Source organism: Rhinoderma darwinii, chromosome 11, assembly GCF_050947455.1.
Source record: "Rhinoderma darwinii isolate aRhiDar2 chromosome 11, aRhiDar2.hap1, whole genome shotgun sequence".
NCBI lineage: Eukaryota > Metazoa > Chordata > Amphibia > Anura > Rhinodermatidae > Rhinoderma > Rhinoderma darwinii.
The window spans coordinates 22,382,884-22,527,062 of NC_134697.1; the positions used below are offsets into that span (position 1 = coordinate 22,382,884).

The following is a 144,179-nucleotide window of genomic DNA, read 5'->3' on the forward strand; positions in this document are numbered from 1 at the left end:
TGTCCATCACGGGTGTTAAATGCAGTCTTCCATTCATCGCCCTTGCGAATCCGAATTAGGTTGTAAGCCCCACACAGGTCTAGTTTAGAAAAAAAATTTGCACCACATATACGATCAAACAGTTCAGAGATCAGTGGCAACGGATATGTATTCTTCACCGTGATCTGGTTGAGACCATGGTAGTCGATGCAAGGACGAAGAGAGCCATCTTTCTTTTTGACGAAGAAGAACCCGGCTCCTGCCAGGGAGGAAGACTTTCGTATGAAGCCCCTTTCTAAGTTCTCTTTCACATAGGAAGACATGGACAGAGTCTCTGGCAAGGAGAGAGGATATACCCTACCACGGGTAGGGATGCACCAGGTATCAGTTCAATAGGGCAGTCATACGCCCGATGTGGAGGCAATGTCTCTGCCTCCCTCTTGCTGAAGACGTCCGAAAAGGCAGCATAATGACCCGGCAATCCTGCCAATGACCAAGACAGCGAAGGCTGAGCTGAACGAATCCTCACCAGGCAGCGACCTTGACACTCAGGGCCCCACTGAAGAACCTCTCCAGAATTCCAGTCCAGAACTGGATCATGCAGACAGAGCCAAGGCAGGCCCAGCAACACAGGGTTAACAGCTTTGGGCAGGACATAGAAAGGCAGAAGTTCAGAGTGAAGAGCTCCCACTTGGAGCCTCAGCGGCTTGGTCAACGCTAAAACCGGGTCTGGCAGAGATAGACCATTTACTGAAGCAACTGTCAACGGTCTCTCCAGGGGGGTGGTGGGCAATTGCAGAAGGTCCACCAGATCTCTGCGAATGAAATTAGCAGCGGAGTCCAGATACGCAGAGACCTGATGTGTTTTCTCGCCAGACACTATAGTCACTGGTATGGACAATTTAGACTGAAGTCCATCTTTACCCAAGGTCGTGACTCAAAGCAACCCTAGGTTTTGGGATTTTTGGGGGCACAGGCGCACCAGATGGACATCAAGGCCGCAATAAAGACAGAGTCCAGATGTGCGACTGCGTTGTCTCTCTTGGGTAGATAACTTATACTGATCCGTTATTACCGACTTCTTGGGAGGATCGACGTCTGAGGACAGCAGGGGTTGCTGCAACGTAGGGACCAGACTAGGAAGGGCTCCCTCCCATTGAACCTCTTGGAGGCGTTCACGGATCCGTATATCAATCCGGGCAGACAGAAGGATGAGGTCATCCAGGGTAGATGGCAGATCCCGGGCGGCAAGTTCGTCTTTAATTCTGGAAGATAGTCCGTGCCAGAATGCAGCCACCAGAGCCTCATTGTTCCATGCGAGCTCTCCCGCCAGGGTGCGGAAGTGGATGGCGTACTCACTCACGGAGGTGTCTCCTTGGCGCAGGTTAATCAAAGAAGTCGCTGCAGATGAAGCCCGTGCAGGCTCCTCAAACACCATGTGAAAAGTCCGGAGGAAAGCAGGGAAGTCACTGGTCTCTGGTCCTTGTCTCTCCCAGATAGGGTTCGCCCATGCAAGAGCCTTTCCGGTGAAGAGAGAAATGATGAAAGCGACCCTGGCACCATCAGACGAAAATGTCCTAGCATACAAGCTGCAGTGGATCTGGCATTGATTAAGAAAACCACGACAGGTACTTGCTTCTCCATCATAGCGGTCAGGAAGTGGCAAAGAAACACGTGGGTCAATACAGCCAAGAGGTGTAGACTGAGGATCCACATTACCAGGAGGTGTAGTAGGAGGAATGGCAGCTTGTGCCTCCCGCCGACGCGCAAGAATGTTCAACGCCTGGAAAAGTTGGTCCTGTCGGGACCGGAGGTCCAGCACATCCGCTCGCATCTCCTGTGTCGTCGTCATAGTCTTGAACCGACTAGCGAGGTCCAGGGCCTAAGCGTACTGTCACGAAGGGTCTGTGGACCCACTGGGCCGTACCGCCTTGGCGGTAAGGCAGCTGGCCAACAGGGCGCAGTTCAGAGTCTATAGTATATAGGGTACCTGTGGCAGCACGGACAGTAGCTTGGCAGGAACTAGGCAGCAGGTGGACGTCAGGCGTGGAGAAACAGGCAAGCGTATCCAGCACAGCACGGCTATAGCAAGCACGGCACTAGATCAGGATACAGGTTACAGGAAACACTGGGAGCAGGAAACACTAGGGAACCATTTGCATAGACAAACTAAAGGGAACACAACAACGCTCAGGCATAGACCTAGGGGGCTGGACCCCTCTTATAGTCCAGGGTACTCACGGCTCAAAGTTCGTCCGTGAGGTACGGTGCGCGCGTTGCCCCTTTAAGAGCAGGCACGAGCGTGCGCGCGCATACTATGGGATCCGGCAGAGGTGCGTGGACGCAAACGCTGGCGTCTACTGAGGAGGAGGCTGCGGCTGTCAGGGGGAGGTTGGACAGCCACGGACATTACTCCCATGCACACGACTTTAGATTTCATCCATACGTAAATACGTGTCTGTAGTCATTTATTGTCATCCGTAAATCATCCGCATATATGGAACGGTGTCCGTAAATACGGTCCATAGTGCATCCGTAATGCATCCGTATTTACAGATCCGCAAAAAGAAGAAAACAACAAACGATATGCAACAGCTGAAAACCTGGCAAAGCCTGCCAACGCTTATGTAATTACGGACGGCTACAAGTGCATATGCGTAGCCATCTGTAATTACGGAAGTGCCCTTATACTTTATGGGGAGTCCGGACAAAGAAAGGACATGTTCTATAATTTCACAGGCACAGGCAACAATCCGTAAAAATACGGAAAGCAGTCCGTAGCCCATAGAAATGCATGCGTCCGTAATTACGGATGAAAAATACAGACGTGTGCATGGGGCCTAAGCGTCAAAACACAAAAACATGCAATAACCATCTGGTGCTTCCAACATCTAAGAGTTTGTACTCTCTATAACCATCAAGTCTATTTAGAGACGTTGTGAAGTTTTGACCACAAACAGATTAAAAGGAGGACAAAGCACACAAACGCCCTTCAGCCTTCCCCTTCCTTGTCATAAGGATACACAATGGGGACTGTTGGCTAACTTCAAGCCTTTGGCTAGCTTCATGTTATAAGCATATTTGGCCACTGTATGTGTAAAGGATCTGCCAGGCACTGCGGGGTTAACTCCCAGAACTAATCAGTCAGCACCTGAGAATACATCCCTGAGACTGACTCCTGCTTCCACCATTCAGGCTGGCAGGCTTAGGAGTGGGGGAGCCTATCGTAACCTGGCCAGACTCCGCTAGCTCCCGCCCTCGGTCTATTTAAGCCTGCACTTCCTGTCCCTCGGTGCTTGTTATTGCTTTTGTTTCCTTCCTTGTGGTTCCTGGCCCAGCTACAGCTCCTGCTATTTTTGATCCTGCTCCATACCGACCCTGGCTTACCGACTACTCTTCTGCTTTTCGTTTTGTACCTCGCACACTCCTGGCTTGACTCGGCTCGTTCACCACTCTGGTTGCTCACGGTGTTGCCGTGGGCAACGGCCCCTTTTCCTTGCTTGTGTTCCTTGTATGTTTGTCGTGTTTGTCGTGCACTTACTGAGCGCAGGGACCGCCGCCCAGTTGTACCCCGTCGCCTAGGGCGGGTCGTTGCAAGTAGGCAGGGACAGAGTGGCGGGTAGATTAGGGCTCACTTGTCCGTCTCCCTACCCCCTGCCGTTACATAATAACAAGCCCATACCTAGTCTACCCCTGGTCCCTGACACCACTATGGATCCCCGTGAGACCCTGGCTCAGCAAATGCAGGGTCTCTCCCTACAGGTCCAGGCCCTGGCTCAGAGGGTCAACCAGCCTGATGCTACCCTGGTAGTTCCCCGCACCGCACCTCTTGAACCCCACCTCAAGTTGCCCGACCGGTTCTCAGGGGACCGGAGGACTTTTCTCTCCTTTCGGGAGAGTTGTAGGCTTTACTTTCGTTTAAAGCCTCATTCCTCAGGTTCTGAGAGCCAGCGGGTGGGTATAATTATGTCCCGGCTCCAGGAAGGGCCCCAAGAGTGGGCCTTCTCCTTGGCTCCTGACGCCCCTGAACTTTCCTCCGTTGATTGTTTCTTTTCTGCTCTCGGACTTATTTATGACGAGACTGACAGGACTGCCTTTGCCGAGAGTCAGCTGGTGACCTTAAGTCAGGGTAAGAGACCTGTTGAGGAGTATTGCTCTGACTTTCGGAAGTGGTGCGTAGCTTCTCGGTGGAATGACCCTGCCTTAAGGTGCCAGTTTAGGTTGGGTCTGTCGAATGCCCTGAAAGACCTGCTAGTTAGCTATCCCTCTTCTGACTCCCTAGACCAGGTTATGGCTTTAGCGATACGACTTGACCGACGTCTCAGGGAACGACAACGTGAACGTTTATGTGTTTTCTCCTCCGACTCCCCCATGATGCCTCCCGAAGCTCCGTTGCTTCGTTCCTCCCCGAAAGATTCAGAGATACCTATGCAACTCGGGGCCTCCGTGTCCCCCCAACAACGTAGAGAATTCCGCAGGAAGAATGGTCTCTGCTTCTACTGTGGGGACGACAAGCATCAAGTGAACAACTGTCCTAAGCGTAAGGTTGCAGCCAGAGAACTTCCGCGTCTAAGTGATCATCGGGGAGGTCACTTGGGCGCACAGGTATTTCCCGTAAATATGAAACGTACTAAGATCTTGCTTCCCTTTCAGGTCTCTTTTGGTGGTAGGTCTGCTACCGGCAGTGCTTTCGTGGATTCAGGGTCCTCTACTAATATCATGTCTGTGGAATTTGCTATGTCCCTTGCTATGCCTCTTATTGATTTGCCTAAACCTGTCCCGGTAGTGGGTATCGACGCCACTCCTCTTGCTAATGGTTATTTTACACAGCATACCCCTGTTTTTGAACTCCTTGTTGGCTCCATGCATTTGGAGCAATGCTCTGTACTGTTGATGCAGGGATTATCGTACGATTTGGTGCTAGGTCTTCCCTGGTTGCAGTTGCATAATCCTACGTTTGACTGGAATACTGGGGAGCTAACCAAATGGGGTAATGAATGTTGTACGTCATGTTTTTCTGTTAATTCTATTTCTCCCCCTAAGGAGGCGAATACGCTACCCGAGTTTGTTCAGGACTTCGCTGATGTTTTCTCTAGGTAGGCCTCCGAAGTGTTACCTCCTCATAGAGAATACGATTGCGCTATCGAATTGGTACCAGGAGCTAAGCTTCCTAAGGGTAGGATATTTAATCTTTCTTGTCCCGAACGTGAAGCTATGAGAGTGTATATCCAGGAATCCCTGGCCAAGGGTTACATTCGTCCCTCTTCTTCTCCGGTAGGTGCTGGCTTCTTCTTCGTGGGGAAGAAGGATGGTGGTCTTAGGCCATGCATTGACTACCGTAGCCTGAATAAGGTCACGGTAAGGAACCAGTATCCCCTTCCTTTGATTCCTGATCTCTTTAATCAGGTTCAGGGGGCCCAATGGTTTTCTAAATTGGATCTACGGGGGGCGTATAACCTTATTCGCATCAAAGAGGGGGATGAGTGGAAGACTGCGTTTAACACGCCCGAAGGCCATTTCGAATACCTCGTCATGCCCTTTGGGTTGTGTAATGCCCCTGCGGTCTTCCAGAATTTCATAAATGAGATTTTGAGAAATTACCTGGGGATTTTTCTGGTAGTGTACCTTGATGACATACTGGTGTTTTCCAAGGACTGGTCCTCCCACGTGGAGCATGTCAAGAAGGTGCTCCAGGTCCTTCGGGAAAATAAACTGTTTGCCAAAACCGAAAAATGTGTGTTTGGGGTACAGGAGATTCCATTTTTGGGTCAAATCCTCACTCCTCATGAATTCCGCATGGACCCCGCCAAGGTTCAGGCTGTGGCGGAATGGGTCCAACCTGCCTCCCTGAAGGCGTTACAGTGTTTTTTGGGGTTTGCTAATTATTACAGGAGATTTATTGCTAACTTCTCGGTCATCGCTAAGCCCCTTACGGACCTCACTCGCAAAGGTGCTGATCTCCTCCACTGGCCTCCTGAGGCTGTCCAGGCTTTTGAGGTCCTTAAGAAGTGCTTTGTCTCGGCCCCGGTGCTGGTTCAGCCCAACCAAATGGAGCCATTTATCGTGGAAGTTGACGCATCTGAGGTGGGAGTGGGGGCTGTGTTGTCCCAGGGTACCAGGTCCCTCACCCATCTCCGCCCCTGTGCCTACTTCTCCAGGAAGTTTTCGCCAACTGAAAGTAACTATGATATTGGCAACCGCAAACTCTTAGCCATTAAATGGGCATTTGAAGAGTGGCGCCACTTCCTGGAGGGGGCTAGGCACCAGGTAACGGTCCTTACCGACCACAAGAATCTGGTGTTCCTAGAATCTGCCCGGAGGCTAAACCCGAGACAAGCTCGATGGGCGTTATTTTTTACCAGATTCAATTTTTTGGTTACCTATAGGGCTGGGTCTAAAAATATTAAGGCTGATGCACTGTCGCGTAGCTTCATGGCCAGCCCTCCTTCGGAGGAAGATCCTGCTTGTATTTTGCCTCCAGGTATAATCATTTCCTCGATCGATTCTGATTTAGTCTCTGAAATTGCTGCTGATCAAGGTGCAGCTCCCGGGAACCTTCCTGAGAACAAGCTGTTTGTTCCCCTGCAATTCCGGCTAAGGGTACTTAGGGAAAATCATGACTCCGCACTATCTGGCCATCCAGGCATCCTGGGTACCAAACACCTCATTACCAGAAATTATTGGTGGCCTGGGTTGCCTAAAGACGTTAAGGCCTACGTCGCCGCTTGTGAGGTTTGTGCTAGGTCCAAGACTCCCAGGTCCCGACCAGCGGGCTTACTGCGTTCGTTGCCCATTCCCCAGAGACCTTGGACACATATCTCCATGGATTTTATCACCGATTTGCCTCCATCCCAAGGCAAGTCGGTGGTGTGGGTGGTGGTGGACCGCTTCAGTAAGATGTGCCACTTTGTGCCCCTCAAGAAACTACCCAACGCCAAAACGTTGGCTACCTTGTTTGTCAAACACATCCTGCGTCTCCATGGGGTCCCTGTCAATATTGTTTCGGACAGAGGGGTACAATTTGTTTCATTGTTTTGGAGAGCCTTCTGTATGAAGTTGGGGATTGATCTGTCCTTCTCCTCTGCCTTCCATCCTGAAACCAATGGCCAAACGGAGAGGACTAATCAGTCTCTAGAACAATACTTAAGGTGTTTTGTCTCTGACTGTCAATTTGATTGGGTCTCTTTCATTCCCCTCGCCGAATTTTCCCTTAATAACCGGGTCAGTAACTCGTCTGGGGTCTCTCCTTTTTTTTGTAATTTTGGGTTTAATCCACGGTTCTCCTCCGTTTCACCTGGTAGTTCCAACAATCCTGAGGTAGAGGTCGTTCATCGGGAACTGTGCACAGTCTGGGCCCAGGTTCAGAAAAACCTAGAGGTGTCCCAGAGCGTACAAAAAAATCAGGCTGATAAAAAACGTTCTGCTAACCCCCTGTTTATGGTCGGGGATCTGGTGTGGTTGTCGTCTAGGAACTTGCGTCTCAAGGTTCCATCCAAGAAGTTTGCTCCCCGGTTTATTGGGCCGTATAAGGTCATTGAGGTCCTCAATCCTGTCTCCTTCCGGCTGGAGTTACCCCCGTCTTTTCGGATACACGACGTGTTTCATGCCTCCCTCCTCAAACGCTGCTCCCCGTCCTTGGCTCCCTCGAGGAGACCTCCTGTTCCCATCCTCACCCCGGAGGGGGTGGAATTCGAGGTGGCCAGGATTGTGGACAGCAAAATGGTCCAAGGCTCCCTCCAGTACCTGGTCCATTGGAGAGGATACGGGCCCGAGGAGAGGACTTGGGTACCCGCCCGGGATGTTCACGCTGGGGTATTGGTCAGGAGGTTCCACCTGCGTTTCCCCAGTAAGCCAGGTCCACTTAGAAAGGGTCCGGTGGCCCCTCATAAAAGGGGGGGTACTGTAAAGGATCTGCCAGGCACTGCGGGGTTAACTCCCAGAACTAATCAGTCAGCACCTGAGAATACATCCCTGAGACTGACTCCTGCTTCCACCATTCAGGCTGGCAGGCTTAGGAGTGGGAGAGCCTATCGTAACCTGGCCAGACTCCGCTAGCTCCCACCCTCGGTCTATTTAAGCCTGCACTTCCTGTCCCTCGGTGCTTGTTATTGCTTTTGTTTCCTTCCTTGTGGTTCCTGGCCCAGCTACAGCTCCTGCTATTTTTGATCCTGCTCCATACCGACCCTGGCTTACCGACTACTCTTCTGCTTTTAGTTTTGTACCTCGCACACTCCTGGCTTGACTCGGCTCGTTCACCACTCTGGTTGCTCACGGTGTTGCCGTGGGCAACGGCCCCTTTTCCTTGCTTGTGTTCCTTGTATGTTTGTCGTGTTTGTCGTGCACTTACTGAGCGCAGGGACCGCCGCCCAGTTGTACCCCGTCGCCTAGGGCGGGTCGTTGCAAGTAGGCAGGGACAGAGTGGTGGGTAGATTAGGGCTCACTTGTCCGTCTCCCTACCCCCTGCCGTTACAGTATGGCTGCATTATTTAAGAGCTACAGTATATAAAAATACAATTTAGGCAATGTGGTAGTATTATTTGTACATTTTAATTATAGGTTGTTTTTTTTCTAGAAATTTTCTCCTATAAAATGTTTCGCCTTCTGAAGTAATTGTGGTCTCTCGGTACATGGCTTTGGCAAAGAGCTTTTACGGTCCTTGATTTTGGCAAAATTTTTTAACTCCGTCATTGGGTATGTCTAGTAGTGGAGACTTCCACGCTGAAAAAAATAAATTGGGTCTATGTATCAATGGAATTACAACAGTTATCCGACATAATAGCATTGAAATATGTCGTTGAGTGTGCATACGCAGTTTTGGGGAATGCAGCGCTCACTATGATGGTTCCCATACTAGCAAATAACCAGTCTTTATACATGACCCCTGATATGAGCCAAAGAATATTTATAGTTGGTATTTTTAATGTTAAGACTGAAGAAGGGAAATTTAATGAAGTCAAGTGGCGGATTACAGTGCTGCTGCTATTAAGCAATTAGTGTTCAGAGCCTCGCCTTTTCTGCCTACCCCATTACATGGATTTGCACTCGCTTGTTATTTCTTTAAAGACATCTTTCTGTCAAATCTTTTTTTTTTACAATAATATAAAATTAATAATTGACGTCAAAATAATTTTTTATTATTTATGCCTAGCAAACAAAAGAAAAACACTTCAAAGTAGTTTACATGTAAGTTGCAGTATATTACTTAGTTACATAGTTAGCACGGTTAAAAATAAACATATGTCCATCAAGTTCAACCAAGGGAAAATGACCCAAAATGAACCAAAATAAAAAAAAAACACAAAAATGAATGTAACAAACGCCATAAAAAAAACCATAAAAACTCTTGAAACGCATGCCGTTTTTTACATGGATTCTAAACACAAATATAAAAAAAAGTGTGTGTGTGTGTGTGAATGGGGCCGAACAGATCTCCCCTAAGCTCTCCCCACATTTCATAATAGAATCCAGGAAACTAAGATATGGGAAGTTGCTTGGCAGGGTCCTCAAAATATAGAGCTGTAATTTTCTTTTCCCAGTCGAAATAGAAAAAAAAAAAAATGTTTAACCCTGTAGAACTGATATTTTGCTAGGTAGGCAAAGAAAATTCCCAAACTTCCCAGTGTGGGGGCATATCTCTTGTGTCAGAATTCTGGAACACAGTATATCATGCACAGTGGCGTACCAAGTAATTTGACCTGGGTCAGGTCCAGGAGCTACAGTGTTGCTGTGGGCGCCTTTACAACTGACATGTCAACTCTACGGTTGACATATTAGTACATCGTATGAATCTAACTGTACATCATAAGGGTCATACCTACCCAGATTTTTACATCTTTATTTTTTCCATTTGGTTTGCTGTGATGGCAACAGGGTTCAGGGGATATCATCCACTCATAGGTTTGCCATACTTTTTGAATAATGAACAAAAAAAATAAACTTTTATGCTATGACCCTCTTTTACACCACTGAAAGTCTTTGAAGGTGTAACGAGGTTGCTCATTGCCATCTCTCAAGGACCTTCTCCTGGCACTTCCATTGTTTGGATTTCTGCTTGGGTTTTCGAGAATCAAAAAATTGTAGATCACGACAATTGAAACCATTTTTGACAGATAGTAGACCATAAGATACTAAGCAAAAATAATTACATTGTATCTCTCTGTGAAAATAATTTTCTCATAAAGGTGCATATGCTGGCAATACAGTTTAGAAAGCTGCCGGTCAAACACTTATTAGGCTGACAGCTATAATTCTGGACCCCCCTCCCATACACGTTCATGCTTGTCTGAGTGGATGGATCAGGCATATTGAAATCCAAAATGCCCAATTCTTTCTTTTTTCTTCCGAAATCAGCAGACATTCGTCTAATGTGTATTTATTGCCGATTTTACTCTAATTTTAGTTCATTTTCTTAAATTTTGCATTTCTCTATAGGTCTTAGGCTGGTTTCACACACTTGTTTTGATGTTGTCATGAACGAATACACGGTAAACAGTGAGGTCCCTGTTCTTTCCAAACCTCTGTCCCTACCTATTTGTACGACCCGACCTAAATGACGGCGCACAACTGGGCGGCGTTCCCTATACTAGTACAAGTGAAACTGACAAACAGATAAGACAGAGACAGTACGAAATAACAAAGGGTCACCTGGGAAGTACACGGAGGGAGAGGCAGGGCAATTGCGCCATGGACAAGTCTGTGCGCAAAAGGCGGAGTCAGGCCAGCAGCGTCAAAACCGGGAGAGTGCAGAAAAAACAAAAGTCAGAAGGGAAATGAAAGTCAGGAGTGCAGCCGGGGGCAGGGGTCACAAAGAGTAAAAATGCAAGTCGCTCAGGGGAGTCTGAAACAAGGGAAAGCACCAGGCTAGGAAACTCTAATTACAGGCAAAGGCCTACTACCCCAGGCTGAACTAAATAAGGAGAGGGCGGGAGCTCAGGAACATCAGCCAGGCTTTGATTGGCCTGACGCTCCTGAGCTCCTACTGGCTGCAGACTGCCTCAGTCTGCCAGGCCGGGCGATGCCCGAGCGAATAATTCTCTACATCCTGGAGACCGAGGGAGCCGCAGGAAGGGAGTACGTGATGCATTTTCGGTGTTGTTTTTGCATGTTTTTGGGTCATAAAACATCTGGGTTTATGGCGTTTTTGGAGCCTTTTTGGGAAAGGTGACTTTTTTTTATCAAATCAAAGAATGCTCTAGGAATGGCCTTCTTTATGGCATGTTTCTTCATGCGCTTAACACTAAAAATACATGTAACAAACGCCATAAAAACGCTAGACATACATGGCATTTTTTACATAGGATTTATAACGCAAATAAAACAATGTGTGTGAATCCCTAACAGATCTCTACTTTGCTCTGAAAATTTTATAAAGAACTCACTATAGGCAGTATTTTAAAACCTGGAAAATATATGCAGAATTTGTTTTCCAATGAAATTCTAATAGGGTTTCCTCTTAAGTTTCGATATGTAAAAAAAAAATTGCCCTTTTCACAGCTGATAAAATATTACTACAAATTAATCCTCCGAGAATATAATATGTCCCTATTTATTACTTTCAAGTGTGAAGCTAGTGCTGCAATTAATACATCCAGCCCTGCTACACCGTCGATGAGCCCCTGCATTACTGTCCTTGAAAAAGAAATATATTCAAGTTTATAATTTCAAGGCAAATTTTATTTTTATTTATTAATATATTCTCCAATGAAAGTGATGCAATGCATGGAGAAGGTCAACATTCCCAGAGCCTCTCTTTGGTAATCTCATTACTAATAGAAGGTATTTGAGTTTTAAAAAGCTATACATTAAAGTGCCTAGAGAGGCTGAGATAATGCTATTTGTAAGGAATTGGAAGGTACATTTATTGTGAGACTTACATGCTCTTATGAGATTTGAGAAGTCTATTTCTTTTTATTACTTTTAATTTGTTTATTGAGATTGTTTCAATTTTATTTGCAAATAGCACTGTTAATCTAATTAAGTATTATACCACGCAGCCTGGGAAAGGAAGAAAAAGTTGACTATGTTTAACTATTTAAAAAATAATTTATATTTATTTGTTTGGTTATAAAATATAAACTGTGCATTAAATTGATGCTGGTACTAGGTACATAAAAGGGGCTTTCCCATAATCCATATTTATCATCATCTATCCGCAGGATAGGTGATCAATATCTGATCGGTGGGGGTCCGACCGTTGGGACCCCCACCGATCACAAGATCGGCCTCATCTTGCTGTTCCTGGGAGCCCCATAGAAGTGGAATGATAGGGCACATGGATCAGGAACGAGGAGGATAAGTATTAGAATACTGTCCAGGGCCCTGTATCTATTCCTATCATGTGTGATACTGTCTACTGAGCCATTTAACTAATCCTATGTGTATCTGTCTGCTGGGACCCTGTATCTAATCCTAACATGTGTGAAACAGGGCCGCAGCAGACAGTATCAAACATGATAAAATGAGATACAGGTTGTATATAATCCCATTATGTGTGATACAATCTGCAGGGCCCCATATCTAATCATGTTATGTGTGATTCTGTTTGCTAGGCCCTGTATCTACGCTTAGCATGTGTGATACGTTCTGCTGGGCCCTGTATCCAAGCCTATTATGAATGATACTGTCTGTTGGGCCCTGTAGCTAAGCCCATCATGCGTAATACTGTCTGTTGAGCCCAGTATCTAAGCCTATCATGCGGGATACTGTCTGCTGGGCCCAGTATCTAAGCCTAACATGTGTGATACTGTTGCAGCAACCACGAGGAAGAGCTTCCCAGGAGGATGGGAGCAGTAGTGAAGTGCACGGTGTATGGCCTGAGGTATCTGTAGGAATCTCTACCTCTCCTCCCTCGCTCCTTCTCGGGCTGGCACAGTGACAGGGGGGCTGCACTATGGATGATGGTGGTGATAGTCTTTTCCCCCGTAGCAACTCCCGTGATGGTGGTAGTAGTATGTGTGCGCCTGGCAAGGTGGTATGTGGGGGGCCCTTGATGTTATGCAGTGCAGGGACCAGACGACACAGGGGATTTGAATAACTCACGTTTACTGAAGAACTTTATACAGTCTTCCAAAATGGAGGCACGTTATCTTCTGTCCACTTCAGCAGTTGAGGGGAAGAAGGGACCAGTGGGTGACCAATGAGGGTTTCAATTGTCCAGCTATATCTAGAAATCATTCACTTTTCCAGCAGCGTGTGTAATAAATGAACTCACTTTTCTCAGTGATGAGGGTTGTAGTTGAGTGACTTGATAGACACTTCTTATATTAATTGTGGCGTGCGGCAGAACCGGTAAAAGCGCCAGCAGGAGTTCTGAGGCCCAATATTATATAGACTTCTCCTCAGAAACAGACAGACAGCTTTTCAGCTAAATAATACTTGCTGTGGTGATGATAGAGATGATATGCTGGTTACAATCTCCTTACTGTTCCTCCTCTTGCATTGGGCTGCAGGTGCTGAGACCTGTTGCCAGTTGAAAGGATTGTATTAATCTGCTGTGTCAGAGCAGCTAGCAGACATGTCTGTCTCCTCACAGACACGACCCGACTCCTCTGTGTAGACTGTGAGACAGAGTCAGAGTGAGGCTCTAGGGCTGTAGCCAGGCTCCACCCCCTTTTCAAACAATGCTAGATGTACAATGCACCCTCTAGTGGCTCCCCACTGATACCTTCATCCTTCTCTTCAGCTGGTGAACAGCACACTGTGTGAAAAATAATAAAGACATGTAAAACACATACAATGCATGACATACAAATAACAGGGAACCAGAAGGGTATCTTCTGGGATGCTGCATACTCCCGGACTTAAGACAAGACGTCCTCGTCGTTTTCTTGGATATGAACAGCCTAAAAGATGTAAAAAGGGTTAACATGAAATGCAAACATCTTAATAACATTGTATTCCTGTATTCTTGACTCTCGAAGGGGGAATAGGGGCGAAGATTTCTTCTGTAACAGTTGGAAGATGAGGGGCAGAAGTCTCAAGTCAAGATGAGCGGCAGTGTCCAACAGTTTATGGCACTTAGGATATGAGGGGCTCTGGTACGTCAGAGTCTATGGGGATATTCCCTCTTGAACGTAACAAGGGTTGGTAGGCTTCGGCCTAACTTGGATAGGAATAAATGAAGAAATGAAGAAGGGGCTCTAGAACATAAGAGTCTTTCTTGTTCCCTACTTGCAATTATATTCAATCCCTATAGCGAACTGGTTTCACTCCTTTAGTGGTTCTCTCTGATCTCCTGACAGGTTCAGGTACAACAACAGCAGGTACATGATGTGATCTGTCCTCTGTGTGAGTTGTAGACACTGTAGGTGTAGGATCAGGTGCAAGGAATGACAAAATTGGGGTAAACCACCAACTCAGTGGGTTCTTTATGTCCAAGTGTTGCTCTTGAGTTGAGGACTCAGTAGTTGTTGCTTCAATAGCTTCAGTTACTTCTGGTAGATCAATTGCAACTGGTTCTTCAATTGATATTTCATGTTCAATGGTAGGCAACTGTTGATCTTGTAGGCACAGTTTAAGCCTGTTACGGTGGACAATTTGCGGTTGTTTACCATCTCTTTGGATCTCATAGATATCTGTTCCTTGGTATGGGACAGCCTTGATGGTATAAGGGATTCTTTCCCACTTAGTGTCCCATTTGCTGGTTCTTTGAAAGTTTTTCAACCAGACAAGGTCTCCAACTTGAAAGGGTTTAGCATTAGCATGTTGGTCATAATCATGTTGTTGCTTCTTTCTCGCTTCTTCCATCCTAGCTTCAACAATTTCATTTGCATCAGCCATGCGTCTTTGGTGTTCACTCACCCACTCTGTGGTTGGTAGAGGGTTCAAGTCATCTGGAACGGACACATTCAATGAAATGTCTGAAGGCAGCTTTCCTTGTCTTCCGAACAATAGGAAGTATGGGGTGTAACCTGTGGAGGCTTGCATAGTGTTGTTGTAGATGTACACCAACTCAGGCAAATGATTTGGCCAGACAGCTCTCTGATGAGGCGGTAAAGTTCTGAGCATCTCAATCAGAATCTGGTTCATCTTCTCACACAACCCATTTCCTTGGGGATGGTAAGCGGTTGTTCTTAGTTTCTTACAGTTGTACAGCTGACAAAGTTCCTGAAATAGTTGGGATTCAAATGCAGAACCTCTATCTGTCAAGATCTTCTCAGGACAGCCATAGGGTAGAAGGAAAGTTTTTAGGAAGACTGCAGCGGTGGTCTTTGCTGTCAAGTCCTTTACTGGTACTGCGACTGTGAATTTGGTGTAATGGTCGATGATGGTCATGGCATAGGTGTATCCTGTTCTACTTGGCTCCATTTTCACATGGTCGATGGCCACGATCTCCAGCGGTCGATGACTCACGATAGGATGCAGAGGGGCCTTTTGGTTTGGCTTCTCTCCTCTTGCTAAGGCACAAGCAGTACATTCTTGACACCATTTCTCGACATCACCTCTAATTCCGATCCAATAGAATCTTCTGCGAATTGTAGCTTCTGTCTTTTGAACTCCAAAGTGTCCAGACTTGTTGTGGTATGCCTCAAGGACAACTTTGGCATCTCTCCTTGGGATGACAATTTGGTGCAGCCAATTACTGGTGATGGGATCCAGCACTCTCCTCAGCAGCAGACCATTCTCTTCAAAGAGACGTTTCCTTTGTCTCCAAAGGCGAAGTAGTTCTGGGTCTGTGTTGCCTCGGCGGATTCTAATGGGTATTTTTTTGGTATCCAGGTAGTCTAGGATATCTCCAATCACTCTGCTCTCAGCTTGCAACAGGGCCCATTGTTCTTGTTCTGGTGACTGCTTCTTGGCCTGTTGGGAAGAACAATGTACCTGGGTTTTGTTGTTGATAGCATCAGGATCTGCAAAGCGGTTGTAGAATGCAGGCATCTCTACTTCCTCTTTGTAGTTGTCATCATCAGGATTCTCCGGGTCTTCTCCTGTAGGCAGGCGGGACAAGGCATCCGCATTGATGTTGGACTTGCCTGTTCTGTATTTGACCACGAAGTTGTAATTTGCTAATCGTGAAGCCCATCTCTGTTCTAAGGCTCCCAGCCTTGCGGTGTTCAGGTGTGCTAGCGGGTTGTTATCTGTGAAGACAGTGAAGGAAGAAGCGGCAAGGTAGTCCTTAAACTTCTCTGTGACGGCCCAGACCAATGCAAGGAACTCCAGCTTGAAGGAACTATAGTTCTGATCGTTTCTTTCAGCTCCTTTGAGTGCTCTACTTGCATAGGCGATCACTCTTTCTTTGTCTCCTTGTTGTTGGGCCAGCACTGCACCAAGTCCTTGGTTGCTTGCATCTGTGTAAAGATGGAAGGGCAGGCTGTAATCTGGGTAGCCCAGAATGGGTGGTTCAGTCAATAATCTTTTTAGTAACTGGAAGGCAATTTCTTGTTCTTCTTTCCAGTTAATGGGAATTCTCCTCTTCAAGTGTTCTTTAGGGTGCCCCCTCAAGAGTTCTTGTAGCGGTTCAGCGATGCGGGCAAAATGAGGAATGAATCTCCGGTAGTACCCGGCAAATCCGAGAAAGCTTCTTACTTCCTTCACAGTGGTAGGTGTAGGCCAACTGTGGACAGCAGCTATCTTCTCAGGATCTGGCTTTATGCCTTCTGCGCTCACTATATGTCCCAAGTACTGGACTTGAGGTTGGAGGAGGTGACACTTGGAGGGTTTGATTTTTAAGCCATTTTTGGTTAGGACCTGGAACACTTCAGCTAGATGCTTGAGATGATCTTCATAGGACTTGGAGTAGACTATGACGTCATCCAGGTATAGGAGCACAGTCTCAAAGTTCCTGTGACCTAGGCATCTTTCCATCAGCCTTTGGAATGTTCCAGGAGCATTGCACAGTCCGAAGGGCATGCAATTGAACTCGAATAAGCCCATTGAGGTGGTGAAGGCTGTCTTCTCCCTATCAGCTGGAGACATTGGTACTTGCCAGTAACCACTTGTGAGATCCAGTGTAGAGAAGTAGGCAGCTGATCCCAGGGCTGTCAGAGATTCTTCAATCCTTGGAAGAGGATAGGCATCCTTGTGGGTAATGTTATTAATTTTTCTGTAATCCACACAGAAGCGAAGGTTGCCATCTTTCTTCCTGACAAGAACTAGTGGTGCAGCCCAGGGGCTGTGACTTTCTTGGATGACTTTGGCCTCTTTCATGTCGTGGACCATTTGTTTCACGTCTTGGTATAGGGCAGGTGGTATAGGCCTGTGTCTTTCCTTAATGGGAGGATGAGTACCAGTGCGAATAGTGTGCTCAATGTCTTTTGCTCTCCCATTGTCCAGAGGATGCTTACTGAAGGCTTCATGGCTATCCTGAGCCACTTCAAGTACTCCTTGGATCTGGTAGGCAGGTGTTGTTGCAGTTCCCACATGGATTTCTCCCCACCAGGGTGTTACTGGTGCTTCTTCTGACGTCTTTAGTTGCTGTGCAGCCTGTTTAGCGGTGACAGTTGGAATGTCCACCAGGTCTTGCACACTGAGTTGGGACAGCTGTGCTACAGGGTAGTACTTCCTCAGGGTTACTGAATGGTCTCCTAAGTTGAGAAGACGGATGGGTACTTTCCCTTCGACCACAGTCACTAAACTTCGGGCAGCCATAACCATTGGATGTTCATCTAGTGGTATTGGTTCCACTAGGGCTTGGTAGTCAAGTCCTTGTAGGCCTGAACGGGCCCGACACCATAGCAGTGTTTCTGTGCAAGGTTTTAGGGTTACTGGATGGTGGTCATTGATGCGAGCTCTGCATATCTCTCCTCTGGCGTTGGTGAATCGCTGTTGGGCAGCCAGTACACGGATGGTCTTGTGTATTACCTTCTGGGCAGCCTGGGAAGCCGTGGGGATGGATTGTTGTAGGGCCTCTAGCATTTCTCCATAGCAGTGCTTTAGGATGTTCATTCCCAGAATTACTGTGGGTTGTCCGTGATCTTTAACTTTGATCACGAGGACTCCTTGCTGAGGTAAGTGCACTCCTCCCACTTGGACAGTAGGCTCCCAGTACCCGTGCAAAGGTAGGGACTGGCCGTTGGTAGCGATGACGTCTAACCAGGCTTCTGGAGGTTGCATCAGGATCTCGCTACTCCAGTGTTGTTCAAAGGCGGCCTGCTGGATGGTTGTCACTTGGGATCCCGTATCCAGGAGGGCAGCAAATGGTACTCCATTGATGCGGATGGTAACTTCTGGACGAGGACCGACAAACCGTGGCAGCCATTTTGGATCTTTGGGACCTGTTATTTCTCCTCCCGAGGAATGGTCCTCTGCCTCGGGAGACGTCCGTTTAACGCCCAGCATTGACGTTCTTGGTGACCTATCTTATGGCAGTGTCTGCAGGCAGGTCTCCCATGTTCATCAAAGCGATCTGTCGACGTTTTGTTGGGACTATTGCGGTAGCCCTTGCTAGGACTATTTGGATAACTGTCTCTAGATGTTGGCAGCTCACATTTTACTGGAGAGCTGGCTTCTAGATTCTCCAGTCGTTGGCAGACTTGCTCCAGGCTTTTGGCAATGAGTTTCAGTTGATCTTGGTACTGATCTCCTCCAGCTGTGATTTGAGCCTGTGTAGCCTGGTAGGTGATGGGCTTGCAAGGTGTTGGATGTGGTGCTACTGGGGCAGGTTCCTCTTCTGCCTCTTTAAGAGGGGTGGTAGCCCTGACTGTTCTTCTTCTGGGCCTTCTTTCTAGTACCTCTATGGCCAGTTCTTTAAACTCATGGAAGGTGCTGTCAGGGTTCTGGACGGACATCATTTGTAGTTGATGACTCATGGAATCTGAGGCGACTCCTTCAATGAACTGCTCCCTCAGGATTCTGTCTGCTTTTTCAGCCTCATGGGGGTCGGCTTGTATCATGGCCCTCATGGTCTCCTGTAAGGAAAGAGCAAAATTTCGGAGTGTCTCACCTGGTTGCTGAACTCTGTCCATGAACCTCATCCTGAGCTCAGAGATGGATTTGGGCTCAAAGGTGGTACGTAGCTGGACCAGGATCTGATCCACAGCCTTCTTTTGGATACGTGGCCAGGACTCCACTTCTTTTAGGGCCACATCTTGTAGTTGTCCCATTAAGATCTCTACCTTCTGTTCTTCTGGAATGGGGTAGAGGCGGAACATGGCAAGCATTTTTTTTCTAAAGTCTTTTAAGGTGTGTGGTTCACCTTTGTAGTGGGGCAGCCATGGGGCCCCTGCATAGTAGGGCATGGACAGCGGCATGATGCAGGGTGCTGCAGCAGGTGTTGTTCTTTCTGTCATGGCCGGTGTAGTGACCGTGCTGAGACCGGGCTCTTCCGTGTCACTTGAGTCCGACATTGTTACTGTCCCTTTAAATTTTTCCAATGTCTATTATTGGCGCTCCCGGACTTTTAACTGAGTCGGGGGTCTTGTTAAAGGTGCTCCCGGACTTTTTATTGGGTCCGGAGTGATGTCCAGGATGCTCCCGGGCTTTTTATTGGGCACCGGTGGTGGTACAGCAGGGGTTAACTTGATGGCCAATTGACTCGGGACTCACCGATGGTATGCTGTTGCTTCCCTCTGGGCTGTACTTTGTTACCGGGCTGTTCCGTTGCTCTCCTGTGATGTTTTTGGGAGAGTTGCTGGTTGCAGGGGATCCGCGGTGGAGGTGCTGTGCAGAGGCTTCACTCATCCAAGATGGCGGCGCCTAGCAGTTTTCGGCCGTTCCCTCTTGCCTGTGCTGGATATTGTGAGTTCCTATAATCATCCAGATGGTGGCGCTAGACTGGCGCCGCAGGTTAACCTGTCTGGAGCGGGTAAATGGAACTGTGACGCAGCAGTTTGTGAGGTAAAATGGCGGATTAACCCCTTTTGGGCTGGAACTGCCGGGAAACAGTGATTTTAACCCCTTTTGGGGCTGAAATAGTCTCTTGCAGCTGCGGTTGCAGCTTTGTACGGTGGGGACCAGGGCTTTGGGACAAAGTCTCTCTGGTTTGGGGCCCACATGAGATTTAAACGTATCCTGTTCGTGACGCCAAAGTTTATATGCAGCAACCACGAGGAAGAGCTTCCCAGGAGGATGGGAGCAGTAGTGAAGTGCACGGTGTATGGCCTGAGGTATCTGTAGGAATCTCTACCTCTCCTCCCTCGCTCCTTCTCGGGCTGGCACAGTGACAGGGGGGCTGCACTATGGATGATGGTGGTGATAGTCTTTTCCCCCGTAGCAACTCCCGTGATGGTGGTAGTAGTATGTGTGCGCCTGGCAAGGTGGTATGTGGGGGGCCCTTGATGTTATGCAGTGCAGGGACCAGACGACACAGGGGATTTGAATAACTCACGTTTACTGAAGAACTTTATACAGTCTTCCAAAATGGAGGCACGTTATCTTCTGTCCACTTCAGCAGTTGAGGGGAAGAAGGGACCAGTGGGTGACCAATGAGGGTTTCAATTGTCCAGCTATATCTAGAAATCATTCACTTTTCCAGCAGCGTGTGTAATAAATGAACTCACTTTTCTCAGTGATGAGGGTTGTAGTTGAGTGACTTGATAGACACTTCTTATATTAATTGTGGCGTGCGGCAGAACCGGTAAAAGCGCCAGCAGGAGTTCTGAGGCCCAATATTATATAGACTTCTCCTCAGAAACAGACAGACAGCTTTTCAGCTAAATAATACTTGCTGTGGTGATGATAGAGATGATATGCTGGTTACAATCTCCTTACTGTTCCTCCTCTTGCATTGGGCTGCAGGTGCTAAGACCTGTTGCCAGTTGAAAGGATTGTATTAATCTGCTGTGTCAGAGCAGCTAGCAGACATGTCTGTCTCCTCACAGACACGACCCGACTCCTCTGTGTAGACTGTGAGACAGAGTCAGAGTGAGGCTCTAGGGCTGTAGCCAGGCTCCACCCCCTTTTCAAACAATGCTAGATGTACAATGCACCCTCTAGTGGCTCCCCACTGATACCTTCATCCTTCTCTTCAGCTGGTGAACAGCACACTGTGTGAAAAATAATAAAGACATGTAAAACACATACAATGCATGACATACAAATAACAGGGAACCAGAAGGGTATCTTCTGGGATGCTGCACTGTCCACTGGATTGCTGTATCTAATCCTATCATGTGTGTGATACTGTCTGCTGAGACGCTGTATCTAAACCTATCCAGTGGCGGAGCTATAGGGGTCATAGCCTTATAGATATGCTGTCTCCGATATATAATAAAAATTTTGGGGCGGGGCAAAACATATGTCTTGGGGCTTGTGCCGCTGATGTGTTAAGAGTAGACCTTAGCAACGCCCCTGGCTGCTAGTGCTGCATTGATGGGTCACTTAGGAGACCCAGCGATGCAGCTGAAAGCTGCAGGCTGTAAGCTATGAAGAGAAGTTTGGGGCTCAACAAGAAGTTTTGCCCATAAACCTTTAGCAACTTTCCTGCCAGTACGCCTGAGTCTGGTTGTACCAGACCACAGTTCACATCTGTCTTTCAGCTAGAACTTTTGCGCCTTCCGGCTGGATAACCGCCCCAAAAACCATGCTGTTGTTCTGTCGCCTTCACCCCCTCATTCCTCTCCCTCATGCGCCAGCCACTCCTAGGTCCACACTGGTCCCATGCAGCTCTTACTCAAGCCCCTTCATACTACGAGCAGTTCAGGTGCAGCCCTGGATTGTTCAAATTTCTCCTCATCGCCCCAGTACCACTGGCGGTCCATTCTTGGCTTTGGATTCTGACGACTACACCGAGTAGAGAAGGGTCAGTTGTTAGTGTATGTGGCCCTGACCCTCATCTGGTACTCCGCTCAAGCATGGCGCAATAATAGAGTTGGAGCAGCGTTTATAAACGCAAATGTAACATTACTCCACTTGGGCCAATGAGCATAATGGTTACAACATGATACACAGGAGAGCGATTACAGTCATGACAGGCACAGAGCTTAGCAGTTACTGTCACATTTGGGCAGAGCTTGGCAGTTTCAGTCTCTTAAGGGTTACAAAGCTTGGCGGTTTTAGTCTCTTAATGGGTACAGAGCTTGGCGGTTTTACTCCTAGTGGGTACAGAGCTTGGCGGTTTTAGTCCTAGTGTGTTCAGAGCTTGGCAGTTTTAGTCTAGTGGGTACAGAGCTTGGTGGTTTTAGTCTTTTAGTGGGTACAGAGCTTGGCGGTTTTACTCCTAGTGGGTACAGAGCTTGGCGGTTTTAGTCCTAGTGGGTACAGAGCTTGGCGGTTTTAGTCCTAGTGGGTACAGAGCTTGGCGGTTTTAGTCTTTTAGTGGGTACAGAGCTTGGCGATTTTAGTCCTAGTGGGTACAGAGCTTGGCGGTTTTAGTCTATTAATGGGTACAGAGCTTGGCGGTTTTAGTCTCTAAATGAGTAATAAGCAAATCACAGCACTTGTGGTAAACAGGGTCTACACGGCCTTTCACCTGCTGACTCTCTGGTCACTCTCTCTAGCAGGGATCCAAAGCCTCCACCTGCCAAGGTACAGGAGCTCTTTATTTGTATAAGTAGTCTGCAACCATTTGCAGCAGACACAAGGCCTCAAAGTCATTGGGGCCCATGTCACTCCCAGCAACCATCTCAGATCAAGGTAACTGGTTTGTACCAGCCAGCAGTATTCCGAGGGTCAGCCTTTTCAGCAACCACCGCTAGAATAGACTCAGCTAACCTCTACAGAACTTCTTCTGGTCTCTGCTGTGCTCTTAGTCCTGTGTGGTATCTCTTCCTCACACCTGACCGCCCACTGTATTTCTCTGGCTGCCTGTCGAACTCACTACAGCACCTCCTTAAATAGACTAGCTCCACCTAGGAACAGAGGTCCTGCAGCGCCATGCCCAGGCGTCCATACACATGGCCAGAGCCCACCAACATCTCCCACGTGCCCACCGTGTATGTAAAATAAGCATGCCTATTAAAGTGCCAACAAAAACATGAACTGTAACACAGTATAAAATGTATATAACAATTTGGAGACCGTCCAAGTGCACTTTTGTGAAGCACCTCCCTACAAAGTCACTTAGAGGCAGAGGTTAAGCCGAAATATATGCTGTATATCTTTTGCACCAGAGCTCAGCCTCCTGGACAAGGGCAGGATGTTTCATATGAGTCCTGAGATCCTATGAGTTATCGAACCTTGTCATAACTGTATCATTCTGGAAATTTTATTTGTATGGGGGTTGTCAGAATTAAATTGGTTGTCCAGGCACAGACGACTGATGATCTATCCACTGGATAGGTCATCAGCATATAATCGATGGGGGTCCGGCTCCCAGACCCCGCACTGATCAACTGCTCCATCTGCTTCCGGGGGCCGGATGTTATGCAGGGTATACTGCATAGCGGTCGTGCTGCAGAACAGCAACTCTGCTCCTATTTACTTGAATAAGACCAGCTCGGCCACTATTTTGTGGCATCTACTTCCAGCATTGACATCCAGTACCCAGAGGCAGCTGATCGGTGCGAGGTCCGGGTGTCGGACCCCCATGATCATATACTGATGACCTATCCTGTGCCTGGACAACTCCTTTAAGTTTAGTACATTTATTAAGCTATTCCTAGCAGAATAGAAGTTGAGAAACTCATAAGTGGCACATTTAATAAAAAAAATGTCCTAATGTAATTATTCTTAAGATTAGTTTACAACACATATTAGGCCAAGGAGAACCTTGGAAAAGTTACCTTTAGAGAAGTGATGACCCTTATATAAGCTTATACTTCCAGAAAGTCCCTTAAATACAACTGACTTCTAACAAAGAAACAATTTAAAAAAAATAGCTTTTAGTATTTTGAATTGTCATGTGTTATCATAAAAGCAAAGTAAAACAAAAATATCTAGGGCCAGGTCCCACATAGCGTAAACACTGCGGAATTTCAGCAACTAAATTCTGTGCGGAAATTCTGCAGCATTTACAGTAGCAGCAAAGTGGAAGAGACTCAGAAAAGCTCATGCCCACGCTGCGGAAAGAAATATCAATATTTAATTCCACAGCATGTCAATTTATGCTGCGTTTTTATTGATTTCCCATTGCTGGTTTTCCCCATTGAATTCAATGGGGATGCAAAATCTACAACAGAAAGCCAAGTGTTGCAACTTTTGCAGCGTATTTGCAGTGATTGCACCGCAAAAATCACAACTACGGGGAAAAAAAATCATACTTACCCAGAACGCCCTCCTTCTTCTTCTTCCTGCAGTCCGGCCACTTGGGATGATGTTGCATCCTATATGACTGCTACAGCCAATCACAGGCTCCAGCGGTGGTCACATGGGATGATACATCATCCCAGGAGGCCGGCCTGAATGACGTCATAGGGACAGCCTCCTGGGATGACGTTGCGTCCAATGTGACCGCCGCTGCAGCCGATCACAGGCTGCAGCAGTATCCAGGGTGGCCGGACCAGACTGTGCAGGAGGGACGCGTCGCCATAACAATGGGCTACGTAAGTATGAGCGGTTTTTCCATGGTTTTTCCACAGTGGAAATTCTGTTCGAACAAACACACCACAATGTGGTGCAGTTTTCGGACGGAATGTACTGCGGGTTCCAGGTCGAATACGCTGCGTGGTTTTTACGCAGCCTATCTGTCCCGTGGGTACACGGCCTAAGGCTCTGTGGACACTTACATCACGGTTTCCATTTATAACGTAAACCACGATGTACTGCTGGTGCCCGCATACCTCATATTACCGGCGCTTGACTTAAAATGGGGTCCATCAGGTTTGCTGAGTTGCAAGAAATTCAGAAGGATTCCTTGTCCTCCGGAAAGCACCGCACCCCCTCGGGGGGTTATAGCAATATGTCATCACTTCTATTTACATAAGCGTCAACATGGAAACATTTCTGTGTTGTAACTATTTCTCCCCCAAAAATGTCACAAACTTTACTTACTAGTACTTAATACATTCCATAGAAAGTAAATATAAAATCATTGCTACTATATTACATGCTATTTGCCTGACAAATAAAGTAAAACACCTTACTTACTAACACCACTTAATAACACATAATTGCCAGAGAAATCATGCGGGAAAAAAAATCTAATTAATATATTATTATTTGTATTATTATTATTATTATTGTTATTATTATTGTTATTATTGTTATTATTGTTATTATTATTATTGTTATTAATAATACAAATAATAATAATAAAAATAATATCAATTATATACATTTTATTTGAATTATTATCATTATTATTATTATTGTTGTAAAATTCCTTTGATCTAGAATCTGATAGTCCAGCACAGAACTACATGATCAAAAAATCTCATAAAACAGAACCAGAGACAGACAATTACGAGTTTCCTCTGTTTAAAAAACCGAGATTATCAACAATTTAAAGTCAACTTTTTATTTTGGACTGTTTATTAGGAAGTTCTCAATCCTTACTGGTAAACTTTATATTCTTTTCAATGACCGTCCAATAATCCAGAATATTTGATAATCCACATTTTGTCAGGTCTGATTAATGCTGATTTCTAGAAATCCCTCAAAAGCAACATCTGCAGGGAGTTCGTAAATTCTCCTCATGTTTGTAAGGATTTACTCCTACATTTCAAAAACATACTGTGCTGATAGGTAAATTGTCTTCTTATGAAATTGTTTCTAGTATGTGACGAAATTAGATTGTGAGCCCCATTGGCAACAGGAAGTGATGTGAATGGTGACAATCTCTATACAGCGCTACAGGAATATGTTGGCACTATATAAACAACAAGAAATAAAAACTGTTATTAGTAGCAGCATTTTTAATTACTGTATATTTAATAGTATTATTATTAATAAAATTATTATAATTCCAATAATGGAATTTATACTAATTCATATTATTGTATGTTAATAAATTTCAAAATATTCTATATAAATATTATTCCTGAGTAGTTAGTAATAATAATAAAAATAATAATAATAATAATATTTATATTATTATTATTTTTTATCATTATTATTACTTACTACTCAGGCATAATATAATAATAATAATAATAATAATAATATGTATAATGGTATAGGTAGGTTATAAATTATTATTATTATTATTATTATTATTATTATTATTTCCATTACATATTACAACAAATTTTAACATAATAAATCATAATCCAAATGTCATTTATTTCCCATAGTATTTCCAGGTGTCCCTTTTTCGGCCAATAAAAATCCAGCTTTTCAATTTCTTGAACACATCAGAATGAAGCCATTTTTTCATTAAGTTTATGGAAATGGCTGTAAATGTATTCATGTTTTTCTAAGGCTAAGATTTCAGTTTGATATTCAATCTGTATTTATTCATCAGCATAAGTCTATATCATTTCCTGCGATGTCCAAGGTTTATTTGCCATCTCCGCAGTAGTATTTATTTAGGCTAAAAGATGGATCTCAGCGGGAGTTGAGGGATAGCAGCACTTCTGTACTCCTGGTTTCGTACCCCCATTACAAGTCCCGTTTCAGACCGTGAAGCTCTTTTGACAGACAGCACGGGAAGGAAGAAAAAATAATTTTACATGAAAGAGTAAGTGACAGCTGGGGTCAGACTCTCTCTGTTTAATGACACCGCCAGTTACACATTCTGAATTGTTTAAATATGAGTCTACAGCTTCAACAATCATCATCGCACCAGTTCTACTTTTCATACCCAACAGCCAGGAAAGTGACACGTAATTACACACTTACTGATGGTATCGCCAGTGCCGATAATTAAAACTGCCACGTGAGGATTGCGATTGCTAGTCTACAGCTGGGATGTTGTCAAGAGGTAGAAACTCCAGCAGTTTTTAAAAGCTATCTACTTAAAGGTGGACCGCGGGAACCTGTGTTTTAGCATAAGAAAGGGCTCAACACATCATTCACAATGTCTCACGCAAATGGAGAAAATCTATTAACAATGCAATAAGTGAAATAAAACACGTTGGCCTAAGGGTTAAATTGGCTGGGAAGACTTACAATTCAGATGTAGGCTACTGCCCAGAATAAAAAGTAGGACTGGATTAATGGGCCGACTGTCAAATCATTATTTAAAAAAAAATAAAAATAGATTAAAATGTAACTTTAGGTGTTCGTCTCACAGCCTCTTCCAGGTAAATAATGGCTGCGATTTAGTCCTGACTGCATCAAAAAAATGAAATATGAGAATTTTTTTTTGCCTTTTTAGGCTCTGACACACAGAGGTGCAAGGTACAGATGTAGCAGAGCTGTTTTTCTTTTGACACAGTATTATGATGCATTCCCTGTGGCTTTCCGTAGTAAATGTACTGCATTATCTCCCAATGTAATCTGCCATCTCAGCTCTTTTTTATCTGTATACTTTACGTGTCAGATATTTATTTTTTTAGTTGCACATTGCTGATTTAGTATCATATTGGGGACATATATTATAGACATATATTATAATTTATAATAAAAACAACATAATAATGTTTTATTTTAAAAGAAAATATGCCACCAGAAAGATCTCTTATTGATGGTGAAATAATGTCGTAATCTAATATGTGCTACTGTATCTACAGAATATTCCCCCTCCCCCAACAAAATGATGGACATATACATGAGACATCTGTCGGCCCAATGCTCATTCGGCCGATGTTTATCTCTACAAATTTATCCGAGCATGCTTGATATTTTGGATGGAGAGATAAGTCAATGCTAGAAGTGTCAAAAGACAGTCAGGAGCCCCCCATGCACATAAGATTGTCTGCCAATTTGGTTGAACTTGGTGCGTTCAGCTAACTTTTATGGCCTGTTTACAGTATGTGCACTGTATGTAAAAAAAAACAAAAAACACCGACCTTGACTGATTGGCCAAAAGTAATCATGTGACACGGTTAAATGGGTCACCTCATCTTTTAAAGTGATGGCTTGGATATGCCATGACTTTATGATAATGGGGATCCTACCTTTGGAACCCCCACGATCATTATTTTTTCCTGCACAGCGGGCGCCGATGAGCAGGGAAAACTTAGAAGCAGATGTAGACCTAAATTAACGCTGCAGCCCCACCATTCTTAGGATCGGTGAGGTCCTAGGGATCGGACCCCCACCAAGCATAAAGTGATAGCATATCCTCTTTCAGGGAGATAAACATTTTTGGCATCTAGCAATAGGACTGGGCTAGGTAGACGCTGTAATGTTGTTATCAGGAACTGCCTCTGTTCTATAGTTGTCCCTGCCAGTTGGACTTATAGTATTTATACACAGAATACCAGAACTGTATTATATAATGCCACAGTCACTAGGCAATAGATATTAACTATGCCCACAAGGCAACGGGTAAATACAATACAAAACAATATACAACATTGCACATTGCAAAGTACTCAAGATATCCTACCAGATGCCCAGCCTCATTCTGCTCCAAAACTGGCAGAAAGACTGCCCTTCTTACAGGTAAGTAGAAGATTGGTGGAGGTTCAAATCTCAGCACCCCTACCAATTAGCTGATTGAAAGGGCTGCGGTGCCCTGAGGAGCGCCGGGTCCCCTTTATTCTTTGCCAGACACAGCTCCATACATTTGGTAATGGCTGTGCCTGTTATTCCAGCTCAGTCCCTTTTACTTGAATAGGACTGAACAGCAGTGAGCTGCAGTACCAGGCACCGCCACTACAAAATTCATGCCGCTGTGCCTGGTAAACCATAAAAGGGGACCCGGCGTTCCCCAGGGCAACACGACCCCTTCAATCAGCTGATTAGTTGGACCCTCAAGGATAGGTCATCAATATCAAAGTCCCAGAAAACCCCTTTAAGATTTGCACTGTGGTGATAGCACAAAGGGACAAAGGCAGAGTCGTAGCTAGGCCTTCCGGTTAAAGGATTCAGTGTGCTGCCCTATACCTGTATTTAAATAACCTAGCTAAGGTAGAGTGGCTTGTTGGTACCCCTTGACACCCAGAACCCCGACATATGCCCTCACCCTATCTATGTTTCTAGGACAAGCCATGTCATTCCCCATTTCTGCATGCATTATTAATCCGTTTTCCAAAAGTCAATTAAGATGGACAACCCTGCTAAGGCTTAAGTATTCCAAGGTTGATCTAACAAAGTTATGGTGGAATTATGTATCGGGTGGAGTTTATATTTAATATCATATAATATATAACCTGCTATGATGATATTATAAGGAAACAACAACTGTGCTACTAGCCATAACTACCGTTTTGCCTTTGTTTCTGAGTATCTTTATGTTGTGTCCATTTTTTCTTGAGATGTGGTCTCTTCTTCAGTAAAATGCGCCTCTGTTTATTTGCTGAGGGGGTCCATGTTTTTGAAGTTCTAAGAAGTGATGGTTTCATATACGGGAAAGCCTGCTCTTCTCGGACGTTACAAGACTGAATCTTTGATGTATTTCCTGCGGGACCTTTAAAAAGGAATTCCTCACAGTTAGGACTAGAAACAATGGAACTGGTCCAGCTATCTGTGTAAACGATGGTAATGCTATGTTAAAGTGTTATACATCTTAAGGAGTCCCTTGTTTTCTCTCTGCACCTTGAAGGACTGCACAAAGCCAAATTCTGTTTTGTGAGGCGCGATGGCTTGCAAATACCATGTGCCTAGTGTGACTACTGACTAGATCAGCCTTGGCATATTTGACTGCTAAGTACATATTCCCCCCAGGCCAAAACCGTAATTTACACCAAAAATATGTCATCCGCTTTTACCGCTACCCAGGAATAACAGGCAAGCCATTCATTGAGATCTTGTCATAAATGTGACAACCGCATACAATCACTAAATGACAATTATCTAAGAGCAAGGTAAATGAGGAGTGCCGGTCACAAGTGCAGTCTTCATCCTGCGTATCTGAATATTTCCCGTATCCATTCACTCAACATAGAGGAGACTTTAAAACCACATAGTGACAAATTCCCTGCATTAACTTTATATATTTCTGGCAAAAGCTACATGAATATAACACCTGTCCTATACACGGAGCATTTTTTGGACTTTTAAATTTATTCTTATTAATATTACAGGGTATTTTTTGCTGTTTGCTTATACTAAACACTACTTATATTATATTAATTACAGGCTCCGTTGTATATTTGTATTGCAATTGATCAGAATCAGAGAAAATGTCTCCATCATTCTTTAAGGCAAATGCCACATAAATGACTGCTCAGATTAGAGCAGGTAGGATTGAAAAATCTGTAGCCAATCAGAGAACTCGAAATAAAACTGCAGAGCAGAGTATTTCAGCCTAGTCAAATCCGATTGGTCAAGGTTCAACTAAACTGGGGCTTTACTTATGCCCTCGAAAAGTAATAAATAGACTCCTGACACTGACAAATCAAATGCTGATTTTTTTTTTTATCTCTAGCTTTACTAGCTTATTGTTTAAATAATTATAAGGCCACATTTTATCATCATGTTATATTTAAATTCAACGGTGCTTATTATTTCTGAATATATCTTTCTAGTGGTTGGAGCTCTGTTTTTTTCTAATACAGAGCTCCAAATCCCCAGCATACAGTAGGCACAGAGTTAAATATGAAAATCATGGCTGCCTGCAGCCACCACTAGGGGGAGCTTACTGGATACAGTATTATTGTTGAGTTTAATGTCTAACAGTATGCAGTAAGCTCCCTCTAGTGGTGGCTGTAACTTTATTTGTATGAAGGAGATTTGGAGCTCTGGATCAGAAAAATAGAGCTGTAACCCGTATAAAAATATATTGAAAAATTAATCAGCACAGAAGCTTGGACCTAATAGCAATATGGTGTAAAAAGGTGGAGATTCACTTCAAGGGCCAATATTACGCAAGATAAACATCTGTCCTGGTCATGTGATGGAAACCCAAATGCACGGCTCAGCAAAGAGTACTGATAACTGTACTGCACCTGTATTCAGTCCTGCACCCGTGTGTTCATCACATGATCAGGACAGATTTTTATCCGCTGTTACAATGAAGCTGTTGAATGACAGCAAGCAGAGATCTTGTACGCAATTGACACAGAAAGTATATTAGAAAGTGGCATAATTTTTCATTATACAAATAAAAAACCTTACTTGCTGAAACAGTAATACCCCTTTAACAGCATAGGAGTCAATTTTACATTTTCCAATTATTTGTATTCTTCTCCCTATTTCTATTTGCTTAATAATTATACAAAAATGTCATTGTGAATTAAATGAGTCTACACTCAAGGATATACATACATTGAATGTCACCCAATTTGTGTTTGATTTCGATACGGACTTGTTAAATTGTAATTTATCTCGCTTATGAGTCCATGTGGAACAATGGCAAATAGTCTACTGGAATAGACAGCGTTTAGAACATATGTTCTGGAGACAATGAATAGCCTGAGGAGGAAGCTGACTTGGATTCAATGAATTAATGAAGGAGAAGGTCACGAGATTATGACAGTGGAACTTTTCTAGTTTTCATTTAGGGATTTTTTTTTCCGCTACTTTGTATTTGACACATTTACTGCATGTTTTATTATAATAATTGTGTCTTTTAATAGTACTAAACAAAATAGAATATATGTTACAAATAATAAAGGGGGGACCATGTGCGCCATGTCTAAAACTAGTGCAGACAAAATACTTAGCGTCTTTCATATTTCCAATGCAGCTTGCATAGTATGAGCAGTGCTCTGACTAGCTACTAGGAGTAATTGCTTTCTATATAGGATTAGTTAAGGCAATGTTTCGGTGATTATAAAAAAAACAAAAAACAGGGTATGTAATAAAACTACTATTTTAATTTAGAGAAACTTTGTATGACATGCTTTTGTTGCAGGCTGTGACCTCCACTGATTTTTTGCAGAAATTGTAATAGGAGATATCTTAGTACAGCCCTGCCAGGACCTTACTCCTCAATAATATCCCCATATAACTACAATTTCCTGCCCTTCTTGATGTGAGTGGGGGGTCATTCTTGCACATTGTAAGCCCTATTTTTTTTCTCTATCTGTAATCATACTTTATTTCAGAGGACAGTATATAAAAAACAGGACTTGACATATCATGTTTATGTACTTAAAGAGGCTCTGTCACCAGATTATAAATGCTCTATCTCCTACATAATGTGATCGGCGCTGTAATGTCGATAACAGCAGTGGTTTTTATTTTGAAAAACGATCATTTTTGACAAAGTTATGAACAATTTTTGATTTATGCTAATTCGTTTCTTAATAGACAACTGGGCGTGTTTTTACTTTTTACCAACTGGGCGTTGTACAGAGGAGTGTATGACGCTGACCAATCAGGGACCAATCAGTGACCAATCAGCGTCATACACTACTCATTGTTCCAGCCCAGTGTGATTGTGCATTGAAAGAAGCTGGGCTGGAACAATGAGAAGTGTATGACGCTGATTGGTCACTGATTGGTCACTGATTGGTCAGCGTCATACACTTCTTTTCACAATGCCCAGTTGGTAAAAAGTAAAAACACGCCCAGTTGTCTATTATGAATTTAATTAGCATGAATCTAAAGTGTTTATAACTTGGTCAAAAATGATCGTTTATCTACATTACAGCGCCAATCACATTATGTAGGTGATAGGGCACTTATAATCTGGTGACAGAGCCTCTTTAAAGTCTTCCCCATAGTCAAGACCTAGTCACAGATTAAAAAAAAATTCTATCTATAGAAGAAAAGTGGAGTCATAAACTCTTATAAAAATGCCCAAACTTTATACCAATAATTAAAATATTAAACATGAGACATTCAAATAAGGACCTCCAACAAATTAGACAGTATGAATAAATATTAGGGTTCCTGGCCCAAATATTTGTTACAATGTCAAAATTACAAAGTCAAGTCCATTGATCACCCAGGAACACCATGTTCCTAACATATAGTCATTGTAATCAGAGGTTATGAAAAAAGCTTCAATAATAAATGAACAGGAGAAAAGGATCTAACCCGTGTGGAGTCTGCTCACACTATAAGGTGCCCCAACATGTGTTTCATGTATATGCTTCCTCGAGGAGTAGGTTGCTACTTTCCCTGCTCATTTTATATAGTAACCAAACAAGGTCACGTGGCATTCAGTGGCCAACAACGCCGTTGATTTATGGTGCTTGCGCAGAGCCAAACTAGCTGCGCCTTTACCTTACTTTTGGCACTCAAGCACCAATGTTTATTATAGGGTGCCACAAACAGAACTGTGATGCAACGGGCATGCGCACGACGCATGCTGAAATGCGAAGGGGAAAGAGCACCCCAGTGGCTAGCCAGTGGTACTACCACAGGGGGAGGTGAGTCTGTATTCGAGAAAATCTCATCACATAAAAAGATATTTAATCATTGCCCTTTTACCATCAATGGTGCCAGTAGCTGATGTTTCTTAGTGTGTGCTAAAAAATATATAATAAAGTCAAAAAGTGCTGAATATATAACATAATACATTAAAAGTTTATGGCACTGATTGAAACAGCCCAGGGTGGTGAGGACTCGGGGCCATCCTTCCAGTGATCGTGGGGGTTCCTGTGGTTGATCCCCAGTGATCCTTTATGGGAAGACCCCTTTAAAGAGGATCTGTCACCTCCCCTGACATCTGTACCTTAGCAAATACTTGGAATAACAATTCTGGAACATAATTTCTTAGAACTCTGCATTGTGCCATTCCTCCTAGAAATGCATGAATAAATTGACAACTGGGTGTCACCATTCCGCTTGTCAAAGGTGCGCGTCCCTACATAGTCTCACTCTGTCACTCTGATTGGACAGTGTCAGCCTGTGTAGGGACACACCCCCAACTGGTAACACCCAGCTGTCAATTTATTCACAAAATTCAAGGAGAAATAACAGAAGAACGGCAGAACGTAGAGTTCTAATAAAATATGTTCCAGAATTGTTATTGAATGGGGACAATAATTATTTGCTCAAATGGATTTGTCAGGAGAAGTGACAGGTCCTCTTTAAGATCTTTTCAGATCACTGTTACTATAATCATGATGTTGGTGAGTGTCAAACCACAATTTCAAGCATGTGGGTCAATCCACAAACACTACAATGATTGACTGCAAAGCGATATGTGATCTCATCATCATCAAATACAATGAAACCAATATTAGGATAAAAGGAAAGGATGCCATGAGGGACCATTGTGAACATTAGGGGGCAATGATTATGGTTACATTTCCTTGTGTGTCATCTATACCTTGTTCTCACCATTCTATCAAGGGATCCACCCTTTACTCTGAGTCTATAAATTATGTGGTAGTTAGACATTTTTCACGCCGTACGAGCAGCTCACAGAGGTCTAGAGAGAATGTAAAATACTATGCAAATTGGCTGGTAATATGTAAAATGTTATTCAGGCCTATTCTCTCAGCAGATGCACTTTATAAACCTTTTGTATTCACCATAGATTTTCAGCTAAGTAGCGGTTGGAGGTTTCGTAGATGCATCAATATAAAAATAAATAAATAAACGTATACATCGTAATACAATGAGAAATCCCTTTTATCTTGCAGTGTAAATCCCATCTTAATTGCCACAAGGCTTTCTTTTAATATCTTTCACCATGTTCTTGAGGAAGGCCTCCCGTATATCAAGGACAGTCTCATGACAATAAGACTTCTACATTATGGTGTTACATGTCTGACCCCTCCCAGTTCTGCCACAGCATTGCCCTCGAATGAGTATATTACAGTGAGGTTGAAGGTACTTTAATAATACTGTACAAGTGATTTAGTTGATGTGTAGAAATATTGATCATGGGAGCTCCGGGTCATATGCTCGATGTCTGCAAAGAATTTTAATCAGAAATTTCTCAGTCTTTACATATTGATTTTGAAAAGATTTGTGTTTATTTCTCTACTTATTCTAAACAGAAGTTACACTGCATATATATATATATATATATATATATATATAGAGCAGCACCTCAAATATATGCTTGTGGGTGCCAGCGACCTTAAAGAGGCTCTGTCACCAGATTATCAAATCCCTATCTCCTATTGAATGTGATTGGCGCTGCAATGTAGATAACAGAAAAGTTTTTGTTTTTTTTGAAAAACGATCATTTTTGCCCACGTTATGAGCAATTTTATATTTATGCAAATGAGCTTTTCAATGGACAACTGGGCGTGTTTTCTCGTTTTACCAACTGGGTGTGTATTGGGTTTTTACCAACTGGGCGTTGTGACTAGAAGTGTATGATGCTGACAAATCAGCGTCATACACTTCTCATCGTTCCCACCCAGCTTCTTTCACTGCAGACACACAGCGTAACGTCACCCACAGGTCCTTCAACCTTGGCGTCGGACAGAGAAGATACATGGGCTCCAGCCGTCCGAGAGGGTAATATGCTCGTCTCTAGGGAGTTTACTTTGCTTACCTGCACACGGTGATGCTGCTGCAGATTCAATTGTACTCTCTCGGACGCCTGGAGCCGATGTGTCTTCTCTCTTCCGACGCCAAGGTTGAAGGACCTGTGGGTGACGTCACACTGTGTGTCTGCAGTGACAGAAGCTGGGTGGGAACGATGAGGTCACCCACAGGTCCTTCAACCTTGGCGTCGGACGAGAGAAGACACATCGGCTCCAGGCGTTCGAGAGAGTACAGTTGAATCTGCAGCAGCATCACCGTGTGCAGGTAAGCATAGTAAACTCCCTAGAGACGAGCATATTACCCTCTCAGACGGCTGGAGCCCATGTATCTTCTCTGTCCGACGCCAAGGTTGAAGGACCTGTGGGTGACGTCACGCTGTGTGTCTGCAGTGAAAGAAGCTGGGTGGGAATGATGAGAAGTGTATGACGCTGATTTGTCAGCGCCATACACTTCTATTGACAACGCCCAGTTGGTAAAAACACAATACACGCCCAGTTGGTAAAAACCCAATACACTCCCAGTTGGTAAAACGAGAAAACACGCCCAGTTGTCCATTGAAAAGCTCATTTGCATAAATATAAAATTGCTCATAACTTGGGCAAAAATTATCGTTTTTTTTTAAAAAACAACTTTGCTGTTATGTACATTGCAGTGCCGATCACATTCAATTGGAGATAGGAATTTGATAATCTGGTGACAGAGCCTCCTTAACCTTGATCAGGGGTCTACAATATATAAAATCCATATAAATCATGGCACTTCAAGATATCCATTAAAAAATGTGATTTAGGCTTCATTTACATCTGCATCCGGGCTCCGTTCATGGGTTCCGTTTGAGCTTTCCGTCAGGGGAACCCATGAACGGAACCCTGACTGAAACAAATGGAAACCGTAGGTTTCTGTTTGTATCACCATTGATTTCAATGGTGTCGGAATCAATGCAAATGGTTTCCGTTTGTCTCTGTTTTGCAAGGGTTCCGTTGTTTTGATGGAATGAATAGCGCCGTCGACTGCGGTATTGCTTATGTCAAAACGACGGAAGCCTTGCACAATGGAGACAAACGGAAACCATTTGCATTGAATCCGACACCATTGAAATCAATGGTGATGCAAAGGGAAACCTATGGTTTTCGTTTGTTTCAGTCAGGGTTCCGTTCATGGGTTCCCCTGACGGAAAGCTCAAACGGAACGCCTGAACGGAACCCTGACGCAGATATGAACGAAGACTAATTCTTCAATGCAAGAAGCGATGATTCTGCCCTATCACATGAGCATTTTCACAGGGCTTTTAGCCAAGTCAAAGTCTCTAAAAGGAAGAGAAACCCATCTATAGACAGCTGGTTTAGGTTTTGGTCCTTCATCAGTAGGGGTGGAGGAGACTCTGGCTTGGCTAAAATTCCTTGTCCTCTTTTAAGGCTCTTCTATGGGTCGGACATTGACTTACAGGGAAACTACCTCCAATAGGGGGCACTAGTGAGATTATTTTACTTCTCCTGGAGGAGAAATAACTTGCATATTTTTTTTTCCCCATGGAGAATTGCCTGTAAGACTCCATACCAGATGTATCTCTTTAATGAGAACCAGCACCTCCTGAGTGCTCAAAAGGAGTATTATGCTATGTGCCCCCCATACCCCCAGTTGTTTTAATGTCCAGTGATCCGCTATTATTGCCAGGGTGAGATGTGAGCGGTTGGACATTCATTCAGAAATGCAGTGTTACATGGCACCCATTCATATTAAGTATATATTACAAGGCCATGCCAACTCCTCCAGAGTGGAAAATGTTCTTTGTAGCAGCTCTCCACACTGGGTAATACAAGTTAATTCAGAGAGGGAGACCCCTATATGATGTCCATATGCTGTCATAGGGCTATAGATAAGAGTTGTCCAATTGGGACAACCAACTTTTATAGGCATAAATATCAGACAAGTAGAAAACATACCATTGGCTTTGGAGAGTCTCTTTAATTAATTTAATGGAATGCGACTTAGTATAAGGACCATGAAAATCATCTTAAATTTTGCACAGGAATTAAAAATGTATTTCATTTTTGTATTTATATTTTTTACAACAAATATTTCTGCTTTATATCTGGAAAAATAGAAATTTGGAGTATAAATATATGCCATATTTTAACGTTTCCCCCTGTAATATATGGGTTTTATTTTGTAACTTTGTTAAAAGTGTCAACAGACATGACTATGTTTATTCAGTAGAATAATGTCTCATATATTTAAGGCCATACGGAGTTTATGCTCTAATGGCATAAATATGTGTTTATCAAATTCATGATTTCCCTACAGGTTAACGCTCAAGAGTCAATTAAAACTATGTCATAACACAAGACTTTTGACAAAGGAAGCCATTGTTGTTTATTGAACTGAGATAAACAACATATTTTCATTTTAGATTTGCTCTCGGTGTATGTGCTGGGAATGAAAAGAGAAAACACAAAAGTATGTTCGCTCCAATAATATTCCAAACTGTACAAACAGAGGGAACACAATGCCCAGATGCAGAAAAAAAACAGAAATGACTTATTACAAAGACTATGGATAGTACAGTGGGTAGCAAACAATACCTAAAAGTTGTAGCGGTCCATAGATCATGTTCCTTCAGGGCCAGGACAAGCGAATGTCAATGATGAGCAGGAAAGCATAAGAAAAGGAAATGAACAGGGGGTAGATATTGAAGCTTGGGAGGGAGAGCTGTGACTAATGGGGGGCAGATTGTGATTAACTTTGTGGGCGACATGAGGGCATACTTGCTAACAGTTCTGATTTTTTGCAGACCGGACCAGAAAGTGGTGGGATGTATTTTAATTTGTATAGAAAGGGGCGTCTCTATGTTTGCTGGTGGCAATCTTGGGCAGAACTGGCTTGAAGTGTTTCAAATGTTGGTAAGTATGCATGGGGATATTTTCACTAGGTTTTGGGGGCACACTCTGGTTTACACAGTAAGGGTAAGTTCACACAGGGCGGATACGCTGCGTAAAGGTACTCAGAATTTCCGCCATGTTGCCTGCAGGGAATTCCGGCAGAAAAACCGCACCAAATTGTTGTGTCGTTTTTCGCCCAGAATGTCCGCTGCAGAATTCCTGCAACGGAAAAAATAAATGGCTATACTTACCATGGCGACGCGTCCCTTTGACGTCCTGACGTTCTGCAGCCCTGGGATGACACATCATCCCATGTGAGCGCTGCAGCCTGTGATTGGCTGCAGTGGTCACATGGGATGACACGTCATATGAGGAGGCCGGCCTGAACGAAGAAGCCCAGAATTCTGGGTAAGTATAAGATTTTTTTTTTCTGAGTAGCGTTTTTTTGCGGCGGAATTGCAGCTTTTTTCTGCAGCAAAATCGCAACATCTGCTATTTGTTGCAGGTTTTACCTCTCATTGAATTAAATGGGGAAAACCTGCAACAAACAAAGCAGTGATTACGCAACTACAATTGACGTGCTGCAAATTAAAAAACCGCACCGCAGGTCATATTCTGAGCGTTTTTTCCGCTCATCATTTACGCAGCGTGTGGATGAGATTTGCTCAAATCTCACCGACTATGCTGCTACTGTATTATGCTGCGGATACTCCACAACGTAATACATTGCGGAAAATCCACAACGCAACGTGTGAACTTACCCTTACGCCAACCTCTGTGATTGACATGAAGCTTCTGCTTCCTTATTAAAAAGAGGTGCCACAGCAGCTGATTTCCAATGTCCAGACATCCAAGTGTAACCGCTCTCCCAATCACCAGTACACAACTACAGACAAGCAGGGCTAAGGCTCTATAGGGGGCATATGAGGACGTCTATGCCAGGGAGCTGAGGGTTTTGGTTTAGGTGGACACGCATTGATATTGGATCTTATATAAAGAACACTAATATGGGGACACGCGTGGCTGACGCATTGTTATGAGGTCAACTCTGACGAGGTCAGTAAAAAAAAAAAATTTAAAAATTGGGCACTATACAGTAAATCTGTTTTCATTTTGAGTTGTGCAAGAAATAGGGAAGGGGTTGGGGGGTAACTGCTGCTCAGGGGCATAACTAGAATTCATAGGGCCCCAGAGCAGAATGAGATGGCCCCCCACCACCTAGTGTCAAGAAACTAAAACAGCAGCATGAGTAGAAATAATTAAAGGTAATGAGAATACTATATCAGAGAATCCACATAGCAGAAAGTCACCAACTTGTTATTCCCCCCAAAAGGGAAGTATGATCTTACACCTGAGTGTGCCCTCTCAACGTCTGGGCCCCTAAGCAGCTGCAATGGCTATAGTTACGCCCATGCTGCTGCGACTCCTGTGCTGTAGTGCAGGAAAGAGACCACTGCAGCTACAATTCTGTAATTTTTTATTTGTTCTGTGGGGGCGCTGCAGGGGAAATGAATGATGGCTACTGGATTCCCCCACAAATTACAGTTGATCTCTAGGGCTCCCCGCAGCGAGACACCCTGTGATAAGCTTATTGTCGGGGAACCTTCTAACAAAGCGGACAAACATAATCCTAATCTAAGTCTGCTGATCACCTATCAGACGTTTTATGTTCTCGCAGCATTATTTTTAGATTACCGCCAATTATAAAGGGAGATAACTTTTTATTATTGGATCACAATTTAGGCAATGTCCTTACATACTACTGAAAGTGGCTCTAAACCGGAGTAAAATACATATAAAGAGACTAACTGGGCGATTATGGGGCAAACGATCGTTCATATAACGCTCGTTGCCGATTATTGCGATGTGTAAACAGGGCAGCAATCAGTAGATGAACGAGCAAATGCTCGATCATCTGCTGATGGTAGCGTTTTTAAAAATATATATATTATCATTGTCGGCAGCTCATCTCCTGGTGTAAACAGGGAGATGCGCTGCCGACATGATCATAATCATAATGGATGGATGGGGACGAGCGAACGGAGTAACGAGCACTCGTTCCCATACTGTGTGACAGGAGCAAACGAGCGCCGATCAACGAGCTGTCTCATTGATCGGTGCTTGCTGCACCGGCCAAAATTGTCCGGAGTAATAGGGCCTGAATACACAGACCAGTCCAACCTTATATCCCCATAAGACTTTCCTACATGCAGATGGAGTTGTTTTTTCAGCTGATGTTTTGTAACTTTTAGCTTTGCTTTAGTATGAATGAGTTTTGCATTATTAGATGACCAGATGATACGCGAGGTTCCGCTATTGTCAGAAACACAGGTCTCATTTTTAGATCGTTGTTATTATTTTACAGGAGATTACAGGCGTGCAGTGTTTATGTAAGATGGAGGGTCCGGATAAGAGGGTCACATTTACAGGAACCTGATAAAAGCTGCCGTTCACACTGAAAGTTTATCTTATTGTTCTCAGTTAGGACTTGAATAGTGACCTGGAAGGAAGACGTTTGCTTAGAGGAGGCCGATTCCTTTCACAGGGCAGCCCCGCTGTCCGCCTGAAGTAACAATGTATGTGAAACGACAAAGGACATCCCTGTGATTACATCTTCTGGACCACGGCAGAGGAAAAGACCCTGCAGAAAAAGTATTTAACTGGAGTGAAAGGTTAATGATTCACTAAAACCCCCTGACCCACAGCAGAAATTTCTGACGTTTTATGAGGAACAGAATTTTTTTTTAACTTGTCCTTCATTAACCCCATTGTTTACACTGCACACATACCGTACTTAAAGGGCAATACCACCGTAAAAAGAAACCACCAGTATAGGTAAATCGTGAGTATCCAATTTATATTTTACCCTTAGTCTGTATTACAGCTATTACCCAGCTTTCCCAGGCTACTGAATGGAAAATCAGCCTTATCATGGAGCACTAACCACTTCTATATTAATGCATAACTAGGCAGATTTTCCATTTTGCACGCTAGGAAAACTAAGTGATATAACTTATGAGAGATATAATGGAGGCCTTATTGATGGTCATACAACTTTAAAAAAACCAGATATAACTATGAAGTGGCAGAATATTTTCAACTTTACAGAAGAAGTATCATTTTAATTGATGATTTTAGGTGAAAATGTTTTTTGAATTATGTGAAATGGTTTGTCACTTTAAATCATATATTAGGAAATTGCATAAATAGCAATCCCATAAAATAATGTTATTATAAATTTGCTCTATTATCTATAAGGGCATGCCCCCACGTGGCGGATTTCCTCCGCAACTGTCCGCATCAATGCCGCACAGAATCTGCGTTGCGGATTACGGCTGCGGATCTGCCCAAAATGTGCAGTAAATTGATGCGGACTAGCTGCTGCGGACTGCGGTAAAAGTACTTCCCTTCTCCCTATCAGTGCAGGATAGAGAGAAGGGACAGCACTTTCCCTTGTGAAAGTCAAAGAAATTCATACTTACCGGCCGTTGTCTTGGTGACGCGTCCCTCCTTCGGCATCCAGCCCGACCACCCTGGATGACGCGGCAGTCCATGTGACCGCTGCAGCCTGTTATTGGCCTGTGATTGGCTGCAGCCGTCACTTAGACTGAAACGTCATCCTGGGAGGCCGGACTGGAGACAGAAGCAGGGAGTTCTCGGTAAGTATGAACTTAATTTTTTTTTACAGGTAGCTGTATATTGGGATCGGTAGTCACTGTCCCGGGTGCAGAAACAGTTACTGCCGATCGCTTAACTCTTTCAGCACCCTGGACAGTGACTATTTACTGACGTCTCCTAGCAACGCTCCCGTCATTACGGGAGCCCCATTGACTTCCTCAGTCTGGCTGTAGACCTAGAAATACATAGGTCCAGCCAGAATGAAGAAATGTCAAGTTAAAAAAGCAAAACGCATCCGCAGCACACATAACATGTGCATGACAGCTGCGGACTTCATTGCGGAATTTAGAATCTCCATTGAAGTCAATGGAGAAATTCCGCCATGAGTCCGCAACCAGTCCGCCACTGCTCCGCAACAGACAGAGCATGCTGCGGACACCAAATTCCGCTCCGCAGCCTATGCTCCGCAGCGGAATTTTACGCATCGTCTAAACGAACACTGCTAAATTAAAGTGGAAGTCAATGGAGAAACGGCTCCGCTGCGGATTAAGTGAAATTCCGCCACGTGTGAACCCAGCCTAAGAGTGACCCCCATAATAATACTCTATAAGGAAATGCAAATCCCCTGTTTTTGCCCTTTAGATTTATGACCAGGTGCCTGCTGTTTTATTACGGAGTCTAGAGTCCATTCACAGAATGTAGGCTGCTGGAAGTGGCGGTCTGCTGAAACGTCTGCAGTCATTGAGTATTTGAAATTCCCAGATGTTATCTCCAAAGGCTGAAGAGGCAAATTGTATTTAAGGTCTATTATGTACAGATGTAGCAGAACTGAATTTGTTATTTCATATTTATATATTTTGTGCATAAAGCAACTTTTAGGCTAGGGTCACACATGTCATTTTTTGGCTCCACAGGAGCGGATACAAAAGAAAGAAGTCCTATAAGTCTTTTCTTTACACCTTTTCTTCCTTTAGGAGCCAAAAACAGCACCAAAACCGGAATCAAAACTGTGTGTTAGATCTTGGCCTAAGGGTGTATTCACATGGGCAGGTTTTGATCAGGGTTTTTTTATACAGTTTTTGAAGCCAAAATTAGGTGTGGATCATAAAGGGATAGAAAGTATAAGGCCTGATTCCCATGACAGGGATAATCGGCCGGGTGACGGCCGTTTTATTAATGGCCATCACACGGCTGCATTAAAATCAATGCATCTCTATGGGGCTATTCACATGGGCGTGTTTATTTTTTTAACGGACCGAGTGAACTGTCCGGGATAAAATAGGACATGTCCTATTTTTGCTACTTTTTCAGGATCCCTCAATAGACTCAAGCCTATGAGGGATTCATGAAAACGGGACCTGCACGGGTGCAAATCGGCCGTTAAAAACTTCCATCTTACATGACCGATTTGACATCCGGTTGTGTGAATAAAACCTAAAAGGACAGATAATACTTATCCCTTTATTTTAATCTACTCCTGGTTTTGGCTTAAAAAATGCATCAAAAACCTGATCAAAGCCTGCACATGTGAATACACCCTTGAGAAGATTTTCGCTAGGTTGTATTTACATTGTATATAGTGCTACATTGTATATAGTGCTACAAAGACCTGCCCGGGATCCAGTGATCCAAGAATAAACTGATTTGGTGATAAACTGGAATCCTCGGATACATCTTCTCTAACCACAAGTGATCAGATGATATTACCAGGGATGCTGAGCGTGGCTGCTTATTTGCAAGGGAATGGAGTATATTGCTCAACACCCATACAAATTAATGGGCAACCGTGTAATACATAATCATGCCAAGTCCAATAAAGTGTAAGACTTTGTCGGCCGCATAACTCTGCTCTGCCCCTAGAATATGGTCCCACGTAGACGAGCCCCTTTGTGACAGTAGGATATATGGATAGGGCTTGTCCTGATGGAATAACCCCTCCAGTGCACTGTATGTGGCACCAAGTTTGCTCAGGAGTCTGTAGACACAATGCCCTTTGCTAAGATTCAGAGGCAAGACCAGATCAATATCCAAACATTTATCAGAGACGGTGCAGTACAACTAAGTATTCCCCGAACAATACTCTCAGCCAGCCAGCGCATCCACTATAATCCTAACCCTGACCGAGACAACCCATAGGCATAGGCCTACTGTGCCTAATGCAAAATCCAGCCCTGACTGTATGGATAGAAAATCATATAGTAGAATAACTAAAATTCACTTTAAAGTAGCTGCAATTGTTGAAATAATTTTTTTCTAGTAGAGTGACCTTTTAAATACGGTGCTCCCCCTGCTTTGTGAAGAACGATAATGTGTCGTCCAGTGTCATGTGACCACGCCAGAAAATTGTCACCATTGCTGACTTGTTGCGACACATCATGGGGATTCTGGTGCTAAATGTAAAAGGTACGCATATTAGAACTTTTTTATTTTTTATATTATTCTTTCTTTTTAATATTTTCACCCACCTCAAGGTATTTTTTATGGGCTCCTTTAAGATAATGCAATAGGTTTATCTGCAGTTCAATCGAAAAACACAGATCACAGATATCAAGAACAAACTCAGCTCTGCTACATCTGTATCTAATGTAAGTCTTATGCAAATACCGCCAAAATTTCCAGTGACAGCTTCATAGTTCATCATCCAAAAGCATTATTTCATGCCTAAAAATGTGAATATTCATATGGAGATCCCATGTGGCCTGTGTGGATTGGAGCATGTTCTAATAAATCCCTTTCACTGTATATAGATGCCGATCCGCATATTATACATGGGAGGGATATCATAAACCCCTGATGTTTTATGGGAACGAGTAAGATTGTGTCCAGTATCATATAAAGAAAATTCTGTTTAATTCTATTTATTTATTTTACTGCCTCAATAAAAACATTATTAAAAAATAATCCATAAAACTAAACAATATCTAATAACAATTCTTAAGCAGTGCGGTTTACACTGTTCTGTTTATAGCCTTAAATATATTTTTTAAACCTCCACCCATCCCAAAAAAATATTAAAAAGCATAAAGTTGACATTTTCTGGCACATTTCTCCATAGCACATGAGTAAATCTCTCGGCAAACGTCTGGGGATATCAACGAAATGTTGCAAACGCCAAAGCAGAAATCTAGCAACACTTTCTGGCTTAGGCCGATTCCAAACAAGAGGACAACGTGTGTCGAAAACCCGACCCCAAGGCATTAATTCGATATTAAAGCCCGAGACGCTGGGAGAGAAGAATGTGTCGGCTGAGATACCAAATGGGGCAGAACATTGTATCCAGTTCAGGAAAAGGAAGAAAATAGCAATAATCGAACAAAGATATATGTCACCGGGAAGGATCAGTCTAATCCGTTGCACATGTGTAAAACCCCTGAAGAGTTTTTCTGAGTGTGCGCTGAGTCCTGCGAATATTGGTGAACAGAACCACACACCAAAGTCATCTATTGATGAAAAACATGTTTAACTTGGCAAGAATTGATGTTTCTTGTACATGAAAGTCGTGTAAAAATCAAAACAGTCAAATGTTGCAATAGATTTGAACAGATATGAGTGAAACTTGGCACTGGTTTTCTGCCAGATGTAGCAGAGTTGAATTTGTTGTTTAAAGGGGTTCCTCGCTTTGGACATCGTCTTTTCAATTGCTATGCCCCCTAATGACTGGCTGATCAGATGTGGTCTTACTGCTGAGGGTGCAGTTGTTTTTGGAAGGGGAGCACAGTGCAGAATTCATTGCTACCGGCAGTACAGGATTTACATATCAGGTGACTGTAGGCCCACCTGGGCTGCCCTGTGAGTAAAAATGCATGTAGCACTATTCTTACCTACAAAATAATGGACACCACGCCTATTTTCAGGCGTAAACGAGGCTCAATATGTCGGCAAACATCTGCCCATTCATTTCAATGGGTTTGCTGATGTTCTGTGCCGACGACCTGTAATTTTACGCGTCGCTGTCAAAAGACGGCGCGTAAAATAACAGCGTCGTCAAAGAAGAGCAGGACACTTCTTGGGACGTAATTTGAGCCGTTTTTCATTGACTTCAATGAAGAACAGCTCCAAATTCCGGCCGTAATTGACGCCTCGCAAAACGCGAGTACGAGCAATTACGTCTGAAATGCAGGAGCTGTTTTCTCTGGAAAACAGCTCCGTAATTTCAGCCGTAATTGTCGTTATCGTGTGCACATACCCTAACGCTGCAATACCAGATACAGCCCATTGACAGGAGATGGGAGTAGCCTGTAATTACAGCAGGGAATACAATAGCGGAATGCAGGCTGCCATTGTGCATGGATTACAGCCTACAGCAGTGGTCTTCAACCTGTGGCTCTCCAGCTGTTGCAAAACTCCAACCCTAGAATATCCTGACAGCCTGCAGGCAGTTGTAGTTTTGAAACAGCAGGAGAACCACAATTTGGAGACCACAGGATCACAGTCTGTTATAATAAAGCCTATGCATGTTTAAGATAAAGGTAAAAATGCTTCTTCTGACTGCAGGTTATTATTGGATTGCTCCCACAGCTAAAGAAATTGTATTAGGCTGGGTTCACACGTGGCGGAATTTCACTTGAATTCCGCTGCGGACACTCCGCAGCGTTAATCCGCAGCGGAGCCGTTTCTCCATTGACTTCCACTTCTATTTAGAAGTGTTCGTTTAGACGATGCGTAAAATTCCGCTGCGGAGCATAGGCTGCGGAGCGGAATTTGGTGTCCGCAGCATGCTCTGTCTGTTGCGGAGCAGTGGTGGACTGGTTGCGGACTCATGGCGGAATTTATCCATTGACTTCAATGGAGATTCTAAGTTCCGCAATGAAGTCCGCAGCTGTCATGCACATGTTATGTGTGCTGCGGATGCGTCTTGCTTTTTTGCCATGACATTTCTTCATTCTGGCTGGACCTATGTATTTCTAGGTCTACAGCCAGACTGAGGAAGTCAATGGGGCTCCCGTAATTACGGGAGCGTTGCTAGGCGACGTCAGTAAATAGTCACTGTCCAGGGTGCTGAAAGAGTTAAGCGATCGGCAGTAACTGTTTCTGCCCCCTGGACAGTGACTACTGATCACAATATAGAGCAACCTGTCAAAAAAATAGAAGTTCATACTTACCGAGAACTCCCTGCTTCTGTCTCCAGTCCGGCTTCCCAGGATGACGTTTCTGTCTAAGTGACGGCTGCAGCCAATCACAGGCTGCAGCGGTCACATGGACTGCCGCGTCATCCAGGGAGGTCGGGCTGGATGCCGAAAGAGGGACGCGTCACCAAGACAACGGCCGGTAAGTATGAAAATCGTTTACTTTCACTAGGGAAAGTGCTGTCCCTTCTCTCTATCCTGCACTGATAGAGAGAAGGGAAGCACTTTTTCCGCAGTCCGCAGCAGCTAGTCCGCATCAATTTACTGCACATTTTGGGCAGATCCACAGCCGTAATCCGCAACCCGGATTAGGTGCGGCATTGATGTGGACAGTTGCGGAGGAAATCCGCCACGTGGGGGCATGCCCTTAATAGCATTACACCAAGAAATTGCTATTCAAGCCATTCCTATTGTGTATAACCATATGTTCTTACTTAGTAATAGGCCTTACTATAACTTACGGATGTAGCCATCTTTATCTTGACTCTGATAACTTGCTGCAGCGTGATATCACACAACAAAAGCCATTGAAAAGTCAAGTTAACGTTTCTTACCACTGTGTATTTAATGCATTGAGTTAAGATAAAGGTGGCTACCTCTGTATCTTTGGCCTTAAGGCCTCGTGCAGACTTCCATCACCGCTTTCACGGCCGTTTTTCACGGATCCGTGTGTCCGTGATTGGATCAGTGTACTTCCCGTGTGTACTCCGTGTACACTTCCGTGTTTCATTTTCCGAGAGGAAACTCTTCGCATTCACACTATGTACACAATATTGTGAGCGCCGCACATGGTATTCACTGTCCAGCGGTAGTCAGTGTCCAGGGTGCTGAAGGAGTTACTGACGATCAGTGCAGCCCTTTAACTCTTTCAGCACCCTGGACAGAGACTACCGCTGGACAGTGAATACCATGTGCGGCGCTCACAATATAGATTATTAATGTTTCACTAAAAAAAAAAAACGCAACAAAAAAAAAGTTACTACTTACCCAGAACTCCTTGCTTCCCTGCTTCTTCCTCAAGTCTGGCCTCCTGAGATGACGTTTCAGACCATGTGACCACTGCAGCCAATCACAGGCTGCAGCGGTCACATGGACTGCCGTGTCATCCAGGGAGGTCAGACTGAATGTCAGAAGAGGGACGTGTCACCAAGACAATGGCCGGGGTACGTATGAACTTATTTTTCTTTCTATGGCTGCGTTCCAGCACTGATCAGCAGCCTCTTCTCTCTATCAGTGCTGACAGAAAGAAGGGGCTGCCAATTAGTGCAGTGCAATATCGGTCTCTGTGTGTACCTCTGCCCGCCCAGCTGTTACTAGGCAACGGCTCTGTCACACACGGACGGTACGCGGATGCCTTCCGTGTGCCTTCAGTTTTTTTGGCGGACCCATTGACTTGCATGGGCCCCACGGTCACAGAATTTTGGACCACAGTAGGATATGCTCTACTTTTGTCGGAACGGAGCAACGGGACTGTCAAAAAAACTGAAGTGTGCATGAATGGGTCAGGGTGCTAGCCGTCAAAAAAACGGCTAGCACCCTGAAAGAAAAAAACTGAAATGGGCATGGGGCCTAAGGCCTAGTTCACAAAAAGTTTTTTGACAAGAAGAAAATATTCTGAAGGAATTTTGAGGCAGATTTAGAATTTCCAGCATTTTCTGAGGCATTTTTTCTGCGTTTTTTGCACTTCAAACTTAGCGCCCAAAAACGCTGTATGAACAGACCCTAAAGGGAATTTTTATCTTTTAACACTATGGGGCAGATTTACTAATGATGTCTAAGTTCTAGGCAGTGTAAACTTAGACAAGGTAGACACAAAATTAGCCAAATTTATCAAGGTATGATAAATTTGTCGCATCTAGCTAGACATGCTAGAAACGTTTTTCTTCCATATACCATCTATTAGTTGGCACCGTTTATGCCAGTTTTTTGTGCCAAAATATTGTCACACAGTGTCACTTTTTATGCCACAACTCTTTCTGATAGATGGCTGGCACCCCCTTCCACTAATCCACGCCCCCTTGTCAAACATGTTGAAAAAAGTGCCTAACCGTTCAAAAATGTGGCGCACAGCATGTGCGTCAAAATTTTGCCTCAATTTGAATAGTAAATCTGGCCCAATTTATGAACAGTATGCAGTAAGCTCCCCCTAGTGGTGTCTGAAGGTATCCAAAATGTTATTATTTAAATCTTTCTCTATGTAGGGGATTTTAACTCTGTATCATAAAAATGAAACTCTGACTGCTATAAATATATAATCAAAAAAAATAAAAAAAAATAAACAAAATTAAACTTTTTAGGAAAAACAAATTGTGTTTAAGGGTGGATATTCACTTTAAAGGGGTTAAAAATATTGTCTGATGGGTAATAAATTGAAGAATGGATCTATTCAAGCCCATAAAACTATGAAATGTATAACAATTCCCAGTAATATTGTTTTCTTAAATAAAAAAGGCCTTCTGAACCTTAAGCAGGGCGCAAACCAGTGAACAAACTTTGATTGTGTCCATAGATTCTTGCTCTTCCTCGATATATAAAATATAAAATAACTATGTAACTTTGTTACCAATTCCAAAGAGACTCGTCCTCCTGGTTTGATAGTCATTGAAACCGAGGGAGATGAAAGATACAATGTATTAGTCCTATTGAATGGACGCAAGGTCCTGAAACCATTCAATTTGAAAGTCTCACTTCTTCTACAAAAGAGGAGAGTCGCTGATGTGCTGCGTGGACCAGCAACTGAAAATAATGGGATGGATTGCACAATAACAGTTTTTTATTTTCTATTCTAAAGTCTATACAATCTTTTCAGGCCAGAAAACAAATCTCTCCAGAAATGTATCACAATGTTCACAGAATCTCAACATAGCAGAAAATGAAAGACCTACAAAAAACATAAATTCTGACGGTCAATATCTAATGTTGTGTTTCGGATTATATATAGTAGGAAGCTTAACCTGTGACTGACACACAAAATCTGTAAAGTATAATGTGTCTCTACCTTTCAACAAATTTTTATAGTTCATATACTGCATATTATTAAATATATTCTACGTAAAACCTTGAGTAACTTGGTAAATACAATGCAAGCAACAGCCCTTATTATACTCCAAGGTTGCATTCACAATTCTGAAGGCTTCAGAGCTTAAATCTTCCAGCATTCCTTTCTGGCTCAATGTCCGCACAGAGCAGCAGGGGCAGACATACAATTTGTGCAGTTGTACAGGGTTCTTCCACTGCACCAGTAGAAAAAAATATATATTAGTGCTTCCTGCTGTCTAATAGATCATATAAAAGGGACTACACTTAGTCCTATCCATGTCTCACAATTACTGGTGAGTTGACACATCAATGAAGGATTTTATAGAGAGCCGCGAATGAGGTGATCTATGGCTAGTACACTGTTATCAAATTAGCAGAGGGAAAACAAGGGGCCCATATACTGTTCTTTCACAGGGGCCCTAATTGGTAAGTTAGTAAGAAGTCTGGGAAAAATGGAAAAGACTTTGGCTGCAGGATCAGACTACACTTTGTTTGTAGTCTGTTACCATGGAGAAGTAAAAGTCTCCACAGGAGCTGCAGACAAAACACTATAGAATATTTTTAATTAAGACTATTTGGAAAGTTGCTTCATTTTTTATTTAAGATGCATAGGAACAACAATAATGAAAAAAATATTGCGGAGGTATTTCTTCCGTTTAATATATCAGTAAGGCACATCAGGTGATAATAGCTCAGAGGCGTAACTTGAAGCTCCTGTTACCTAATGCAAAATCTGTGACAGGTCCCCCGATCTGTTACGTGTACTAGTCTTATATAAGGCAGATAGGGTTAGGTTCCAGGGCTGTCCGTAATCTCTGGATACCCCATATTCACGCCCTTGCATAAGCTGCCCCCTCTTCTTTGTACTGTATATAACTCTTCGCATCCATAAGTCATGGATCAGAAAGGAAATATGTACAAGAGCTCTAAAGATCTGTACTCAAGCCTTTTCCATTGTCTGGATAATGTTCAGACTTAGTAGAATTTTCACTTAAAAGTACAAAAAAAGACCTAAAACCAAAGAAAAAAAGTAAATGTTTAGTTTTTGCATGCAGGCGAGTTCGTCTTACGTTGTCTTTTATTAATAAATGGTGCAGATTTTCATGCTAGCACAGCAAAGGCAAATCACATCATCGCCTGAAAGAGACATACCTATTATTTTTCAGTGATATATTGCTTTGCAGCTGTAGCCAAAACAATCTAATAAGCACTATTAGATAAAGAATTCTGAATATGAATGTATTGAATTTGTAGTGGGAGAAAATGAACATATTGCAGCATTTGTGTCAGATTGGGTTAAGCCTGTGCATCTCTTTCCTTGTAATAAATGCAGATCAAAAGACTTCTCATGTACAAAATAATAATACACATTTGGACTGCATGAAATAACACAACCACTTTGTAACGTTAGGAGAAAATCAGTCAGGTATGTGACTTTCTGAATATAAATTATTTTAGGAGGGCGAAGCGATCTTGCATACGGCTTTCCGCTGTATATTTATATTCATAAAAGGTTCAAACTGCCTGTAACAAAACCAGCCGTATATTTGCCGCAAAGAATTCAGGCATTTGCAATGTCACTTATGACAAGCCTTGAAAGACATGTAGCGTAGTGTAAAACCGGCCATGATCCACATAAATAAACTCGATTTACTGGAGAAACAAAAAAGAATTTCTGAAGGTTAAACTTCAAATTTTTCAAAAATGTGGAAATTATGGCAAGATAATTGTTTTTTATGACCATTTTATGACCTCATCATTTATCCTTTTTTTTTTTAAATAATTTATTATATTTTTTCTAAATTACATTATTGTAAAGATATCATCATACATAAAGGGCCCTATAGCTAAGCTCAAAATGTCCCCATCGCCCACCTTAGTCCTGCAACATAACCACTTTTTCCCAGAAACAATGCCACCATTAGAAATATCTGGGCCCCGTACAGCCAAATGATCAGGGCCCCTGACTCCATATTGTGTCCATAAATCTCTATCTTGTACATTATTGTGTATAGTGCACCATATATTTATTATGTCCAAAAGGGAACACTATACAATTTGCAGCATTTGAATTTACACTTGTGCAATATGAAGGGCAACATGTTGGGAACAAGATCTGCACATTATTGCCCATTGAAACAGCATAGCTCTCATGCAGCAACAAGTGGGAAACAGATGGGTGGCAGCTCACAGGGGAGTAATGGATGGTGAGGTTCAGCGCATTATATATCTGGGCCCCTGATAGTAGTACCACCTGTACTGCCCTGGGGACAGCCCCAACCAGAAAGGAGGGTTAAGGGTTTGTTCAAACCACTCATCTCCCCCCTTTGCAGATGGGAAGTCAGAACTGTTCCACCCCCTCTTCTTTGCTAATTTGTGGTGCTGTTGGAAAGGGGAATTTGTGCCAGCTGGGGACCCACTGGGCACGCACTAAGTTATGTATCTTCTATCATGTAGTTTACTAATTATAATTGACAAAATTAAAATGGCTCAGTACAGTAGGTGAAATAATAATGATAATAATAATATACTAGAGAAACTATACATTTTAGGTGGTTAATGTTAAAAGGTCATTTTTGTCTCTATGTGCTGTGTTTTTCCTCCTATGTCAGTCAGTTATGCTCCTGACCAAGGGCGTAACTAACATTCCTAGGGCCCCATAGCAAAGTCAGGGACGGGTCCCCTTAAAGTTGGGAGTAAACTGTGTAGTTTCGTATAAAACTGACATATATCTAAATCTTGTTTCCCCTCAAAAAGATCCAATGTTCCTGCAACGAAGTGGGCCCCTTTCGCCTCAAGGACCCATGCAAAAGTTATGTCCATGATCATTGCCTCTTCTTCCTCTTGTAGCTGAAAACAATTAAGTAACATCAGCCATTTTAGTAGCTGTAGATCTACCATTTTGTCACAGAGTCACCAAGCCTTTATAGTAATGCATAGGCACTGCTCTGTCTTACTTCCAGTATTTTACAACATTTAGATGAGATATTAAAGGGGTTTTCCAGGCATAAGAAATTGATGGCCTATCTTTAGGATAGGCCATCCGTATCTGATTGGGGCAAGTCTGACTTCTGCCACCCCAAGCGATCAGCAGTTTTGAAGGGGCCGTGGCGCTTGTACAAGTGCTGCTTCCCCTTTATTCCTTACCTACTCATACGATGAATTGCCGACTCACTTGCACCAGCAGTTCACAGTATTATAGCCTTCTCCCATTCAAGTAAATGGGAGAATGCTGTAATGCTGTGAACCGCCAGTACAAGTGTGTCGGTGATTCACAGTACGAGCAGTGACGGTAATTAAGGGGACGAAGCACTCGCATGAACGCTGTGGCCCATTCAAAACAGGTGATCGGTGGGGGTGCCGGAAGTCGGAACCCCGTGCGATCAGATATTGATGGCCTATCCTATGGATAGGCCATCAATTATTATGACTTGAAAACCCCTTTAATATCTCATCTAAATATTGTAAAATACTGGAAGTAAGACAAAGCAGGGCCTATGCATTGCTATGAAGGCTGGGTGACTAAATTTTAAAAAAATTGAATAAAACCGTAGCGTACTAAAAAATTCAAAATAATAAAAAAGTATTGAAAACCAAACAAAACATTTTATTTTCGAGCAGTGGTTTTGACATTACCTGGAGGAGCCTCATCTGAAGCACGCATAAGGCAAAAACTAAGACAGTATAATCGAGGACTCAGCATTTGATTCCTGTCAGAAATTCCCCTCAAATGATAAATGATTGTATAATACAGAATCTACGGCTAGTTCAGAATTATATTAGCCATCAGTGCTCAAAACTCATTTGAAACTTAATTGGGCTGCTAAGGCAGTATCCCCCTGTTAGCAGAACAGCAGGTTTATAAAAATCATCTCCTATGATTGTTAAATGCTTTCCTAATGAAGCTGATGATCACAACGGTTTTTTTGCAATAAAAGCTTTTGTCAAGATGTCACGGGCAAAAATAACTCTGATAATGTCGTCCGCGGTAGGCACGTACTCCTGTGATTCGAGTTTATCTATGTGGCAAGGAATTCAACAGATCAGTCTGCCTATGAGAGATAATCTCCATAAAAAAGAGGGAGCAAACGCTATATATTAAATGGGATTATCAACTAGAACATAATCATGTCACTGTGTAATTATATGGGATGCCATACGTGCATCTGAACAATCATACAAGGAAATAATTGAGGACCATAAAACTTAATTCAGAAAAATCAATAAAATATAAAAGCAATCAGATAAGACCTCTTAAGAAATCGATCAAGGCTTGTACAAAGTCATAATGTGTGTTCCTAAGAGAAAAGACGCTAAATGAAGCAGACAAAGTTACATAATATGCTACAAGTAGGCTTCTAGAGGTGCTTGTATACTGAAGAGGGAAGAACGAAAGACAACGCAATTACTTCTTCTAAGATATTTCAAATCACACGGGTGGTGACTAGATAGGAACGTGTGTGTTTAACCGTGGCGTAGCTAGGAACGCAGACCAATTAGTTCTTTTTGATCATTTATCTATATTTGTGTCTCTCCAAGCCTCTCTTGGGTGTAAGACAAAAAGAGCTATCGCACTGGGTTCACGGAAACTCCATATACAGGATGTGTAGACTGAAAGGATCAGAAATTTGAATTCTGATGCAGGATAAATGTCCATCACTAGGTCTTTAAAGAACATCAGAGGCATTTTTAAGCTATCAGGCTCAATATTATGTGGTAAAATATGTTGTGTGTGTATATATATATATATATATATATATATATATATATACACAGGTATATATACATATGTAAAAATGAATTTCTGTTGTCTGTTCTTTATGCACGGCCAAACGACTGGACCAATCTGCACCAAATTTGGCACATAAGTGAAACACGCTCTCCCGAAGGTTTTAGGTTTCAGCTCTCTAGGACCTACCATTCTTGACATATTCACAAAAGCAAATATGGCACCACTGGATTCCACATCAAGGACCTTCCTCCATATCACATGACCTGTATTAGCCAATGGAAGCTCGCAGGTCCTTCATTCTTAGCCTCACTCACAGTTTTAGACCAGGTTTCCATAACAACCAAGCCATTTTTCTTTACTCGACATGTTACTCGCTGTAATTGAACTGAAACTATACTGGATTTCAGCATTCTCATAAATTGAAACCCTTTCATACCAGTTATGCCTCCAAAAAGGAACCTGCACTTAGCCGAAAGACTCCTGTGGCAAAGCGCATGGCTACTGCCCGAGCTGCTGAAATCTCTCAACAGAACCAAGCCCGTGGATTTTCAGCATTCTTGTAAATTTAACCACTTTCAGACCAGTCATGCCTCCAAAAACGAGCCCTGCACTTGGACTTAATTAGATTTGTCGGCTTCATATCAGTAGGAAATTAAGTTAACCACACACACAAACAACAAACAAATAGACCAGTGTGAAGCCGGGGAACTCTGCTATTCTATATTATAAAAGTAAATTTCTGTCTGTCTATAGGCATCCAAATTTGGCACATAGGTATATTGGGTGTCCGGGAAGGTTTTTGTAAATGTCCCAACCTTGCCGTTGTTCTCTGTTATCAGCCATTATAGCAAATGTCTGTTTGTCATCCTCTACAGGCATCCAAACACCTGAACTATTTGACTCCAAAGTGGCACATAGGTACATCGGGTGTTCAGGAAGGTTTTCATAAAGGTCCCGACTTTGCTTTTGTTCTCTGTTATCAGCCATTATGATATGATCACGATCCAATACTATAAAAGCGAATACAGATATTCGCTTTTGTAGTAAATATGTTTTTATCTGTCAGCAGCAGGTAGTGCAAGATAATCCTAGATAGGAAGGTACAGGGGAGTGGTTACCCATAGCAACCAATCAGATTACTGATGGCCAGGAGGAAAGCTGCATAACTAGCTGCAGAGACTCCTCTTGCCCAACTGCAAGCTGATCAAATGCATCATACTGCTGCTCGAGCTGCTGAAACTCCTCAGCAAACTCAGGCTTTCTCAGCAACAGATCAGACAGGTGGCTCTCAGAAGCGCAGAGACTCCTGCCCGAACCCAGGCCTGAAAGCAAGCTGATAGAGTGCATCATGTTCAGCATGCTAATGAGTGGGCTTTCATGCATGATGCTGTTTTCAATTATGATCCAACCATGGTCTATGGCCAACCAGTAATAAAAGTGCCAATGTGGTTAATCAACAGGCTCTGTCACAGTCTTATGACTCCATTTCTCACCAGTTTAGCTGTTAGGTATTTAGGAAGTTAAAATTGAAATAAACAGTGTGTAACTGCCGGGGTTTATAGGGCTACTAGCGATTTCCCCATAAACCAAATAAATACGAGGGCATGGATTAACCTCCTGGGCACCCTTGGAACAAATCCAATGAACACACAAACAGACAGACCGCCACATTATACCCAGGCAGCGCCGGGTAATTTTTCTAGTGTATATATATATATAAATACATTTCTTTTGTCTGCTCTTTATGCACGGTCAAACGACTGGACCAATCTGCACCAAATTTGGCACATAAGTAAATCAGGTGCTTTTCGAAGGTTTTACACCGGGTTTCAGCTCTCTAGGGCCTACTTTTCTTGACATATTCACCAAAAAAATGCAATACAAAAATAAATATGGCACCACTGGCTTCCACATCAAGAAGTTTGCAGGTAATTCATTCTTAGCCTCACTGACACAGTTTTACACCAGGTTCCCATAACAACCCAGTCATTTTTGTTTTACACTGGTTTCCATAACAATCCAGCCATATTTCTTAGTACCTATACTACACTGTACCTATACTGGATTTTAGCATTTTCATAAATTGAACCCTTTTCAGACCCGTCATGCCTCCAAAAAGGAACTCTGCACTGGGACTTTATTGGATATGTTGGCTTCATATCAGTAGGAAACAAAGTTTTTAACCACACACACAAACAACAAACAAATAGACCCGTGCAAAGCCAGGTAACTCTGCCAGTCTATATATATATATATATATATATATATATATATATATATATATATATATATATATATATATATATATATATATACATATATATATATTTATTTGTATTTACTACTTCAACATTGCTTATATATTGACAATATTTTCTACTTCCCTGTTGAGTGATTGCCACCATTTGCATCTGTACCTGTTCCCATTGTGGCTAACAATCAATTTCTCTAATATCAGAGACTCACATTAGGGACAATTTCATAGGAAGCCAATTAACCTATCGGTATGTTTTTGGGGGATGGGAGGAAACCGGAGAACCCGAAAGGAAATGCACGCAAACACGGCGAGAACATACAAACTCCTTGCAGATGTTGTCCTTGGTCAGATTCAAACCCAGGACCCTAAATCTGCGAGGGAACAGTGCTCACTTCTGAGTCACCATGATATTTTGTATTCTTTATGGATGATGTTGCCAACGGGACAGGGGTGGTGGAAGGAGTGACCATGAGAAAGAATAATAATAGCTATAGACCCAGTTCACATCTACGTTGGAGGCTTCTTTAGGGGCCTCTGTCACAGATCCGGCCGAAAATACCGGAAACAATAGTGCAGCATGCTGCGCGATTGTGTTCGTTAAAACCACAAACACCATGACGGAAACCCAAAGGAACCCATGAAAGTCAATGAGTTCCTTTAGGCGCCGATGGTGTCCATTACACAACGGAAGCGTCTCTACAGGGTATTTTCGTTGCTGAAATTCTATATGAATATATAGAATAATTGTTCCAAAAAATCGGTAATGCTCACTTATATAAATTCAGGAATTTAAAGTGTATGGCCAACATTTAACACCAAGTAATTTTTAAATCCACATCTCTATGATTTTTTATTTCATAATATATGTTTTACTGTAACAGAGAGCCAAATCACCTGCTTTAATTCATATAACCAGAGTTATATAACAAAATTAGACTTATTAATTACTACCTTCAATGGGAGCTATATAAATAAATATTGTATACAGTAAACTCCCCCTAGAGGTGGCGACTGGCAGACACAATTTTATCATTTGGCAATAAAGAGAATTTGGATTCTAAACTCTTAACAAACAAACAGAGCTCCAACCCTTATAAAGATATGTTTTGAAATTAATCATCAGATATGTCTGGATCGGTCAAGGAGGTTGATGAGTTTAGGAAAAAGGACTTGCTTTTTTTAAAATTATTGTTTTGAATTGTTTTCATTTTAATTATTAACCAAATTCAAGCATGTGGTCCCAAATTTAGCAATAAATATCTTTAAAAACACTTTATGAAGTTCATGATTGGATTGGAGAATAAAGGTAGAAAGAGGAACTTAAAAAGATAAAGAATTTTCAATGATAAAACACCTTAGTAGAGACGAAAGAAAACTCAAAAACGTGGATAATTCTAACGTCAGGGAGATGTATTCTTAAGAGAGGTAAGGTAATATTAATGTATATGTCGCACCTTCACTGGATGTTCTCCCAGAAGAAGCGCTAATGCTCAGCTCTGTTTGCAATCCTGTGGAGTTTACATTATAGAAAAGGAAGGTGAAAACCACAATGGGATCTACAAAACTTGCTTTGCCCATGGTAAAAAAAATCCCAAGGCTTCAGTGAATTAAATAAACTCTCACTTCATGATAAACAGTTGTATTGACAGCACGGCATGTACGGAAATAGCATTGAAACAATCCAAAAACATCTAATAATTTTTTTTATTCAATTAACTTTCTGTGATTTCAAACTTTATTTAGTGGAAATGGCGCATGCAGCAGATTGATGGACAGTACGGGTAAGCACTGTTATTCAGCTTTCTCGGTGCAGAATACTGACTATCAACATTTACTTTTTGCAAAACTATTAAGGATATAAATGTGTCTAGTTGGTAAACAACCCCTAACAAATTAGGAAAGGTATGAAAACTTTAGTTGTGCCAGTTAGCCACCATACTGGTGCTTTGTACATTTGTGGTATCTGTATACTTATGCATGAGTGTGTGTGTGTGTGTGTGTGTGTGTGTGTGTGTGTGTGTGTGTGTGTGTGTGTGTGTGTGTGTGTGTGTGTTGTTTATATGTGTATGTATATTTATGTATATGTGTATATGTATCTATATGTATATGCATCTGCAGAAAATGTTGTGCTACAAAAGTAAGATTATTATTATGTATATATCTGTGTATGTGTGGTATGTATGTGTTTATTTATTTGTGTGTATATGTGTGTATGTATGTGTGGGTATGTATCTGTCTATGTGTGTGTGTTTGTATGTATCTGCATATATCTGTGTTTATTTATTTATACTGTTTGTGGCTGTGTACGTATCTGCGGATATCTGTGTGTGTGTGTGTGTGTGTGTGTGTGTGTGTGTGTGTGTGTGTGTGTGTGTGTTTGTGTAAATGTGTGTGTGTCTGTATTTGTTTTGTGAATGTTAACTTGTGTGTATTTATTTATTTATATTAGTATGTGTGTTTATGTATCTGCGTATTTGTATATTGGCAGAATACATTGACACTAGGATAGGATTATTCTTAATGTGTGTATTTGTTTATATGAGTATGTGTATCTGTGTATATCTGTATATGTGTCTATGTATATATTTATTTGTATATCTGCAGAATATGTTGGCACATATATATACAGAATTATTACTATTATTATTATTAGTATGTGTCACAATCTGAGGGTATGTGGGCTCACTGGGCCATTCCACTGTAGCGGAGAGGCAGCTGACCAACTCACACTTTATGCAAAGTCTATGCAAGAATTGAAGCACAAGGGTATCTGGGATAGTCCAGACGGCGGCAAAGGGCTCTGGCACAGATGGGGCTAGATGTGGCGGGTTGCTCCATATGTGATGGATGGCATCAGAAGGAGCAGATGACACCAGGCGTGGTGTATTCCAGCAGGCGTGACAGGTTGCGCCAGACGTGGCGGATGGTATCCGGGATGGCAAATGACACCAGATGTGGTGTATTCCAGCAGACGAGGCAAGGCACGACTCCGATACTAAACAGGCTCAGGAACTAAACACAGCACGGGATACAGGAGATAGGACACAGGGCACGGGAACACTGGGAGCAGGAAAACACTAAGGGACCATTTGCAATACAAACATGGGAAAACTACAACAACGCTCAGGCAAGGAGTGGAAGGGCGGATGAACAGGGGTTAATTAGGGAACTTTAACATGTGTGCACGCTGGCCATTTAATGCCGGGACCGAGTGCGCGCACACCTTAACACTCAGAGCATAGACAGACGGCCGCGAGTGCTGGTGTCTCCTAGGAGGGAGACTCTGGCAGGTTGCCAATGGTCTGTGGTCGCGGCCGTCGCAAGGTAAGAAACGGCAGCGGTCCGCGACCACAGCCATCACATTATGCATGTGTATGTATGTAACTACATCCAATAATAAACGCAAGAGCCGGTAGTCCAAATGACAAAAAAACTTCTTTGGGTTATTGACTTCACAGTTAAAGCACCCAAAACATAAAAACTACTTGCTTTAGTTTAGAAAATGTTCTCAATCATACAGCTTTGTGCCTATGTTAGTGTATGTATGTATGTATGTATGTATGTATGTATGTATGTATGTATGTATGTATGTATGTATGCATGCACAAAAATGACAAGTAGGGAAGAGGGGGGGAGGGAATCCTCCAGCTCACCATGAGTTGCGTCCGAGAACAGACAGCGCCCGGATTCCCGCACGGCCAGCGGCGAACAACAGGGAAAAAATAGAGCCAAGATCCAGCGCTGAGTGTGAGTAAAAAGGAACTCCTGTTCCAATTTTATTGATGTAACAAAAATAAAATAAACTATATAGGAATAGTTATGTAGTTTAGCAGAGTACAAAGATGAGAGATAGGTAAAGGATAAGAATGAACCCCGTTTAGTAGTGCCTACGCGTTTCTGACACGTCTTGTGTCCTTATTCATGGCATGCACGCTGGAGCTTGGCTCTATTTTTTCCGTATGTATGTATGTATGTATGTATGTTTATGTATTTGTGTTGTATGTATCTCAGTTTGTGTACATGTAAGCATGTGTGTGTTGAGTTACACAATCTATCAGGAACTTTTACTAAGACTGTTGTACCACCGAGTAGTACGCCAGTATGATCCCTAACATGGCACATACAGTATCTATTGAGGTGCATCTATTGAGGTGCAGCTACTAAACCAATCAATTTTTTATCCTCTGGGACCATCATCTTAGGTCACCTGAGGTGGCTGAATGGTGATCTGCTGTTTCTGTAAACTCTGCTTGATTTCAATGGCTAGAGCCATGCACATGTAGGGCCACCTCTGCTCAGGTATGTGACCGCTGCCATCAAACTTGACTTGCTAAAAGGGGATCAGGGGCCCCCCATTATCCTTTTAATAGGTGTGGGTCACAGACGATGTTGAGGAAGATGGATGGCGGAACTCTATACACAATATGTGCCTCGTCTTTTTACTCTGCTTTGTACATTGAATATCTATCAACATTTGTCAGGTTGTGAAGAACTTTACTTTTAAACATTGACTTTTAAACTTCTCTTTTGGTTTAAATTGCAAAAGTTAGTCATAAATGGAGAATATTACTTGCCTGGGGTTTAACTATATACCTGATCAGGCAAATCCCATGATATTCACTGTGATCAGGACAAGTTCTCTTTTCTGAATAATATGTATATAATATATTCATAATATATTTTGATGTATAAAAAAAGTTGAAGAATAAGGAGTTTACCAGGTCTTAAAGTGAATGCCTATCCTTGAACACCAACTTCTTACTGTATCCTTAATATATTTTTAGAGCCGTCGGAGCTCCATTTTTCTGATACAGAGCTGCCAAAGCCCTGCATGGACAGAATTAAAAAAGTTAAATGATCAAATTCTGGCTGCCTATAAAGACAACTAGAGGGAATTTAGGAGCTTACTGCATAGGTTTATAATTTAACTCAACAATAAGAGTATACAGTAAGCTCCCTCTAGCGGCAGCTGCAGGCAGTGAGAACTGTAAAATTTAATTATTTTTCTATACAGTGTATTTGGAGTTTGAAAAAACTAAAGGGAGAAAAATAATACACAGCGCCACATGGTGCAAGATAAACCTGGTTGGTAGGATGAATAAAATGCAAGGAGAGGTGATTGCGCTCACCTATGGAGGTTGTACAAGTCAGGTACAACACTGATGTAAGCATGTAAGGTTAAAATCAGCTGCAGCTCTCCAATCCAGAAACCGGTAGCGTGAGCATGGTACTGCAACAGGAAATATTGTAAAAACAATAAAATGTTAGGATGTAAAGGAAAGCGCTGCTGGTAAGACATATATTGCAATGAGGAAATGTATTATTAATTTTAATGCATGGCAACGCGTTTCGACACAGGACATGTGTCTTCGTCAGGCCTGATCTGAAAAACCAGCACAGAATTTCGGACCTTAAAATAGTACATTGATAAAATGTAAACACTCACTTTAACCCCTTCTCAACATTTGAGGTACATGTACATCATAGTCAGGAGTGGGGGAGTATGGAGTTGGCTCTCCGGATGAGCCTGCTCCATACAGAATGGGTATCAGCTGTATAAGACAGCTGACATACTGCTCTAACAGCCAGGATCAGAGATAACACCGATCCCAGAAGTTTAACCGCTCAGATGTCTCGGTCAATTGGGACCGTAACATCTAAGCTCTTACCCCATCGGGGTGCAGTGTAGTATCTGCAATTACTGCAATGTATTGTGCAAAAGATCTAATGATCTAATGATCTAATGATCACATGTTCAACCTGTCCACCAGTGCGACTAGAAAAAATGTAAAAAAAATAAATACATAAAGTGTTAAGACTATAGAACAAAAATATTAAAAGTAAAAAAAAAAAAAACAGCCTTTTCCAATTAGTTCTCTACAGTAATGTAAGCAATTCAAAAAATAAACATTATTGCCATCACCGAGTCCGTGAAAGTTCAAACTATTACAATATAATATAGATGAAAGAAATGAAAATGCGGCACTCACCCGTTTGCAAATCTTTTTAACTTTATTGTGTCACCTTGGCGAGGATAAAAGCATTACAGGGAGGACAGCTAGTTGTAGGTTACAGCCTGTTTCGCGCTGGAGATTGCGCTTCTTCTGACCTAGTACGTCACTGCTGGAGGCGTTCTTTTAAACTACCAACAGCTGCAGCTTCCATAGTAACGCATGTAGCAACAGTGAACAGCTTCTGGAACACACCCCTTTATGTTAATTTCTTTTCACAAAGCAAGCATCACTTTTACCTTTCAAAGAAAAGGGCTCCATTCACACCTTATTCTGACCTGAAGGCCGCAAAGAAGCAAAACTTCCATCACTGACACATCAGACAACGATAGGTGAGTACGATTTTAAGAAAATATATACATATATATGTAGATTAATTAGAATGGAAACTTTTGATGAATTATTCGGGGGATGGAGCAAAGAACTGTATTCAGTTAAATACACTATAAATAAATAGTTTTATCCTTACATAGCCATTTTTTGTTTGTACACCATAATGGATATGATATAGGAAGCCGTTCATTGTTCCTTTACAGAAAGCATAGTTACACTGTTGTACACATAAGTGAGGATAAAAAGCAACACATACATCATATGTGTGGCAAATTAAAAACAAAAACTATAAGCACAAATATAAAGATTGTTATAGAAAGACTGCCATGTCATTTTTATCATTTAGGCCGGCAGGTCCCATTGCATTGGTACGGATAATCCATCCTGATTCTTTTCTCAATAATATCCTATGTCTATCCCCCCCATTTTCAGGAATTGGGACATGTTCAATACCTGCGAACCTCAATAGATTAGAGTCTCCACCATGGGCTTTATTCATATGGTGGATTAATCTGGGAGCTGCCTCATTTGTTGTTATAGATTTACAGTGTTCTCTGAATCTAACATATAGGCATCTGATGGTTTTTCCTATATAAAATCGTCCACAAGGACAAAAAATGATATAGACTACGAATTTAGTTTTGCAACTAATAAATTGTTCTATTTTTTGTGTGATACCCCCAAAATTCAATATTTTTGCCTGGAGGTTAAACCTACAGAAGGCGCAATTTCCACATCGATGGTTCCGTTTCGGGATTTGTTTGTCAAGCCAATTATGTTTAATTTCAGAAAATCTACTATGTACTAGATTGTCTTTTAGTGTGGTACTTCGTCTGAACGAGATCAAAGGTTTTTTTATGGCTATATTTCTCAGACTTGAATCTTCTTCGATTAAATGCCAATATTTATAAATCGCATTTTTGATGATTTGTGCTTGACCAGTATATTTGAAAGTAAAGATGAATCTTTTTCCCTCCTTTTCATTCCTATTTGTATATTTCTTTGGTTTTAACAAATCGTTCTGATTTTTCATGAATGCAGTATTCATGGCTTTATTTAATATATCAGGCGGGAAACCTCTTCCTAATAATCGTTTTTTTATATTACAATATAATGTTATTTGTCCACCACATTGAACGGCATTTAAAAAAAAAAAAAAAAACTGAATTACTGTTTTTTGGTGACCTTGCCTCTCATAACAAATGGAAAATAAAGTAATAAAAAAGTAATGTACCCCAAAATGGTACCAATAAAAACTACAGCTCATCCTGAGAAAAACAAGATGTCACACCATTGACGGAACAATTTAAAAAAACTGGGTCTCAGAATATGGCAACACAAAACAATTTTTTTTATCATATTGTTTTTATTTGGCAAAAATAGCAAAATCTAAAAAAAACAATAAAAATTTTATATATTGCCATATTCATATTAACCGCAAAATAAATTTAACATGTTGTTTATGTCACAAGGTTACAGCGTAAAAACAAAGCACAAAAAAACATGGTCAAATGTTTTTTATTCCATTCCACCCACAAAATATTTTTGTAAAGATTTCCATTGCATTATATAGTACATTCAATAATGCTATTAAAAATAGCATCTCGTCGCACATGAAAAAAATAATATAAGCCCTCATTGACGAAAAAATAAAAAACTTAAAGGGTAGCTAAACGTTTGACAAACTTCTGACATGTCATAGAGACATGTCAAATGTTTGGATTGGTGGGGGTCCGAGCACTGAGACCCCCACCAATCTCTAGAACAAAGCAGCTGAAGGGCTTGTGTGAGCGCTCAGCTGCTTCGTGTCTGTTCGACTTTTTCCGGAAAGCCGATGTATCGGAGTGCGGGCTCATAGACTTTCTATTGAGTCCGTACACAAATACATTCATTTCCGGAAATAGCCAAACAGACACAAAGCGGCTGAGCGCTCACACAAGCCCTTCAGCTGCTTCGTTCTAGAGATTGGTGGGGGTCTCAGTGCTCGGACCCCACCAATCCAAACTTCTGACATGTCACTATGACATGTCAGAAGTTTGTCAAACGTTTAGCTACCCTTTAAGGATTTCGAAATGCAGGGAGGAAAAAGTAAGCAAAAATGGCTCTGGCAGGAAGGTGTTAAAAGTTGCAGTCTTCTACATATGGCAAAAAGTCAAAAGCTGAAAAAATCTGCAAAGTAAAATTCAGGTCCAGCGTTTATTTCCACTTTCTAGATAAGAAGTTCTCTATGGAAGGAAATGACTACTTAGAAGAGGATGTGATATCAGCGGTTGTCAGGGCACATGTCAGTAGGAATGATAATTAAAACTCTAAGGAAATACATACAGAGCCATATCTATACATATGTTACCTCGTATGGAAGTCATTTCAAAAGAGAAGGAACCTACAGCTTTTTTATGAGAACCATTTTTGGCTATCTTATTACATTGCATCATTTCTAACCTCAAGAATTAGATATTTTATACAGAAGGATTTTGTAAACTCAAGTTGTGCAACGTGTAGAAAATGAAAAGATAACTTGCAAATGTCACCACTGTATTGTGGAGATGTGTAAGTTATACGTACTTCAGTGTATTGTTTGGCAATATAAAATATTCTAATAAAATACACAGATGTGCAATTGAATTTCGTGTTTACAGATATGACAATATGACCTACGACTTAAGCCTAGATTCAACACACTGCGAAGATAAAATAATGCTGAATGCAGCATTCTGTACAGGACCACATACTTGTATGACAGATATTAAAGTACACGTATCACCAACACATAGCAGGAGCGACTATCAGGTCATTTGGAACTAATGAAGAAAATGAGACATAAGACGCTTTGCAACTCACTCCTCAATGGTGTCTTGGATTCTTACTGGATTTATATGATGAATGTTTATTTGGACTTCAATAAAGCTGAATTTACTATATACAGGCCACAAATAATACTGCAGTTGTCTAAGGGATTTCTACAAGATGTTGGGTCTCATATGAAATGTAGTATAGACCTAGGTGTATGTTCACACACAAACTCAAAAACATCTGAAAATACGGAGCTGTTTTCAAGGGAAAACAGCTCCTAATTTTCAGATATTTTTTAAGCCAATCGCGATTTTTGCAGCGTTTTTTATGACCGTTTTTGGAGCTGTTTTCAATAAAGTCCATATTTTTCGGCGGGCCACATATAGAAAAAATGTGAAGTTGACAGGCCGCATTACTTTAAAATTTGGTACATTACAAAATTATTGTTAATTAATTCGTTATTTGAACTACTATAACACTATATTACTATAATACTACATTACTATAATAATAGCGCTAGGTTTAAACTTACCGGAAATTTGCGAGAGATCTCCACATGCTTATTTCAACAAGCCAGTTTCACAGTTTAAGTGTCGCCAAATGCAGTCCGACAGCTCAGTTGGCAGCGTTTGGCAGACACACAAATGTCAAAATTAGGCAACCCCTTTTTAGATCGTGCCACAGAGCCCTCTATAGATACTGCCACAGTGCCCTCTGTAAATACTGCCACAGTGCCCTCTGTAGATACTGCCACAGTGCCCTCTGTAGATACTGCCACAGTGCCCTCTGTAGATAATGCCACAGTGCCCTCTGTAGATACTGCCACAGTGCCCTCTGTAGATAATGCCACAGTGCCCTCTGTAGATAATGCCACAGTGCCCTCTGTAGATGCTGCCACAGTGCCTTCTGTAGATGCTGCCACAGTGCCCTCTGTAGATGCTGCCACAATGCCCTCTGTAGATGCTGCCACAGTGCCCTCTGTAGATAATGCCACACACACCCCTTGGGGATAGTGGCATAGACACCCCCAGTAGATAGCTCCATTGGGGCTCCCTCTAGGAGTGGAATCCCCAGCCAGAGCGTTGCCGACGCTTTGGCCAGGGATTCCTCTGCTGGAGGAGCCCCTAATGTAACTGTTCATACACAGTGACGTCAGGGGATCCTCCTGGACCGGAATGTGATGTCAGGGGCAAACCCAGAGCCGGTGTCCTACAGTGGAGCACTAGTATAGGCTCTGCTCCGGAACTCTGGGGAACCAACTGACATCAGTGTCCATATATGGACATTGATGTCAGGGGCTTGACCAGAGCTGGTCCCGGAGCAGAGCCGCTTCTAGCACCCTGCCTGGGATTCCAGCTCTGCTCCTGACATCACTGTTCATATATGGACAGAGATGTCAGGGGCAACCCCAGAGCTGGTCCTGGACAGAGCGCTACTAGCACTGCTACTGGGACTCCAGCTGTGCTCCTGACATCACTGTCCAGATCTGGGGAAGCCCTAGACATCGCTGTCCATATGTGGACAGCGATGTCAGGGGATTCCACAGAGTCCCGGAGTAGAGCCTATGCTAGCGCTCTGCCCGAGACTCCGCTCTGGGGAAGACCCTGACAAAACTGTCCATATATGGACAGCGATGTCAGGGATTTCACAGAGTACCGGAGCAGAGCTGATACTAACGGCTCTGTGTCCCGCGGGCCGCAGATGACAGCCTCAGGGGCCGCGGCCCACGTGCTTGAGACCCCTGCTTTAGACTGTATATTAAAGGAGTTTTCTCACTAATATCTTCTATTAAAGGGGTATTCCCAAGATTGACACTTATTAACTATCCACAGAAGAGGTGATAAATGTCTGATCGCTCAGGGCCCCACCAATCACTAAAACTGTGGTCACCTGAATGCATGATACGGATGTAGCCATCTTTAACTTGATTCTGATAACTTGCTGCAGCATGATATCACACAACAAAAGCCATTAAAAAGTCATTGAAAAAATCAAGATAAGAGATCTAGCCATTGTTTATTTAATGCGTTAAAAGTCAAGGTAAAGACGGTTACATCTGTAGCCGTTAGGAGAACTTTGAATGCCGTGGCGGTTGAACATGTGCAGTGTGGTTCCATTCAAAGTCTAATGGACTGACAGAGATAGTCGAGTATAGCACTTGGCTATTTCCATCAATACCATAGTCATTTAAAGGAGTGGCACGGTGCATGCTTGTCCTTCGCTCAATTACTGCTCCTCCTTACTATGCAATGGGGGGCTTGGGACCTCCATTCTCATATTTGGTGGCGGGGTCTCAACAATGGGGTCCCCATGGATCAGACACTTATCATCTATCCTGTGGATAGGAGATTAATGTAAATTCTGGGGAAACCCTTTAGGCAGATGGACTTCAAAGAGGAAGGTCCTCTGCTCAGGACCTATGAGACAGAGTGGAGAACTGCTAAGTATCAGTGGCTACCCCATATTCATATGCATGGGAAATTGTATGACTGGCCGCAACTACAGGAGCTGGACCCACAGCGATCAGGTGATCACTAAGCCAGCTCCATTTCATGAATTTAACCCCTTTAGGTTTGCTGATCTTTTCAGTTAGTGTTCCCTACCAATGGTTGGGAACTACATACGGCACCAGAGATTCCTGCATGTGACTCCCCCGTTGTTGGCAGCTTCAGATACTATTACTTACAGTAGTTCTTCCTGACTTATTTTGGGTTTACATTTGGGGGCCCTCAACATTACATGTTTTCCAAATTACAATATTTTTTATGAAACGATTGTCTTCCCTGAATATACTAATATTGTAGCATTAAGGAGCAATGTTCTTTAAAGGGGTATTCCCATCTTATAAATTCATGGCTTAACAACAGGATGTGCCATAAATGTCTGAAAGATGCGGGTCCCAGCACTGAGACCCGCACCTATCTTGAGAACCCCAGTCCTATCTGGTGAGACGGACGCTGGCCACCACATCCAGGCAGAGACTCAGTGGAGGGGTGGCCGGGCTTATAGAAGCAGCGCATCTCGCTGTGCTTTGTTTCCATAGCTCCCAAAGAAGGAGTTCCATATAAAAGCATAGCTTGCTGTGCTACGCTGTTTTTACGCAGCTCAAGATAGGTCTTGATTAAAGCGCACAAGCGCGACTGGCGCTCCATTCATTTCTACGGAGCTGCCGACACAGACCCCGGAAGTCCGAGGTTTGTGATGGAGAACTTCAGGGGACTTTCGGTTCCCCCGTTCTCCCTATCGCCGCCAGCGATCACACATGTATCACCTATCCTGGTTATATCGTTATGTGCAGCTACATACATGCACTATAACATTACTGCAGTGTCCTGATAATGAATATACATGACCTCCAGCCAGGACGTGATGTGTATTCAGAATCCTGACACATCTGAATCTTTTCTGTGAGATTTCCAGTAAGCAAACGTAATCTCGCGAGATTACGATGTAAACGTACCACTTGGGCATTAAAAAACTAATTAGCATAAAGCTAAAAATCGCTCATAAAGTGGTAAAAATAGATTGTTTTTCCAAATAAAAAGCACTGCTGTCATCTACACTATAGCGCCCATCTCCTTATGTAGGAGATAGGGCACTTATAATGTGGTGACAGAGTCTCTTTAAATTAGCCTCAACTGTTTTTATCCATACCTTTCCTCTCTTTCTCTTCCTCGTTTTTAATCAATGTCTCTTTGCTGTCTGCAAATATCTTGAGTTTGACACTGAGCTTTGGACCTTCTAAAGAGTGTCTAAGGGCACATTCAGATGAGTCGGAATTGCTGTTGAATTCCGCTGAGTACAGTCCGCAGTGGAATTCTGCAGCAGCCGTTTTTTACATTTCTTTCTATAAATTTTTCGGAAACTTATATAATTACTGTGCGGAAATTAGGCTGCAGTCCAGAATTTCCCCTCCGCAGCAGCACATTATGTTGCGGAGAAGAAGCGGAATTTCACTGCGGATTTCAGCCTTTGCAATGCAAAAACTGAAATATGTGGCAAGTCCGCTGTCTTTTCCGCAACGTCTGAATTACCTGTCAAATATGCAAATGTTGCTGCAGATTCGTTGCGTAATTGCCCCGAATCTGCACCAACATTTGCAGGGGAAAAATTCCGCCACGTCTGAACATGGCCTAAGGCTCTGTTAACACACGTCAGGTTTCTGTTGCTCTTTGACGACCATAATACTGAAGTATGCTGCATTATTCTATAAAGTAAAAAAACTGAAACATGAAATAGGCATTATGAGTCAGTTGGATCCATCAGGATCAGTAAAAAAATGGATCATAATAGATCTATCACAACCATCATGACTTCTGTAAAAACAGAGGCCATGATGTCAATGTGGACAGTGTGAGTGTGAATACTCACATTCAAACTAAAAAAAAATTTGTTTTGTTTATAGAAATAGTATAGGAACAGACCTACTTGAGTATTTTAAATACAAGGCAAAATTAACCTACACATAGAGGACATGGCCCATAATATTTGTATAGCATAATCCACAATTAGCATCCTCCTTTTACAAGACCCAGTTATTCTTACTGTAAGCCCGTTATAAAGCATTGTGCAAGCATAAGGCACCATGGCCTTAAAGGTCTTACAATGTAATCTTGGAATATGGAGATAAAGTGACCTGCTTAAGACCATAAAGAGTGTCAGCATAAGGACTTGAACTCATGACCTTGTGATTTGTGATGTGAATTGCTGTGCTCTGACTGCCTTAGTATAATCAATACATAATAACTCAATATCATACCATCAGGAACCTTCGCTTTTTGTTCCAATTAAAAATACTCTGACGGAAGTCAAAGTAGCAGGTTGATAGTAATGCTCCTAAGAAATGTAATAACCGTTATTACAAAATGAGAAAGCAGAGGAGGAAATTAGACTCCTCACAATGAACACTGCACATTTCGATACATACAATTACTTAACAAGAGCCAACGCTGGAAAATAATTGTCATTTATAAAGCATGTTTTATGGCGGTTACCAGTTTTTTAATTTCTTTTTCAATCGATAGTGTATTGCACATAGAACAATAATGTAAGCCTCACAAATCTCTTCCACAAAAAAGTCTCATAGTAAGTATATACAAGACACAAATAGACATTGTGATAAGAGCGGGTTGAATTGATTTTACTGTTTCGGCTATATATAGTCTATTGTAAGAAATATATGACCAGCAATCTTGTAGGCCGCTAATTCTATTGAGTCCTTCAAGAAGGATAATGGAAAGTTGGTGCCTCTATTCAAACTAAGTATAGGGTTTAATGACGAGAAAAGTTTTTCGACCAAGCATATCTCCTATTCAAAAATTCTAAGTGGCAGATATAATAATGGGTGTCGCATAAATCAAGTTGACTTTTGACCAATGAGTCAATCAATGGGGGTTGACCACAGTGGATACATATGTACCATCAAAGCTCAGGTCAAGTGACCACATTACAGCCATCCATTAGGTGACATCATAAGATGATTGATGATGTTGGCCGATCAATAACATAATAAGAACAATAACTAAATCTACCTCGAATCATTATCTGTTCAATCAGGCAAATATAAATCTTAGTCTGAACTGGTGTCAAATATGGCACATGCCTAAGGATACAAATGTTTGTCATGTATCTAGGTCAATGGCCAACAAGATTTAAAGGATAGTTTATTATTGTAGTCCTTCTATTGATATCCATAAGGGTTCATGTTTCTTAAAGGAGCTGCACAATCAGCGTTCACCAGAGTCTAAGGAATCTATACCTTTTACCAAAAACTGAGACCCTTTCAATCAGCGCATTGGTCGTGACCAGGACCGGATACAGATTTTGGTGGGCCTTTAGGCAACAGATTTATAGTAGGGCCTCCCTGTCTACACAACCCCAAACATAAAGTATGTTTATTCAGAAGCTGCAGAACATCCTTTTGAAAAGAATAAAGATGTTTCATACAAAGCAATCAATGGTGGACAGGATTCTTCCCCTAAGAACTTATGCACACAGCCTTATTACGTCTCCACTTTGTACAGAGCCGTAATATGGGTCCTATAGAAGTGAATGGGGCCTTTACTGTTCCTTCTTATGCCTCCGAGTTCTTAAAAATGTTTCTTCTGTCTGATTCCATATGAATCCGATAGAAAAAAAATGGTGGTATGCTCTATATATACAGAGCAATTGCTTTTCGTGTAAAAAAAAATAAAAAAAGATCTGTACATACAGTACAGGGCGCAACTGGACCTGTATGACAGTATACATTGGCTGTATGGCACGGTGTTCTGCCTTACAGACTTGTATTCATGAGTCCTTATTCTTGAATACCTTATAGATATTCAAGAGTTTCTGCAGCGGCTGGGGTGTGTATTATAAGGAAAAATGTAGCCGGTCATATAAATCGTAAGGCTATTAGAAGTCACCTCGGAGTTCCTTGATTTGTATGACTGAATTCGGCTTGCGAGCTTGTGCTTTTATATGGTCACGGATCTCCTTGATAGTTTTTAATATTATATATATATATACCGTATTTATTGTTTTCCTTTGGACGAAAGTTGGACCTGCAAATTTTTTGAACCTAAACAACTATGGATGTAACTATATAAATTGTCTGGATGAATCCTTTATTTTCAATAATCGTTTATATCACATGCATATTGTGAAGTATTTGGGGATTAAAGGTATACCCTGGGGGGAACGGCTGCTACGCTCAGGGGGCTGTCATGGTCCTCATAATGTAAAACAAGCAGAAAAACAAAACAGAAGAGCAACAGGGAATAGAGCTTCAATCACCTGAAACATAAATTACTGTCACTATGTGCCCTTGTTGGCAGCGAGGAGCCTTGTGTTTCTCTATTTATTCATTATGGCAGTACAGATTTAATAGGCCATATTGCTTCCTCCCTGACTGCATGTCCTTATGTCTTCTCCTCTTATGGATTCATTTATGGAAAAGCAATAGGAACTGAATATTACAAAAAGTTCTATGGAAATTAAAAGTCCATTTGTATTTTTTTTCCCAATAACCATTTGATTTTATGGATTATGCATTCACTCCTGTAATTCAGAATTATTAGATCTAGGATGCTTTTTGTATTTTTGGATTGTACTAATAATTTATTTTCAGGCTGAATTGTAAAACAGAATAGAGTCTTATGAAGGGTTGTGTATTTTTTTTAAATCTATGTTATAAATGTGTATGTATATCAATAGTTGAGGGTTGGCGCGGGACAGGAAAAAGAAGATGAATGTGATAAGCACATCACATTTAAGGGGTATTCCCATCTTAGAAATTTATGGCATATCTATGCCATGAATATCTGATAAATACGGGTTCCAGTTCGGGGACTGGCAGCTATCTGACAAACGGGGGTCCCCCAACCCTGTCTTGCCTGGTGAGGCATCCACTCACCACTGCATCCAGGCAGATAATCAGTCGAGAGATGGCTCGGAGTCACTTCTATGGGTGTTATGTGGTAACCGGCGGCAGCCTTACCAGGCGGGACAGGGTCGAGGGTCACCGGTTTGGGAGATAGTTGCGGGTTCCAGAGGTGGAACCCACATCTATCAGACAATTATGGCATATCTTGTGAATATGCCATAAATGTCTAAGATGGAAATACCTCTTTAACGTTCCTGTCAGAGGGAGGTGGAGGCAGGTAAATCCCTGGACACCAGTTATTAACCCCCTCTTTTTGAAAGGGGGAATTAATTCTTCTATTACCCTTGACCACCAGGGAAGCAAGTTCTCACACCTCCACTACGCTAGACCACCAGAGAAACACTCATTAGCCCTTCTACTCCCCAAGAACACCAGGGCTAGTGGCATTAACCTCTCCACTGACTAAACAAATGTTTATCTTTGTTCAAAAACCAAGTACCCCATCACAAATAAATTACACCAGTACCTCCAAGTCCAAGATAATATACTGTTCTGCACCTACTAAAAGCACAACGTAAGGACATGACATGGAAAGAAAGCACTTAGCCCTCTACTATACTGCACCATCAGAGAAAAATGAATTAACCCCTCCACTTTCCTAGAATACCAGGGCTGGTGGCATTATCCTTGACCAGTCTTGAAAAAGTCAGATTTTTTTTGTTGCCTAAACTTGGGTGTGTCTAACAGTTCATCAGACTGCAATAAAATGTGATCGTTCACCAGACCACAAGAAGAAGACTGAGAAGAGGAACTTCCTTTGATTAAAAAACAATTAAAAAACAAATTTCATAGTAGCAGATTTTTTTGTTAATATTTTACTTCGGGCTTTTTTTCCAGAAGGTGCCCAATTGTTACAAGTTCACATTTTTTTGTACTTTTCTTTGACCATTCAATAAATCGAGAATATTTCATTATCCTTCCCTTATCAGGTTTTGTTTATGATAGATTAAAGAAACTTTACTGTGCAGGGATAGATAGATAGATAGATAGATAGATAGATAGATAGATAGATAGATAGATAGATAGATAGATAGATAGATAGATAGATAGATAGATAGATAGATAGATAGATAGATAGATAGATAGATAAATAGATAGATAGATAGATAGATAGATAGATAGATAGATAGATAGATAGATAGATAGATAGATAGATAGATAGATAGATAGATAGATAGATAGATAGATAGATAGATAGATAGGGGTGGATGGATAGATGATGATAGATATGAGACAGATAGATAGATAGATAGATAGATAGATAGATAGATAGATAGATAGATAGATAGATAGATAGATAGATAGATAGATAGATAGATAGATAGATAGATAGATAGATAGATAGATAGATATGAGATAGATAGATTAGATAGATAGATGGATAGATAGATGATAGATATAGATAGATAGATAGATAGATAGATAGATAGATAGATAGATAGATAGATAGATAGATAGATAGATAGATAGATAGATAGATAGATAGATAGATAGATAGATAGATAGATAGATAGATAGATAGATAGATAGATTTAGCATAAAAAATGTTGCTCTACGAAGAAACTATAAATGAAACAATAAGTAGAGTATATTGTACGTAGAGAAGCGTTTGGGCCAATGAATGTTGCAAAAGGTTGTTTCCAGCTTATATACTCTACTACTAAGTTGAACTCAATTTACTATTAAATTACAGTATGTAGGGGGAAGACAACCTTTTCATTCATTTTGTTATCTTGAGCAAATATTTGATGAGATATGAGTGTGCATGTCTATGAATATAAATAAGGTAGAAATAAATATGCATCTGGTGACACTTAAGAATCCTAAGTGTTCTTCTTTGGTCTTTTGAAAGGTTGGGAAATATAATCATGACCTGTCTGTCTTGTACGTATGACCCAAGCAACCCCACATGAAGCTGCCAATTCTGTTTTTATGATGTAGGGAAGCCATTATTAATGTATCCTCATTTCTAAGCTGTACGGATGCAGCTTGCCCATTGATTAACTCCGTGGAGCACCTGACATACACGTATGTCATGACAGTCATCAGTAGGCTGTCCTTCAGTTCGCTGCCCTTTCCCTATTTAAACACCCTGACCAAGGTATAGTGGCTTATTTGCACCCCCGTGGCACCCAACACGCGCCCAGGCCACATACCCTACCTGACTACTCACCCCCGGCATCAGGTCTTGGTGTTCCGTAAGGCATAAAGACTTACATGTTCATCAGGGTGATCATGCAGGCACAGCAGTTGTGCCCACAGAATCACCCACAGGAGAGTGCCCGTGTTTTCTGTATTGGCCGGGATTGGAGTAAATTTAGAACCCCTCCAGTTAACCTTTTGTTTGCCATGATCAATACTGATTATAGCATGTAAGGAATGTAAACAAAAGGAGGGGGCATCGGTGTGACCTGCATGGCAATAATGTATTAGAAGATACAAGAATATACAATTTTCTTTTATAAATTCACCCTAAAAATAATTGCAGTCATGAAGGCCAAAACGAGTTACATTAAACACTCTTATGGAATTTTAATTCAATTCTCATTGATAAAATAATCAGAACATTGATCCAATACCGAAATGTTTTTTTGAAGAAGGGAGATTAATTTTTGTATTATAACTTTGGTCTTGTAAAAAATTAAAGGAGCTAAAAAAAGGGTCTGCTATTTTTTTTTCAGAAACAGTGCCACTCTTGTACATTGGCTGTATCTGGTATTACAGCTCAGCCTCAATCACTTGTGCTGCAATACAAGTCACAGTCCATGGAGGAGTGTGGAAATATATTTGGGGGAAAAAGCTGACACTTTTTACTAATCTCACACAACCCCTTTGAGTCAAACACATCAATGGTGGACGAGAGTGTGATGAAATGCCTTCCCTTGGATGATCTGTTCCATTGTTCAATAGTTCTGAGTGATATGATAAATAATTTCTTAAGGAACCGCCCTGAAGATATTAATGTAAGACCAAAAATAGGTGATATAGCATCAATTTCACCCCTGGAGCACCTATATAACTTCTCCAGACTCCCTGTCATTTATCAACTAATCACATAGAGATGGTTTGTGCATCTGCATATGTTAACCTTGTTTACATACAGCATGGGTCGGGATTGTCTGGCCTATGGGCCGTATAAGGCCCGTGGGTTCATTTGGTCAAGCCCGGCCTCACTCAGACCGCGCTGCCGCCACATCATTCGCTACCTGGCTCCGTCAGCGGCGGTTTGAGTGAGGTCGGTGTGTGCCGGCCCAAGAGTGGATCAGTCCGGTCACCTGACCTGAGTCAGTGACGTGAGGTCAGGTGACTGGACTGTGCCAGCCCAAGAGTGGACCAGACCGGTCACCTGACCTGAGTCAGTGATGTGAGGTCAGATGACCGGACTGGTCCAATCCCGGGCCGGCACAGTCCAGTCATCTGACCTCACATCAGTGACGTGAGGTCAGATGACTGAACTGGTCCACTCCTGTCACAGTACACCCCGACCTCACTCTGACCGCCGCTGCCACCGTGTGATTCCCTTCTTGGCTCCGTCCGCCCCACTCATTCATATTTAGGAGAAGGGTGGATGGTGGATGGTGCCAAGTATGGCAGCGGAGCTCTGAGTGAGATCGGTGTGTGCCAGCCCAAGAGTGGACCAGTCCAGTCACCTGACCTGAGTCAGTGACGTGATGGCAAGTGTCCGGACTGGTCCACTCCCGGGCCGGCACAGTCCAGTCACCTGCTCTTTCGTCAGTGACATGAGGTCAGGTGATTGGACTGGTCCACTCCCATCACAGCACACCCCGACCTCACTCTGACCGCCGATGCTGGCGTATCATTCTTTCCTTGGCTCCATCCGCGTGCCCTGCTTACTCAAAGTGAGGTCCAAGTGACTTAAAGGTTTTTTATTTCATCAAAGACATTTATGATATATCCACAGGATATGTCATAAATGTCTGATAGATGCGGGTCCCACCTCTGGGTCCCAGATCTATCTCTAGAACGGGGCACCTAAACACCATTCTACCTCTTTGTGTTGTGGCTGACTGGTGTAATTTCCGACCATAAAGAAGGAAACAGCGTAGTTCGCTGAGCTACGCTGTTTCCGTATGTCCCATAGAACTGAATAGTAGTTACGAAAACAGTGTAACTCGCATGCTCCGCTGCTTCCATAACTGCCATTCACTACTATTGGAGTTACGGAAACAGCGCAGCTCATCGAGCTACGCTGTTTTCTTATTCATGGTCAGAAATCAGCCGGAACACAGAGACATACAATGGGTTTAGAGCGCTGCGTTCTAGAGATAGGTGTGGGTCCCAGAGGTGGGATCTGCATCTATCTGACATTTATGACATATCTTGTGGATATGTCATAAATGTCCCTGATGGGAAAACCGCTTTAAGTAAGTCGGGGGAACTTACTGCTGCGAGTTCTTTTCAAAACTTACCAAAGAGACGACTGCACTGACCGACGCAACATCGTCAATACCGGCTAACATCACACGCCTCACCAAAGAGAAGCAGTTCCAGCCATCACATTAGGGTGAGTTAATTAAATGTTTGACGAAATATAGTAGGCTCATTTTCAAGTTGATAATTTTGTATGGCACTCGAATGATGTTATAAATATCCAAATGGCCCTTGGCAGAAAAAAGGTTCCTCACCCCTGACATAGAGCATCAGTGCATTACAGCCTACTGTCCAACATAAAGCAAGGTCCAACCAATTGTAAATATCATGTAATTATATTTTGTGTTTTATTTAGGATTTATATCATAATGATGATGTAATAGTATTTGCCATATAAGTTTTATAAATGATAGGTATGCTACTACAGGTATTACTATATGTTATGCTTTGAATTGCAATGTAAAATGTTGTTTTGAAAATGTATTGGTTAAGAATATCAAATCATGCACTAATTCACGTGTAATATCACTTGGTAGAAGGAGTGATAAGCAGATTGTGCTATGTTCTTCTATGGTATAGATGTCCTTTAGGCTGGGGCACTAAAGGTAAATTGGATAAGCATGCTCTACCCTTGTGACATAAGCATGATCTCTAAACAAACATCAAAGCTGTAACATGTGGAGAAACCTAGCAGTAAGTGTTCAGTTTCCCTGCAGCGCCACCACAGTGGAAATTAAGAATTACAAAATGTCCATTCATATCAATGGGTTGTCTGTGTAATATAGGGCAGGACAGGTTCTCCAGAGTAGGGGCTCATTCAGACGAATGTGTATCACGTCCGTGTGACAGCCGTTAAAACAACGGCCGTAACACTGACTCATGTATTTCAATAGGGCCGTTCACAAGACTGTTGTTTCAACGGAGCGTGTGAAGGGTCCGTGAAAAAAATAGGAAATGTCCTATTTTTTTGTGCTCTAGTCTATGGGGACTGCGTGATAATGCGTCCCGCATAGGTGCACCTCGGACGTGAAAAACTGTAGTTTTTCATGTCCGAGGTTGGCCATGTTCATGTGAATGTAGCCTAGGAGACGCTCTGTGTAACCACTCTACTAACTCAAGAATTCCCCAATAGGGTACATGAAAATGGGTTTTCAAAACTAGACAACCACTTTAACATTATTAATAAAGAAATACATTTTTGTATTAATTTGAGTTCAGATTTTTTTTCCCAGTGGCTCAGCAAGGGACCTTGTTGAGCCATAGAGAAAAAAGAAACCAGAATTCAAATTAATTGAAAATTATTTCTTTATTATTTCTTCATCAATGACCAACTCATACCCTCCATATTAGTTCTGTAGACAAAGGGACAGCTAAAGAAGCTCTTCGTTTTGAAGATCCTGACAAAGGCACCATAAATCTTCCTGGACTACTTTAGGAATGACTCGGCGGGCAGTGTTTGAAGGCTTTCACTTAGTAAAAATTTAATTCCCAGGTTTGAGTGGAGTTGCCTTTAAAGCCAGTAAGTAAAGTTAATTAAGTAGGTAAAAAGAAGGTTATATTGGCATCACAATCACATTTAAAGGGGCTGTGACAAAGTAGAAAAAAAGCGTTTGCTTTTTCAAAAAACATTGCCACTCTTGTTGATGAGCTGTGTCTGGTATTGCACCACAAAGTTAATTTGAATACATTTACCGACCGAACTGCAATACCAGACTCCTAATTCTGGAAAAATCAGACCTTGTTTTCTATATACAACCCCTTTAAGGTTCAGAAATCAATTGTTATATATAAAAACTCTACTTAACACAAAAACTCCTTTTAAGGTTAAAGGGGTTTTCCCATAATCAATATTTATCACCTATCCACTGGAAAGGTGGTAAATATCTGATCGGTAGGGGTTCAAATTTGATCCCGAGAACGGGCCGATCCCAAGAACGTCATCTCTTAACTTTCTATGGGGCTGCCGGAGATAGCGTCTGGCAGCCCCATGGATAAGGAATGGAGAAGTGGCCAAGCATGCGCAGTACTGCTCTTTTTATATGGAGCACACAGGGACTGCCAGCTAAGCCCTTTCTCGTGATCGGTGGGGGTTTCATCAGTTAGACCCCCACCAATCAGATGCATCGTGATTATGGAAAATGCTTTTAAAGAAAAAAACAGAATACACCATGTTATACCTAGTACAGGGCCTGAGGGGGTGGAGCATGACACAGGGATTCATTCTTTGGTGCTTTTTGAATCATGGACTACCCCCTCAGGCCCTGCACTAGCCAAAACAAAATTTTTCCCCAAAAAATGTAGCCCTAGTATTCCTTATTTTTTATAACATGCAGCCATATAACAGCTTTTGCCAAGATATCTGTTTCCATGCAAGTAACAGTGCATTATTTGTGCCTGTTTACCCTCTAACATTACACTGATGTTACCATGGGACTTTCAAAGCTAAACACAAAAGTGAGTCAACTGAAAGAAACCAAAGGGAATAGACAAGATTACCAGTGGCTTGACCTTATCATACAAAATGGATTGGTCTGTGCACGAGAGTTAAAACTTTGCAAAAACAAGGTAAGACTGTATGGTCATAGGTCACCTAGAGTAATGCATGTCGGCTCCAGCAGTGGATATTCTTGAAATCCTCTCCAAGAAAAGACAACCCAAGTAGAAGTGACGATAAGTCCTAAGTGATTCCAGCAGTATTTTTTTTTTGGAAAGCAGAAATATAGTATACATGGCTTCTACGCTGTCCGTGGTGCTGAACTATCTCCTAAAGCCAACTCCTAATTCAGAAGACACTTTATAAGTGCAAACTTTCTTACCATTTAGATACAAAAGTAGAAAATTATATTCAAATGAAAAAAGAAAAAGAAAATCATGGAGTGAAATTCAGTTCAGCTTATGACCTCGGTCTCTAGGATACAGCAAAATCCTAGATTTTTTTATCTACAGCCGCATTAGACACCTCATGACATAAAGGCCCATATATTTCTCACGGATACAAGTGCAATGCCTTTCTTGTCAACATGAATCCAGATGCAAACAACCCAGTGAATTACTGTAGGCAGCCCCTGAAAGATGGAGGAGTTAATCAAAGGAATACCGGCCATTAAATAAACCAAGACATGATATGATATAGATGTTCCTACGGTTCACATGGAGGTGCCCCATAGACATCTGGTTACGGGCAATATACATATATGTATTAGGTTGCTGAGCCAAGATACTGGAATAGTCTAAGTCTGCTATTAGAATGCAGTTCTTTCTGGCAGGAACCTATAATCTGACACAGACTGAGCATAGTACAGTAGTCAATTAATGGCTCAGTGCTCATACAATAATGACCTACTAACCTGATAGTGTGTTTCTCTCACATTTTGGTATCCCAAGGGAAGCTACTGTCATTGTGTTATCTATTGCCTGCTTCCCTATCAAAGGAAATAAGCAGAGCTGAAATGTATGTACACATCAAGCTCTGTAGTTCATTGCACAGGGCCGCGGCAAGTCGAGGAACAATAGATTTATAAGTTTATCCCGCATTAAACCAAACATGCCTGACTGCACTGTAAATTACTAAATAATAAAGCAGGAGGTGTAAGATCCTGACTTGGACAGAATATAAAAATCTATCAACCTGTAAAACACAATAACCATAAATGTATGGGATGGTGTAGATAGGACAATACCGGGCGGCTACATGATGGGGTTATTTTCTGCTGTGCATTAAGGACATGTTATTACATTATTATGATATCTTTAGTATACATGTTCTAATGGAGTACGAGGGAGGAACATAAAACCGCTAATGGAATAGAATGGGACACAAATCTCCCGGTAACATATGTAATATGCTTCGCCTTGCCTAAAGCTACAAGCTTTTCGTTTGATTTCAAATAATCCTTCCCTTTTCATCCGGCAGTCAAATTACACAAATGTTTATGTATTACAACAGTCACGAGTGTTATTCCCTTCATGCTAAATTAAAGATGTGATACGCAGGAAAACAGCCATTCCCTTGTTCTAACTGGTGGTCTATGGGATTTGTCACATACAGTATATACAAGTGTTTTATTAAGTTTAGTGGAGGATCAATGGGAAAGCAGAATTAAATACACAAGCCTCTTTTTGGATTTACCAATGTTCTGGCACTTCTCTACATACAGCTAGGTAACGTGCTACGAATCCTCGGTTCTATATATCCGATCATAGTCATTTTGTGTTTACCCGTACTGTACTATATCAGTATTGATGAAGAAAGTGATGGGGAAATACCCCTACGTCACTTCTCATATTTTACCTACTATAGTGGTCCGGTCTCGACCCTTGTTTTTTGTATTTTGTATTGTGTGTTTCAAAAAGAAAAAAATGATGACAATGTTTTTGTACATATCGCATACAATGGTTTGTTTGTACGTGTTCTATGTATGTTCTGTGTTTATAGAGTTATAATTGACTTGATAGAGCTTACTGCTACCCTGCGTGGTTGGTTTTTTATATTGTCTATGATAGTCTGTCATGATACTAGTTTGATGTGAAAATTCTAATAAAAACTATTTAAGAAAAAAAAAAAAAGATTAGTGGAAGAAACATCCCCTCGGCTCATTTTTATGCTCACTTTTGTATATACTCTTGTTTATATTATCACATGATAATCAAAAACCTTATTGATATATTTTACTTTAGTTTCTATATTAAATTTGGTGTTTTTTTGGCAATCTTTTTTGTGGCATTCATATATGGCAAAGCTGAGTTTGTTGCCATGTACTTTTGTTTTTTTGGCACAATATTCTATCCAATTTTGTTTAGTAAATCCCCTATTTTGCTCTTGTGTATGGTACCGTATATAATAACCATTTTTTTACTGTGTTATATAGACTGAAGATTTTTTTCATGTCAAGCCAAATTATTTGAAGGCATCAGTGATGTCCATCAATCAAAGAGCAGGTGATTCCATTAGTATCACTCATATATATAATATCTAGTACCATATGGCCATTGCATTTAAGTGATTTGTAACACAGCCATAAAAATTTTCTTTTAGAAAATGCTCGTACATGGTTCACAGGCCAAAGGAAAAATGGCCCAACTAATAATTTTCACCCGGACTCATATTAGAAGCCATTAAATATGTATTGGTTTTCCCAAGCTGCCCCTTTCACACATTACAATCCATCAGCAAAATATAGTGTGTACTTAATGGACGAGCAACCATGACAAACTGGCTGACATGACACCAAACACAGATATAGAGTGTGTGTAGTCCGTCACTCGGGGCTTTCAGCCATAATCCACTAATGTTTTCAGACCAAACGGATGTGGGGTGTATAAATGACGGGTTCTGCAAGATTCCAGGAGTATTTACTTATTTGGATCCTACAGATGAGTGTGTTACATGCCAACTGCATTGCTTAGTAGCCAAAAAGATACAGTGGGTAATGGGTATATACGCTAGTCAATGCCAGTTCATAAATAAATACCTGTAATATATAGGGTTAGACTTTCCTTCACCCGGAGCAAAGATTCAGTTTTCTAAATACCCTAGCCAAGCCAGACTGACTTTTTGGTGCCCCCTGGCATCCATCTCCCAGGGCACATGCCCTACCAGTCCCCCTTTTAGCTACACCTCTCGTTAAACCATGATTTTGTAGGTGGAATTATACTTTACATCAGTGGTCTATAACCTGTGGTTCTCCAGCTGTTGGGTAACTACAACTCCCAGCGTTCCCTTACAACTGCAGGCTACTGGAGAACACAATGTAACAATAAGTATGGATGTTATCACCAATCACATTAACATAATTTACTCTTCGACTTTCTATTGAGCCCGTACACCGCTCGCTTGGGTTTCTGAGGAGAGCCAAGCAAAACCGATCAGACATGAAGCGCTTCTGCCGCTTTGTTTTAGCAATAGTATAAATAAGATGTTACACTATCTTTGTTCTATGGGTCAATATGATTACGGCCATACCAAAAATGTAAAGGTGTATTATGTTTTACTACTTATGTGGCCTTGTTTTTATGGGACGAGATGTGCCTTTTTTTGGTACCATTTTCGGGTACAAGGTACTTCTTTATTTATTTATTTTTCAATTTTTTTGGGAGTGGGATGAAATAAAATCTGTTTCGACATTTTCTTTTTGCATTTTTTTTATGGCATTACCTATGCACTTATACAAAATAGAACCACTTTTTTCTGTGCTTTTTTTATAAGCTTTATTTCTCTTTTTGTAAATATTTTTTTAGTCCTACTAGGGACTATATAAAACGATTTGCTGATCGCTTCTATAATGCTTTGGTATATCAGAAACTGCCTCTGGCATACAGTCATGGCAAGTCTGGGGGCCATTTTTTAGGCACTCGGCTGTCATGGCAACCAATCCGCATCCCGCGATTGCATTCGCAGGCCGCTGTTAGGTGACAGAGATAGCACCCTTCCTCTGTCAAACCGCTTAAATGTCGCTATTAACAGCTGCAGTATCTCCAATACCGGCTCCTGTGGGGAAAACCAAGACGTAACTGTACATTACGCTTACTTAATGCAAGCCAATTCATGACGTACAGTTACGTCATGGTGGCTAAATAGATTAAGCGATAAGATGCTAGTCGCCTGCAGCCACCACTAGGGGGAGTAGTGGGCCCACGGCGCTTAGCACTATTTACATAGCCCGGCCATTCTGATACTTAGTAAATGGCCGGCCGCGCTATTTAAGTAGTGTAGAGTGGTGTGCTGCGCTATGTTAATGGCTTAGCGTGCCATGGCGGTTTGTTTGGCGCTTTCTACATCTGTACACTGATACACTATTCTGGGCATGAGGGGGCGATGCATGACACAATATAAACTTTATAAATCTTTATAAGGAACCTTAAGTTCTTTATAAAATAAGAGAAATCATTGTCATATCAAGAAGAGAAGGACAAGCTCAGCTCTGCTACATATGACAAGCTCGGTTTTGCAAACTCTGTGTCCATGTGTGTATATATTTTTATATAATCAGCGGCCTCTCTAACTGGCAGATCAGTGATTGGATACTACAGTCTTTTTTTTTTTTCCGTCCTTATGCGTTTTCATATCTGGCACTCGCCATTGACTCCAATGTATTCCATAACCTTATCTAATAGCATTCAGCTCACGAGCTCAAAGTTGTAACATAACAGGAGCCTCCTCAATGTAAATACCTCGACAGCACCGCTGTAACATCCAGCTAATTCAATGGAGGTGAAGGGCACGCAGGCGGTGCAGATATAGAGAAATAAATTAGGGGAATAATAAGCAATAAAACCTTCCCGAAATCTTACACTGTAATTAATTATCTTTGGGGAGATTTTCAATAAGTGACCAGAACTAACATTATGTGATTCACAAACAGCTTCTGTGCAGAGATGGGTAAATAATTGGGGCACATCTGACATAATTGCTGGAAAATGCTGGAGGAGGGAGACAGTTTAATTAGAAGAGGTTCGAGGTTCATAAGACGACTACAATATCAGAGAGAACCGCGCATTACATTAAACAGCTGCACAGTCGTTCCATTGTATAAAACTACGGCCAATAATCTATTAGGGAAGGAAAATCTACAGAAGCTTTTATAATGTTGTTTTTTCTTTTTTACGCCAAGAAAACAATTTCATAAAAAAATATATGATGTATATACGTGTATAACAAATAGTTGCTGCCCATAGCAGCCAATCGGAACTTAGCTTTTATTTCTAAAACTGTTCTGTTGTAACAGTTGGAAGCCGCTCTGTGATTGGTTGTTATGGACAGGAAGGCCAGTTTTGACAGTTTTGATAAATTGGGGTAAACTTACTTTGCATAATGAGGCCGAATTATCAATAGCGTCACAGGACACATACATTTACAGGGCGGTAAAAATAGAACAATTTGTGCCAAATTTGTATAAATGGCACACATAGCAGGATAAATTTGGCACAAATTTTACATATAATTCTCTTGTTTATTCCACCTTACGGCTACTGTACATAAATACCGAAATTTATCAGCAAATATCTGTCATAAATTCTTTTTCTAGACACTGGTAGACATCATTTTTATGCTGTCTATGTACTTACACAAAGGGTCCTTTAGCAAAAGGGACCATCACCATAAAAAATGACCCACTTCTGCCTATCTATCTATCTATCTATCTATCTATCTATCTATATTTCTCATATCTATCTATCTATCTATCTATATTTCTCATATCTATCTATCTATCTATCTATCTATCTATCTATCTATCTATCTATCTATCTATCTATCTATCTATATCTATGTATATTAATCATATCTATCAATCTAATTTCTATCTATCAATTTATCTCATATCTATCTATCTATCTATCTATCTATCTATCTATCTATCTATCTATCTATCTATCTATCTATCTATCTATCTATCTATCTAATATCTATCTATCTATCTATCTATCTATCTATCTATCTATCTATCTATCTATCTATCTTCTATCTATCTATGCACCTATCTCATATCTATCTAATATCTATCTATCCATCCACCTATCTCCTATCTATCTATTTATTTATCTATGTACCTCGCTAGCCATCCACCTATTAATCTACTATCCAGGGGCGTAACTAGGAAACACTGGGCCCAATAGCCAACTTTTGACTGCCCCCTACCATGGGTGCCACACACAGTACCCTCTGCTAGATAGTGCCCCCCTTTAGACCGTGCCATACATCCCCCCTGTAGATTGTACCATACAGCCCCCTTTGTAGATTGTGCCATACAGCCCCCCCTGTAGATTGTACCATCCAGCCTCCCTGTAGACAGTGCTAAACAATCCACCCTGTAGATAGTTTCACACCCCCTGTAGGCAGTGCCATACAGCCCCCCTTGTAGATAGTGCCCCCACCTACCCCTTGTACATAGTACCCCCACCTTCCCTTTGTAGTTAGTGCCATAAAGCCCCCTGTAAATAGAGCCCACCCCACCTCCCCCTTGTAGATCGTGCCATACAGCCCCCTGTAAATAGTGCCCCCCTACACCTCCCCCTTGTAGATAGTGCCCCGACCTCCCACTTGTAGATAGTGCCATACAGCCTCTCCCTGTAGATAGTGCCATGCAGAACCCCTTGTAGATAATGCCCCCACCTCCCCTTGTAGATAGTGCCCCCACCTCCCCTTGTAGATATTGCCATATAAACCCCCCCCCTTGTAGATAGGGCGCCCAGACAAATAAAACAAAAAAATTATACTCACCTAGACCCAATTCCCGTGACGAACTGAGCTGTTCCAAAGCAACCTCAACATGGACGGTATCCTTCTGTAGGCCGGCGTGATCCAGTGATGTCACCATGGCACCATGCGCAGGGATCCTGTCCCTACGCCTGATAGGCCGAACGTAGCATGTAACCTTTTAAATAGCAGAGAAGGGAGATATCTCCATGCTCTGACATAGCGTTCAATAGTATCTGCATCCTAAGGACACAGATACCATTGAATGTGGCATCGCTACCGCTGAAGAAGTCATAGCGGCTACTAGCGGCGCTACTGGTCACGGGGGGGGGGGGGCAGTGCCGGACAGCACGGGCCCCCTAATGCCGCAGGCCCCATACTGGCCGCTATGGCTGCTACAGCGGTAGTTACGCCATTGCTACTATCCATATATCTCCTATCTATTTATCCATCTATCTACTGTATCTATCTATCTATCTATCTATCTATCTATCTATCTATCTATCTATCTATCTATCTATCTATCTATCTAATCTACCTATCTACCTATCTATCTATCTATCTATCTATCTATCTATCTATCTATCTATCTATCTATCTATCTCTCTCTCTCTCTCTCTCTCTCTCTCTCTCTCTCTCTCTCTCTATCTATCATATCTATCTATCTATCTATCTATCATCTATCTATCTATCTATCTATCTATCTATCTATCTATCTATCTATCTCATACCTATCTATCTATCTATCTATCTCATATCTATCTATCTATCTATCGATCGATCATCTATTTACCTCCTAATAAAGTACTTGTCTCTAACATCTATTTATTGTATCTATTTCAGAGACCACAAACCTAGTTTCACAGAACAAATAAAACAACAATAATAATAATCCGACAATCACATCTAATGCAGAGATTAGACATATTATTCATATTAAAATAAATTATAATTATTATTAATGATAGTAATAATAATATTAATCATTTATTGTTTTTTAATCAAACTTCTCATTCCTAATTTACATACATTTCCGAATTCCTTATAAATGAATAACAAAACAGGTCAGAAATCTTTAAGCAATCATGTCTGTATTTCCCAGCACTTTCAGATAAAAATCAAGACACTATTCAAGCAGCATCAATAAAACACCTAGAAGATGAATTACATAAATGAGCGTGGTAATTGTTTGATATATGTCGCTAATTGGTTTGCAACAGGACAGACCTGATAAAAAAATGTAATAGGAATCTTCAGACATGAAATCTGCCAGGTTCATGATCTTCAAGATGGAGAGGCAGAACCTTTTCACGCCCTCCTTATCAGAGACTTTAAATAGCAGGCGTTAGACGCTCCGGCTTCACTGTAATGCATTTTCCATCAGGGACAAAAAAAATATCACATATTCACAATTCATTCTTTAAATAATTAACCAAAATTCAGGAGCAAATGTTTTCAGTCGGTGACAAATCAGTGTTTTAAACTAAAAACAAGTTGTGGTGCTAATTAAAACTGATAAAAAAAAGTTGAATCGTGTGTTTTATGATTTATTTCAGAGATAATTAAGGTAAACCGCATAGCGTGAAATTATATTATCAGCAGTAAAAGTAACAAATGATATCCACATAACTGAAAAATATCAGATGATCAAAGTCACTATAATGCATAAAAGTCTAAAGTGAAGACCATTTTATAGTGTATATACAGTATACAGTATGTATATATATATATATATATATATATATAGTATAGTTACATAGTTACATAGTTAGTACGGCTGAAAAAAGACACATGTCCATCAAGTCCAACCAAGGGAAGGGAAAAGGGAAGGAAAAATTTCTACACATAGGAGCTAATATTTTTTTGTTCTAGGAAATTATCTAACCCTTTTTTAACGCCATCTACTGTCCCTGCTGTGACCAGCTCCTGCGGTAGGCTATTCCATAAATTCACCGTTCTTACTGTAAAGAAGCCTTGTCGCCTCTGCAGCTTGAACCTTTTTTTCTCCAGACGGAGGGAGTGCCCCCTTGTTTTTTGAGGGGGTTTTACAAGGAACAGGATATCACCATATTTTTTGTATGTGCCATTAATATATTTATATAAGTTAATCATGTCCCCCCTTAGTCGTCTTTTTTCAAGGCTAAATAGGTTTAATTCTTTCAATCTTTCCTCATAACTTAAATTCTCCATGCCCCTTATTAGCTTCGTTGCTCTTCTTTGTATTTTTTCCAACTCCAGGGCATCCTTTCTATGAACTGGAGCCCAGAACTGAACTGCATATTCTAGATGGGGCCTCACTAATGCTTTGTAAAGTGGTAATATTACATCTCTGTCCCGCGAGTCCATGCCTCTTTTAATACACGACAATATCTTGCTGGCCTTTGAAGCAGCTGATTGACACTGCATGCTGTTATTTAGTTTATGATTTACAAGAACACCCAGATCCTTCTCAACAAGTGACTCCCCCAGTGTAGCTCCCCCTAGGACATATGATGCATGCAGGTTGTTGGTACCCAGATGCATAACTTTACATTTATCTACATTAAACTTCATTTGCCAAGTGGACGCCCAAACACTTAGTTTGTTTAAATCTGCCTGCAATTCACAAACATCTTCCATAGTCTGAACTATATTACATAGCCTGGGGGTCATCTGCAAAAATAGAAATAGTGCTATTAATCCCATCCTCTATATCATTAATAAATAAGTTGAATAATAGTGGTCCCAGCACTGAACCCTGGGGTACACCACTTATAACCGGTGACCATTCAGAGAAGGAATCATTGACCACAACTCTCTGGATACGGTCCTTGAGCCAATTCTCAATCCAATTACAAACTATATTTTCTAAACCTATAGTCCGTAATTTACCCATTAGGCGTCTATGGGGGACAGTGTCAAATGCCTTTGCAAAGTCCAAAAACACTAAATCCACAGCGGCCCCTCTGTCTAGACTTCTGCTTACCACTTCATAAAAACAGATTAGGTTAGTTTGACAACTTCTGTCCTTAGTAAAACCATGCTGGCTGTCACTTATAATGCTATTTATTGTCACATAATCCTGTATATAGTCCCTCAATAGCCCCTCAAACATTTTCCCCACGATGGATGTTAAGCTTACTGGTCTATAATTACCCGGGGAAGACCTAGAGCCCTTTTTGAAAATAGGCACCACATTTGCCCTGCGCCAGTCCCTTGGCACTATACCAGTCACTAGAGATTCTCTGAATATTATGAAAAGGGGGACAGAAATAACTGAACTAAGCTCTTTAAGAATTCTAGGGTGTAGCCCATCTGGTCCCGGAGCCTTGTGCACATTTATTTTATTTAATTTAGCTTGGACCATCTCTACATTCATCCAATTCAGTATATCAGCCGATATATATATATATATTTATTTATTTATATAAAACGTAGAATGTAGGGGTTCCTCCACAGCACTAAAATGCAGAAATTTCGTTAATGTACCATATTTGCAGACAGATACATGTTAAGCATTAAGCAATGCAAGCTTTCGGACCTCACAGGGTCCTTCTTCAGGCATAGATGGTTGCATTCCACATTATAAAGTATTTATAGGGAACCTGTCACGTTGAAAATGAAGTCTGATGTGCGGCCAGCCTGTTATAGAGCAGGAGGAGCTGAGCAGACTGATATATAGTGTTGTGGGAAAAGATTCAGTATAACTTGAAATGTATTGATTTAAAGCCTCTGCTCCTTCTGGGCTTAGGAGTCCAGTGGGCAGTCTCAATCAATGACTAACAGCCTTGCCTGTATGAGTGTCTATACAAAGATAGCTGTGAATCACTGAGAAGGTCCGCCCACTGGACTCCTAAGCCCAGAATAAGCAGAGGTTTAAATCAAAAAATCAAGTTATACTGAATCTTTTCCCATAAAACTATATATCAATCTGCTCAGCTCCTCCTGCTCTATAGCATGCAACCTCCAGATTGGACTACATATTCAATGTGACAGGTATAATTGTTGATTGAATGTTACAGAGTTATAGAAAATTTCAAACTTTTCATAGTCATAATAATACACCCTCAACACAGAGAATCCAACTTTCATAGAGGATTCATTTCATATCCAATACGTGCATTTTTGCTGTTCCAGGTCATGTTCCGATATACAATAATATATAGTATCCCCTTAATAAAATTGGAATACGTTTTGAGTCATTATACAAACAAATGTATAGCAAAATTACGATTCAGGCCATTTGGCCACATAGTATTCAGATAATCAATCCAAAAGAAACATATACAGAAAAGTATAAACAGCTGACCACTTGTTGACTATCATCCAACTTCTGTGATAGGGACAATTGATAATCATCAGAGTTGTCGTTTCACAGAACAAGTACTATCAGAACGAACTGATAAATGATGAGAGAATGTGTGGCCAATGGTACCACACACTATCAGCCGCATAAGTAGAAAATGCAAGAAGAGGGCATGGGAGGCGTCAACTCCAGACCAGATCCCAAAATGAATTCAGACCCTAGACCAGACCCCAAGAAGAATTCAGACCCCAGACCACAAAATAAATTCAGATAGCAGACCCCAAAATTAATTCAGAACCCAGACCAGACCCCAAAATTAATTCAGACACCAGACCCGAAAATAAATTCAGAACCCAGACCAAACCCCAAAATAAAATCAAACCCCAGATCAGACCAAAAAAAATACATTCAAATCTTAGACCAAACCCTTTTATTTACTTATTGTCCCCCCGGATGGCAGCTGGCATCAGTACTGAGTCTGCGAGCCACATAGTAGCCTATACAGCAATAGGTACATCCAGGGCTGCCATCAGGAATTTCAGGGCCCCATACAGCTAAATTGTCTGGGCCCCCCTACTGTGGCACCGCCTGTTAACGGTACTCCGTCCAGCACCATATCACACTCTTTGTGTGATACATAACTAATAACTTTTTATTTGGCCGAAAGATTTTGAAGCCTGCCACCACGACAAAGTAAACTCTTTTGGCAGGGCCCTACTCTACTCTAAATTAAAATATATATACTTTATTTCTTTTTCTGCAGATTTAATGAAAATAATACTTAAAGGGGTTTCCCAGCTCCTAAGAATTGATGGCCTATCTTCAGGTTAGGCCATCAATAGCTGATGGGTCGGGGTCCAACTACCCCCGCCGATCAGCTGTTTTGAAGGGAGTGCAGCGCTCGCACGAGCTCTGCTTCCTCTTATTTCTACTTGCTCACTGTGAATCGTCAACACAGATGTAGCGCAATTCAGAGTATTGCAGCCTTCTCACATTCACGTCAATGTGAGAAGGCTGCAATACTGTGAATCGCCGCTACATTCGGGTCGACGTTTTACAAGTGAGCAAGTAGAAATGAAGGGGAAGCAGCGCTGCACTCCCTTCAAAACAGCTGATCGGTGGGGGTCTTGATAATTGGACCCCGACCCATCAGCTATTAATGGCCTATCCGGAGGATCAGTGCACCTGTCACTATATCATACTGCCCGCAGTTAGGGCAACATTAACAGGCCGACAGGTTCACATAAACAAAATAGCAGATACAGGATTTGTTTCAGTACAATCCTAAAACCCCATCTATGATCAAAAATAGATGCATAAGAGCAAAGGAGAAAAAGGTTGTTAAAACAGTGGCATAACAATTGCGGTCACAGGGGGGTGGGTCGACCTGGAATGGGCGAGCGCCACTTAAAACTGGATCCACATATTTAATGAAGCGTTAGGACGGCCGGATGTGGCAGTGGGCCTTGTGTACCAGGCCATGAAGGCAAGAGGAGCGAGTAGTGGGGAGTACATTTGTTTATATTTTTATGTCGGTTCTGGGGTTCATGCTTAAGGTGGACAAGGCTATTCAAAAGTGTGGCATGGGGCGCAGCACAATGTAGTTACACCCCTGTGTGTAAATATTATTCTAGTTCTATATGTAACCCATTTATTCATTTTACACTTACCTTTGCAGTCTTCTCTTCTCTTCAGCAGGGGGGCATCAAGCTCACAAGTGCTTACCATACACCGAGGCTGAGCGGCTACCTCTGCCCTATCCAGACACAGCAGTTGGCGTTGCTGGGACTTCTCTTCAGCGCTTTGGACCTTTAGCAATAATAGAAATGATTAAGTGAAGGGAAAAATAAATATATATACATTTTGTAAAGAGCTTCGTCATTAGTTCTACAGAGTTTTAAACTTTAGGGTTAACGCTTATGACATTGAGCGTGATGTCAAGATGTGCTAGATTGCAGCATGAGACCGCTGAGCAACGTAAATACACTCCAGCTAGACGCACACTGGAGCTGCTGCTTACTGGTTAAAAAGCAACCATTCAGTCCAAAAAAAACAAATTAAATACTGCAAATTTATTGTTAACCTACCTGCTGGCCTCACTTGCTTCTGGTTCTGCTTCCGCATTCTGGTCCCCGTTTTCTGGAATCCAAGATGGCTGGTGCTGTCTCAGACTTGTATATAGAAAGCATTACCTGCAAATCTGAGACATGCACCTTCTTCACTGCTCTCAAAAGGACAAGCACCGATGATGTCAGCGCTGTGTCCATCTCTTCTGACACTTGTCCTGCTGGCTTCTTGACAGGGGTTTCGGCGGCAGCAACATCCTCATTGACAGCGCGTCAGTGGAGGATGGAGGAAGACAGCGCCAGAGTTGGCATGAATCATCTTCTGTATTTAAAGAGGCTCTGTCACCAGATTATAAGTGCCCTATCTCCTACACAATGTGATCGGCGCTGTAATGTAGATAACAGCAGTGGTTTTTATTTTGAAAAACGATAATTTTTGACCAAGTTATGAACAATTTTAAATTTATGCTAATTAGTTTCTTAATAGACAGCTGGGTGCTTTTTAACTTTTTACCAACTGGGCATTGTAAAGAGAAGTGTATGACGCTGTCCAATCAGCATCATACACTTCTCATCGTTCCAGCCCAGCTTCTTTCACTGCACAGCGTGACCTCGCGAGATCACGCTGTGCTGTGAGTAAGTCCCACAGAAACTTTACCAAAGTTGTGGCAGTGTGAATAGACATTGCGTCCTGGCTGGAGGTGATGTCTATTCACTCTCCAGACAATTTGGTAAAGTTAATGTGGGAGTATGTGACAGCACAGCGTGATCTCGCGAGATCACACTGTGCAGTGAAAGTAGCTGGGCTGGAATTATGAGAAGTGTATGACACTGACTGGTCACTGATTGGCATATAGGTCCCCATGGGTTTGTATTACGGACACTTAAGACTTTTGCTTCATGCTTCATAGTGCCTTCTTCTAGGGAAGAATACCTCTGTAATACAGCATCCAATTGAACATGTAAAAAAAAAATTCTCATAGATCCCGAATGAATATGTATGAAAAAATATTTATGTCTCAATTTACAAATATTTATGTGTCTCAATTTACAATTGGAGATATACAGATGTAGCATTATTTATCTTGACATTTAACGCATTAAATACGCAGTGTCAAGAAACTTTAACTTGACTATTTCAATAGCTTTTTTTGTGTGATATCACGCTGCAGCAAGTTATCAGAGTCAATATAAACTATTGAACATCTGTACTGAGGTACAGAAAGGGCCCACAAAATTATAACAATTCCATAAAACATGAATCTGTAATACGGTTGTGTGCATGAGCCGTTTAGAAAATCATTTGCAGAACTAGCCTAAAAATTTGCAACAAAATTTGTTACTTGCAGATTCAGCTTTGCAAATTGTGAAATACATTTCCAAAATTACTGCAAAACTTTGTGACAGATCAGGCATGCTGCAGGTTTTCAAATTTTAAGAAATCCCATTCACTTGTATCGTACTGTACTTTGTTGCGGATTCCGCAACAGATATGGCAAGTGTGAACCCAGCCTTACAGTTCAGAGCTGCATTCATAATTCTCAAATCTCCCCCTTTTGCCTTCTTGTTCGACGTCTTTACATCAGGCACTGTAGAGTACTCTGATATTGGTAAAATGAATTCTCCCAGAATGCAGTGCAGTAGAGGGCGATGCATTTTAGGCCGGGCTGTATTAAGGTTGGATATGGCTTCTGGGTAGAGATGAGCGAACTTATCAAAAGTTCGGTTCGGCTAGTTCGCCGAATTTCACAAAAAAGTTCGGTTCGGACCGAACTAGTTCTGACCGAACCTGTCACTTACGTGCGCCGAGCATGCTACTGTCCAGGGTGCTGATAGAGTTAATGGGCTGCACTAACTCTTTCAGCAACCTTCACAGTACATGCTCGGCGCGCGGAAAACACTATTTATGTAATAAAAAAATAAAAATTATACGTTCGTACTTACTTTCCTCCTGTCCGGCCTCCAGCGATGACGTTTCATCCCTTTCGCCGCTGCAGCCAATCACAGGCTGTAGTGGCGGTCACGCACGTCAGGATGACGCTTCATCCCACGTGACCGCCTCTGCAGCCAATCACAGGCTGCAGCGGCGACATGAATGAAACGTCATCGCTGGAGGCCGGACAGGAGGAAAGTAAGTATGAACGTATTATTATTATTTTTTGGCATGTATGTATGTTGGCATGTATGTATGTATGTTGGCATGTATGTATGTTGTCATGTATGTATGTATGTATATCTGTGCATGTATGTTGGCATGTATGTATATATGTGCATGTTTGTATGTATATTTGCATGTATATATTTGCATGTATGTATGTATGTATGTATGTTTGCATGTATGTATTTTTGCATGTATGTTGTCATGTATGTATGTATGTTGTCATGTATGTATATATGTGCATGTGTGTATGTATATTTGTATGTATGTATGTTTGCATGTATGTGTGTTTGCATGAATGTATGTTTGCATGTATGTATGCATGTTTGTATGTATATTTGCATGTGTGTATATATATATGTATGTATGTTGTCATCTATGCATGTATGTTGTCATGTATGTATATATGTGCATGTATGTTGGCATGTATGTATATATGTGCATGTGTGTATGTATGTATATTTGCATGTATGTATGTTGTCATGTATGTATGTATATATGTGCATGTATGTTTGCATGTATGTTGGCATGTATGTATACATGTGCATGTTTGTATGTATATTTGCATGTATATATGTTTGCATGTGTGTATGTATGTTTGCATGTATGTATGTTTGCATGTATGTATGTTGTCATGTATGTTTGTATGTATGTTGTCATGTATGTATGTATATATGTGCATGTATGTATGTTTGCATGTTTTTATTTTTGCATGTATGTTTGCATGTATGTTTATATATATGTGCATGTATGTAATTATGTTTGCATGTATTTATGTTTGCATGTATATTTGTGCATGCTTGTATATATGTATGTATGTATCTTTGCATGTTTGTTTGTATGTATGTTTTCATGTGTGTGTGTATGCATGTATGTATGATAGTTTGCATGTATATATGTGTGTATGTTTGCATGTATGTATATTTGCATGTATATATGTGCATGCTTGTATATATGTATGTATGTTTGTATATATGTATGTATGTATATTTGTATATATGTATGTATGGCCATGTATGATACTGTCTGCTGGCGCCCTGTATCTAAGTCAACTTCACGGCAGGCTTCTATACATGGTATAACAGTCAGTATCACACATTAAACTGAATCTAAGCCTACGACATGTTTTATTTCATTTTTTTTTTTTTTTTACAGGTTTGGTGTTTGGACTACGTCGGTTTCGAGGACTACTTAGATGACGTTTTTTTTTTCTACAATAAAATGGTTAATGAGGGTTGTGTTGGGGGTGCTTTATTTCAATAAAATATTTTATCTATATCTTTGTCTTTTCAAATTTTATTATTACCACTTTAGTAATGGCCGCTGTCTGAGTGACAACATCCATTACTAAGGCGAGGCTTAGTGTTAGCCGGTGCAGAGGCTAACACTAACCACCATTATTACCCCGGTACCCAAAACCACCAGGGGTGCCGGGAAGAGCCAGGTACGATCCAGTACCCGACCATCTGTTGTGATGGTCGGGCCCTGGGGCGGCCGCAGGCTGGTATTATGAGGCTGGGAAGGGCCAAAAACAGTGGACCTTCCCACCCTTGTAATGCTAGGCTGCTGCTGCTGTGTTGTATCTGGCTGGTTATAAAAGTGGGGGGGGACCCCACGTCATTTTTTTTAAATTATTTATTTATTTACATTTTTTTTTTAAAAAAGACATGGGGTTCCACCCAATTTATCATAACCAGCCACATACAACACAGTGTTATTAGCCTGGGAATGGACAAAACCAGTGGCCCTTCCCACCCATGTAATGCCAGACTGCTGCGGCCTTGTATATGGCTGGTTATTAAAAATGTGGGGGACCCGTCTATTGCTAAATTTGTTAAATTCAAAAAAAAAAACGACGTGGGGGTCCCCCCCATTTTTATAACCAGCCCGATACAACACAGCAGCTGCAGCCTAGCATTACAAGGGTGGGAAGGTCCACTGATTTTGGCCCTTCCCAGCCTCATAATACCAGCCTACGGCCGCCCCAGTACCCGACCATCACAACAGATGGTCGGGTACTGGATCGTACCAAGCTCTTCCCGGCACCCCTGGTGGTGGTGGGTACCGGGGTAATAATGGGTGGTTAGTGCTAGCCTCTGCACCGGCTAACACTAAGTACCGCCTTAATAATGGATGCTGTCAATCAGCCAACTGCCATTATCTAGGCACTAATAAAGTTTGAAAAAAAAACACAAAGACAATTCTTTTTTATTGAAATAAGAAATCCCCAACAAAACCCTCGTTAACCATTTTATTAAAATTTGAAAAAACGCAGATCTACGCAGTAGTCCAACGAATTGAAGATGTAGTCCAATCGGTACATCAAAATCTGCAACAACATAAAAAAACAGTTATCAATGTGAACAATACCAATACTTCTACTCACCTACACACATATATACACGCACACACAAACAAACAACCATACACAGACACACACATATATACACAAACACAACAAGATATACACACACACACACACACACACACATAAACAGACAAACACACATATACACGAACTCACACATATACAAACAAAAACACACATATCCAAACACACACACACACACAGTTATACACACATACACGAACACATATACACAAACACATATACAAACAAAAACACACATACCCAAACACACATATACACAAACACATATACACAAACACACCCATATATACACACAAACACACACCCATATACACACATATACACATATACAAAAACACACACAAACATCTACACACAAACATATACACAAATACACCCATATATACACAAACATATACACAAAACACATATACACAAACACACCCATATATACACACACATATACACAAACACACATATAAAAACAAAAACAGACAAAGTCACATACCCAAACACACACATACACAAACACGGTTTCTTTTAAATGCTGCTGGGGAACCCGCTCGATCCACTATATAAGGCTGCGCTACAGTGCAGCATTTAAAAGAAACAGGATCCTGACCTGTCCATATAGTTTAAGGCAGCACAGAGTATTTCAGGAGATGAGCGTTCAGATTCAGTGCTGCTGCGAACTCTGCTCTTACCATTACGTAGCTCTCAGTCTGTTACCTCTCTTCCACTCCTGTCCTCCAGAACACCTTCACATGATTGGCAAGTCACCACGTAATGGTAAGAGCAGAGTTCACAGCAGCACAGAGTATTTCAGGAGATGAGCGTGCGGATCTTGTGCGGGGTGGTGACTTGCCAATCATGTGAAGGTGTTATTGAGGACAGGAGTGGAGGAGAGGTAACAGACTGAGCTACGTAATGGTAAGAGCAGAGTTCACAGCAGCACTGAATCTGCACGCTCCTCTCCTGAAATACTCTGTGCTGCTGTGAACTCTGTTCTTACCATTACGTAGCTCAGTCTGTTACATCTCCTCCACTCCTGTCCTCTATAACACGTTCACATGATTGGCAAGTCACCACCACGCACAAGATCTGCACGCTCATCTCCTGAAATACTCTGTGCTGCTGTGAACTCTGCTCTTACCATTACGTGGTGACTTGCCAATCATGTGAAGGTGTTCTTGAGGACAGGAGTGGAGGAGAGATAACAGACTGAGAGCTACGTAATGGTAAGAGCAGAGTTCACAGCAGCACTGAATCTGCACGCTCATCTCCTGAAATACTCTGTGCTGCCTTAAATTCTGTGGACAGGTCAGGATCCTGTTTCTTTTAAATGCTGCACTGTAGCGTAGCCTTATATAGTGGATCGAGCGGGTTCCCTAGCAGCATTTAAAAGAAACAGGATCCTGACCTGTCCACAAAGTTTAAGGCAGCACAGATTATTTCAGGAGATGAGCACGGGCAGCCGTTCGTTTTTCCGAGCCGTGCTCCCATCATGCACACGACCGTAAAAATACCCGTTATTGCGGGTCGTAATTACGACCCGCAATAACGGGCTCATAGACTTCTGTTACCCACGGGTACCTTTCCGTATTCTCACGGGAAGGTGCCCGTGCCGTTAAAAAAATAGAACATGTTCTATTTTTCGGGCCGTGCTGCTATAATTATAATGACAGCACGGTTCGCAAAAGCGGCCGGCTGCCCGTGGCCGGCCGGCCGTGCTCGTAGTTACGAGTCGTAATTACGAGCACGGCCCGTAAAATAAAAAAATAGAACATGTTCTATCTTTTTAACGGCACGGGCACCTTCCCGTGAGAAAACGGGAAGGTACCCGTGGCTAACAGAAGTCTATGGGCCCGCTATTTCGGGTCGTAATTACGACCCGTGATAACGGGTGTTTTTATGGTCGTGTGCATGAGGCCCCGTAATGACGGGTGGCTACATGTGTGCACCCGTCATTACGGCAGCGTTGCTAGGCGACGTCAGTAAGGGTATGTGCACACACACTAATTACGTCCGTAATGGACGGACGTATTTCGGCCGCAAGTACCGGACCGAACACCCTGCAGGGAGCCGGGCTCCTAGCATCATATTTATGTACGATGCTAGGAGTCCCTGCCTCTCCGTGGAACTACTGTCCCGTACTGAAAACATGATTACAGTACGGGACAGTTGTCCTGCAGAGAGGCAGGGACTCCTAGCATCGTACATAACTATGATGCTAGGAGCCCGGCTCCCTGCACTGTGTTCGGTCCGGTACTTGCGGCCGAAATACGTCCGTCATTTACGGACGTAATTAGTGTGTGTGCACATACCCTAAATAGTCACTGTCCAGGGTGTTGAAAGAGTTAACTGATCGGCAGTAACTGTTTCAGTACCCTGGACAGTGACTACCGATCACAGTACCTGTAAAAAAAAAGACGTTCATACTTACCGAGAACTTTCTGCTTCCTCCAGTCCGGTCTCCTGGCCGTTGCCTTGGTGACGCGTCCCTCTCGACATCCGGCCCGACATTCCTTGATGACGATGCAGCCCATGTGAGCGCTGCAGCCAATCACAGGCTGCCGCGGCCTCTGCAGCCAATCACAGGCTGCAGAGGCCTCTGCAGCCAATCACAGGCTGCCGCGTCAGAAAAGGTCGGACTGGAGGAAGAAGAGGGACTCGTCACTAAGACAACGACCGGGTACGTATGAAATGCTTTTTATTTTATTTTTAATCAGCAGCCTCTTTTCTCTATCAGTGATTGATAGAGATAAGTGGCTGCCGATTTGTATAATGTTTTTGACCGGGTTCGGTCAAAACGGGTTCGGCCGAACCCGGTGAAGTTCGGATTCGCTGCGAACCGAACTTTACCGGAAGTTCGGACCGAAACCGGGTTCGGTTGTCCCGGTTCGCTCATCTCTACTTCTGGGCAAAAAATCTGGTGGAAACCCTCATCCCATCTCTGGGAACAGGACCCTATCTGACCCCCTAGCTACATATAGGTAAGCTGGTCATGCATGCATGTAACCCTATTCACTGAAGTCTTCACCTCCTCCTGTTTTTGGCTTAACAGGATAACTGAATGGACATCAGGGAGCGTGGGTGGTGGCGGTCCCTATGTTTCCAAGGTGGAAGGGTCCCCTGGGCATGTTCACTGTGTGCTTCATTCCTATAATCCAGTCCTAATTATAGGAGCTCATGGGCATATCTGACAGCAAACATTTGACTGATGTCAAGAGCAACCAGAAGAATTGTGATTAGAGCTCTGGAGTATAATACAGGCTGTAACTGAGGTTCAATGCAAGATAAGTAATACACTGTATTGACAAAGTGACTCAACTTTTTAAGTAGATAAATTCTATACACAAACTGTGAAATTATGTGCAAAGAAGAAATCTTACTAACAAACAACTTGGTTTCGACATTACCAGTTGTCTACAAATGGAACCTAAGCAGATATTGATAAAAGACGAGTAATGCTGTAATACTTCTTTTCCATAATCTGAACACATAAAACTTTTCTGTCAAGGACTTGCAACACAAAATTCAATCAGCGACCTTGAATCCTTAAATACTCAAAGCACCCACTTCAGGTGACTAATTCAGTTTGGCTATTCCAAAGAACATTTTTTTTTTCACCTCAATCGATACGTACAATATATCTCACTATCAAGGACATGCACTCTTTATTTACATAACACAGGCTACATAAGGGAATCCACGCACAAATATTATTGAGTGGCACATTTTTCTTCCCTGCTAAAATGTGCAGAACTTGGCGAGCCAGCCGTGATATTGATGTTGCCGTTTTATATCTTCGGTATTTATCACAAGGTTTACAGATGCATTACAGATACAAAGTAGCACAAAACTTTATGAAGTTGACATACTGTATTTCCCGCTTTTTAGTTTGGTCTTTTGACAGGGAGTTGTCAATTAAAGTAATACTCTCTGATCTCCCTTAAATGGCTCATTTGTGCAGGAAGATATTCCTAGTGTCCACACACAATTTTGCTTCAGTTTTTGGTGCAGCTTTTGACTCTTGTTTTGTTTTAGCCAAAGCCAGAACTGGATCCAAAAGGAAGAAAGGTGTAAATAAATGACGGATTTGTGTAATTCTGACCTAAAGGGTATGTACACTTTTGCATTTCTCTTTGGTCCCATGGCTTCACCATCATGGCTTCAACATATGAATTAGACGCTAATAGAGCTATCTTTTTTCCCCCGCCTTCCAAAAGATATAACTTTTTTTATTTTTCCGTCGATATAGCTGCATTAGGGCCTGTTTTGTAGGACCAGTTGTAGTTTTTAATGACACCATTTAATGTACCATATAATGTATTTGGAAACGGAAAAATAATTCTTTGTGGTGATACCAAATTTATATAGTTTTTTTTATTTTAACACTTTTTATTTTTCCGTCGATTGAGCAGGGTGAGGGCTTGTGTTTTGCGGGGAGAGCTGCAGTTTTTATTGGTACCATTTTGGGGTACATGTGACTTTTTGATTACTTTTTATTCCATCTTTTGGGGAGCTAACGTGACCAAAAAATAGCAATTCTGGCAGTTTTTAATTTTATTTTTTACAGAGTTTACTGTGTGGGTTAAATAAGATCTTATTAGAACAGTTTGGACTTTTACAGACATGACAATGGCAATTATGTTAATTTTCTTTTTACATTAATTTATGGGGAAAAGGGGAGTTTTTCAACTTTACTATTTCTTTGGTGCAATAAAAAACTTTATTTAACTGTTTTTTTTATTAATTCCCCTAGGGGACTTGAACTAGAGACCATTGGATCGCTTGCACAATATACTGCAATACTAATGTATTGCAGTATATTGTGCTTTTTACCAGCTCGTATTAAGCCCTGGCAGACCTTAGGGCCTTTATTAGGTCCCCATGCTGCCATGACAACCATTGGCAACCCGCGATCGCATAGCGGGGGGAGGCAACGGGCTCTCGGGCGGGGCTGTCCCCCTTTATTACAGCTTAGATGCTACGGTCAATAGCGATTAAATGGTTGGGATTGGAGTTATCTTCAGTCCATGAACCTGCTCCATATTTACCCTGGGCCACTGTCACGAACAGTTACGTGAAATGTCACCATAGGGTTAAAGAGGTTGTCTGATTTAGAAAATCTATTTTAAAATACTCTTTTAGGGAATTCTGAGGTAATTCAGGGCAGTCCCCTATTCAGGACCCTGATTTATTAGCCAGAGCATAGAACTACTACAAGTAATGTGTCAGGGGCAGATATAGGCAGCATAGGGCACATTGGACTCTAACCAAAGAGCATCCCCCTTATCTTAGGGAACCCATCTACCAGTCATTGTGAGCTATAACCTTCATTAGCTCAGTCCCTTACATGCAATCTAATAGACAGTTGGATTCTGCTAGCTGCTCTTGAGGTAGCAAATGGCCACCTTACCTGATGGGTCCCTGTGCAGCTGCCCCTGTTGCTCATATGGCATGACCGTCCCTGAGGAGTGTCTCTTGCCCTTGAGGACTTGCCCTGGAGCCCATCCATGTATTAAACAATAAGCCATTTTTTCAATTAGAACTGTATATTGCTTAATTTACCCTGTGGTGGTGCTGCAGTGGAATTTGACGCTTGTTGCTGGATTGCCCAACATTGTACAGCTGCAAATGCCCTGTATGGCCATAGAGTTAAATGATTCAATTCTGTTGGTCTGTCTGTAGCCACCACTAGAGGGAGCGAAGATGTTTACTTCATACTGATTATACATTGAAATTAATAATAAAACAGTATGTAGTAAGCTCCCAAGCTCCCTCTAGTGGTGGCCAAAATTTTACCATTTTGTCTATGCAAAGAATCTGATGCTCTTTCTCAGAAAAATAGAGCTCCAACCCATAAGTATATATTAAGATATTAAGCGGCACAGAATTTGGGATCTACTTAGATTTAAAAAAAAGTAAAACCTTCACTTTAAACTTATTTTTACCTTATTTCTATCACTTTATTTTTACCTGTGCATATATGGTTGATTCTACATTCTCTAGATTTTGAATCTGATATGCTATGGTGCTACTGGGAGCCAAAAATCAATTTAATTCAGCATACTAATTAAAAATACTGTTTCATCTGTTTTAATACAGAGAATACCAAGGAATAATGTCTAATATTAGGCGGTGTCGAATTTGAAATAACCACAAAAGCTCCGATAAATGCATTCATTTTCTTGTTAACTTATGCAATGGGGTCACCATAGAATTGCACTGAAATTGGTCTGATTTTGTAATCTCTGCTCATAATGACATTGTAATGGGCCCTGCATACACTTGTATTAAAACCTTTTCCCACCATAATCTCACATTGTAATTGGAAGATCACAGGACCTCTAGAGACCACTGAATAAATCATCAGAAGTTAACGTTATACAGTATTTACTTTTCAGTGCATTTTAAATATGACTAGAAGCAACGGGTAAAGAAATACAACGTAAATCTTGTGTATTTTTAAAGATGCTTTAAATATATGTTACTGGGTTTCCATTCATAATTATAAAACCCTTGACCGTTTGCCATATTTCTAGGTTCTTTGGAATATATAGAACTTTAGTGTTCCATAACTGCCATGATAGATAGATAGATAGATAGATAGATAGATAGATAGATAGACAGACAGACAGACAGACAGACAGACAGACAGACAGACAGACAGACAGACAGATAGATAGATAGATAGATAGATAGATAGATAGATAGATAGATAGATAGATAGATAGATAGATAGATAGATAGATAGATAGAATACGTTGTGTAAATACACCCAAAATGGGTAAAATGTGGATCAGGCTTTGGGGCTGTGACTCACGCTAAGTGTGCCTCAGACTGTCAATGACTTCCTGGACCTCCTCCGATGACCTCTGCTCTTGACTCTCAGGGCTGCACAGTTCGGCAGTGTTCACATGTCCTGCTGCAAAATCGGCATGTCTCTGGCTCTCTACTTTCCTGCCAACTGTAATATCCAACTGCCACTAATCCCACTAGTCCTGATGCTGGTGACATTCCTAGGACTGGGCAATCTTTTCTAAACAAAATACTGGAACTTGCTATTGCCGATAAAAAAAAAACTTCCACTGTCTTCCCAGTGTAAATGCCTGCACGAAAAATATGTATTTCTAAAGGCCCAAACAAATAATAATGTTCTTTACTCTTAGTGAATTTGGCTGGACTGACTATTCAAGCATTAGGGCAGTCCCCAGGGGTACATTGCCAGAGGGGATCCACAATGCCTTAGCTGGCTACAGCATTCACATAATTTTAGTGCAGAGAATGCAGAAATAAAATAATTCAAGTGATATGCGGTTCTCAAATATAATTTTTTAACCCAACCCAAGTGAATCATGGCTCTAGTGGATGGTAAGAGACCTACAACCCTTAATATCCGTGGATCCAGACCACTCTCAGTCTGCCACCATTTAGTAGTGATAGTTTGCAGGTCCAAACCAACACATGGGTTCTCCTTGGGGATATTATAAAACTTTACAATAGTATCTTTTCAAGTGTCTTTGAATTAGAAATTACTTTGGAACTTTCCATTCTATCTAGTCAATGGAGCACAAGTGTTCTTTCGTACGCCAGCCATACATGAGAACATGTCATGCCAACAGATAGAGTACAATGGGGCTGGTGACATGACAAAGAGTTGTATCGTCATCAAAGTAGGCTGTGCAACTAAACTTTTGGTCCCCCGGCAGCGCTGTAAAAAACAATGAAAATCTCAGAATCAGCGTGATGGGGGACCGGAATGTATATTTGTGAGTGCACTTACATACTGCAATGAGTACAATGCTAATAATTTTTGGTTCCCACATAACCTCTTTAAACATTTGCTCTCTACCCAATACACCAAATATCAGACCATGTATGGCCGCCATGCCCCCATGTTATAATGTGAAATAATGATGGAATAATGACCAATGCCGATAGAGACTAGGTAAATGACAAAATTGGCAAATTGTACATTTTATAACTTACCTACAGTTGAGAAGATCCCAATCCCACGGAATCTTCTTTCAAGGCAACATTTGCTGTGACAACTTCTTTTACTTAATTAGCTATTAAAGGGAATGTGTTGCCAGAAAAACATGTTTTTTTTTTAAAATTTAAACAGAGAAACCGAGGCATGAAGTCCCCCAATAGCAAGCCATTCTATTAAGGGAACTATTAGCAACTATGTAGGCAGGCAATTACTTTTCAAATGCTGTACATTTAGTGTCAGACATTTACATTAACTGGGCTGGAGGAAAAACTATATATATATATATACATATATATATATATATATATATATATATATATATATATATATATCTCACGTTACAGATGATTCCTTTATAACACTCGTGATTTAACGGCAGAAGGATGCTATCCAGTGTAGTGTCTTAATATTAGATTTTCCAGACTCGAAATAACATAACAAGTTCGTTCCTTGAAACAAGTGTGTATTTTATAGGGTTTTCTATCACTGTCGTCCTAATTATGACTTCCTCATCATAGAAATGAAAATATGTCTACTTAGAGCTCCTAAAAGAAGTTATAATGGAAAAAATTGCAGGAATAATATGAGATGGGATGGCAAAAAGCCCAGTATGTCATAGTAGTGGTGCCAAAATTTGCTAATTTATGCTGAAAGACTAATGTTGGTCAAGGAGTGACTCACATTTCATAGCTTTTATACACTGCCTATCAGGACTTTTACATTTATGATGAAACAGGACCCATTTAAGTAAAATGTTCTCAAATGGTTTGTACAATTTCACTTTACGAGCTTGATTATTGGAGTTCACAATGTGAATCTTTTGGTCGGGAACTACATGGATATGACAAAGAAGAGGCACGGAGCAGGCAAAATTATGATTTTATTATGATTTTATTTCACATAGAATTTTATCTGTGGACGAATGAGGAATTTTATGGAGCGACATTATCAGGATAAATATTTTATTATATTTTGCTGTGATTTTTATGTATTTTATTTCTTGACTATATTGTATATACAGTCCTGGCCAAAAGTTTTGAGACTGACACAAATCTTGGTTTTCACAAAACTGCAATTCATCTAATAACTCTTCATAGCAATCTAGAGGTAATGCAAATTGGCACTATAAAAATTGAGGCAAACCAGAATTTGTGTCAGTCTCAAAACTTTTGGCCAGGACTGTACAGTATTCTGAATACCCTGAATAATATTTTGAGATTTTTCATTTATAGCAATCTCAGATTTAATAATCTGATGTCCTAGAGAGTATTGTGCAAAATGTTCAAAAAGTTGGCCAGGGCCAAATACATGACTCATTTAAATTCAATGTATAGTTGATGCTGTTGGCTGTTTTTTGTTTTGCTTCTTTTATTTTCTGAATGTATTTTCATTTACGTGCCTGCTTGTGGAGCTGCAAGTCTAGAGCTCAGTGGGCATTCGCTGGCCCGGCGGTCAGATATGGCCCACAAAGCTGTTCTGTGCAGCCCCCAACCATCAGGACACACACAGCTGGACCTTGTGGAACTAAATATGCACAAAACCAAACCTTTCCATCCCTTCAGTAAGGTTTTGGTCTTACGGTCTAATTCAGGCAAAACTCTTGCAGCCTAGTTAACGCCGAAATTGGCAGTGAAAAACTGGTATTCTTTCTTTGGTGTTCTTTGAATCTCTGTGCCCTGCAATAGGCATAATGCAGTGCGTCAATTTTACCCACAGTGATTAAAGGGGTATTCCCATTTGAGACATTTATGGCTTGTCCTGATTGTCTGTTGTTTGGCACTCCACAGAGGAAAAGATGAGGTGGCATGCATGTAGTTTATAGAAGTTTTGAAACTCCACCAAATCGGTACATAGCTGTGCAGAGTACTAGACCAACCTCTTACATAAGTAATATGATGGGTCAATCCTTTGAATATGCCATCATTAAAAATCCAGAGAGGTGCTCTTCGGATGCTCTTGGTACTGGTATCACCAGCATTAGTGTTCATAACTCATAGCACAACAGACCTCCACATAAAGAGAAGTTATTCTCCAATGGCACATTTTCTCTATGCCTACAGAATCATGTGAGTTTTGAACAACTTGGTCAGGTTTTACATTTTGCGCTTCTGTGAGGATTTGGTCTTCTGGTCCACCAAGCTAACACATAGCTGTGCAGTGTACTTGACCAACACCTTGATATGATGGGTCAATCCTTTGAATATGCCACCAATAAACGTCCAGAGACGTCCTCTGGGGTTGCTCTTGGTACAGGTATCACCAGCATTAGTTAGTGTTCACAACTCATAGCAGACGAGACCTCCACATAAAGAGAAGTTATTCTCCATCAAAATTTTCCAACACTTCTGTAAGGTTTTGGTCTTCTGGTCCACTAAGTCAGAACAAAGTTGTGCAGTGTACTTGATCAGCCCCTTAACAAGTGATATGATGGATCAATATGCCACCACTAAAGGTCCAGAGAGGCGCTCTTGGGATGCTCTTGGTACTAATATCACCAGCACTAGTTATTGTTCATACCTCATTGCAGACGAGATGAAGATAAGTTATTTTCCAATAACGTATTTTGTCTATGCCTACAAGATCATGTGAATTTATAACAACTTGGTCAGCTTTGACTCTTTGCTTCTGTAAGGTTTTGGTCTACTGGTCTACTAAGTCAGCACATAGCTGTGCAGTGTACTTGACCAACCCCTTACACAAGTGATATGATATGGTCGATCCTTTGAATATGCCACCAATAAAGGTCCAGAGAGGTGCTCTTGGGATGCTCTTGGTACCGGTATCACCAGCATTAGTGTTCACACCTCAGACAGACCTCCACATAAAGAGAAGTTATTCTCCAATGACAGATTTTCTCTATGCCTACAAGATCATGTAAATTTTGAACAACTTGGTCAGCTTTGACATTTCGCTGTCGAGTCCTTTACCAAGAGCTTATTTGCAGAACTGAAAATAATTCATGTTTAACCAGAAAAGCAAGTAGGTCTTCAAAAGAGGCTCATATATTTTGCAAGAACACTTGCAAAAGATTAATCAACTTCAAAAGCATTATGTGTTTTCAAATAGAGAAGGACAAGGACCCTTATTAAGTCTCTGATATAACTTAACATGTACATCATAAAAGTATCTCCTCCCGAACACGTTGAGATAGAGGTAACATCTGCTGCAGGGACTGAGCCATGATCTGTGCAACTTTGATATCAATAAAATATGGAAACTAATTTGTACAACAGAAACGGGAAAAAAACTATAGATTTTCTTACATTATTTTTGCATTTATAAGGTTGCCTAGTAAATATTAATTTTCCATAAAGAGGTTGTCAGGGATTTAAAAAAAATAAAAATCTAAGAGCAGGAAAGTTGTTAAAAAAATTAATACTCCGCTGTTAAATCCTCATCAGTGTTTGTTGACTAATCCTAGAGTGAAGACACGTTAACGCTGCTATCAATTATTGACCTCAGTAATCTCGCGACGAACAGGCTAGAATCACTGCTGAGGCCAGTGATTGGCTGCAGCGTTCACGTGGAGGAACGGCATGTCATCAGATAACAAAGATCGGAGCAGCAGGGGATTGAACAGGTGAGTCGTTGTTTGTTTGTTTTTAGCTTTCCTGCTCTTAACAAATCATTTTAAACCCCAGACAATCCTTTTAGGAATATCTTTTTTAGTTTATCTTTTTTTGTTTTAGTTTTTTTTGTGTTTTATGTTTTTTTTTTTTTTGTTTTTTTTTAATGAAAGTTGAATTTTACAAATGAGATTCCTTCGGCTGAAGAGCTAAAAAGTAGTTTAAACCAGATGTTTCTTTAATTCTGCAGAACATGCATGTGTAGGTGCAGATCATAAACTATTTCAATGGGTTTTCTGGTTTCAGCAGACAAAGCATATTCATTGTATAGTGAAAAGTTAGATAATCTTCTAATATACATTGTGTATCAATTCCTCATGGTTTTTAAGATCTCTGCTTGTAGTCATGGGAATACGAACCTTTATCATATGATGACCACACAGGTGCACGGCTCCTTACAAGACACATATCTGATAATTGTAATAACTGTAACTGTAACAAGCCATGCACCTGTGTGAGCACACAGTCGGGACAGATTCTCATTCTGGGGATGTATACAATCTCTGTTTTTCATTCATTGACTACAGATAGAGATCTTTAATGTCTTCTCCTCGACCTTTGTGGTCCTGTTTTAGTAGAAGCCCATTACTGAGTAAGAACCAGGTCCTGCTAGCGGATACTCTGCTACTGTAATGGACTACTGCTCTACAATTCTGCTTTCTACAAATGATCAACATCTATGTTAAAGACGTGGATGTCTGGAACTTTTTTTTAGGTCTCATGCACACAGCCATATTACAGGTCTGTACAACCTCCAAATGTCTGGAGCTGTGATACGGCACCCATAGAAGAGTATCGGGCCATACTGCACCTCCTTATGTCTCTAATTCCATATGGAGGGATATAAAGGTAAGATTTATACAGAATCAAAAATATTTTGAAATGTTTTATCCGATACCGTATTATAGAAGTATTTTCCCTAGAAGCATGCGGTGACATATGGTGGCAAACTGAGTGCCTACAGCTTCGTAGTACAGAGCCATAGGGCCTCCATGTGACTTGTGTACGAGCCAAGGGTGGAGCAATAGGGGCTTCAGAAGTAGCAATCATACTCAGGCCATGGTGCTTGAGGGGGTCCAGGGGCTTCCTAATCACATAAGAAGAGGCCAGTATTTTAGATAGCACATAGTAAGTGGGGCCCTATTACTAATTTTGTATTAGGGCCCTGGAGCTTTAAGTTTTGCCTCTGGAATTACTTAGAAGTAATTACAAATAAATAGATAGATAGATAGATAGATAGATAGATAGATAGATAGATAGATAGATAGATAGATAGATAGATAGATAGATAGATAGATAGATAGATAAATAGATAGATAGATAGATACGGGATAGATAGATAGATAGATACGAGATAGACAGATATATAGATAGATAGATAGATAGATAGATAGATAGATAGATAGATAGATAGATATGAGATAGATAGATAGATAGATAGATATGAGATAGATAGATAGATAGATAGATAGATAGATAGATAGATAGATAGATAGATAGATAGATAGATAGATAGATAGATAGATAGATAGATGTCACATAGGATTCGTGGACCCACTGGGCCGTACCGCCTTGGTAGTATGGCAGCTGGCCAACAGGGCACAGGTCAGAGTTTATAGTTCAAATAGGGTACCTGTGGCAGCTCTGACAGTAGCAAGGCAGGCTTGGCAGGAACTAGGCAGCAGGTAGACGTCAGCCGTGGAGAAGCAGAACAGGCGTGGTATACAGCACAGCACGGCTACAGCTCAGCACAGCACTAGAACAGGATACAGGTTACAGGATACAGGAACAGGGAACACAGGGAGCAGGAAACACTAGGGGACCATTTGCAAGACAGCCTGGAATACGACAACAACGTCCAGACGTGGGAGGATGGGGCTGGTACCTTCTTATAGCCCAGGGTGCTCTGGGTGCAATTAGCTCCATTTTCAACATGCGTGCGCTCTGGCTTCTTAAGTCTGGACTGAGCTCGTGACCGCACCCTGGTGGTCACTGTGGAGCAGGACGGCCGTATGTGCAGACATCTCTTGAGAGAAGGGCATCGACTGGATGGAAGGAGTTCGTGGTCAGCGACCACGGACGTTACAATAGATAGATAGATAGATAGATAGATAGATAGATAGATAGATAGATAGATAGATAGATAGATAGATAGATAGATAGATAGATAGATAGATAGATAGATAGATAGATAGATATGAGATAGATTTATTTATTTTTAAAAATGTAAAAATAAGCATAGACAAGTAGAAGATTATTCAAAATAAGATTAGAGAAATAACCAGGTAATAACCATTCCTACATGTAAGAGATAAGATTAAAAAAATTAACTTACACCCATTAAGAATATCTATCTCTTTTTCACATCACCTGCATATATTACGACCAGTCCTATTTAAGAAGTCGCGTCCAGGTTACAGCAGAATACATTATACAGGGAGTGATATGGATGCACTCCGCTCATTCTGGCTGATTTCCCTCTTATTAGTGGAATTCACTATATAAGCTGTTTATGTCATTAAGATGGAACGAGAAGAAAACCGATGTATGCTGCTATGTCAGAGATATGTATTACCCTGAAAAATATAGATAAGTAAACAGTCTAATATTTCAGCTAACCTCACACATAGATTACTAAGATAGATATGACGGGGAATATTCATTACCACTTCCGACTACAAACTGTCTGCGGAATGTACATTTCACTAACTCAATCAATGAACTTTGCAAAGATATATTTAAAAAAGGGTATTTAGGGATTAGGCACAGGTTTTAGAAATGAAATGGGAGCTATTCTGACAAATCTATCAGGAATAAGATCAACAACTTAAGTTTAAACCAATCATCCTGAGTATATATTTGAACTTGGATATGTAGATTTACATGCACAAGTCCCTACGGTTCAGCAATACACTCAAAGGATCAGCAGCCCTATAGACAGCTAAATTACTCAGAAAGCCGGGGAATTTATCAAACATGAATTTCAAAGTACATTCTAGCCTGCAGGAAAATGGAAGTGCCCATTAATGTACATACAAAATAAATGTTGTTTCCAAGATCCTTCCACTATTTATTTCTCAGGCAGCCTTGGCGAAAAAAAAAAATTGGGCTCATTTACATAAAGTGGGACAAAATAGTTTTCACAGCTTTGATGGCAATCATACAGATGCACAAAATGCTTAAGACGTAAGAAAAGAAGATGATACCTGGACCCAGCGGGAGTTATCTGCTCTCTTCTGCATCTTTTATAAAGGACTGTTTATTCTCATCAGAAATTTGAAAACGAGTGTCATTACATGTGGCAAACTGAGAATTCTAAAAAGAATAACAAAGGAGGTAATCCGCATAATTAACAAACAGTCTGTCGCTGTTTTTTAGATAAATTATTGTGTTTGTGCTCATTTTATTAGAGATGAGAATATATTAGAAGATAAATTGTCTCAATCACTGGAAAAAAAGTTGCTTATTGAGTCTTCAAAAAGATCCTGAAGGCTGAATGCACACGATGCTTGTTACGTGCGGTTTTGCCGCACATATTTGCATGAGTCAAATCCGCAGCGTAATACAGTACCAGCAAAGTAAATGAGATTTCAGGAAATCTCATGTACACGCTGCGTTTTTTTTCTGCACGTAAATTGGGGGAAAACACACCAAAAGCCACAGTGTGAAAACGCACCGATTTACGCATCAAAACGTAAAAACCGCATCTAAAATATATAAAAAACACTTTTTACATGCGAATTTCCTGCATTTTCCGGCGGTTTTGATGCATATTTTCCACAGTAAAATACACAACGTGTGCATGTAGCCTAAGGCCTCATGCACACTTCCGTCGGGCGTTGCACCTCCGCTAATGACTGTTCCGTCAAACACGGGCCGCACATGGATGGCTTCCATGTGCAGTCCATTGTTTCAAAGACCAAATTCAATGAAAAGTCTGTTCCGTCAAAAACGGGCAGGAGTAGGACCTGCCCTACTATTGATGGAACGGCCGCACGGTTCCGTTTAAACAACGGAAGTGTGCATGGCCCCATTGAAATTAATGTGTCAGGGTGCTATCAGTTGAAAAAACGGATAGCACCCTGACGAAAAAAACTGAAGTGGGCATGAGGGATAAGGGCTTATTCAGACGTCGTTGTTGAGGTGCGGTAAAAACTGCATAGGAAAACGCATCCAAAAATCGCATGCAATTTTCCCACAATTTGATGCATTTTTCCATGCAGTTATGGTTTTACTGCAACCTCATTAAAATGCATCGAACCAAGGCAAAAATGCATGCAGATTTCAAATGCGGTTTTTCCATATGATTTCTAACCGCACCTCAACAGCACTGTCTGAATACCCCCCTAGCTACAAGGAGGAAAGGGATTCTAGCCTTATTGTTAAAAAGGTCCCCACCCTAAATTGGAAATGAGAACATAGAATGGAGGAATGTTGGCTATTTTAACCCCATTTTTCAGTTTATCATTTCCTTCCAAAGACCACAACTTTTTACTTCTTTGCTAATATAGCCGCCTGAGGGATTGTTTTATGCAGTTATGCACTCTTTAAAGTACCATATAATGTCCTGGAAAACTGGAGAAAAAATATTTGTGTGGTGGAATGGGAAAAACATTGTGATTCCTTCATTATTTTTTGGGTTTTCCCTTAATTCTGTGGGTCAATACAATTATGGCGATACAAAATTTATATAGTTCTTTTATGTTTTACTACTTTTACAAAGAAAACCCCAATTGTTAAAAATAAAATTTGTTTTGTGTTGCCATATTCTAAGAGCCATAATTTTTTTTTCCAGCGATTGAGCGGTGTTAGGGCTTGTTTTCTATAGATAGCAGACCTGGAGGCCTTCATTCCAGGCCTCCAGGCTGCCATGACAGACCAATGGGCTCTAAGAGGGGGCTTCCCTTCTTCTTTCTAATGGCTAAGATACCACAGTTGCTATTGAATGCAGCATCTAATGGGTAAACTAGCAGGATCAGAGTTATCTCCGATTCCCACCCGTTGCGGTGAAGTGTCGGCTGTAACATACAGTTGACACCTTTCCAATGCCGACTGTCAGGTAAAATGGCTATGACGCTCTATTAAAATCCCCTGCACGCTGACCTCAGTGCCAGTTATAAGTACTTGTTCCAAATCCTGGTTTTGCTATGTGCTGATCTTGAACTTTATTGTTGGGACCTGTTACTGTACCGGACTCCTCTCTTGGATTATGCCTTTTACTCGGCTGCCTTCTACACAAACTCTGTTCTGCTACATGACCTGTAATGACAGGGTAGGGAGACAGACAGGTGAGCCCTAATCTACCCGCCACTCAGTCCCTGCCTACTTGCAACGACCCGTCCTAAGTGACGGGGTACAACTGGGCGACAGTCCCTACGCTCAGTAAGTGCAAGACAGACAAACAGACAAGGGTACACAGAAGCTAGGGAAAACGGGGCAGCTGCCCACGGAGACACCGTGAGCAACAAGAGTAGTGAACGAGCCGAGTCAAACCAGGAGAGAACAAGGTACAAAACGCTGAGTCCCTGCCTACTTGCAACGACCCGTCCTAAGTGACGGGGTACAACTGGGCGACGGTCCCTACGCTCAGTAAGTGCAAGACAGACAAACAGACAAGGGTACACAGAAGCTAGGGAAAACGGGGCAGCTGCCCACGGAGACACCGTGAGCAACAAGAGTAGTGAACGAGCCGAGTCAAACCAGGAGAGAACGAGGTACAAAACGCTGAGCAGGAGAGTGGTCAGAAAGCCAAGGTCAATAACAAACAGATGATGAGTAGTACAAGCAGCAGCAGCAAGCCAAGAAACAAGCATAGAAGAATCACAGGCAAAGAAGGAACAGGAAAGGCAGGTATAAATAGACAGTGGGCGGGAGCTAGCTCCGTCTGGCCAGGCTATGATAGGCTCTCCCACTCCTAAGCCTGCCATCCTGAGTGGTGGAAGATGGAGTCAGTCTCACAGACATAGGAGCAGGTGCAGACTGATTGCCCACGGGCGTCGACACAGAAGCTGTGTCTGGCAAATCCTTTACATCACCGTTGCTAAACCCTGGTTTGTCTGACTACCCTCCTGAAATCCGGTACTGTACCACATAGAAGATTCTGCTACACCGCTGTTGCCAAACCTTGGATTGTCTGACTACCCTCCTGAACTTTGGAGCAGTACGACATACCCAACTGCTATAGTACCATTGTTGATTCCTTTTATATTAGTTTTTCTTCTCTTCCATAGAACTTGTTATTTGACTGCTGGCCGCTACCCTTTGCAACCATTCCTCCAGCCTTCCAATCATTTGTCTGATTCCCATTCCACTGACCATATCCAGAGAGTCAACCACCGGGCTAGCTAGAGTCACCAAAGTCCTGGAGCCAACCGAGTACCTCGACCCTAACTGAAGTTGTGGGAAAGAAGTGTAAATATATATAGGGATATAGGTAAATTGTACCGCCTGGTTGGTTCTTTCTCTTAGTATCATAGGGACCAAACCGTAATAGCAATAGTATATTATAGTAAATAAATATATATGTCCCACAAGGCACTTCTATTTACCAATGTCAAGGGTCCCTGATATCGTACCATACTTTTAATCATTGCTCTATCATTATTGGTCCATTGTCACAATCTATGGTTTGAGAGAATTAGTAAAGAATGGGTTAAAATCCAACTTAATTGTAAGGTTATGTCTCCCCTGTCACAGCATGCATTAACTGTGACATTATTTTCCTATTTGGAGAATTATAGCACTAAGCATTCCTTAATAAGCTAATTAATATGATTAAGGTGAAATCTATTCATGAGCTCATTGCCATTTGCAGCATAACAATTTATTTGCCTTAGAGTATAAGTAGTTACGTCTGTTGTCTTGCTTTACTACATCATGTAAATATCATACATCTTTTCTCCATAGTGTATCATTCAATTGTCAGCAATAACAAGAACATTCATGTCCAAATATTTATTTACAACTATTATGTAACATGGTCCAATCGGAACTCAACTTTTGTCTTGATCTCGTAACTGTCTTCATGCTGTATTAACCGGTCACCTCTGCATGTCTAAGCACATATGAATATACATACCACAGAGTTAAAGGGGTTGTTCATGATTAGAAAAACATGGCTGCTGTCATGCTCAGATCAACGCCGCTATGTTGATTGGCTGGAGGCTGGCAAGGGACCATGGACCCATGGCGCTGGAATGACAGGGGATTAGAAGGTATTAGCTTTTTTTCTCTGAATTATGCCATTTGCTCTTTAACTACCTGTCAATGATGGGATGCATTATAATGTTAGAGTCTTGGCCCGCTAGAGGATGTTCTGGTACTTTGCTGGGCTAGTCTCATATATTCTTCTGTTCTAATTTGATGCCACTTTATTGTTTGCCTGGGTAAAATTTTGCGTGCTATTCAATGTGGAAGACAAACTTAAAAAAATAAACCCAATATCAGAACACGTACAATTTCAAAATATAGCACTTATTTTCAAGCTGCATTTATGAGAACGAGTGGCTATAAAACAGATTTATATATCTATGTAGGTATATAAGAAGATTGGGTTTTGGAAGTGACACTTTCAAGAACCAATTAGAAAGATAACACCATGTTGAGTTACCTTATAATTTGAAGGTACATCACGCCTGAGGCGTACCACACCGCTGCTATGGCGTCAATGGACCAGGTAGTCTGCCCACCCCCACTCATTGTATCAGCGCATATAGCTGTATATTAAGTTTCTAAGCCGGCCTGTTTTGCTGCATTCCCCACCCATAATGTTATCAAGGAATGTAGCCGTTTCAGAGTTCAGTGGCTAAAACGGTCTCGCAGGAGTGTGATAATAACAAGTAACAGTCCAGTTTTCGCTACCGAAGTGGCAACAGGTTGTAGCATGAGGCAGAGATGTGGTCAGGAAACAATCCAAGTTTAGTCCACAAATGTGCAGCAGCCGGTTGTAGAGAGTCAACAAGGAACTAGACAGGAAGTTCAAAACTCTGGCAAGAAGGAAGTGCAATAGCTTCTATAGGAAGCCAAAAGGGAGAAATTAATCAATGCAAGGAATCCAGGGAGGCAAGAATCAAGAAAAACTGGACATCAGATTCAGCAATGGAGGTTAACAACATTTCAGCGCAGTGAGAATAGCTACTGCCAGGGGCACATGAGGCTCTGGGTTTAAATCCTGATACAATGAAACAGAAAATCATAAGCAAAGCCAGCCTAGTTTTGCAATTTTCTATGGACCTAGCATTCTTCTTCACCTAAATTAATTTTGGTTGGAGCTTGCTACTGACACGCAATGTGCAGAATCAGCCTAGGCTTTGTAAGTGAGCATGCAGCCGAGGAACTTGACTACTCACGGTGTTCCAGTCTTTGTAGGAAAGAAAAGTACTCCCTCTTTTTTATCTTTTTGGGGTGGATTGTAAATTTTACTATAGAGCTACGTGATTTCTATGTACACCACTGAAATACACCCTTGAGTGGAATTTGCACAATTGAATCCATGTTCATATGATTCAAACCATATGGTAGTAGTTGTCTATGGGGATTATAAAAGTGAAAACTGTTTTGAAGACTATTTTATGGTATTAAGAAGAGTTGTCAGTTTTCAAATAAAGTTAACAGGAACATCTCCTTTTCAGGCAGAAGACTTACTCATTCTAATGAAACATTTGAATTCTGTATCACTAAATCAGGACCATAAATGTATAAACTTTTAGGGATAAACCTTATAGTGTTCTTGCATCCATCAAAAATCTGTTGTGGCTACTTTGTCTTTGTGGACCCATGGCCGAGGGCATATATACCATACAGGCAGGTCATGCATGCAGTTGCTGTGGAGCCCTTGGATAGCGGGAGCGAAGTGCAGGTTGGTCCCATCCGCTTTGCTATTGGGTGATGAGAACCTGTGCAGGACCCCCCTTAATAAACAAGGGGGTAGGAAATTGGCCTGAAGGTCCATGAAAGAGGAGTGGAGGGGGTAAACAAACATCAGGCTCTTCTGTTCTGGTTGGCAAAACCAAGCACCATAATGAGGGGCTTAGTTTCATCTTTGCTATAGGGCCACTTTCTTCTATGCGCCATGACACTTGATCCTTTTAATTTTTCTTGTGCTCAAAACAATGACCATAATGACCCCATATAACCAAAGTAAATGTCCCATTAATATCAATTATTATTTTCTGATCTTTGATTGTAAAGAACAAGCTCAAATATGTTAAATGATTCAATAAAGGTTTAAATACATGTATTATCCGCCACCATATTAGAATATTCTCCCTTTAAAAGCCTTAAATAAAAGTCTCGCAGGCTAAGGTTAAACCATTAGTTAGACTTCAATGTTCAAACATTGTAAAGCTATTTTATAATTGGAACAATTTCAGCTCTCGGTTATATCCTAATTAAATATTTGTCACCAGGATTGTTATTGGTTCAGCAGAAATGAGGGTTGTAAAATAAATAAGGTGGTGTTTCCTCTCAGCCCGGCTGCAGAATAGCTCGCAGCTCGGAATAATGAACTCGGCGACTCCTGGAGTCAGGATGTCCATCTTCAAGTGCTAATTCAGACTGCCAATACATTCTCACCAGAGCTTAGTGTCAAGAAATGCCTAACTTCAAATGCCAAAGGGTTAATAAAGCAACATATTGCCAAGATTTGTGTGAAATATTCCATTTTCTAATACAATTCTTTGTAAATGGAAAGGTTCACAGCTTGCATACAGGTACTGGAAGTTCAAGGCAGTTACAATTCAGCTGTCGAATTGTAAAATGTGACGTAAAAACAATATAAGTGACAAATCAGGATCTAAAAAAAATATTTTTGAGTATTTTTATCATGAATTTCACTTTTTAATATACTGCGGAAATGTTATCTATTATTAATTAACAAGTGAAATGTATTTAGATCACTATTCTACGCACCTAATTTGTATGTGCTATCACGTTGTCAGAATATCTCATTCAGTTTTGTTCCTGCTCTTTATTATTTGACTTTATTATGTCACTAAAAGGGGACCTGTCACAAGCAAATTCTATAATGAACATGACTTAAAAACATGATCTGTCACCTTTTTCGACACGTGTTTTAGGAAATAGTTGCATTTGCAATGAAATATCAATTCTGTAGCATCTTTTCTTAGAATTCTGCGTTGTGCCGTTCCTCTGTTTTCCCCCCTGCAACTATATAAATAATTAGACAAATGGGTATTACCATTCCCCTGTTCTATAGGGTGTATCCTTACACACCCAGACACTGTTAGCACTAATTGTAATTAGTATATAAGAACACACCCTATTAACACTTTCGAATGGTAACACCCAGTCGTCAATTTGTTCAAACATTTCCAGGAGGAAAAACAGGGGAACAGCTCAATTCTGAGTTCTCACAAAAAATGCTCCAAAATTGTAATTTAATGTGGAATGTAACTATGTACCAAACCAGACAAGTCCTTTTTAAAAACTAGAAGAAGTTATTGACTGCATTGTTTTTAATAATAAGCCCATGGGTATCTCAGGTACAATAACTCATAGTTTAATGTATAGGATCGATCATGTTTATAGTAGTAATGAGCTGTTATGTCTCCACAATTCCATGAGCTAAGCAGATTTTGAACTGCAAAGCATTCTGGGATATGATAAACCACTCCAAAGTCCCATCACGGACTTAGAGATGGGCAATCAGCTTAGAAAGCAAACATATTTTAAATTGGCAGTACATGCAAGTCAGAGTCATAACAAATTTCAGTGCAGGAGGAGGAGCTTGAATGAGCGGGGGTCGAGCATGCGTCCTGCAGTTCTATTAAAGGCTATGTAAACCTTTGAAAGGGATTTTTTTTAAATAAAAAGGTCAATCAGCGTGACTTGTGTAACTTTATTAATAGTTTTGACTTTTTTTAAAATACTTTTTGAGATACAGCTGCTCTGTATTCTCTAAACAGAGCAGCTGTATCATTCGTTATTACCTGAATCCGTCAGTCCCACGGACCGGAACGTAGCTAAAGGCTCATGGGCCCCGATGCAAAGGTTCTTCTTGGGCCTCCCCCACAAACCTCAATAGCGACCGCAGCATTTAAATAGTTAGAAAGAGTGGGGCGACCCCTTCTAGCAGCTCATTGCGCCCCCCCCGCAATGCAATCGCGGGGTGGCGATGGTTGCTATGGCTGCCTGGGGGCCTGATGAAGGCCCCCAGGTCCCCCATCTTTGTGCTCCTACTAAGCCCTGCCTGTGGCAGGGCTTAATAGAAGCCTGTCAGAAAGACGATATACTGCAATACATTAGTATTAGTAATTAGTAATTAGTTAAATAAAGTTTTTTTTAATGTAAAAATATAAAAAGTTCAAAAAATCCCCCTTTTCCCATTTTTCCCCTAGAGCATTGTAAAAAAATAAATAAATAAACATAATTGGTATCGCCGCATCCGTAAAAGTCTGAACTATTACAATATATCATTATTTAACCCACACGGTGTACGCCGTAAAAAAAAATTGGAAACGCCAGAATCGCTATTTTTTGGTCACCTCATCTCCCACAAAAAATGAAATAAAAAGTGATTAAAACGTCGGATGTACCCCAAAATGGTATCATTAAAAACTACAGCTTATCCCGCAAAACATAAGCCCTCATACCACTTAATCAACGGAAAAATAAAAAAGTTATGGTTCTCAGAATTTGGCGACACAAAATATATTAAATGTTTTACTTATATATTTGGCATCGTATTGACCCGCAGAATAAAGTTAACATGTTGTTTTAATTGCACAGTGAATTCTGTAAAAACGAAGCGCAAAAAAACAATGAGGGAATCACAGTTTTTTTCATTTTCTACCCACAAATAATTTTTTTTCAGTTTCCCAGTACATTATACGGCACAATAAATGGCACTACAAAAAACAACAACTCGTCCCACAAAAATCAAACCCTCATAGGACTATATCGGCAGAAAAATAAAAAAGTTATGGCTTTTGGAAGGTGGGGAGGAAAAAACGAAAATTAAAATCTGATTGTTTACGACGGGAAGGGATTAATATATATATATTTTTTCACTACTAATAACTTTATGAAACTTTTTTTTTACACCATTTATCATATCCCCTAGGAGACTTGAACCAGCGATCGTTAGATCACTGGTACATTATACTGCAATACTAATGTATTGCAGTATATCTGCATTTTCACAGGCTTCTGTTAAGCCATGACAGAGACACGGCTTAACAGAGGCAGACAAAAGGCAGACCTGCAGGTCTTCATTAGGCCCCCTGGCTGCCATGACAACCACCGACTCCCCCTAGTCGCGTTGTGGGGGTGCCAAATAGCTGTCGCCGCCCCCTCTTTTCAATGCTTTAGATGCTGCGGTCACGATTAACCACAGCATTTGAGGGGTCAAATGTCTAGGAACTGCACGATCGCTGTTACCGGTCGTTACTCTGGGCTTTCAGCTGACACCCGCAGGGTATGGAGGGCACTCAGCCCTTTAAGTTACATGCAAGATGGCGGGGGGGGGGGGTCATGATTCATACGTACACCAATTATTTTAATACATAATAGTAATGATGAGTATCAAAGAAGAAGAAAAGCCATTGTCTCATTTAAACTATCTTAGTAAACCAAGTAAATTAGTCTTACGGCTCATAACTGGGGCAACGTACCCCAGCACAAGGACTAACCTAGAGTCCATATTATAGATTCGTACTTGAAGGGACACTCCATGTACCACAATATAGTTCCTCATGCAAAGCTTCTAGAGGAGGATAAACGGTAGTATAGCATCTGATCTTCATATGCCTGCAGGCAAAAACAGAGGCACACAATGGCACACAGAGGCACACAATGGGAGCATATCAGGCTATAGGCACCATTTGGGATTTATGTAATAAAAAGACTTTGTATTTTGTGTGTGTGTGTGTGTGTGTGTGTGTGTGTGTGTGTGTGTGTGTGTGCGTGTGTGCGTGTGTGTGTGTGTGTATGTGTGTGTATGTGCGTGTGTGCGTGTGTGTGTATGTGGGTGTGTGCGTGTGTGTGTGTGTGAGAGTGTGTGTGTAGATCATGTACACATTTACCACTTTATAACATAGGGATTGTACTTTATACTTTCTCATTTTTCCCTTTCTTATTTTCCCAGTGGAACATCTGAAGGCACTGTTGGTGGTCTCCTCGGACCACCATTAAAGGATCCCTTCTCTGAGGGTTATCAAGATTTTATAAGCTATATTTTTGGCAGATGGAATTTGTGTGAACTGAAGTGAAATTGTTTACTAAGGGAAAAAAATAGATTTCATGCAAAACCATCCTGCCGCTTGTTAAGTTTCAATCATTAACAGTGTAACTATTTAAGGCCCGTTAACTTTTCCAAACAGATGATTTACAACCACAACACTTTCTAAGAATCATTTCACACATCCAAAAAATGAGCAGAGTCAAAGTGCTAAATAAACATGAAGCTAAAACCTTGTTTTCTTTCCAAAAGTGCAGGCACTGTGTTAGTTTAATGATTGAATATTGTTCAAATACACAAGCAAGTGACTCATTTTGCAGCGGAGTCTATTCCTGGGCTTGGAGTTTTATTTATTAGACACTTTGTGTTCATACAAAGGCTTTAATTAGAGCCCATAAAGAGGGTTTCGGCAATGAGGAGTACAAGCTTTCATTTGCATCAAACTGATTATAAACAGACTAATTTCTAGAAAGGGCACAGGAAAAAAATAACAATAAGGACATCATAACTATGTTTATCAAGTCTATGTTATTAATGACATATTGGAGCCGGCTTGTGGAATATCCTGATGGATTCATTATGTGATCACAAGTAATAACTAGCAGTCATTGTTTGCTTCAGTTTCTCCTTTTCCACCTTACACAAAAATATATATTTTTTGGTCATTTCTGAATTATGCCTATATGGGTTACAGATGCTCGGTGATAAACACTAATGGCCACCATTACACTATTTATAAGTCATCGAATAACATTCCTTCTGCTCCCTCTTTTGTATTGCTCATGCTGTATATCAGTCTGCCCTGGCAATGATGGGCGCAATCAAAACCCATGACATCGATTTGTATTGGACACCCCCTTCCTTCAAGGATGAGCAGCCACTAACAGGTGAATTGCAAGGGAAGAAAAGGCAGCATCGGGGTGGACATACCATATGTGCGACCTGTGCAGTGGGCAGCAGGTTAATGGGGTCCTTTGCTACCTAAAAAGCAGCTATCTGAACTTTACTGTCTATTAGATTGCATATAAGGCCTCATGCACACTTACATCACCGTTTTCACGGCCGTTTTTGACGGGTCCGTGAATCCGTTTTAGAGGCCGTGTGATTTCCGTGTGCACTCCGTGTTTCCGTTTCCGTGCACCGAGCATGGTACTGTCCAGGGTGCTGAAAGAGTTAATGGGCTGCACTGATCGGCAGTAACTCTTTCAGCAACCTTGACAGTACCATGCTCGGCGCGCGGAAAATACAATTTTAATGTAATAAAAAAAAAATAAGAATAAGTTCATACTTACATTCCTCCTGTCCGACCTCCAGCGATGATGTTTCATCGATGTCGCCGCTGCAGCCAATCACAGGCTGTAGTGGCGGTCACGCACGTCAGGATGACGTCAGAAGGCCGGCCTCCAGGGATGACGCTTCATCCCACGTGACCGCCTCTGCAGCCAATCACAGGCTGCAGCGACCTCTGCAGCCAATCACAGGCTGCCGCGTCAAAAAAGAAGGTCGGAATGGAGGAAGAAGAGGGACTCGTCACCAAGACAACGACCGGGTACGTATGAAATGCTTTTTATTTTTAATCAGCAGCCTCTTTTCTCTATCAGTGATTGATAGAGACAAGTGGCTGCCGATTAGTGTAATATTTTTGTAATGTTTTTCTGCCCGCCCGGCGGTTGCTAGGCAACAGCTCCGTCTCACACGGACGGCACACGGATGCCTTCGGTGTGCCTTCAGTTTTTTTGACGGCCCCATTGACTTTCACGGGCCTCACGGTCACGGATTCTCGGACCAAAGTAGGACATGCTCTACTTTGGAACAGAACGGAGCAACGGACCGTCAAAAAAACTGAAGTGTGCATGGCCCCATTGAAATAAATGGGTTCAGGGTGCTATCAGTGACAAAAACGGATAGCACCCTGAAGAAAAAAACTGAAGTGGGCATGGGGCCTAAGGGACTGAGTTAATAAATGTCATAGCTCATAATTACTGGTTGATTGTCGGAGAGACGAGGGGCTGCTCTATTATAAGAGGGGATACTCTATGCTTTGAGAGCAAGGGGCCCATAAAATGTTCTTGTACGGGGGCCCATTGCTACCTATTTCCGCCCCTGGGTAGCATGCTATAAGGAAGAGGTTGCCACCCATTAATATATTCCTTGTAAGCCACATTCAACTTTGTGTGATGGTCGGGAGCCACATTTAAGTAAAAAATATTAACACATTAGACTTGTGGAAACATGAAATTGTGAAATTTCAAACATATGCAGATAAATATTTGGGTTTGAAATTCGACACTATAGTATTATACCACCAAAATGTGGATGGCATATTATAACCAGTGCCTATGGTCATAACTCTGGGCTCCTATGGTGAGTCACACAGCAGGGGGTCGCGAGCCACACAGTAGGGGGTTTACGCACCACATGTGGCTCCTGAGCCTCTGGTTAGGGACCACTGCTATAAGGGGTAGAAAAGGTAAGAAAGTTTCTGAATATTAGGGGGGGGGTAGATTACTCTGTACAGAAAGGGAATAGCGTTTAATAGCAAAAATGTTGATTCCTGCTGGGGTCCCATCATATTAAAAGGGTGTTTTGTTCAGGTTATATGAGGAAGTGCAGCTCATCCCAATCCACCTGACGCTTAAAGGGATTTTCTGTCCTATTTAAAATAACCGGTATGGCCTGCATATCGCTGAAAAAAACAAAACCTCTGCCACTCCTGTGCTGATGGTTCAGAGATTGCCTGCCAGTATTTGTTTACTAGGTGGCAGCAGTGATGTGCTGTACATAATGACATCACTGCTGTGCCAGTGATTGGCAGCTGTGGTCACATGTCAAATATGGGGTGTCATCGTTAGTAAACAAAGACATGACGTGGATCATGGAACCGTGAGATTAGGAGTGGATGATAGTGGTCAGAATGCCTCTTTAAAGAGGCTCTGTCACCACATTATAAGTGGCCTATATTGTACATGATGTGATCGGCGCTGTAATGTAGATTACAGCAGTGTTTTTTATTTAGAAAAATGATAATTTTTGACGGAGTTATGACCTATATTATCTTTATGCTAATGAGTTTCTCAATGGACAACTGGGCGTGTTTTACTTTTTAACCAAGTGGGCGTTGTACAGAGGAGTGTATGATGCTGACCAATCCATAACAAATCAGCGTCATACACTTCTCCCCATTAATTTATACAGCACATAGCGATATAGCTATATCGCTATGTGCAGCCACATACACAAACACTAACATTACTGCAGTGTCCTGACAATGAATATACATTACCTCCAGCCAGGACGTGATGTTTATTCAGAATCCTGACCACTTCTCTGTGATTTACAGCATAGCAGGCGTAGTCTCGCTGAGATCTCGCTGCGCCGTGCTGTAAATCACAGAAAAGTGCATAGAAGTGATCAGAATTCTGAATAGACATCAGGTCCTGGCTGGAGGTAATGTATATTCATTGTCAGGACACTGCAGTAATGTTAGTGTTTGTGTATGTGGCTGCACATAGCGATATAGCTATATCGCTATGTGCAGAGTAAATGAATGGAGAGAAGTGTATGACGCTGATTGGTCACTGATTCGTCAGCGTGATACACTCCTCTGTACTACGCCCACTTGGTCAAAAAGTAAAACACGCCCAGTTGTCCATTGAGAAACTCATTAGCATAAAGCTAATATAGGTCATAACTCCGTCAAAAATGATCGTTTTTCTAAATAAAAAACACTGCTGTAATCTACATTACAGCGCCGATCACATCGTGTACAAGATAGGCCACTTATAATGTGGTGACAGAGCCTCTTTAACTTTACTATAAAGGTTAATTCACAGCATTTTACTCTGTGTCCAGAGTACTGACTGGTCAGTGATCAATATTTTTCAAGCCACAGAATTAGCTTATTATTGGTGCCAAACTACTGCCACTTGTCACGTCACTATTCAGTGATGAGATATGAATTAAATCCTTAAAATTACACTATTAGTAATTTAGAACATTTGTCAATTATTAAAAAAATACTAAATAGAGCTGATGTTGACAAGTCTGTTAGGTCAAAGGAGTTGTCCTGTCTGGACAACCCTTAATCTAAGTGAGGATAGGCTGGTGATCAGTCAATTATCGATGGGGAAGCTGAAGTAGGCTGCACATTTCTCCTATAGTGGCCACTGCAGGAAAAATGTGGTATTACATGCTGGCCATTGAAATTTATGAGCAACCAGAGTCCCCCAGAGTGGCAGCCGCTTTTTGCGGCATTCTATGCTCTGGCTAATAGTGAGGTAGTATGTCATATGAATAGTGGTTGTCCTAATGGGATAGCTCCTTTAATTAGTATTTTTGTAGATCTATATTATATAACCTAAAGAACCACACGTTCCCTTATGGACATAACATCACTTTGCAGAAAACAAATGTCAGGAAGCTGAAACTGAAATGATCTCTGATGAAAACCCATGTCATCAATTGCCTCTCCTGCATTTGTGTAGGGTGCATATTTAATGTGGACAAAAAATATCACTATTTCTAGAGGAGAGTCAAGGGACCAATGATTTAACAACATGATTTCATCTTCCCCAACCATGCCTGATATATAATTTATTTTCCTTTGAATATAATTAATTTCTTTCCCTTTGCCTTCATTACATGTCTTTGCACAGAATTCTGACTGAATAGTAATCATGTTTATGAGCTAGGGCTAGCATAGGTTAATACTTAAGTTGACTTGTATATTTAGATTTATTTAAATGAATTAATAATTTATTTATAGTGCACATACATACATTAAAAATTCTATAGTAGATAAATAAAAATTAATGGACAATGAATTCAGTATTTCTTTCCGTTTCATGTGTTCCTTTTCTATCTGCCCTAAGTATAAATCTATGAAGATCAAATCTGTGGCACTCTGCAGGTTGTCTGGGTGCTATGGGTAGGGTTCCCACCCCGTCAATATTTAGAAGGTAAATTCAAGCACTCCATGGATCAATATGCAGAATATTGATTTTATTCGGATAAAGCAATATAAAGAGATGGATAACGTTTCGGACACAATTCGGCCTTTGTCAAACTCTGCAAGTAAATGCAGAGACAATGTATACATTGAAATAAACAAAAAATATTTGTCACATATAGGACAGTCATGGATATGAAAGAATAACGTGAGTAACACTTCGATGTTATAGTAATCACAAGAAAAATATTACAGGATGAAAAAAATATATATAAAGTAGAGTAAGTTGGCCACGTGTGGTCCTATAGATAGATAATCTATGACCTAAATAAGAATCGAACAAAAGTCAGAATACATTTTGAAGTACCAGTGGCTACTGCAACAGAATGTTGGACAAGTGTAATCCAAATCATCTATTTCAAACGAGTTCAGTAGTCTCCCTCGAACAGTAAATTCTATTATATATATCTAGTATACTGGTTAAGTTAAAGATATCAAGTGCAGTGAAAAGCACACACTAAAATAGTAGGTTATGGCATATATAACGATCCAGAGATAGCATTAGTAATTAGAGCATGAAATTGTAATCAGAAGTATGTTCAGCATACCGGGTCCTCCGCAGTTGGAGCATTGTTTGTACTCACCTATTGCCACTGGTCAACAGAAAAAAGTATCTCTGGGGAATAGCGCTGTGGAATAGGGTAACTAGTACCATGGCTATGCGTTCCTAGGAAGTTACAAGTTAACTTCCTGTTTGCAGCAGAAGAGGTGGGACCATGGAGAAGATGAGTGTTGTGCTGAAACGGGGCTCTGTGACTGACTCTGTTGGGACTCTACATGTCTTTCTTTTGTCATGGATGTCAACCACTGGTGAGGCCTATGTTATAGCTGGTGAGGCCCCAGAAGAACATTTTTTAGAAGCCCTTATCTATATTATCTATATCTTCCAATACATCCAGACTGCAGCATCTCAGTTTAAGACATTTTAATTGTTAATTTGAATATGAAAATGGCAGTGTCAGAGCAGGGCTGGTCTTAGGTTGGTCAGTGTCCTGTGTGGTACCTTATATTGGCCCCCAACCACATGGTCTACTGTCATACAGGGTACAAACAACTGTACCATTAAGTGCCAAATTAATAGCATCATACAGTGTCATATTTTAAACCACTAGACAAATACAGTACAGTGCCTAAGTAGTGGTAAATACCCCATACAGTGCTCAAAAATATACCACCATACAGCTCCATACATAAGTAATTTAGTAACATTGCTATACACTGCTATAGGATTAGTGGAGGGTCACTCGCCTCGGTTGTGTCCGATAAGCAGGGATGGCTGATGCACCCTGTGCGGTTGCACTGGTTGCACACCCCCTAGACTGGCCATGGGTATGAGGAGGGATTGGGCACAATAGGATTGTAGATAGTTCCACTCCTTTTTCAAAGTAGATGTCAACTGTGATGTTAATAAAGTCTAATCATTGCCTAACTGTATAATATATTTTACATTTCCATTTCTCATTATTGATCTCTGCTTGCTATAAGTGAATGGAATCATTTTCTATTTTTTCAATTCCGATTCTGGAAACCTGACCTAGACCTCTCTTTACACAACTACAGTTTGTTACATTGTGGCCGTCTAGATAAAAGCTATCAGTCTGGAATAGGGAGAGAAAATAAATCTGTGGACAGAAGAGAGAGATGTGCTGCTACTGCACCCTAGCTAGGCTTTCCTATACCCAGGGCAAATATTCAGGTCACCACCCATAGCCCTGTATCTCAATGCACTGGCCAAAGCAGAGTGGTTTGTGGCCCCCTATACCCATCATATAGTGCACTTGGCCGGCCGGCCCCACTCCAACTAAAAAACTACTATGGTGTATAACTAGGTCTGTAAAAACTGGATGTACGCAAGAATAATTGTATTAACGGATTATAGAACTGATATTAAAATATTCCAATAATAATAACAAAACAATATTCCTACTTACTGAGCGACAAAGAAGTGCAATGCAAGTCAAATTGTGGCCGTTTAATGGGTTTCATTTCCTTTCTGATGCAAAAAGAGATTATCATGATGTATGACAAAAATTGGGATTTCAAAATCTACACCTTCAGATTTCCAGACTATCGGACAATATTGGATTTGAAGACTATATTTGATGGATGATGGGAATTGTATTGTACTGGAGCCTAATAATAGTACATACTGTATTGAGACATAGATCAAAATGCCACTTGTCCTGATTTATTACAACCCAGCAATCCATTTGACCTCTGGCTAGAATTATTCTTTAAATAGTGGGGGATTTCCAAATTCAAGCAAAGATCTCAAGAAAAAAAATCAAAACAAAACGATAGTTATTGACCAACTTAACTCTACTACATCTTTATATGCTTTATTTAAAAACCATAACTATTTGCATGCACTCACCACTCTACTGCAAAGGATTACATTGCCATGGATGAATTGCCCGCACATGGAGCCCCTACAGTTCCATATTACGGTGCATAATGCAAATATAGAAAATATGGCTCTATGCAGTAGGGTTAGCCATGCCAGGCTTGGGTTGGGGGACCCCCCGATCTCAAAACACATGCCATTCCCAGTAATGGGACCCACGTCTATGAGACATTTATGAGATATATATGGATATGCCGTAAATGTCTGACATGGTAATACAACCTTTAAACCCAAAAATAGCCTGGTCCTTAAGGGGTTAAGTAAGATATTTAAACATATTTTGTTAAGGGAGGAAGTAATCTTTCAATGCAAAGATTATAAAGCATTCCAACACCCAATAATATATAAAATGCATTAAAAATGATAATAAATCATTAGTTTACAATAAAGAATTAAATATAATTTTCTTTCACAAAGAAATTATTAGAAGTTTGTGGATCACATAGACTGTAGCTGCATACATTATGTTCATGTTCTAAGCCTTTGTTTCTTGAGACTGGAGCAAACCAAGAAAAAACAGGAATTCAGGGAACGTTGATCTCTTAACATAATAAAAGTAAAAGGGTATTGGGACTGTGGGAGAGAGGACATGGCGCGCACTTACTTTCAAGTACTTTGACCAATGAGCAGGGAAAAGGCTTCTCAATTAGCTCAAGGTTGTAGCAAATACTGAATATCTGTCCCAGATATTGTTACAGCTTGCTGTCATTGATTTATGAACATAGAATAAAGAAAACTCCAGGAAGCAGTGTGATAGAAAAATCTGGCATATAAAAATGCAGGAAAAAAAAAACAAAACAGCCATTTCACTGATCACAAAGGCAATTTACTAGACTCACGACACAAATATAAACTAGAGATGTAAAAGAGAGAAAAGTACTGTAATTTAATGTGTTCAGGTATAATATCTAATTGTAAAACAACTGAGATGTTTCAATTATTTTTACATCTCACATGCATTAGTATATTTTATTGGATGACCTTTTTTTTTCGTTTGTTGCTTTTTTACGCTCTTCACAGATTTCCTGCATTAAAGTAGAAAACACTTATGAGAATTTTATATTATTTTTTTTTCTCTTTCCATACAGCAAAGATGCACATTTTCTTCCATTTGCCGCTGATTGTTACTTTTTTATTATTCTTATATTATTAGGTGATTTTAAATTATGATAATATATCTGCATCTTAACAAATATTTATGTTATGAAAAAATAAATAAAGTAAAATCAATAAATAAAGGAAAGGAATTGAAATTTATTTTGCACAATAAAAACTGTGTTTCTGAAAAAAATAATTCTACTTTGGATAATTCAATTTTTTAAAAAACTTTGTTGAACTTTTTTTCAGTTTCACTAGGAGGCTTGAACTTGTAATCCTCCAAATGTTTCTATCAAACATTGCAGCACTTCTGTATTAACGTATTATGCTTGTAAGTGTATCACTGACAGGCAATCTATTAGGTCCGCCTTAGGCATGGCCTAAGAGGCTCCTAGACATAACAAGCCTGGGGTTATTTGTTTGGCCTCTAGCTGCCATGGCAATCCTTCGGCACCTTGTGATTGCTAATCGCCCAAATTACCAGTAAATAAATGTCATTTATTTGTCTTCTCTTTTAAATTGTAAAAAATTGTTTTTTAGGTTTTACACAAGACGATTATCGGGCAGATGAGCATTCATATAACGATCATTGCTGGTAATTGCCCTGTGTAAACAGGGGAAAGATCAGCAGACGAATGAGCAAATGCTCGATCATCGGCTGGTCGTATCGGTTTAAAAAAGTAATAGATTATCATAGTCAGCAGCACATCTCCCTGTGTACACCCCCGCCGATCAGCTAATTGAAGGGGCCACGGCGCTTATGTAGGCTCTGATTCCCGTTCGTCGCTCAAGTACTCCATACTGATTGGCAGGGGTGCCGAGAGTTACATCCCACTGATCAGATATTGCATCAATTTTACCTCTCTGGATAACCCCTTTATAATCCGAACGGTCAACTAACAAATTAAAGGGATTATCTACGATGAAACAACCCCTTAAAGGTGGCAGAATTTTCTTTTTTCTGTATTAAAGGTTTTTGTACCTCAAAATGATGCCTAAAAAAAGACTAATCTTCTGACAAAAACAAAACCTCATACTGCTACGTCAATTAAAAAATAAAAGTTATAGCTGTCGGAATTCAAAAGCCCAAAATTTGCCACTCGAAGGCAAAAATTGGTTGCATTTTTTGAGGTTATTCATGACTTACGCAATGAATGCCATTAATAATTTACCAATGGGTGTATAACCCCCGAGACCACCGCTATTTGTGGCCCCCTCATCGTACTAATCGGCAGGGTTCATGTGGCTTAGATGGGCCACAAAAAATGTTGACAAATAATTGTATATCTATTTTTTTTATTAAAATAAATATAATTTTGGATTGATTTTTGTTTTTCACCTGAAAAATAGTAACAATCGTAAATAAATCTATAAAACCGTCTCCCTACAAAAGCACAGGATGAACCATCGAGAGATTCCTTGGAAGGACGTAAAGCTTTGTTTCTTGATTTCTTTCTTTTTAACGAAGAAAACAAAGGAACAGATTATCCCTTGCTGAAAGTTAGCTGCTAGGCAAGGAAATATCATATAATGAAAAATTAAACAGTGGTGAGGAGGGATCCACCTGCTGTCACATTGCCTTATTAATTTCATGTAATGCCCTGCAATTGATCCATTTAACTACACCTCTACCTTTTACAGGTAAGTACGCCTCTAGAGGAAACGCACATCCTGACATTATCCCGCTGCTGGGACTTCCACAGTTGCAAATGTATATGTTCTCCTGCTAATCTGCATTCAGGCAGTTTGTGATATGTAAGCTGTTTAGGTTCAATGGTGTTTCACAAGCGCTGTTTATCGGGGACTATATTTTCTCAAGGGTAAAAAGCAAGCTCTACATCAAAGCCTGATTGAGCAGAAAATATGTGCTAATGTTCACAGCAGTGCTCTATTATAATATAAGCATGCTTGTAAATATTCACCACGTGTTATTATGCCATTTGAACCAAGAATATTGCAAGGTCAAATGTCACCCTTAATGCTCTCTCTTGGGACACTGGTTTTGAATATAACCAAATGGGATAATAGTAAGGAATACCCAGAGGGGAGCAATGTGGCACATTATAATAGAGTGAGCTGCAAGTTTAAAAAAAAAAAAAACATAAAAAACAACAAAGATGCCAAATAGATGAGTCCAGAGCAGTCATTATTAATGAAAAGACAGGTCTAATGATAAGGAGCAGATCTTTGTCATAATAAATTCCACTTCTGTGCCATTGTGAGCCCTCAAATTGCAAACAGAAGCCTGTATACCTTGTAACATGGCAGTCTGCACGTTCTCAATCATCGATGCTCATAAAGGTGCTGTCACCTTGTCACCTTATCATACAGTCTGTGTGCTTTAAAGCGGGTTGTCTGGTTTAGAAAACTAATAGAGGGGAGTGCCATCATTGAGGTCCACTATTAATAAACAACAAGGAGTGTCACTCGTTCTGGAGGACCCAGCAAATCTCAGGACAGCCCACGGATTTGTATGGTTACCATGTAATGCTTCATTTACCCTGTGGTGGCGCTGTGAGTAAATTAAACAGTTGCTGCTAGATTCTCCCACAGATTACAACTGATCGCTGGACTCCTTGTGATCAGCTTATTTTTGTTTTTTCCTTCTAATAAAAAGTGATTATCATTAAAGTGAATGTAAAGAAATTACTATAACATTTTCATGTGGAGATGTAAAAATTTAACTAATGTCATAGATGAAGTGCTGATATAGGGCAAGAGAAGAAAGACTCTGCAATGGGAGAGAAATTAGCGATTGAAAAGCAACCTAAACTACTTATTGTCCAACCAAAAACAATTGAAAAATTACAATAATAGGATTAAATAAAATACAATATTTACAATTTAAAATACGCATTTAATACAAATAGTGTAAGGAGAGAAAAAAGCGTGGGCCAAGTTTCCTGGTCTAAATAATATCTATTAGAATTATATGTACCAAGGTAAAAGTTCTTGATACCTGGGTATGTTTCTGAGTCGGACTTCTGTCTGCTGTCCTGATTTTCCTGTGCAGCTGCTTCTGTTCAGAAGTTAACCTCAAGGCCAATTACTTAAATTAAGTTTATCCAATAAAATATTTGACTGCCTGAAACCACCACTAGGGGGAGCTTACTGCATACTTTTATACATTGAAATCACTAATAAAACAGTATGCAGTCAGCCATTAAGCTCTCTCTTATGGTTATAGCATTTAACCCCTATGTATCAGAAAACGGTGCTCTGAAAACTATGAAAATATGTTAAGAAATTTGGACCTAATAATTATGGCTCAAATATAATGGTGGTTTCTCTTGGCTCAAATACCCACAAAATCTCTCTCAGACCGGAGCAGGCAAAACTAAATTGGGTATGATCCAACAAATACCCTAAATAACATATATAAAGTACAGTGAAGTTTACCACTCAGACGGCACTGGTAACAGTCCAATATCATTCAGTATGGACTCTCTCCCAGAAAAATGCAGTGGACAGTCCGCAATCCAATGAGGGTGTGGATGGTAATTCTTATCCTTGTAGTTCCACCAAGCTCCTTATCGTCTCTCTCCACATTCAAAGAACTCCTGGTAGGAAAAGGATCTTATGTCTCTAATAGATGGAAAAAGGAAGACACATAGTGCAACACCCTCTGAAAAAAGATTGCTCCACGCCAAGTTTAATCCATACTCACAGAAGTAACAAGAAATAAAAGCATCAAGGTAAGTAAAAATCTTTAAAATTTCTAAGCGGCACGCCAAACACTCTCGCCCGACCCTGGGTTTCGCCCTTCCGGCTTCCTCTGGGGCATGATGCCCCAGAGGAAGCCGGAAGGGCGAAACCCAGGGTCGGGCGAGAGTTACCAGTGCCGTCTGAGCGGTAAACTTCACTGTACTTTATAATAATTATAGCTGTCTAGTTTAAAAATAAAAAAATTGTCATAGACCCTATTAGGAATTTTGGAGTTAATAGAGAGGGATCCGTTGTTCAGGATCCTCATTTATTCGAGCCAGCGTAGAGAGTGGTTACAAAGAGCGTCTCTCGCTCTGGAGTACCTGTACTGTTCTCTGTAATACCTAAATATATTGATGTGAATTAACACTGTGTAATACTTATGTCACGATCTAGGTGTATGTGGACCGCCTAGGCCCCTCCTCCGTAGCGGAGAGGCAGCTAACCAACTCACAGACTATGCAAAGTCTATGGAAGAAGTGTTATATAAGGGTACCTGGGATAGTCCAGATGGCAGCAAGGGCTCTGGCACAAATGGAGCTAGATTTGGCAGGTTGCGCCAGACATGGCGGAAGGTACCAGAAGAAGCCGATGACACCAGGCGTGGCGTATTCCAGCAGGCGTGGCAAGTTGCTCCAGACGTGGTATCTGGGATAGCAGATGACACCAGACGTGGTGTAATCCAGCAGGCGAGGCAAGGCACAGCTCCGATACTACACAGGCTCAGGAACGAAACACAGCACGGGATACAGGAGATAGGAGGCAGGGCACGGGAACACTGGGAGCAGGAAAACACTAAGTGACCATTTGCAATACAAACATGGGAAAACTACAACAACGCTCAGGCAAGGAGTGGAAATCCAGAATGTTCACAGTCCAAGATGAACAGGGGTTAATTAGGGAACTTTAACATGTCATGTGTGCTGGCCCTTTAAGGCCGGGACCGCGCGTGCGCACCTTAACACTCACGGACGGCCGTGAGTGCTGGCGTCTCCTAGAAGGGAGATGCTGGCAGGATGCCAACGGTCTGTGGTCGCGGCCATCGCAAGTTAGGGAACAGTAGCGGTCCGTGACCACAGCCGTGACAGCTTAATTTCCCCTGTGGTGGTGTTGCAGGAAAATCGAACACTTACTGGCAGGTTTCTCCACAGTTTACAGCTGATCGCTGGGGTTCCAACAGCGGGACACTTTATGATCAGCTTATTGTCCAGGGACACTACTAACAAGTACGGATTGTCCAAAGTGGAGAACCCCTTTATGTCTTAAAAAGCATGTAAAAGCTCACAGGTAAGGTTGATTGCCAAAGGTATGCCCTGGACGGGGAAGTTTTAGCTAATGCATTTTATTCAACCAGCCTATATACACAGATTGAGGAAAAACATTTATGGTAAATAACCACCGACACCATTGCCATTTGTGAACCCCTAATAGAATAAAAAACATAATTTCATGCATTGTCTAAAAAAAAAACTTTGGCATAATTCAAATTTCACTATTTTAAAATTTAACATTAAATGAGGAGCGGAGCTTCAAGTTCACCATAATAGAACATATATAATTCAATGGTCATAATCCTCGAATTGACCATTAGAAGTTTATCTTTTTTCTAAGAAAAGTGTTAATTTATACCAAACTGAAATGGAAATTCATTAAACTGTTGTTTGTAAATAATTGGTGACACAATCATAGGTTCTAGATTGGGCATTATCATAAAGGTTATGTGTATACATTTCCCTCATCAATCTTCAAAATAATGCAGGGGAGATAAGCAATTAATGCTGCATTGTTTATTTGGCAAAGGCCGTGTCTAATTAGTTCAAAGAATATAATAAGATACAAAGTAATAAAACTTATGCTGAAGGTTTTATTTTGTTTCTTTCTTGTTAATGTGATGCAGTCTTGGGGAGGGCAATATGGGTCAGACACAACAAATATCCGACACTGTGTATCCAATATAATAACTGATTATGGCTTAAATAAAATGCCCCTCACGACCACATTTGCCGGAATATTCAAACCGATAACGGAAGTATTTTTTAAGTACGTTTATTTTGTTTTAAAGTATATAGAGAATCTGTCTTAGTAATACCTTACAAATGGCACAACCAATGTACGACACAAAATCAAAATCCAAAAATAACACTTGGTGAACAAGGAAACAATTTTGCAAAAGTTTGTCACAGCTACACTTGAGTTACCCATTGTGGCTATGTAAAAGTGAACGTCCACCTTTTAACACCATGATTTTTTTAAGGCCCGACATTCTGTTATACGTATCTTTATGGGCTCGAAGCTCTGTTTTTCTCATACAGAACTACAAATTCCTTGCTGCTCTTTACAAAGCCTTAAAGGGGTTGTCCCAAGATTATCATTTATCCCCTATGCACAGGATAGATGATAAAAGTCTGATCGCTGAGGGCCCTCACCAATCACTAAAACGGGCGTCCTGATTCCTCCTCACTGCACAATCGCAGTGAGGAGGAGCTGGAATGGAGCGGAGGACGACCATGTGCCATGACGATCCATTCAAAGTCTATGGGACTGATGGAAACAGACGAGCGTTGTATTTGGCTGTCTTTGACAGTCCAATTGATTTTGAAAGAAGCGGCAGGGCCACCACTAGAGGGATCCTTAGTTTATACAGTTTTACTATTGAGTAAATGTTTAAACAGTATGCTGTAAGTTCCTAAGCTTCCTCTAATGGTAACAGCAGGCAGCCAGAATTTTTTCATTTAACTCTATGTCTATGTAATTTTTTTGAGTATGTTTTATCAGAAAAATAGAGATCAGACTACGCTAAAAATATTTCAGTATTAATTAAGAAATTAATTAAAACAGACTTTTCAACAAAATGTTAAAAAATAGCCAAATCTTTTGCAAACTGTCATCTAAGCTTGGACCTTCACCAATGCTATTTTCTGACACATCTTTATGATTAGGTGAAACCAGAAGGTCAATGTACACCTTATCAACTTACCGAAACACTTTGTCTAATCGTTTATATGTCCAGATCCCTCCTATCCCCAAACTGTCAATGACATAATAGACACAATAGCCGTGGTCTTCAGTACTGTAGTTATCCTGTGTAGCACAGACAGGAGGTAGAGGTCAGTTACTGCATACGCTGGAAGGACAGGTGGATAGTCAATGAAAAGAATAAGGGGGTTTCTACCATAAGCAAAAACGACGTATTTGTCATTATACTTTACCCATATGAGACAAAATCTTTCTGTCGGAGGTCTTCTGATGACAGTGTAGCAAGTTATGGGGGAATTATAAGAGTCAATGTCAGTCATTCCATTGCGGCTCTAGGATTTAGCCCTCCTTGCGTATTATTAGAAATCTCCTGCCTGTGATAGGTACAATTCCAAGGTGCTGACCACAGTTATTAGATTATTATCATGGGATCTAGTCAGTCTTATATAAGGGCACCATCATACAATGTCAGGCTACTGATCTTGGGGGAAATACTGATTGAATAAATTTGAATTTAGTAAATAACTTAATTTTCCTCTTAGATAAGCTAAATTTATGGCGTTCATTACCCTTATCCTAACTTTATTGCCAGAGGCGTAACTTGAAGGTCCCAATTCTGAATCTGTAACAGGGGCCCCTTTCCAATCCTTTGCAATTTACAATTCTCATGTCTTCGTATGTACAGTAGCATAGAGGCCATTGGACCCTCTAAGGCACCAGAGCCTGGGTGCTACCTTTGCATACCCTATACCCATGCCCCTGTTTATTGACATAATCATGCACGGTTAAAAAGATGTTTTAGTGTTTATAATGTTTGTCCACCATCATGTCAATGGTCAAGTGTAGACAATGGTTGTTTCACAGATCCAGTACTATGATCTGACCATAGTAATTTATGATATGCACTCATACAAAGTCATTTAAAAAATCTGTTCACTATGAAATGCTCAAAGAGCCCCATTCTTGGAAAATCTTTCTTTATATTTTTTTTTATTGAAAATCAATTTTAGAAGTTTAGAGCATGAGCAGACACAAAGAGTTGACTGTAGGCTACTCAAAGATAGCTACTTGGCTTTAGCTATGAGTTTGGATATTTCATTCTGTTGACATAGCGCCTCATATGATTGATCTGTGATCTTGTCTGTAATAAGATGCTGTAGCTACATTGAATCTTATCTTTTACAGTCTTGTATGCCCTTGGAGAACCATAGAAGAATCCATAGTTTGTTGGGAAGCTTGACCAATAAATATTCTTTGTTTAATAATAACTTCACTATACAGCCGTGCACAGGAGACCTTTATGAATGTGATCTTGTATGCAACGACATGCAACAAATACAACCGTGCAGAAATAAAATCGTACAATACAATGCAAAACCTTTGTTTCTACCCTAATAATTGGTTTTATATAAATAAAAGTGAAATGTGCTTTACAAACACTAATGTTATTTATGTTTTTTTTAGATGAAAACCAAGATAAAATTAAAAACATCTCAGCTAAAAAAAGGTTTCAATAACAAAGAGGAGTTCCTAAATGTTCTTTTTTTAACTTTTAAATGATCCTCCCATTATAAAACAACTTTTCCTAAATCAAAAATATAAGTGAAGATAACAAACTTTGTAATATGTCTTATTACAGAAAGATGTATCTTTCACTACTTATCAGGCTCCTGTCCTCCTTTCCACCCTTCCCCCTTCATTCTTCTCTTCTTACACATACTCAGAAGCAGCAGCAGCAGCATGGAAGATATTATACAGCAGTAATAAGCAGTGTAGCTGTGAAAACAGCACTACGTTGAGACAGTAAAACACTTACAAGAGCCAGCAGCATCTGTGTGTGTGTGTGTGTGTGTGTGTGTGTGTGTGTGTGTGTGTGTGTGTGTGTGTGTGTGTGTGTGTGTATCTCTGTGCCTCTACAGCTGCTCCTTCCTCCTGCTCTCCCTCCTCTCTCCATAGACTTCTATGGGCAGCTCACAGTCCTACTGATTCTATAAGAGAATTCTAAGTGAGTGTACAGCTAGGAGGGGGCAAGTAAAGGAGCCTGATAAGTGGGGATTTTTCTGTAATAAGATACATTACAAAGTTTCTTATCTTCACTTATACTATTCATTTATGAAAAATTGTTTATAACCTGAGGTGCATTTTAAGTAAAAATAAAGTCTCTAATTGAATTATATTGAAAACTATAAACAACGAACTGAGATGACTCATTAAAGGAACACCCTCGACAAAATAGATATAGTGTATTATGGACAGTACCTGAGGCGATGGCACATAACACAGAGAATTAAAGAACACCTACGTGGTAGTGTATCACTTTTTCCTGGCATCGGAATTGCAGTAAATATCTATGTTCCTATGTTTCCCACCAAGTTAGAGATTTATTTATGACAGATTGTAATCTGGAGGTCATTCCCAGACTGCAGACTGCCATAAATGGTTTCCTATAGCTGATAAATGCTTCAAGTAATTTCATTCCCCTGACAGCATTAGATCCCTTAAGAATAATTTAAATAACATTATTATGGGAAATTATGCAAAGTAGATACCAAGTAGAGAGTCATTTTAAAGGGTTTGTTTGGGTTCCTTATGACAGTCCAGTGGTGTACACAGAAGAGATGGGTCTCATGGTCATGACCAAACTGGGCCCCTATAATGGTGCCAAATTCTCAGTCATCCATGACAGAAGAGACTGTATGTCACGGCGCGGGGTGCGGACCCAATGGGCCGTACCGCGTAGCGGGATAGCATCTGGCCAACTAGGTACAAAACAATGTCTATAGTCCAGAAAGGGTACCTGAGGCAATGTAGACAGTAGCGGTGACACAACTTGACTTTCACTGTAGATGGCACAGTAGATGCAGCAGAAGACACGACTTGACTTTCACTGTAGATGGCACAGAGGCACGGTAGCACGGCATACAGGGTACAGGCAGCAGGAACGGGTAACACTAGGAACTGGAAAACACTGGGAGACCATTTGCAAGACAAACTTTAGGTATACAACAACGTTCAGGCAAGGAACAAGTGGGCAGAGCCCTTTTTATAGTCCAGCAGCATTCTGGGCTAATTACTGATTATTAACAACTGGATGCGTACTGGACCTTTAAGGCCGTGCACGCGCGGGAAACAGTCTTAGAACTCGGAAGTGAGTGCCTGCGTCTCCCTGGAGGGAGATGCTGCCGAGAACACAGACGTCCATGGCCGGGGACGTCAGAGGGTAAGTCTGAACAACGGTCCGCGGCCATAGACTTTACACTGTAATTTGTCTCCTTCTCCACCTCCTTTCCATGGTTCTTGGGCCTTCTTTTCCCCCCCTAGTTGCGAGCAAAGCAGTGCCTCTGGAGACAGGAGTCCTGCAAAGGGTTTTTGTCAGGACGGGCCCCGTCAATCCAAAGGCCTTCAAGTAGCTGCTTGAACTTCATCTAGGGTATGTACACCCTTAGATAGGCCATCAATGTATGATCGGTGGTGTCTAACCCCTGGGGTCTCCACCGATTAGTAGAACTAAGGGGCGACAATGCTCATGGCCCTTCATTGCTTACCAGGCACAGCGTCATACAGATTCTAAGGTATGTGCAGAATACTAGTAAACTTTACTGTTACTGGTTAAAGGGGTTTTCCCACAATTACATTTTTTTACCTGTCCACAGAATAGGTGATAAATGTATAAATGTCCATTAGGCCGACGGAGACAGTTCTCGGTTGCTCCCCCTCTCCAATAGATTTTTAATGGAGTAGCAGCACGCATGTGTGACCGCTGCTTTATTTAAAATCCTCCTCACTGCGATCCTGCAGTGTGGAGCAACAGCGGTCAGGACCCCTGTTCTAGAGATCGGTGAGGGTTCCAGTATTGGGACCCCCAACGATCATATGTTTGTCACCTATCTGTCGATGGGTGATAAATGTTAATGGTGGGCCAAACCCCACTAAAGGAGTTATTCTGGATTTTCTATTGAAGGCCTATCTTTAGGATAGGCTATTAATGTAAGATCGGTGGGGGTTCGAGAACCCCTATGGTCAGCACAAATGGAGGGACTTTGGTGCTCGCTGGTTTGCCGCAGCCCCTTCATGGTTTATGCAGTAGCGTTCATGTGAGTGCGCTGTGTTGGTACTGAAGCTCAGCCCATTCAAGTGAATGGGACTGGACTGCAGTATTCGGCACAGCCATATTGATATGTATGACACTGTGCATGGATAAACAATTAGGGTCGGACCCTCACCAATCACACATTGATGTCCTATTCTAAGGATAGGCCATCAATTGAAAACCCCTTTAAAACGTAACACTCCGGTAAAATAAAAGTAACAATCATGTCTGAATGAGTGACTCTTCCTAAACCTTCACCGTTTTCTATTATGAATTCACTGTACCGTCGTTTAATTGAACAGAAGATATTGCAGTGTTATTATAGGGAGCACCAGTCCTGAGGACCACTGAAAATATATATAAAGCCACCACTGTAAAGCCTGTAAAATCCTAATCATATTGAGGACATTTTAGAAAAAAGGTGCAGATCCAGCAACATGATGTTTGTTTCATACTTCATCAGTTTTATTACTTTGTACATGGTTTTAAAGACTGTTATATTTTACAGCCTCTTAAATCCCTTCATATGATCAGCAAAGACGAGGTATCACTGTGATGGGGTTAGAATGGTTCTCTATAAAGGTCAACCACTGATTCTCCGAACAAAATGTAAACATTATTCCAAGAACATTACACACGACTTCTTAGAGTAATAATTCCCGAAATCCAAGTCTGAAAAAAAAAAGAATACATCTATTTTTTAATAAAAAGAAGTCTTCAGCTCATGGTTGAAAGGAAATAGAACTCCCTGGCCTTAGGTTCTGCAGGATTCCCATTGCAGCCTGGTTCACACATAGTCGCATGGATTGATTATTTTCAATAGACGGAGGACAAATTAATTTTTTAATTCTGAGATTTTAAGTATTTGAGCTTTCATTGCATTTGCATGTATACACATCATTTATTTGATGGCAGTTAATTAAAGGGGTTATATTTTAAAGAATTAATGGCCTATCCTTAGGATGGGACATCAATATTGGATAGGTGGGGGTCCGATTCTCTACACCCCCGCCAATCAGCTGTTTGTTTACAACGATTTAATTTTTGTTGGTTCTTGCACACGCTGTTGCATTGGTAGTAGCTGTGCAAGGTATTGTAGCGTTGTCCCATTTAGTCTTTATCTGAGATATTCCCTGAGATATGCATGCACAGGCATTAATGCATTGGAATACACAGGTATTTCAATACATTATAATAAAAAACTAAATTTTAAAGTAAAAGTCCCCGTGTGGGAATTAAAAAATCTATTTAAATAAAAAACAATCAGTTAAAAACAAACACAAAAATAATTAAAAAATTATATCTTTTTTTAATACAAACGTTTTTGTTTTTTTAATAAGAGTAATTAAAGGGGTTGTACATTTTTGGGAAAGCCACTTTCCTATATCCTATTATGGAATTCTGAGTTAATAGATAGGAGTCCACTCTCCAGAATTCTCATCTCTTGGGCATAGTGGATAGCAGCTACAAAGAGCGTCTCTCACTCTGGAGGACCTGTCCTGTCCTGCATTACACAGACAAGCCATTGATATGAATGGGCACTGTGTAATGCCTAATTCTTTCTGTGGTGGCGATGTAGGGAAATTGAACACTCACTGACAGGTTTCTCCGCAGATTACAGCTTGTAGCTGGGGGTACCAGCAAGTGGGAAACATTGTCATCAGCTTATAGTCAAGGAACCAAACAAGTAGGGATTGTCCAAAAAAGAGAATCGCTTTAATCATGAAAAAAATTGCATTTTAGGTAACTCCTTAATCAATTCCTTGTTACAATAAATTTAAAATGTAATTTGTTTGGCGAAAGACATTAAAATAAATACAATGGCAGAAATTACATTTGTCAGCTATTGTCCCCCCATAATTTTGCAAGCCACAGTCAGTGTCCACTTAAAAGTTTTAATCACAGTGTCCAGTAACAGATACTGCCATAGTGCCCCATTACTATGCCAGCTACCGTACTCCTATATTAGTGTTATCCAGTCACAGTTCCCCCATAACAATGCTAGCCACCCACAGTTGCACTTGGCATACAGGAAACGGACCAAATGCCTGGTGTGGTAATTGGTAAAGGTAGGACCCCCATACACCACCATCACCAGTCTCCTTCTGAATGAAAGACATATTATATATATGCACACTGTCCATAAGTTAAGTGCCTATTAGAAATTCACTTACTCATAGTCGCCTCTTGTCTCTAGCAGCTGTCTGTCATAGAG

At 41.2% G+C, this 144,179-nt stretch overlaps 1 long non-coding RNA gene across 2 annotated transcripts; it reads right to left on the reverse strand.

The window, feature by feature from the left end:
• Window positions 1-25,233: 25,233 nt before the first annotated feature.
• On the reverse strand, window positions 25,234-93,724 carry LOC142663624 (uncharacterized). 2 transcript variants are annotated; one of them, XR_012851121.1, is made up of 3 exons: window positions 93,353-93,724; window positions 92,936-93,074; window positions 25,234-25,600 (listed from the first exon to the last, which is right to left on the reverse strand). It is a non-coding gene; the product is annotated as an uncharacterized LOC142663624 (long non-coding RNA). The 2 variants fall into 2 exon arrangements; XR_012851122.1 differs by lacking the exons at window positions 92,936-93,074; window positions 93,353-93,724 and adding an exon at window positions 29,045-29,244.
• Window positions 93,725-144,179: the final 50,455 nt, after the last annotated feature.